Source organism: Vanacampus margaritifer, chromosome 11 (genome assembly GCF_051991255.1).
Source record: "Vanacampus margaritifer isolate UIUO_Vmar chromosome 11, RoL_Vmar_1.0, whole genome shotgun sequence".
Lineage (NCBI taxonomy): Eukaryota > Metazoa > Chordata > Actinopteri > Syngnathiformes > Syngnathidae > Vanacampus > Vanacampus margaritifer.
In genome coordinates, this window is record NC_135442.1 from 13,023,450 (window position 1) to 13,153,468 (window position 130,019).

The 130,019-nt window shown below is 38.9% G+C and overlaps 1 protein-coding gene across 1 annotated transcript; it reads right to left on the bottom strand.

Annotated features, from left to right (window-relative positions):
• Positions 1-4,614: 4,614 nt before the first annotated feature.
• On the bottom strand, positions 4,615-103,834 carry nalf1b (NALCN channel auxiliary factor 1b). Its single transcript, XM_077580409.1, has 3 exons — positions 102,449-103,834; positions 11,369-11,540; positions 4,615-4,954 (listed from the first exon to the last, which is right to left on the bottom strand). Exons 1-3 carry the CDS (start codon positions 103,211-103,213, stop codon positions 4,653-4,655), a joined length of 1,239 nt encoding a protein of 412 aa, XP_077436535.1. The 5' UTR covers positions 103,214-103,834; the 3' UTR covers positions 4,615-4,652.
• Between the last annotated feature and the right edge of the window lie 26,185 nt (positions 103,835-130,019).

Sequence of the window (130,019 nt, forward strand, 5' to 3'; positions counted from 1 at the left end):
GCGTCTTCCTTTGGGCTTTGAGCTCTCAAAAATAAATAATATTAACTGAATTTTAGATAAAGTTTTCAAGTAACTGACAGGTGGCATATGATAAGTTGGGTCAAACCATTCTGTTGTGGGGGAGATGCTGGGTTTTTAGGGCACTGAAATTGAATACCCAATTTGAATATAAAATAAATTATATTTTTCTGAAATATTTACATATACTTTAGATTTTTATTTATTTATATCTCCCGTACCCCCTGAAGTGCCTTCACGTACCCCTATTTGAGAACCACTGATCTATATATGTTTACAAAACACAAAAGTAATAATATGGATTAGATTTATTGTGTATATTCTTTTGTACTAGGAAACCCATACAAAATGAAAAATCAACATTAATAAAAAGTCACAAAACTTGGTATGTGCTTTGTATTGGACAGCGGATTTGTGTATTTTATTTGAGAAAAATATTAAGGAGTAAACAAATACATTTGTATAAATAAATGTGTTAATGTGTATTTCTCTCTGATGCTCTGCCATTTCACTTGCTTCTTTTATTTATTTTTTTTAATTTTTTTTGTGGAGTCCTCAGAAAAGAACCCCTCGTGTTTAAAACTTGGGCTTTGGAACACGGATTGCTTTTCACCAAACATTTTCCAATGTAAGAAGTGATCATGAATAAGAACCAGAGGACTTGTGTTGATCTAGGTTGCCGCATCTACTAACTCACCCAAATGTTTCTTTATTTGTGAATTGCCACACTAAAGAACCCATTCATCCTACATGACACCGTCAACCAGTAGAACGCACACACAAAATGACATGTTCCAGATTTGATGTAGGCGGTCCTACGCAGCAAAAAGGATCAACACTGTCATCTAGTGGTTACTTAAGGACTAGCAGCTTTTTCTTTTTGGTCGACCCGGAGTGGGTTTCTTTGCAAAGAAGGGTGGGTGAGCTTTAAAAGTGGCGGTCATTGTTGTAATCCTTGTATCATAGAATGGTTGACATCAGTTATCGGATCGGACATCGCTTGTGAGCTGGAATGAACGTTGTACTATTTTTTTTTGAATACCTGATCACTTGAGTTGTGGAGCGAAATAGAAATAAATACAAACTGAAAATAAATACAATGAGGTCAGCCCTTGAGGTCCCATCGGTCTTTCCTGTGGTCAACATCTACATTAATGTCTTCTGACTGACATGTTTATCCGGCTTCGACACATTTTTCTCATGGATGATGTGGCTGCTGATAATTAACATGGTAAAGGTTTTACTGAATGCAAAAAAAATAATGAAGTGTATTTTAAAAAAGCCCTTTACTTAATGACATTTTCGGTCGGAATAGAAACAAAAACAAAAATGGTTGCCAGGCTATGGGTGTTGATTCTGGGTTTTTGGTGCTCGAAACCAATTTGCCACAAACTAAATGATATTCAACACAAGAGCAGCGGTTCAGTGTGTGACATTTTCTCCCCCTCCCCAAACCCCCCCTTGATGATTGACAGGTAATGTTTAGCATAACTACGCAAAGTTAACAGTTTACAGAGTATCGGACATAACACCCAGTCATCAGGTTGCCTGTGAATTAAAAGGCCTGAGTTACTTTACTAATATAGTTTTGGTTCAGGTGTAAACAGAAAATCAACATTTCGAGACATCGTGACAACTTGGACACAAAATAAGCAACAGTTCACAGAGATGGGATGGCAATAAAGAGGTAAGAGACAGACGCTATGGAATTGTAGACTGCAGGCATACTGGACTGTCCGGTCCTGTTTTAAAAAATAAATATATATGAATAGATGAGCTCTTACATAAATAAACACTAGTATTGATTAGTGTTAGAATCCAAAAAACAAAGAGAACCTGAATGGCAGTTAAATGACTCCCATCACATCTTTGGTTAAGACAGGCTTTGTTCTGTGAGATACAATAATCGCACCTATTAACAAGTATTTTATGCTTACTTAACCCTATTTTTGTTAGCACTCTGAATCCTAATTTTAGGTTTACCATGAAGTTACAAGCTCACCGTCACTTTTTGCGTTCTCTTTTGTTAACAAATATTATGAGTTTGATCGTTTGGCTCGCGGTCAAAGGAAAACTCTCGCTTGACTAAACTCTCTTTTTAAGCTGTCAACTGTGATGTGGGGAAAGTCAAGAAAAGATTGTTTCGTGTGCTTTTACAACACACAGGAAGGCAAAAATCAGATTGTCAATATACTTTTTGTGGGGAAAGTCATAACGGATGCACTTAAAACTCATTGCACAAACAGCGTGTGTGCACGTAATCTTAACGCAGATCATTGCTGTGTAAATTGCAAGGGTGAGCATTATTTAACTGCGGTGATTCACGAGAAAGGGTTTATTTAGTATTTGTTTAATATCTCACAAAACAAAGTGAGGGAGACCCATAAACCTGTGTTTAAACATTAAGGCCCTTCTATGAAGACCCTTCTTTGGTGGTGTGATCATGTGACACATGAGAGTTTCCCACTACAAAAAGTCTACACACCCCTGTTTAAATGCCACAAATGAGGTCAAGACTATTACTGTAACCTAAAAAATCGTTTTGAGAGGGGAAGTAAAAATCAACAACTAAAATTAAGTGGTTGCACAAGTATGCACACCCTCTTTTCACTGGGATGCTGCTGTGTTATTAACCCAATAATGAAGTTCAACGGTTCTTGTAGTCGTTTCCTGACATTTTTCCCCTTTTGAGCAGAAGCTTTTGTGATAACACTGGGGGTTATTTCAAATTTGTTATAATTCCACCCACCAATTGAACAAATCACCGCAACTATAAGAACATTTCCCAAACACATGTAGAGAAAATGCCTTATAGTCCAATGAAATAAATGAAGGCTGAACTTTTTGGCTATAATTTCAAAATGTGTGTTTGGTGCAAACACAACACTGCAATGATCGCACTAGTCTATTTTTCTTCAGTTGGAACTGGAAAGGAACTGGGGCCTTAGACAAAATGGGTAAAATTATGAACTGGTCAAAACAGCGGTCAGTGTTAGTACAAAGGTTTTTACTAGAACGCAAAAAAAAAAAAAAAAAGGAAAGGAAAGCCTACTAGAACATCTGAACTTTTTCAGTTCATCAGAGTCACTTTAAATAGTGGCAAGTATGTGTTGATTCCCATTTTACACCAATTTGAATGTGACACAGCAAAATACCACCTGCAAGAGTGTGTGTACATGTGTGCAACCACATTATTGGATTATTCTCCAAAAAGAAAAATCATCAAGTTGTCCGGGCTACAGGACACATTATTGGTCAGGGGGAAAAAAATGGAATTATTAGTCCTGGTCTACACACGTGACACTCACTTCGTCCATTCTGTTGTGTTCAAAACAACTGTCATTGTCGTGTCATTATCTGATTGTGGGATACTGTGTCACTGTGTGAAAGCACACACAGTTGAAGAAATATCCTGCTTTGCTGGGTTGTGTGTAAAATGCACCAAATGATAAATGCCAGAACTAATGTAGCAACTTTTGGGGATTTTAATGAAAAAAAGGAAAACAATCACTTGCCATGTCACTGATGCAGAAAAAGCCCACTTTTCTGTGTGCCGTGTAAAATACACAGATGGATAAATGCAATTTGGCAGGATCTCTGAAATATCCTGCTTTACTGGGTTTTGTGTAAAATACACCAAATGGTAAATGAGAGCTGCTGTCGCAACTTTGCAAGATTTTGATGTGAAAAAGGAAAATGATGACTTTGACTTGGACGCTATCACTGTGTGAAAGTATACTTTGTTGTGTTCTGTGTAAAATGCACCAAATGATAAATGCCAGAACTGATTTAGCAACTTTTAAGGATTTTAATGAGAAAAAGGAATATGTCACTGGTGCAGAAAAATCCCACTTTGCTGTGTGCTGTGTAAAACACACAGATGGATAAATGCAATTTGGCAGGATCTCTGTGCGAAAGATGCTACTGAGGCTTTAAGTCAGAGCTGTGCAACTTATGATCACATCACCAAAGATGGAGTCTAACCCGGGCCGGAGCTTGTTATTGTTATGCAATACCCTGTGTTGTTGAACAGACTGTGAGCAAAACAAAACAGTGAGGGCTCCATATATTCAGGTAAAAAAAGGTCCAAAGGTTGTTTGCATAAAACAAACAAACAAAATCCTAGCACACGTCACTCTCGCAATCAATTCTTTTGTTTGTATACATCACCTCTCTTCCTCCTGTTTGCTAAACAAACAAAAGATGAGACGTCAGAAAGAGAATATGATTGTGGTGCTTCATACTCAGGCAGTGCAACAGAAAAGCATGAATCGGAACACAGTGTAAAAAAGCTTAAGTGAGAGAAACTCAGCCAGCAGGAAGCTGAACGTTCCCACTCAAAGGCTGTGGCATTGTCCCCTGTTCCTACCTAACGGGCCCGACGAGCCCCTTCCCGCTGTGTCTTGATTGGGTTTGTGTGTCTCTTGTGTCAAAGCGTCCCAACGTTTTTTCTTTTTCCGTTTGGCTAGGAAGTGTTGCCGCACAGGCGCACAGCTCCAGCAAAAAAACTGTGGCTGTATTTTTCCATAGTGGTTGCCATGGTGAGGGAATACCCCCCCCCCCTTTTTTTTCCCCTCTTACCCCCCTTCTGCATCCCATCACCTCGACAACCTCACCTCCTCCTGGCGGCTCCGTCACTCCTCATTGGCAGGGCTCTCCTCCAGAGGCGTGATGGCGGGGAGGCCCAAGCCCGTTGCATTGTGGGATGCAGTGAGGCTGGCGACAGTGTGTAGGAGGACGAGCACCAGCAGGCAGAGTTTCAGGCGGCTGTTACACAGTCTGCACGCTGCCGAGGAGCTGAGGGAGGTTCGGTGCTGGCACGGCGGGTGAGTTCTTTTCAGCGTCCCCCGGGAGACGTTGTCCACTTTCAAGTCCCACCGCACGTCGCAGCACTCCGCCTCGGGGTCCACGCCTGATGGATGGTCCTCCAGCAACCCTGGACACCGCGCACGGGGTGGGTGGCACAGTAACACATTAAACATTAAACCACAGCACTCGCCTGCTAAGTTAAAGTAGGCACAATGTACATATTGAACATTAGCTATGCAGTGCTTTTTTGCTTCTTTTTGTAATGCTCTTTATTTTGATGTACTGTATTTATTGGATATTAGTTTTTGCTGTGTTTGCATTTTGCTGCAGTTTCCCCTACTAGGAATAATTAAGTCTACCCAACAAGATACAGTAAATCATGATATAGCGCTACACATATATTATATACTATGAGATGCATTCACACAGCTGTCTCCCAGTTAACTTTTTAGACTTTCTGTATATATAATCAATCGCTCTCTCTGCCTAACTAATCCTTTTACTTACCTAGCTCACTAGCTGCCTATCCATCTACAGTACCTATCTATTTATCCATCATCCGTCCATCATCCATTCATTTACCATCAATCCATCCATTTATCTCTTCATCTATTTATCCATCCATCCATCCGTCCGTCTGTCCATCCAACCATCAATTTAGCTCTTAATCTATTTATCATCCATCCATCCATCTATTTATCCTTTCATCATCCATCCAACCATCCGTCCATCCAACCATCCATTTATCTCTTCATCTATTTATCATCCATCCATTTATTTATCCATCCATCTATCCATCTATTTATCCATCCATTGATTTATCTCTTCATCTATTTATCATCCATCCATCCAACCATCTATTTATCCATCCATCCATTCATCTATTTATCCATTCATCATCCATCCATCCATTTATCCATCCATCCCTTCGTCCACCTAACCATCTATTTATCTCTTCATCTATTTATCATCCATCCATCCAGCCATCTATTTATCCATCCATCTATCCACAGTATCTATCTCTCTATCTATCTGGGACGTGCGGTCAGGGTAGGCAAGAGAGGCAGACTACACTCACTGCTGCCCCCTGGTGTTCTTTACCCTGCATATGAAGAGTAATTGAAACATTTCAATTACATTAAATTATGTTCCACTTAAATTCCCTGCTCCGTGCTTTCCATTTATTTTCTATTGCAATGCAATCATTTATACTGATTTCATCATTAAAATAGCTGAATTTGTATATTTCGCAATTAAACGCATGGGAAGAGCAGCTTCCTATCTATCAAACTGTCGAGTTGCTACTCATCGACTTTTCTGTCTATCACACTACACCGCTGAAGATCAAATCTACTTCAAGGAATTGTCATATCACAGTAGAACACATTTTTTCATGTTAGGTCAAACAGGGCCGGCCCTAGGTGATTTGGTGCCCTAGGCGAACGTGTAGATTCTAGCCCTCCCTGAGATGATGCGCGACTCCTCCCGCTACCTTTCACTATAAACAGCAGCAGCGGGTCTGGTTCTTGGTGCCAGGTCAGAGGTTATGCTGTATGTGCTCATGTATTTACAACACTAAATTTTGGGAAATTTATCATATTGTGATTAGATAAATTTTATATGTAGGGCTTTATTTTATCTTTTACTTGTTTAAGTGTAAGCAATGGATAATGGTTTACAACTTACACTAATATCTGTGCATTTAAAAAAAGTGCATGTTCTGTTTAGTTTCCATTATTTGTTTTATTTTCTTCTTCATTTGCTTTCTTTTCTATTTTAATGATTTATTATTAAATATAATAACTTATTGTACATGATATAAGTTAGTGGGGGTAGAATTAGATAAGTTCTTGTACTTCTTTCTACTCCCTTTGAACATGTAAATTCTGACTTTATAAATAATTATTTTCTATTTTCACTTTTATTTTCTTTCTTTTACTTTTATTGTATATTGCATTTATATGTTAAATAAACCACACCAAAACAAACCCCAAAAATAATTATTATATAAAATATATATTCTGTATAACATATTTTGAAAACCTAAGGGGGAAAAATATTTTATTATCTTTTTCTTTGGCCCTGCAATTTGGCACCCCCTCCACTAGATGGCACCCTATGTGACCACCTAGTTCGCCTATGCCCATGGCCCTGAGGTCAAAAGTCTGTCCCTTGACAGCTCTTAATCGCTCACAATTTACGATCAATCCTCTTCAAACCTAAAGGGATTATTGCTCTGTGTCAGAGCAGGAAGCTTATTGATTTTGTATCATTGACTAGGCAAACAGGAGCATTATTATCTTTGTAAAGGCTAGGATGGCATTACATGAGAAGGTGTACCTGATGTATCCAGCAATAAAGCGAAAACGTCACATATTGTGCAACAAATATTGCTGCAGAATCACACAGAAGTCAATGACAGTCACATTTGTCACAGCACAGTATGACTGAGAGCAGCTTAATTGATCACAGAGAAGTGAAACCATGTCATTTTTTGCACATTTCTGACAACACCTACGCACACACACACAAACAGACGTCCTGTTGCTGCAGAAAGAGTCCGAGCTGTGACAACTGTTTCGACTTCACAAAAGTTGTTATGCATGGAAAAATGCAGCTTAGCTACAAAAAAAGAACGTCTTTAACGAAACGTAATATTGCATTGTCATGCCAAAATCCTCGATATATTTTAAATTGCTCAAAATGGTGTATTGTAAATAGTTATCTGACTGAATAGTGCACCTGGTAGATGGAGAAAAAAATAATCATACACAATTTAGTACTGTACAGTATGTACGCATGTAGGTCCTTCTGTTAGCTGTTTGAATGCACAGTATTATACGTTTTATGTTATGTTTATTATAAATGTTTAATGCAAATTAAAGTTAATCTTGAACCGTAACAATGACTTGTGCTAATTCACTTTACATACTGCAACTGTATGTATATGTATATGTATATGTGTAAGTATATGTATATGTATATGTTTATGTATATGGAGGCGGTCTTGTTGACACACTTTTTATATCTTGTAATCAATACATCTTACATAAACATGTGTACCAAATGAAAGATGAAAGTCTCAGGTATACATTTTATATTCATGTCACTTTCATATTCTGTTTCATTGCAGAGTTAAATGCAATCAAATAGAGAGTGTAAACATATGTTATCTCACTATAGGGGCTAAGATGTCACACTGGATTTTGCAACTAATAAAACGACAAAATTAATGTTGTTCTCCTGTTTTTATTTCTTGTTTTACTTGAAAGTGAACGTTGAAGTCAACCAAAGAAAATCTTTAGCATTGATTTTGAAAAATCTGTCAAACATGCTCATTGAGCAAACGTTAACATAAAATATTATGCAACATGCACTGGATTAAAGTCCTTACGGGTAGATCCATTTTTTAACACTCAAACAAAACCTGACAAACCAATTTCCTCACTCATCAGAATCATCATACGAAGGGCAATTCTGACTTAAACGTAAACTGATTTGCCAGTAGTGAATTTTTATTGGCCCATTCTTTGCATGTCACGTGACAACTAACCCCAAAATGATGAGACATGTTGCCCCAAACTACCATGTTTGCTAACACTATCTATAATTTAAAAATAGCTGAAAACAGAGCAACGATTGCGGCTAGAATTTGTATATGGACGACGCTTAGGTATTTCCAAAATATATAGAAAATTAAATAGTTTACTTTCGGTTGTGCAAAACGGTTAACTAACCCTTATCCCAGCTCACAATGTGCTATTCTCTTCTCAGACAGGATACGCTCATGACCATATATAGAAAGACAACTATCATTCCACTTTTTAGGTTTGTGCTCTTGTAGAGAGCATAATTGCATTGTGACAACTTAGCCATGTGACAACAAGCCCAGGTTGCCCCTACGTGATTCATTCATACACATCAAGTTTCTTTATTCTTGTCATTGTTGTTACCATATCTGTTTTGTCTCAGCCATTATAATTAGCATTAGTAGACATTACGAGTTGTTTTTAACTTTTAGTCTCCTTTGTAAAAGTATAAAGTAGGACTGTCATTAGGGGCAGCAGCACAGTGATTATGTGGTTAGCATGTCTGATTCTCAGTCGGGAGTTCCGTGTTTGAATCATTTGCATGCTCTCCCCTGTGATTGAATGGGTTTGGTCCTGGTCGATTTGGTTATATCCAACGCAAAATGAATGAATGTCATCAGGGTCGAACGTCACGCGTCTTCAAGTAAGGGGAGAGAAGGCGCAGGAGGACACCTCATCTGCAGACAAACAACGTGGACGGAGGTGACACATATCGATGTGAATGCACTAACTCGTCACTCCTGTCCTCACAAAGCCTGCCACAGTGGGAGATGAGAGGAACGGCTGGTCCCAAAACTCCAGCAGAGAGTGATGAGTCAACACGTTCCCTCTTGGCGGCTCATTCAGGGTCCAATGAGAATGAAGAGACAGCCCTGAGGAGGCGACAAACTTGGCAGGACGTCAATGGCGCCATCACGGCGGCGAGGGTTAAACACATCCTTAAGGACGCGGCGATGTCGGGAAGGTCGGGATAATCAGTAGCTTGTGACGTGAAAGGTATAACATTGGGGTCAGTGGGGACACTTGGGACAGGACTTTACAGCTCAAAGGGGTTCAAGCAGGGTATAGAATGTGAATGTGGCCGAATCACAGATGTAATGCTTCTTGGACACTTTTAGTATATAGCACAGCGTTGTGTATATCATTTACAATAGCAATATTGTATAAGTTGATACATCTTTGAAATAACGTGGTCATACAAATGATTTTAAAATTACACTATTACTACTTTTATCTCAAATAATGGCCGCTGCCATAATAGAGGTCATGTCAAAATAAAGCACCTGGGACATCCATTTGTAAAAATGTATGCTATACCCCAAATGGATTCCTCCTGTATTCACTTTACAAAAACAAAAGCCTGTAATGGCTTTACTTTGACTAATAATAAAAATTTTCTACCATGGCAAATTGTACTATTATTACAATATGCCGTGTTTATAGACGAAACTCACAAAAGCTGACATTAACAGGGGAGAGGACAGGGAGCTGTTAAGCCTCTCAACTTTGAGAAAAATGAAGTATAGGGATCTAAAAAATTATATTATATTAGTCATTACAGAGTACAGTACCAGACCTTTATATGTATTATGATAAATATTATGCATGTGTAGTTGAGACCATATAGTCAGTCCCCTGGCCACATAAATACCAAATTAAAGTACAGTATATACAAAAAAAGTGCCAAAACAGCATTAGTAAAATGTTCATAAATATCCAGCTTGTCACAGGAACTAATTTACTCTTAAAACCTAATACAAAAATGCATTGTTTCTGCAACTACTATGCTATAAAACCCATGATACTCGTCAAGACCACTAGGTGGCGTTAGCCATATGTCTATATCATTTATGTGTCTGGTCCGACCAAAATTCACTTTTCTCATTTATGTGAGCCAGCTCAACAAGTTGAACCATTCTTCCTGGCATTCTGTGTTATAGATTGGCATTCAAGAAGTGCACGTAAGGGTCCTGAGGTCAAACAATGCGGGCACTCTGACTAACTGTTATTGGGCTCCAGTGTGTATCAGCCTTTTTTGTGTGGTAGTGAAAATAAATAAATAAATAAAAATAAAAAATAAATAAATAAATAAATAAATATATATATATATATATATATATATATATATATATATATATATATATATATATATATATATAAATAGCTGAGAACCAAACAGACAACTTCTGAACTGTGAGGCAGACAGGTGAACAATATTCCACTATGCTACTTGGAGCGACATCCCATCATTAATAATTAACACACCCTCATGACTGCATATTCTGTTTTCCCATTTTTCATGTGCCGCCTTACTTCTGCTCCTCTTACAATTCACTGCTCGTAATGTTCCTCCTCACCAGTCACCAGACTTCATTCAAACAAGGCACACACTCTACTCAGAGGGTCTGAGCCGAGATTCAAATCAGGAAGCCTTCGCCTGTGAAGCGGACGTGCTAACCGCTACTGTGCTGAGCTGCCCTACGGCAATACAATTAATGAAACATCACACGGCATTATTAATCCCAACAATGCCTGCAAGTGACAATATCATTCTGCAAACACCTTCTTGATCCTTCGCCATTATGTTTCTGTCAGGTGGGTAAGTAGTCATACATTATTTCAGTTTTATTTAATTTTATTATAAGGTGGTTAACTCCTCTTAGTACTTGTTTGACAGCTGGGAAATGGTTAACACATTGAAAGCATGATTTTAAGACAATAAGAGTTGAAACTATGGAACAAATGAATTTACTTTATATTATTTTGTTATGGGGAGAACAAAACTCTACTGCATTGAAAACAGCTGTCGGTATGATGCAGTAGATTTCTCCATCACTGCATATTAATATTAAACATATTCAAGTAATAGACTGTTAGCTGAAGTATCTGGGAAGATATATTGGTCATTAGTCACACTTGTATGATCAGAAAAAGAGAATTAAGAAGCATACCTGTACATATAAAACTGGGGCTGCCTCCGTGAATGAGATCGTCATTGTCCGGCAGGACAAAAGGGCACCGCTGCTGCACTTCCAGGCAGTATTGACTACAGGGGATTCTCTTAGTGCAGTGCAACTGGGTGGTCTGGAAGTACTGAGAACACAGCCACGGCTTGTACGCCAACTACAGATGGGGGAGAGACAGACAAAAAACAAACAAAAAAATGATATTTTATTTGGACACTTTATAAACGATTTAGCACAGAGCTCCACCAAGGCTCCATCCAGATTTTTATTTCATATCCAAGCTGACAAAATGTTCGAAGGCGCTACATGAGCACAAGTTACGACCTCGTCTGATGACATTTAACAGATGATAAATGGGATTTTCTATTAAATTTTAGTCTGAATCAGTAGTTTGGTTTGATATTACAACTGCTGAATCTCTGATAACAAATACTGATAACACTTGGACCGATACTGATAATGTCTATTGTCAGCAAAATAGAATGGGGACATCCTTGAAATATGAATAGAAATCTAGATTCATTCACCGAAAACTATCCATGTTGCACACATACTATAAGAACAACAATATAAAAATAAAACAAATAAAATAACCTAAAATATACACAATTCAAATTGAAAAACATATAAACAAATAAAATAAAAATACAAAAATTAACATGTATTTGTAAATAATTTGTATTCGGAAGCATGGAATAAGAGTAGCCATAGAATCAAATAAGGAAAACATGTTAAATATAAAAACTACAAAAAAAAATACAAATTAACCTGGGTCTGCTGTTGATAACAATTGAAACAACATTACAGCACAACAAACTATATATAATCACAACATACCATAATTCATAAAGCGTCTTTTGCAAACAGGAAATCTTTTTTTCTCACCTACAATTTGGATGCCATTGTGCTATTCTCTTCCTCACACAACAAGGTGGCGGACACACTATGTGTTATTATTATCACCTGCAACCATTAACTGCTATTTCCTGTGAATTGCTGCGAGGTCTGCAAGTTAAGCTAGCGCCTGCTGGGAGTTAATCGGTGCGCCTAAAAGCAAAGCAGAGAGCGCACCCTGCCAGCACGTTTAATAAATTCGACAGTGTAAATGCGTTTGCGTATGCGTGATATAACTACAGTAGGAGTATGAGTGCAGGAAATGACTGTAAGCGTTGAGGATACAACAATAGCTGAAATGGCACTAGGTAGAATGCAGACCTCCACCAGGGATAAAAACAAACAAACAAACCAAAACGATGGTACAGCATACGGTATTAGGCTACTTTCTAGGTTCACAGAGGATGACGAAAGACTTTCTAGAAAATTAATGTAGGTTTTTAAATATTTATTTACAGTTTATTTGTTTATGATTTATGGAAATGGGACAATAGCCCTTTTGATAATTGGCAGGAAGAATGGTTTCAATTGCTAGTTAAACGCCTAAAATAGACACTAATAAATTTGTCTATGAAAAGCGTGAAAACATTTTATTTTCTTCTATTCAGTAGTTACTGCAGAAGCCACCGGCAGCCATCTTACGTTGCCATCCGCTAATTGCGCCTAGCTTGAATACATTGAATAATTAGTATTATGGTCCATGCTTTGACAAATTGTTTTTTTCTTTGATAAACTCTTGGATCTGGGATTGGTTTTATTGTTATTAAAAAGGCATAAAGCGAATACATTCAGGTTTGTTGGTCAGGTTGGTGGTTAGTGGGTAACTTCGTAGTTCATGCAGGAAAATGTAAGCCAACAGGACTGCACCGCTGAATCTGGTGCAAAGGCAACAATTTTATCGTGACTGAAATGACAAAAGGAGAACATAAACAAACCTACAAAAGTGGGAGTTCTTGGCTACAAACTAACTAACAATAGCTCTCTCCTGGGCGGAGATCTTTACAACCATTCCGTATGCCACATGACATTTTCAATGACGTCATTATTTAAATACAGCTTTCAATAAACACAGTTCGGCGTGGCTTTATGCATGACCGATCATGTCAACGTGCAGACATATTTACACGCGGGCTAAAATGTCACCGCTGATAATAATTACGTTTGAAATCAAAAGATAAGCTTGGCTGCACAGTACACACACACATACATACACAAACAAGGCACATACGCACACACTGGCCTTCTGTCTCATCTGATAGCCGAGTGTGAATGTCAGAAAATGTGCTTAGATGACCCAATTGTCATTAGGCTAATAGTCCTAAATAAATGCATGTGTGAGAATATGTGATGGTACAAGGCCATCTTTTGCTCCTACTTTGACATTTTCCATTGCATCTAGGCTGGTAGCGCTAAAGGCCGTTTTCTACCGTACATTACTAACCTGGCTGTAAATAAGTCTAGTCGTGTTTGTTTTCACGGCGACTCAGCAAAACTCACTCTATAGGCCCACACACACACAAAAGTGCATGGGCGACGGTCTGACTGGATATTTTTGTCCACTCACACACACACACACACACGGATCAATGAGTCCAACGCTGAATCATCAATTGTTGGCAATCCATAGGAGACGCCAGGGGAAATCTCAATGACTGTCGCTCAAGACCACAGATCAAAAAACATGACTAAAGTTGCCCCAAAACAGACGAGTCATGTTCGGCATCACGCAATGCTGAAGCTGAGGTCAGTAAACGTTCCTGGGAGATGGTTGACCTCAAGTCCTTTTTTTAATAACTTGAGATTTGATCTATTCTCTCTTCTTCACATACTTCTGTGAGGCCTCACATAAGGCACATGCCACAATTTGCCACACTAAACATCACTTCAGTAAGCATTGAAGGACTAACTGTGTGTCAGGTTTATCCAGTGTTTGAATTTTTCCTTGGTGACTTCATTTTTTAAACTCTTATTCCAAAAGATGAACCATAATAACACATGATGTCATTAAAACAAACAAGCAAAAACAAACCTCTGCATACCTCATACAACCTCACTTCAAAAATGAATAATCACTGTGTGTCTTTTGTTCTATGACATTTTTAAAACCGTTTCTTTTTAGGTGATTTTAATTTTTTAAACCAGATTTCTTCCTAAAGATGCACATCCATCACGCTAAATGTCAATCAAGACAATCTCAGTGTACCTCAATAAGCATCAGCTCATCAAACATCAAGTTGATTTTTGTTTTTTTTACTATTTGTTTTACAAAACGAAGGATCTGCCTCAACAAAGTATTTAGCAAGATTTCACTAATTCCACCACCTCTTTAAATCTGTGGCAATGAAAAAGCAGCGCTAGCAACACTAAGCTAGCATTAGCACTGCAAATCACATTAGCAACTGCTACAAATTATTTAGCATGACTTATTCGTGATGGAGTGTTACCATAACAATGAGGGCGCTTTCGTAGACTGGTGTTTAATCCGTCAACAGATTATTTCTATTTCTAGTATATATATTTTTTTAAGTATGTCAAGTACTTTAAACAGATTGTTGTTCACCACATCAAACTCCAACAATAATTTACAAATTGTTAAATTACTACCTCCCTGATAGTGTCAATCAAAACTAAGTTTTATCATCTGGCAGCTGTCTTTAAATGATGCAGACGTACTTAATGAAACGTCCTGTAACATGACCCTTTTTACTTCTTTACCGTGGCTTTGAGCACTACTTAGAGCAGCTCTCCAACCATCGCTCTACTGTAGAAGCACCGAAAGGCCCGCTGATACATCATGCTGCTGTCGTATCTCCAAGACGTTAATGGAGACAGCCAGCGAGCGAGATAAAAATGGCTTGGAAATCTTGTCAGGATGGAACCAAATCGCTCATAACTTCTCTTCACTCATGTCGCCTTTTTTTTTTTTTTTTTTTACTGCTTTCTCCTCACTTTCAAAGTAAGTGAGTTTGAGGTCAGCCAACTACCATGCTGCCATATTTGCTGCCATGTATCTTTCCCACTGTCAAATGACTGTAACACACTCTCAAACTCATAGGTTAGTTTGGCCAGCAGTGCCTTTCGTCACGTATCGATTGTGTTAAAAAAAAACAACTTTATCATTCCTTCGACCATGTGTAGCCACTGTAAAGGTCATAAAGTCACGTAAATGTTTTAAATCTTAGGTGCACGGCGAAAGAAAGGGTTTAATTAAGGCCCTGCTGAGAGGCTTTTTTTCTGGGGGGGGGGGGGGGGGGACATTTTAAAAGCCTCATTAGTGAACACTCATTCTCTGTTAAAAATAAAATAAAATAAAGAGGAACGCTGCAGTGAGTGCATTGTGCTACTAATGGAATGAAGGATGGAATTATAAAGGCATGAGTGGAGATTATTTTCATGGCAAAATGGCATGAAGTAGACACATTTATTATAAAGCTGTCTAATATACAGCTGCCGGGGGTATAATAAGAGATTAGGGGACATAAATGTATAATAAAGTACTTTAAAGATAAAACAAAGGAAGTTATTTCTTAATTTTGTTTCTGTATAAGGCATGTAAAAAGGGGTACTTTATGTCATTGGTGAGGCCGTGTGGAATGAAAACTTATTTATACAAAATTCCAATTCATATGAATTACAGAACAAACGGAAAGCAAAATAAAACTTGAAATAGAAACTAGAAATACTTGTAAAAACTGACAAGCCAGCCCCCGACTGACTACGCAACCAAGACTAACCAACCAACACATAAGAGGGAGCACAGAAGTATGATTTTGGCCTCCCTCCTCATTCGTTTTTAAATCCCTAAATGGTCTTTCGCGGCCTCTTAGAAGTACTCCATATTCCTACGCACCTGCCCAGTACCTTAGGTCAGCTGACTAGCAGCTTCTGGAGGTACTGAGGTCCGAGGGGACACAATGTTTTCTGCAGCTGACCTCATGCAGTGGAATGATCTCATTCTGCACATTAGAAAAACTCGACAATAATACGTTATATGTGACCTCACTCGTTTAAACATGACATTCTGATTAATTTGACATTTGTGGAATATGAGTTATGAAGCAAAATCCAGCCGTTTTTCATCCATCTCATGGGGTGGCCATTTTGCCATTTACGACTTGTGACGACCAATCACAGCTCACCTATTTTCTGAAGCTGAGCTGTGATTGGTTGTTACCTGAGACCTGACCAACTGTCATTTTCACTCGACAGCAAGTGAAAAATGGCCACCTTCTGATATTGATAAAACTGCTGGATTTTGCTGCTTAACTCATATTCTACTAACACAATATTAACCAGAATACCGTATTTGGACTAGTGGAGCTGAAAAAAAAATGTGTGTGTGTGTGTGGGGGGGGGGGGGGGGGAGTGCACATGCTTTATACAGTTGAGAGTTGATTTCAGTGACGGACTGAGTGACCGAAAAACCAAGTGACTACCCAACTTAACAACTAACCACCTAACTCACCGACCTACTGACCGACAGACCCAGTGACTGCTCAACTAAACTGCTAAAAATCTAACTGACCAACCAGCCAACTGTCCCACTAAATATCTAACTATCTAATCAACCAAACAACCGAAAAACGGACAGTTCTACTGAAAAACTGATTGAACAACAAAACAGCTAACCAACTGCAAATCATTGTTTTGTTTTGTTTTACCACAAAGAGAACATTATTTTCTGATTTCTGAAAAATATACATGTATCATATGTATTGTCATTAAAATATGACGAACTACAACTTACAATGTATGTATAGACAGCAAATGTTGCTTATTGTTGTGATGCACTTGTTGTGGCTTCGGATGCGCATCTCATCCGTAGCCCGAGATTTCCTCACCCGCACTGTAGGGACGAGACTCTCCGATTGGATTATTTAATTATACTTAGGCTAATAAGATTGTAATTGATGGAAGACCTTTACTCTGCCCTGCGGTATTGGTCTTAAGTGGCCTTGCATGCTTCTGCCTTGTCAGCAGTTCTGGATTATTACTATTTTTTGTGGGGGAGCAGTTACTGTAGCAGCTAGCAGCATGTAGAAGCGTGCAGAATTGTCAATGACATCTAATTCAGTCATTTGCATTTGGGCTCTTTTAGCTGCAGTACAGTAAATAATGGATCCTGCTATTGTTCTACACTGAAGCGTGTAATCATAAAAATACTGCTTTGAAGATAATGTACTGACTTTTCCATTTGCATATTGCTTGAAATGCAATAATGACCCAATTGATTTATTTTTATTTTTATTTTTTTTTTACAGTTTTTATAGTTAACAAGCGAGTCAATTGAAATCAACACAGAGAGAGAGAAAAAAAAAAACGCAGCACATTCCCTTCAGGATGCTCCTCTTTGAAATACGCCTCCTTTGCTTTTGACACAAATCATCCAAAGGAGAGGGGCCATTTCAGTATTTATTTTAATCACAAGATTAATCAGTGAAGACACCGTCAGCTGCAAGCGAATGTAATTACCTCCAGATGCAGTCAGACGTTATGATTATGATGATTATTATTAGTATTATTGTGGTTATTATTCGGTGAGGCCTCTGCGGCGTTTGGTGAAATGAGCTGACGGCTCAAGCGGCGAAACGTCGCAGGTCATATAGCGGGTGTTATGTAGTGGCAGCCAGCAAGAGTACACACACACTTTCCTGTAAACTTACACACACTCCCTGGGATTTCCAATACAAAAGACGAAAAACAAAAGACAAGCAATGGTTATTACATTGTGTCGCACAGTTATGAGCTTATGCTGTTTACATAGCTGATAGAACATAATATCGTACATATACAGAATAGCACATATTTAATTACCTGTACACTTAAACTCATAAAATAGTGCATAATGTTAAACGTCTCACAATAACATAATTACTAACACCCTGAAAAGTTCATCTACTGTTGGATTTTTCTGCTATTGAGTTGAATCTAAATGCAAAGGCAGAGCAGGCAAACGGGCATAAAAGTCATCAATGCGCAGTACAAACCCTCGCTATCGCATAAATGTATTATGAAAGCACAAAAGCTGGCGTTTTAACAGGGCTGTCTAAGTAGACTTGCAATTTCCACTGTACACGCACATCAGCGAGTCAATAAACGCAAACCAAGCGTGAACTTAGACGTCAGCGAAAAACAAACCATTACTTTATGCTTGCTTGTTGCATCCGCTTAATAACATTGCGGTGGATGGAAGTGGCTGTGATGCTTATGTGTGTAATGTTAAATGAATTACTGCCATGTGTGTGCGCGCGCGGATTGACAACCGTGGGGCACCAGCACGTTAAATCAGGCTAAACAGCATATAAAAACACAATATCCAATAAATAGTGATACAGTTAAAGCAGAGACGTGAAGACATAAACATGCAGAATTAGCAAAGAAGTTAAGGATGATGACGATATGATGATGTACATTGTAAAAAACTAGCAATAAATCATTTAATTTAAATGATGAACAGGGCTGAGTTTGCATTATGGTGGAGAATAAGGGCCACATTGAAATCATTGATATAAAAAAATACATGTGGAAATGCAATGAGGAAAAAATAATGTCATATATAATATGATATAAATTCATAATGGCTAAACGCATGTTATAAACATATTAAAATTATATTTTTGTAAAAATACTTACCAAATTATTAAACATTTAAAAAATCTCATAAGATTTTGAGTATTAATGATGTTTTGGGGTAACATTACAACTTTTTTTTGTCCCTAGTATTTAAAAAATTCTAACTTCAATTATGACATAAGTTAAAAAATTATGTTTTGTTTTAGTGAAATATTCATAACCTTATTTTTTTATGAATCATAACTTATATTTTACAACTTTTTTCTCGTTAGTTTACATAATTTTTTCCCCTCACTTAACTATAGCTTTATTGTAACGTAATGATTCAAATCTTGAAAAATGTAAATAGTACTGTACTAAAATTATAAATTTGCTCATAAAATGTTCACTCATGTCAAATATTTCTCATGATAACATGTTCTTGTAATATTATCACAGATGTCAAACTCAAGACACAAGAATCCTTTTAAGTGGCCCGAATAATTTTTCTAATAATTTAAAGCAAATTTAGCAAATAAGTTTGGCAGGTAATCTTCACCATAATTGCATTTTTTTTTCTACTTTGAAGGGCTGTTTGGGTACTGAGCTCCCTTGGACTTCTTGAACCCTGTTTATCTTAAATAAAAGTTGCCTTTCCTTGAAAAGTGAAACTGTCTGGGAAAAATAAGAAGAACATCCACAGACAAAGACTTGAAAAAAAGAAACAAACTGAAAGAAGATGTTTGTGCAGTGTGCCCGGTGTGCTGAGACAGGAGCCATGTGCCACGTTTAAATGTCGTCGGGTCACTGGTTCGCAGGAACATTACGAGCGGTGAATTGTAAAAAGAGCAACGGCAAGGCGGCACATAAAAAATGAAAGAACTGAATATGTGGTCATGGCACTGTGTTCATTATTAATGACAGGACGTCGTTCCGAGCAACGACGGACTAGTGAAGCCTCCAAATTGTCCGTAGGTGTGATGTGGTTTGTCCACTAAATATATGCCCTGTGAATGGCTGGTGACCAGTCCAAGATGTCTGCCACCTCTTGTTCAAAGCGTAATGCTGTTACTGCGCTGTGCAGGACGTGTTGGATACAGTGACTCTCTTTAAAACTACCTAGTAATATAAAATTAGAGCCATTAAAAAAAAACAAATTTTTTACATTAATATTTGGATTAATAAAAAATAAAAAAAATCAATTGAAAAACTTAAATTTTATATTAAAAAAATATAGAATATTTGGTACAGAAGAAATGTGTACCATGTCAAGTGTACATAAATAAATATTAACATTATAAAGTATTATTAAGTTTTAATTCTTCTGTACCATCACTGGTAAGCTATTTTTAGAACAGTCCCGTGGGCTACTCAAGTGGTCCTTGGGGCTAACTAGCACCCACTGGCACCATTTTTTTTCTTTTTTTAAATGTTGTTTTCTTAGGATAATACACATTAATGAGCAAAGCAAAAAGGCAATCCGTGTTTACACAGTCTTTCGTCTAGCCCACCCCCCCCTCCATGCTTGCCCCTCCCCTCTATTCTCGTAGGAGAAAAAAACATTAATTGGAGGCAATTAACTTCAAAGAGATGACTTTTTTCAACCAATCATATTGTGCCCTGCCTCGGAGTACCCCTAACTGGCCAAAGCTTGGGTTAAACCCTTTAGATGAATCTAATGTCAACACTGCCTATAAAACCGGTACATCTGATTAGTTATTAGATAAGTCAGAATAAAAAAACAACAACAACTTCTGTTTATGATACTGTATGTATACTATGAATTTATACGACTACGAATCCAATTGGATGACATTTAACATTGAATACGAATAAATTACAAATGTTAACACGTCTATCAAGCCACTGCTGCATAACCCTCACATAAACGTCTACCCGTTTGACAGCCTTCTGCTGTTGGGACTGTGACATGTAGCATTAAGGCCTGAATACGTAAAAGGAACTGATTTAACCTTTGATACATGTGTCATTACCTCACGTCATGTATCAATCCAAACCAGTAGGACTCTTGCTTTGACAAGTGATTTGTATTTGATATGATTCGAAATCAACAGGGATCTTACTCCCACATGTTAACATGTGACATGTTAACTAAGAATTGTGACTGAAGTAGGTTAGGAATGTGAGTCTAATATGAGTCAGTACTATGACATCAGCTACCTTGGCTCAAATTTCTTCCTTTAGATGTGGCAGAAAAAGATTGAATCAGTGCTGCCTCTAAACATCTTGAGTCAACTATCATTTAAAATCAATATGAGTTTGCTTAAGCCTGGATTTTCATATCGTCGGCCGACTTCCAAACTGTGAGAGACACCACACGTGAAGAGAAAAAAAAAATCACGGGAGTGACAGTTTTGAACGTGCTGTGTGTGGTGTGCAGTCATTCAGAGTTCATTCATGAATGTGACGGGAATTCTCGCAAAATCTCTCAAGATTAAACGGGACTTCCGAATCAACAAACATGCAGGACCAGTCGCGATACTTCCTGGTTTTCAGACAAAAAAAGCGTCCATGTGTAAATGGGCTTTGGGCGGCGAGGCATCGCTTGCCCTCGGTGCTGGCGGCGACGGTTCGCATCCCACCCGGAGACCACGTTTATTTGTGTAGTATGTGTGTCCTTATATAATTTTTTTTTTTTAAAAATGTGTAATAGCGCAAGCAACTTTCTGCTGCGTCATGACTGTTTTGATTTTGGAATCCCCACCGGCTTCCTCGCCGGCTCGCTTTCTGATTGGCTGCGCGGTGGTTTGTCTTCGGGGCACACCGCACACGGAGCGAGGTTGAGCCAAAACAATCTAACATGTTGAATTATCTCCGATTTCAAGTCGTCCTTCCGAGCCCCAATATCGGGATGCGCCATGTGTGGTGTGACACGGCAGGAATATCTGTTAAGATTATCGTTTGCGAGTAAAAAGCACGCAGATTCTATAGCGTTATAGGGTTCTTGATTTGACATATAGGAATAACTCAACGTGTCAAAGTCAACAAACAGGAAAAAAAAAACTTTTATGATTTCAATACAGTGAAAGTACTATTTAAATCTAGTCTATATAATTGAAGTGAAAGTGGGGTCCACAGTACATCAACTATATTCTCAAACCAACAGCCATCCATGAGTGGCACAGATTATCATAAATCAATGCGAAGGTTCGAGTGGACAAGGTGAATGAAAAGCATTCTCCTCTGGGGGGAAATAAGGCAGAAAATAAAGCGCAGATGCTTGAAGAGTCTATAAAGAGCAGAAAGAAGGGGACAGCATCTGTACAAGAATCACTGTGTGACTTGTAAGTGTCCACTTGTGAGCTGTAACAGAAGCGTTTTCTACAACAAGTGCAGACGGGAAGTGAACGCATCACACTCTTCTGGTTTTTGCTTTGAAGCTCAACATGTAGTGCTGTAGCATTAGTAAGTCTATCAAACCTTGTGAGACTTCAGCTCTCTGACCATCTATCTAGACCACAGGTGTCAAACCATTTTTTGTCAAGGTTTGCCACATTATAGTTACAGTTTCTCACAGACGGCCATTATGACTGTGAAAAGGCCAATACCGTAGTTTACTATTGTTGAAGGTAGTGTAACAAGGGGCTGGGTAACGAAAATCTTTATGTTATTATTTATTTCTATAGATGACATTTAGAAATTTTGGTAGAGATATTTCATCGAAGTACAAGATTTGATTCTGCGGGCCACATTAAATGATCCAGCACAGGGCTAGGGAACCCTGGTCCTCGAGAGCGGCTGTCCTGCCTGTTTTCCATGTCTCCCTCCTCCAACACAGCTGACTGATTGATATTTGTCAGCTCAACAGCAAGCCTGATAACAATCCTGTTCATCAAATCAGGTGTGTTGGTGGAGGGAGACATGGGAGACGGGCAGTACAGTGGCTCTTGAGGACCAGGGTTCCCTACCCCTGAAGTATTCTAGCACAGTGGTCCCCAACCACCGGGCCGCGGACCTGTACCGGGCCGTGGGCACCTTTGGACCGGGCCACACAGTTGAAATATATATATATTTTTTTACTGTACTTCCGGTTAATTGATTAGCCGAGGCTTAAAAATATTTTATTTTGAAAGATTCTCTTTGTTTACGACGGACTCTTGACACATGTCAAGATGCTAATTATCTCTGTCGCGTTTTGTTACCCTTGTTATGGTAGTGGACTTGCGTTTGTTGTCGTAGCCTTTTATTAATCAGCCGACGAACAGCCAAGCCAAGCACCCCCCCCCCCCCCCCAACCCACTGGGTTGCCGGTCCGCCAAAGTTGTGGACATGTATGAACCGGTCCGTGGTGAAAAAAAGGCTGGGGACCACTGTTCTAGCACACTGATTCCCCTGTCTAGTGGTTTATGAAGAATCACTTAATTAAAGGTTCTAACTAAATACATTTAGTGGTTTAAACTTGAAGTAAGGGCAATTTTAAATATTTTTCTATGGTTCTGCCAAATTTGAATTAAATTATTGGTCGACTTACAAACACATTTTAGACGTACAGTCTAAAAGGGGGTCCTTTTTAAAAACATTTTTAATGCCGTATTAGATAAAGAGCGCCGTAATTGCAGATCCACTACAATAGAGGGCAGTGGCGCTCCCATTGTCAGGGATTGCAGAAGGAATATGAGCTCATTTGCAGGGGTGTATTTACACCAAATTTATAGACAAATTATGCAATGATACAATCATAGTTGCAGGGTGCGTGTGTGTGTTTGGGGGAGGGGGGGGGCAACAACAAATAATTGAGAAGCACCGCTCTAGCACTTGCCCTGTGATTGGCTGGCAACCAGTTCAGCGTGTACCCCGCCTACTGCCCGAAGCCAGCTGGGATAGGCTCCTGTGCCTCCCGCGACCTTTGTGAGGAAAAGCGGTTAAGAAAATGGATGGATGGATGGATGCTCTAGTACTATAAAAGCAAGCACAGTGCACCAAAGGGAGAGAGAGGGAGAGAGAGAGAGAGAGAGAGAGAGAGAGAGAGAGTTCACATAAAACAAAAAAGTAGGTACAAATTTTTATCATATAAGGAGCAAAATAATGAGTAGGAATACAAGTAATAAAAATAAATGGGTGTCAAATAAATGCATTTTAAGAAGTGATTTAAAAGGAGCCCTGTATTAAAAGTACTTAAGTATATTGCAGACTGAGGAAAAGTTTGGGTTGGGCGGGTTGCATGCGGATGACAGATGACATGGAAAGGGCGTGCGCATGGTGGCCAGAGAAATGCACCGATTACTATTCATCGACAAGTGTGCGACCAGCCTGAAAAAAGACCAGCCGTTCGAGAAACTCCCGAAATTTCAAATGGCCACCCTGCCCCCTGGTCAAATGTAAAATTTCGAAGAACTTGAATGGCAAGGGTTCCTCGAAAGACAATGTACAATGCAAAGGTCACGGGGAGGCCTCGCTACTCAACAAACTCGTGAGCATTGTATTTTGACCTCACGGTATAATGTGGGAATCTTCAAAGCAACAGGGGAGCCTTCAATTTTAATTAGACGCTGATAGAAAGATCAATGAACAGCTGAAACGGGCGTGCAGGAGATCAAATCCAATATCCACGAGAGCGGCCGAAAGCTCGGGATAACTCCCCTGCAACGCCATAAATGATATATGGAGGTCACGTGACTCACTGTACAGCAACTAAGATGAAATACTTCATCTGGAAATTAATCTATCTTTCTCCCGCTGTTAAATATAGCCATTAAGGGATATGCTGGAGCTTCCTAAGGCACCACACACACAGACACACACAGACACATACAGACACTAAGACAGACGCAGAAGAGACAAAATATGCTTCATCACTTGCACGGCGCTATGCATGTTGTAAAATTAACCAGCCATTGCTTGTCCAAACACCAAAGAGTATAAAATGATGTAACAGCTTGTCAACAGCTTTTCATAAAGAAGCTTATAGCTTACAAAGTAAGCAGTTTGACAGCAAAGAACAGCATTGATGACTACCTCATATTCATCCGATCATGTCTAATGTAAAACAGCATAATTATCTGTCAACAGCACTGTCACACATTTACCAAGCCCATAACTCCAAAACATATGGATTGTAGTAAATGATGCATAAACATGTATGGACACGTGGCTTAATCAGCACATGGGAAGCTATTAGCGCTGAGGAAAGGGTGTTAATGGAGGTCTTGTCCAGACCTGACCAGGGGAACCAATGCAAACTCTCGACCTCATGAGCACATGAATAATGCTGCTGCCTCATAGGTGGATTGCATTTTTATGAAATATATTTGTCATGGTAAAAATATTGACCCTTTAGTATGTTGTCCCCGACCTTTTTTTCCAGACGTAAGAAAAACATAATTTTTTTTTTTTTTAAATTGCGAAACATTGATTTAGGCCATAAATGTATGCAGCATAATGAGTGAAGACAGGCAACACATTTTGCATGATGCACTTTAGGGTTAAACCACATTTCTTCTTATACTCTATAATTCTCTTAGCCAAGAAATGATGGCTTAAAAATGAAAAGACACCCTTCTCAGATATCAAAATGTCATATTTGTCATCTTTCAACTGAAATGGGAGTTTATAGTTTTCTTATTCATTAAAAAAATAATAATCCTGAAAACAAAGTTTCCGTCAAGAAATAGTGTGCTACCAAGCCAATTTTTAAAGCCAAGCACACATTTTCACCAGGAACAACAGAAAAAAATTTAGCTTGGCAAAGGCGTCAAAAGGGCATTTATCTGACCTAAAAAATATATTTTTTTAAGTGCATAAACCCAAATTTTCAATATCACTTGTCCCTAGTTGGAGCCTCCCAGCTAACTTTAGGCCAGCCACTCACAGACAATATCTAAAAACAAAACAAAACACTGAAAGCGTCACAGAGTATGTTTCACTCATTTGTGGGGTCGTATTTAAATGGTTAAATACACATAAGTAAGACTCTTCCTCCTTTAGAGTAAAATCGTATCGATTCAGTCTGAAAGCAATTCACTGTAATCGCTTTGCGTCACAACTCCAAACTCTACAGTTTAACAGCGTTTAAAAATGAAAGACTTTCCTGATTACGTTTGACATTTATTCACGAGGCAGAGGGAAACGTCTTACTTGGTATCGATTATGTAAACTCAGCACCGCGCTTCACTCAGTGCCGCTTTCTGCAACATCTTGTGAGATTCACTTTACAGTGTCTAATGGGAATTTACCACAACAGACTGCTACACAGTTGCTTCACATGGTTAAGCAGCATGTGGCTCATTACTCAAGGGTTTTTCAAACCTCCTCTTTTGAACAGGGTGAACAGATTTTCAAAGTAAAAACCGAGACGCAACAATTTTGGTCCAAAAATTTAAAAAAAAAAGAAATTGCTACTCAATCTTATGACGGTGTATTAGGGTCACGTATAAATATATATTTTTTAATATTCTGAAAAAAAACCTCACAGATTTACAAGAAATAAACTTGCAAATTTGCGACATTATAAAGTGGCAAATTTGTAAGATTTTATTTTTTTTAAATATTTTCTATATATATATATATATTTTTTTTTTTACAAATTTAAAACTAAATTTATGAGAAATAAGGCAAAATGGAGACAGATTTCTTCTTAAACTTCTTCATAAATGGCAGCTAGAGCGTCAACATTTCCTGACCCCCTTATGAGCTGACTAACACTAACCAATCAGAAGCTAGCATACTCTAGGTGAATGACAGAGAACAGCAGATTCAACACATCAACTTAGCTATCCAACTTGTACAAAAAATACCAAAATGTATCAATGTGTAAATAATCATTCTGGAAACATAAATGTACAAGTAAATATATATTTCAACAAATAAACTAAAATGCTTGATCCTCAGGGTGTGGACTTTCGCAAAGCAAAGCATCTTCTTCGCTGCAGTATCCAACGCTTCGAAGTGTGAATGCTTAACATGATATGGTTAATCTCTGCTTAAGCAATTACCATCTCCTTATTTGAAAACCCAACCGAAAAGTATAGGCACTAACACCCGAATACGCTACGTGTATTTCTTGCAAGTTTCTGAGGTTTTTTTCTAGCAAATCTGATAATTTCTTGTTAGTTTTTTCTCTCTCGCAAATTTGCCACTTTATAATGCCGCAAAGTTGCGAGTTTATTTCTCGTAAATTTGTGAGTTTTTTTTGTTGGAATATTACCCCCCCCACCCCCATTTTAAAAAAAATTATAATACATGGCCCTAATACGCCATCGTACAATCTAGTGAACGGTGGTTGTGTTACTGCTTTAGCTAATGCTAAATGCTATTGTAGTTGACAGATCAACAGCACTAGATAAGTCAATGCATTCACAATTATCCAACCTTTTTTGCTCGGTCCTGGAAGCTATTGAAAGCTGTCCCCTTACCTCGCACCGGTCCCACATTATTAAACTGGAAATACGACAAAAGAAAAACTCAGCTCGTGTTGGATCTCACAGCAACCGCAGCATTTGGCTACTTGGGCTACATTTCCCATGAACCAGGAAGTAGCTCTAGTACCGGTATGATGAAAACACGCCTGTTAGCTATTAGATGTATAAATCGCTATGACAACTGTTTGATTGACATACACATGGCCCAAATTGGCTTGCTGACTTAATTCAAAATGGGGACTGTCGTGGTTAAACCAGGACGTCTGGTCACCTTACTTCCAAATCCAGGTTACGACAGTCGCACCATGCAATGTGTTGGCCTGTTTTTTATTTGATTGTTTTTTATTCATAGTCTAAATATATTTCCCATACAAGAATTTACCGTAAAAATGACTTTACTACTGTGTTATTTTAGCTCAGAACTTTACTTACTATACAGCATATACAGTAGCATGTTCATTTGCTTTATGCTCGAAAAAGACATTTCCCAGTGTTGATTACAGTATTATTGAGAATATTGCCATGATGTGATGCAAGCTGCGCTCGGGGTAATCTTTGAAGGCAGCTGTGGCAGATGACAGCAAGCGTGACATCAAGTCAACATCTGAGTGAAAGTTTCACATTTTAATGTCAAAACTCCTCTGAAAAAGAAAAAAACCTGGTGAGCATGCAGCCTGCTAGGACTGATAATGAGTAATTATTATACAGTAGGACCTGGAGTGTAGAGAATTACCATACAGTAAGACGCAGAATGTTGAGAGATGAGTGTGCCACAAACTAATTCCCTTTGTAAACATAACTAAACAATCGGTGCCAAAAGTGGCAACGGTGCCAAACATGGTTTCTTTAAACATATGCTCCCGCTATACAACCATGCTTCCTTATGTACATACTAGGAATGTAATCTTGAATGGGATCAAAGGACTCGGGGCTGCGGAGAGTGTGTGACAGTTTGTGATCAAAGGTAAGGCGAAGAACAAGAGCTGCAATGACTCAACTCACGTCAGCCGGGCTGCTCTTCTAACCTACTTTCCGCTCTCGAGTTGAGAGACTTTGTTGTACAAGGAGGTACACAGCTCAGAGGCTCCGTGTTATGGGAGCACATTATTGTGCAGCTCAAGTATGAAATATGCTATAAGGTAAAAATAAATATGTACAGTGGTACCTTGAGATAAGATATCTCTCTCTCTCTCTCTCTCTCTCTCTCTCTCTCTCTCTCTCTCTCTCTCTCTCTCTCTCTCTCTCTCTCTCTCTCTCTCTCTCTCTCTCTCTCTCTCTCTCTCTCCTTCAAAATCAAACAGTTACTGTGGGCTACTAACATAAAATAAGCAAAAAAAAGCCTATTTACATTAATTGGTGATGACATAATGACACCAGTTGACTCAACTCACTGTTTTGATGATTTGAGAGTTAAAAACTCATGACTTGGCGAGTTAAAAGACTGATTGTTGATAGCTCAGTTTAAAGATAAATAATAAAATTAATTAGTTCAGTATGCGAATGCACGCTGAGAATTCCATTGTCATGATTGGAGGATTTGCCTGTCAATCTGGGAATGGCTCAATCGCGATTGGAGGATTAGCCTGTTTGAACCCCTCCCTCGCTACGGAGAACCACGCAGTCTCAAATCAGATGGCATCGTCATTGTGGTTACTTCCTATTCGAACCATAAATGGCCAGACATTTAATTTCAAATGCGGGAAAATTAGACAAAATGCACCAACACGGTCACATAGTCAAGGCCAAGCTTAGCTGCTTTGTTGACTGAGACATTCAAACAGAACACATTCAGTCCTGCAATCTATCTGTCAGTGGGCGAATGAGGAGGAAGGGGAGGGAGGAGGGGGCGACACAAACATTAGAAGAGGAGAGACTGGAGATAAATTGTTCATCTCTCCCTTCCGTCCCTCCCTTCTGCCTCACTCTCTCTCAGGATGACTATGTTTGTGTGTACGTGTACGTGTGTGTGTGTGTGTGTGTGTGTGTGTGTGTGTGTGTGTGTGTGTGTGTGTGTGTGTGCGCGCGCGCGAGACTGCAGATAGATTCTGATGTTCTCATTTATGTCTTAATGATTGGGTTAGTATGCAGTTTGTGCTCTGCAATGCTGCGCTTAGACAGAAAGCAAGATCACAGGGGCACATACGCCCGCTAGATGAAATGATTAACACACGCGCACACGGACACGGACGCACGCACACATTTGAGCTTTTCACCAAGACTTGTCCTGACAGTATAGTTAGCAAATCACACATTTCAGCACGGGATGAAGTATGCATCCAATATGTATGTGAGGCATATGCACCACTCACATAAAGTGGGAGGGGGTTGTAATGACAAATGACATTACCACGGGTGGTTAATGCTTAAAAGTCCACGATGAGTGTCGTTTCATCATTTGAATATTTCATTCGGTGCCAATTACAAGCTTGTTTACTTATTAATCTGATTGCTGCTGCCAGAACGACATCAAGCGCTGAATGAGAGAGAGGAGACGAGAGGGAGAGGGAGAGCAAAGCGGCCCCCACACTGCCGGTGGGCCTGCTGCCGGGAAAAAAATAAAATAAAATCTGATTTCACTAAATGGCAATAATGTAGCTTTAAAGTATGTCATACTAATGTACAAGAGGGATAAAGCGACTTGCGTGGAGAGCAGTGACAGTAAAAGTAAAAAAAAAAAAAGACAGTTTGCTGTTTTTTTTCTTCTTTTTAATTATTGTATCTTAGCAACTGTAACTAGGCATGGCAGGCCTGCGAAGGGGTGGATTTCCATGGCGCAGAGGTGTTACTGTATGGGGCTCTGGAGAGTCATACTCCAAGCATAGCGGCGGCTTAGCGGCTAAGAAATCCAAAAATGGGTTTAAGAAACTGTTTTGGAGAATGAAAGTCACAATAGAGGGGGGTATTATGGAGATTTCATGTCATAAACCATGAGGGGGATTAAAGAGAAAGAAAAGCCAATATTAAACCAAAGCATACCACAACGTCGGAATGGCGGCGGCTGCTCGATGCCACTAGTTGCTTAACGTCGTCATTCATCAGCTTGCATGCTTGTCATCGCTGTTATAGTTTTAGTACAAAGCAATCTCTATTAATGTCCTTCCCTCATGTTGTAGCATCATTATCTTCCTTGTCCCCTCAAGTAAAATGATCCATTAAAGAGTGTACAGCAGTCACTGAACGCTCATTACGTCAACCTCACTGCCAACTTCCTCTATAACAATGAAATCAGCCGACAACATAGTTTTGCACTAATAAGCTTACTGGCCATGACTTGGCTACTATTGCATAATCAATCGCATGAGCGCCATTACAAATATTCAGCCTTCACAAAGATGATCATAGTTGATTTTGAGTGTACATACTTGTATCTCAAATCATCTTTCATCATTGAATTGAATGAAATTGCCAATACAGGTGCTCCTCGACTTTCGTACATCCGACATATGAACAGTCGCTGATTGATATCCATAAATGTCATAAAATGGCATGTTGCCTTTGGGGGTTCATATTTTTAAGTGTGCAGTACACCATACATTACGGTACAGTAGTCTGAGCAGACCGGTCCATCCGCGCATCCGCGCTTGTCTCTGTGGGCATTTCAACGCGTACATTAACTTGGATAAATCACACATTTCCATGTAAGTAAACTTTAAGTAAACAGAGCTGATCAAAAAGAGCAAGGCAAGCGGTGGTTGTGGTTGTGGCAAGAAACGTTGTCATTATTTTAAAAAATTTAAAAAATGGTCAATGGTGAGAAGATGGCTAAAGTTGCAATGTCATAATATCGTCCACCTCAGCAGTCTAACCTGAACTCACCGCTCAATAACTCCTCCATCTTCCTCTCCCACCATCCATGTAAGAGCATTTATTTTCTATTTATTGTAGTACACTGCACTGTATATGTCTATGCAGTATATACTGTATATATTTGAATTCTATTGAATTTATTTAATATTTTTTTTTAATAAATTGTAGATTTTTATTTAATTTATGTATAAACTGTATATTCTTAAATAGTATATACTGTATAAAATTAGATTCTATTTTATTTATTGAATTTTTTATTTTTATTTAATACATTTGAATTTTAAAACAAAATTTAATGTGTCTCGACTAACAAACAATTCGACCTACAAACAGCCTCTCGGACTCGGAAGCCGTTGTGTTTGTAAATTGAGGACTATCTGTAATCTGTTCCTGCCCTACATTGTACTTATTGCATGCCTTGAATACCAGGTAGTATAACACAGACACATGACGGAGAGTTTTGTAAAAGCTCAGTAAGCTGCAGTAATAATGGCCATTTTTCACATTTGTTAAAGAATACATAATATATTTTTCAAATAATTTTACAGGATTATGATATTAATATGTGTTACATGACAAAGAAAGTCATTTTAAAGTCAACTTTAGTATCAAAATATTGCACCTCTTAGCCAAGAAAAGGCAAAAAATAGGACTATTCTTGAAAAATCTGTTTTTATTCTTGAAACAAAAGAGCCTACATTCTAAAAAAAAATAAAAATAAAATAATTTTCATCAAGAAAAATAGGGCTTTATTCTTGTAATAATACATACTGCATTTTATTCGGAAAACAACAAAAAAACAAAAAAATCATGCTGGAATGTCAGAATTACTATATGTGTTTATGCATGCTTATTTAATTGGCTGCTGGTCCCCTTGTGCAAGTATGCACTTTTGCCAGTTTTACAACAATTTATTAAAACAATTTTTTGAACACCAAGCTACAGCTCACAGCATAGTTTGAAAACCCATCAACTATTGAATACTGAAAATAATATGAAAGTAATTTAGAGTATTTGAGCATTTGTAGATATCCCTTGTTTTTAGTTGTTTACCTGCTGAAATGTTTTTTCCCCCCTTCTTTTGTTTACAGCAAACATAGGCGGGCGGCTCTATTCTTCTAAGCTACATATCCTATTACAAGTGGCTATATGCACACGCTGTCGTAACATCCTCTCGCTGCCTCATTACAACTCAACCACTCTGCCTATCATCATATTTAGTATATATACACCATTAAATAAACGGTTCGTTCGTACCGGTTGTCAGTTCTCAGTTGTCTTGTATAGTTCGGTTGAAAGTGAAAGTATATGTTCTCTTGGATGGCAAAAGTGACAACCAACCTGTGTATTCACCTGTTGCCATTCATTCAACAGATTCATTCATGGCTCCTTGACACATTGATTAAGCGCATTTGTGACTAAACAGAGACAAGATCATTATTTCAGTCGATGCATAGCCTACTTTTTATGTAAAATAGCTGCCTTGGCTCCCCAGGTTGGAAAAACATCGATGTGCGCGTTACTGATAAATAAAAGCTCAAGTTATTAAATATCGTATATGATGCATGTAAGGGAAATTGGTCCAATTAATTATTAAATCAATAATTGTTAATTATCAAATTAATAATCAATTGACTCATTAAAATGAAGGCTGTACCCTTTTTACGATTTTGTGAGTTCTTTGTTCAGCTTAGAGGTTACTATAAATTGATGAAACACACACACAGTAAGCAAACAGGTTTTGATTTCGTGCACGTTTATTTTCTAACCTATGTGGGAAAATCTACTTGGAACTTAAAGGAAACAAAACTCTAACCACTGTAATAGGCAATAAAACTAGAACTAAAATAATACTTTGTAAAATAATCAAAGAAAAACAAAATCAGGAAAGGAGAAACGGTCTTAAACGAGGTGATGGATTTCCTAATCAAACCAACATGGGACCCACATTTAACCTAATTGTTTAATCCAATTGAAGGCACCAATTTGTACAATTTGGTTAATGTCTGCGAAGTTGCACTTACAAATGGTCTGGTGTTGGTCCGAGACGCGGAAAGCCTGGATTGGAGGGTCGCCAAATCACAACAACCCCCCCCCCCCCCCCCCCCCCAAAAAAAATCAACCCACGGTGGCATGTCCAGGACACAGGAATGCAAAAATTACAAACGGACGATAATCGTTACATTCACATAGACTAAAAAGTGTCATAAATCATGCTGCTGACCAGATGTACCCTGCCTCTCACCCGCAGTCCGCTGGGATAGGCTCCGGCTCACCCGCAACCCAAGTGAGGACAAGCCGTATAGAAGAACGATGGATGGATGATTGAAATGAGGATGTGCCCTTCCAAGGCTCCCCTAGTCACATGTAATATTCCATGGCTGTAATTCTCATGGGCTGTGATGACAAAAGGAGCATATAATAGCCAAGTAGGCTAAAATAGAGCTGGCCCTCAAGGCCCCCACTACTCGCTACTGCTTAGGGGAGTTGATATATGAGAGGATGAGAGGAGATCAGGAGGGAGGAGAGCCGCGGGTTTCGGGGAGGGATTCTGGGAATAGTAACACAATACAGTACAGGTTTAGCTATAACGATGTGATGTGCTTCGGGCATGTACACAGGAAAGGGCGATTTTTGTCGAAATGGGTTGGAAGTGTGTTGAAGTGCCGACGTGTCTGTGTGTGTTCGTGTGTGTGTGTGTTGATCTCCCCAGGTCAGGCCCTTGATAATCCACCCATTTTCCACTTTGCTGCCTCCGTTGTGAGCAGGAGAGAACATAGGAACTCTCGGTGCACTCTGCTCCACTTGCAAACACATGCTCCACATAACAAAGGCTAATACGCCAATTCAGCCTCATCAAGTGCATTTTGTCCCATTCGCCGCTAATCACTGTCACCCACTCATATACAGCCAGGCTAATGAGCAGCGCCTCTCGCCAACTGTCTGCACTGGAAGGAAGTGCGAGTGCCTCCTCTGTGCTGAAGAATGATAGATAACCCACAGCTCAGCTCAGGCCAATTAGTATTGGCTGTACAGCATTACAAAATCTTCCTATGCTTTTAGAATGCATTTTAGATTTGTTATGATTTATGGAAAAACAATAGTAAGATTAGCTTGTAGCCGTAGCTAGTTGAGTGTTTTATTATGATCCACAAGTGTAAGATCTGGGCCAATGGGTTGACAGATAAATGGGCAGTGTTGTACCTCAACAAGTTCAATGAACCAAAGTTCATGAACTCGTTCATATTTTGGGCGAACGTGAACTGAACGCAGTGTATTCTTGTTCCGTGAACAGTTTTGTGAATGAGTTCATTCTGAGGCCAATGAACGGTGTTCCACGCAGTTTATTTTTGCTCACTGGTGCCAAGTTTTCTCTTGTTAGACTACGCCACTTCAATGGGAAAAACACACCGCAAAAAGTGGGGAAAAGTCATTATTTGGCAACCCCATCGGCTAACCAACAGTCGCAAGTCGAATAAGTCATTAAAATGCGATGTGTGCTTGCCCGATGCATACACAGCAGCGCTGTGTGTGTTGCTTGGGTAATTCGGCCGTCCACAAGCGTCCTTTGAGCTGTTTAATGACACCACCGTTAGAGGTTACTGTAGAACTAAATGCACAGTAAAAACGTTACAAAACAACAAGCGTTAAACAAAACGTTGATTAAACATCGTTAGCGTCGAGCGCTAATGCTACAGACAGTCAATGGAGGCTCGCGATCAAACGCTAACAGGGAATTAGCATCGACTTCAGGATGCGTCAACGCTAGGTAGGCCCCTAAAAGGCCAACACGTGCAGGAACGGTCATATTAGATTTTTTTTTTTTAAATTGATGTTTGTTGTTGTTTTAGTATACAGTATTCTTATTTCATGTCCTTAATATGTCATTTTTAATTATATTTAAAGTTGCATTTTCAAGGGTTCAAGGAATGTTCCTTTCCTTAAAATTCAAGGGGCTTTTTTTTTGTCATACCAACACACATTTCCAAATGACAGCACAAAACACAATCCCGGAGGTCCCAGGTTAGCCCATAAAGTTCTAAGACTTGCAAAAATATGATAGAATAAATACAATAAAGAGATACATGTTAAGTACGTTTTGAAATAATTGAATTATGATTTTATTATTAATTGTGATTATAATCTCAATTAAAATAATCATGATTTTTATTTTTTCCGTAAGCGTCCAGCCCTACCAACTTACACAAACACATTAGTGAAAAAGAAGAACCTCCCAAAAACAAGCTATCAAATAGTTCTTTTTAAAATCTGTGAGCTGAACTTTGAACTAGTTCACGTAAAAAAATGAACTTTCCCAACGCTGTAAAAGGGTACACAGATGAGTAAACAGATTAGTATAGTAGATGTGGAGACGGGTAGACAGGCGACAGGCAAATATATTGGTAAACAGGTTGAAAGACAACCGTGAAGGCAGATGGATGGTAGATGGTAGTCAGTTAACAGGTAGATGAAAGAACAAATACATGGCTATGCGCAGACCGAAATGTAGGTGGGCAGAGATGAAGAAGAATAAAGTAGGTAAACAGAAGAAAGTAGATAGGAAGACATATTGAAGAGATAGACAGACGGGCAAGCTGATAAACAGGTAAACCGATAAATGGGTGGACAGAACAGTATACGGATAAGTGAGCAGACAAAAAAAAAAAAACGTGTAGATCGGTTGACAGTGGTAGCATTTCAACTATTCATGAGTGTGCAAACGTTGGAGATTACAGTACACTGTGTTTGTGTGTAACAGACAGAGAGTCAAGATAGTGTAAATACACACTGCTTTACAATACCATAAATTCTTGTTCATTTCACATGGGTAAAAATAAAAGGATGCTTATACTGTAACAAAAAAAAACCCTCAAGATAAATAAATCGTATTTTCCTTCCTTATCAAGACGAAAACATGCCATCTTATAAAGAAATAAATATTCCAAGCCACAGCAATTTCTTAATGAAATGCCAATGTGATAAATGATTCCTAAAGTTTGTGTATGGCCTACATATAAGGTAACACGTTAATACCTGGCAGGGAGTAATGATTTATTTCAATATGTCAACACTAACAATACAAGAGGAAGAAGGGAATACAGTAAGTCAGTTGTATGACAGTTAGAGATGTTCGAATGTTGTTCGAATGCTGTAGTACTGAAAATTTAGGTAATTATGTGTGTCTTTAGCATGGAGACAACTGAGCTATTTTTGCCGTTTCTAAGAAGTGCGCATCCACAAGTAAATGCTTTCTGGCTACTTTTGTTCTTCATGCTGCTAAGGTCTTCAATGAATCTAATTTGCAAGTTCTTGGAATGCGGTAGGAACCCACAGCACCAAAACAGGAAGAAGGCCATGAAACCATAAACATCAAAACTAAGCGGTAACCTCTTTTCCATCATATAGCCGTTACATTTGATTCTAAATCTGAACAATGTTCTTGTAAGCCTTCTATTCAACATTAGAGTTCATATGGCAAATTACATGTCAAAATCTGCTTTATGCACAAATGATGACTTTGTTTCCTGTCATCATTTGTCATCATGTTGCTCATTTCCTCCGTCTCCTTCAATAATTCCACGACTCATTCCGCAAACCCGAGTAATATTAGACTATGGCAACATTGCTAGCGGAGCCATTTATCGGCACATTTCTGCACAGTCACAATCCCAAACGCACCATTCCATTATGTAAATGAGCCTCCAAGAGTAACTCCTGGGAATGAATGAAAGCAGGGCAGACATTTATGAAGAGCACATACGTGAAAGACGCAAGCATGCCGGCAAGGCGGATCACGCATTTGTTGTCGCCGCAAATGGCGCGCTGACCCTGAAATTGTTCCTGTGGCAGCAATAATGACTCTCAGGGTTCTTTGCATCAGCAGCCAATCAAAAGCAATATGCTAGGAAGGCCTCTAAACATCTCCTGTTGCACATACATTGACCACATCTTGTCCTTTTCAGTACTCTCTTCCCGAGCGCTCGCATTCCCAACATTTGCATTTAAATTGAAAACAGGCCGAGTAAATCCTTAATTCCCTGAATATCCACAGTCCCGCGTGACCCCACTCCACTGTGTCCTCCCACGTAGATCTACAAGAACAGAACAATCTTTTCATGGATGCCGTCCATGTGCACCCCACCCCCCCATCTTTTTCTCCTCATCCGACCCCACTTCCCCCGCATACATGTGCTCATGCACATACATGACGCCGAACAGGCTGAACACGCCGGTGACGACTTGTCCTGACATTAAGGCGGACACAATGACTCGAGCACCGCCGGGAGCTCTTCGCTTGCTTATTGACGACTCTATTACGTGAGGTCTGAGGGGACACAATGTGTGTGTGCGCGTACATGGCCTTCCGTCAGGTAATGGCGCTTGGAGATCTGGAATAAATGACATATCATTTAAGAGGCCGGCTTCCTTCAGCACGTGTGGATCAACATTTGATATCTGCCTCACATTTGAGAGGTTCTGGGTTCGATTCACAACATGGGCCTTTCTGTGTATCGTTTGCAGGTTACCCCGTGCTTGCATGTTTGGTTTCTGACGCTGTGATGGCCGTGAGCGAAAACATCTCAGTATCCTGGTATTCAAATTACAACTCTAAAATGACCTTTTTTGAAATATTTGGGTAAATAAACAAAATGTAAACAAAATATAGAATATGCATATCGTACAGAAGAAACCTGTACAATGCTAATTTTAAATAAATACATGTTAAAATTCTTCTGAGCTATTTTTAGAATAGACCCAAAGGATACTCATGTTGACCCTGGGGTTAACTAGTACCCATTGGCACTTTTTTTTTTTTTTTAAAGATAATTCAAATTAATCAGAGCAAAGGGTATCTGTGTTTTCAGTATCTTGCCTGGCTCGCTCCCTCCTCCTCCGTTACATCCGTCCGTTTTCAATACAACTTTCCTTTTCAAGGTCAACTTTCCTTTTCCAGGTCAGAGGTTGGAGCCTATCTCAGCTGACTGAATCACTAAGAATGGAGCATCAAATGGGAATGTATCCAATACCAGCTGCAAAAACATTAACTTTATGAACCACGACACAGCCAACGATCATTTAAAATAATAGATGTCAGAACATTCAAATTCCTGAGCAAGTATAGATGACCACAATGTATTGCACTAAATATCCTCCCATTTTTGGTGATACCTCGTGCCGGCTAAGTTCTTCAACAAAACCAGGTTTCCGTAATGTCAGCTCAAATAAACTTGTTAACTGTCTACGATGGCGAGTCTACAGGGAGGGGGGGGGGGGGTGTTTAACTTCATTGATGATGAATATGAACTAGGCCATCTTGTGTATCAAACAATTAAATATCATTGAGACGATTGCTTTTATATTGAGTTACAGTACCTTTAAGATTAAATTTACTTCAGTGTTAAATTTTGCAAGTTCTGATGAATATCATTCAAAACTAGCTGGCTTCTTGCTAAAGCTAAAGATGTAATGCAAGAAATATTACATGGTGATCAATTGGTGCATTTCTTCTAATTATATTCACAATTAAAAATGCTTTTTAAAGATAAGCTTCTGAAAGACATTAAAAACAGACAATATACAGAATCTGTTTCTATATTATCATTTTTAATAGCATTGTTCAATCTTTGCATTTTCTTCCTGATAAAATATGCTACATAACTTCACAAACATGAATCTGATTGTTCCATATCATTTTAGGCAAATAAGCAGCATTTTTTTGTTTTGGATAGATCTCAAGGAAAACAGTGGCGAGTAGGATTGTTTGAGGATCTAGATCAGAGCTGAGGGGATCGCCATTGATTATATCTGTCACAGAAGTTCATCTCCAGAGTTTTCAGTTGATGGATTCAAGTCTGAAATGCCAGGATGTTGCTGCCTGCCTCCTACAGCAGTCAGCAGACAACAACAGTGCACCGTCCTCCTCTTAACCAAGTCTACCTCCATCCAATAAGTGCCAATGACAACGAGTGTAAAGAGCACAAAACACGCCTCGTGTCTCCAACATATAAATAAGGTCTCCCTAGTCGGCTAAATGTCAACTGGCATGCAGATGCATTAGACTTCTGCCTCGAAGCCTTTGAGGAAAAGGTTGCCTTAATGTGCGACGGTGAGCTGCCGAATGCTGTGTGGAGTTCACTGATGGTCTTTAATGAGTCAACAGGTGTAAATGTGAATGCAATGTTTTGTTTTTTTTGTTATCTTGCCTATATGTTCCTTGATATTGACCGGCGACCAGTCCAGTCTTTACCCCGCCTCTTGCCGGGATAGACTTGAGCTTACCAACGACCCTAATCAGGACAAGTTATAGATAATGGTTCGAAGTCATTTAAATAAGCTATTTTGTGCATCGTTTCTATCCTCTTTCATCCGACATCCCTCATTCTAGTCCACCTAGAGATTTCCAACTGCTCTTCTCCATCTTGCCCTTGCTTCTCTGAGAGGCACACGTTTCCTCAAACCCAAACGAAGCACCTTTTAACTCCCAAATACTCATTTCTAACTTTTTTCCCTCGGCCTTATTAAAGTTCTTATTCCCTATAGTGACCAAAGCAAATTAGCTTTTCTTCCTTCACTTTATTTTTCTGCCGGGAAAAAAATCAAGAGTGCAGCTTACACAACAGGGTGAACTTTGACTTTCTCCCTAGAGTAACGCGGGAAGAAGTGAAAGACAGATGGAGCTCTTGATGGGAGAGCGAGACTTTTGGAAGTGAAGCTAGATGAGCACATATTGCAATTAGTTTTATGTTGTAATGGCATGAAAATAAAATTTCCAGCAAGATTGTGCCAAATGAGCATTTAAAATGTGGTTTGCCTATATATACACACACATACACACACACAGAAGAAAAACAAGCTAAAATTGCACTAAATATATCTCCTAATATGAGCACACTCCTCTGCCAAGGTTAAATTGTTTAAAAAAAGAAAGAAAGAAAGAAAAAGAGTAGGGAGACAATATTTTATCAATTACTATTTTGAATACTGGAATACACCAAGAGTTGTCTCTAGTTAATTGCTTGCAATACTAATGTTCACTTTATGTGTGTGTGCACAAATTGTAATTGTTATGAGTAACATGTTGGGATGTTATGAGAAATACTGAGAAAATATATATGTATGGTAAATGGACTGACATTTTTAGTGCTTTCTGGAATGCAGTATTTTTTTCTTCACAAAATTGAAAACTAAGGAAATAATATTATGAGACTAAAATTGTAATGTTTAAAGTCTTGATGTGAAAATAAAGGCATTATGAGGAAAAAAATATATATAAGGAAATTAATTCAACATGTTACAAAAAAGTTGCAACATGAGAATATGAGAAGTTGTAATTACAAGAATATAGTCATTATTTTTTTTTCTAGAAAAATAACCATTACAAGGAAGAATTTGTTTACTAAAAATGTTTTTTTTTAAGGTCAAACGGTGTGAGATTTCTTTCAGAACAAAAAAAAACAAGTCAAAATGTTACTGTAATATATTTTTAGAAGAATATTGCAAAACACAATTGTAATCTTATAAGAAGATTGTTTTGTTTTTTTTTCTAGAAAAAGCTCTCAAGCAATTTGAATATTACAATAAAATTGCAACTTTATTCTTATAGTACCGTTATTGATTTTTCTTTCCAGTGAGGCCCTAATACGCTTCTTAATAATAGACCCCATGTGTTCTTATTTTCATTTTAGGCCTTTTCAACCCATAATTCTGTTAGATGAATATGATTACAAATAGTAGTTGACTGCCGTGCAGGCTTTGGGTTCATCTCATCGAGCAAAGCGTCTGTTTACAGCGCCAGCTTGTGAGGTCACAGAAGCACACATCTCATTCAGCAAATAACTCCATGTTGCTTATCTACATTCCAAAAATCATATTGGACGCACCTTTGGAGATGAGGCGCAGTTGCAAGCTTCAATATGTGTTGAGTTGCACTTCTTTCACTGAACACTCAAATTTAAAAAGTTGGCCTGTCTTGACCTTTTAATATTAAAGTTTATGTCTGTGGATTTTTGGTTGCATTTCACAATTTAAGAACTTATTATTGCTCCATTTAATGCTACATTACATAAAGGCCATGGGATGTGACAATAACGTTTTTGTTTTTTAATTTGGTGAAGCAACATATGGCTCATTATGCAGATAATGTACAATTTCATAGTTCAAACCCTTGAAAGCAAAAAAACTACAATGATGAGAAAATATCCCCACAGCAGCGTTGTCAAATAAAGATTTGTCAAAGCAAATCCATTTTAGTGTTTGGGATCAATAAATAAACAATTGATTAAAAAAAAAAAATCTGACACTTTTCTGAATTGATTTGGACTTCCCGACATACACTCCCCGCTTCATGCTGATTGGCTGAAGGGCACCTGAATGGATGGACTGACATCCTGACAAATCAGTACACCGGTCACAGTGTCATTTGATCAATACGTCTTTCAAATATTGCCAGTAATCACCGTTTGTGTATGTGCCCACGTTTGCCGTGATTTGTCGCGGCGCCGCCTTCCCAACGGCGCTGAGAGCAGGGATAATAAATCTGAGCGAGTAGCTCCCCTCCCATCACCGCCACCCGTCAATTACGCAAACTTGTTTAGAGGCCAAAACGCTCGATGGTGTACTTTTGCCTCTACACAAAATCTAACACCAGATTAAATGTTAACTATGCAACAATGATGTTAGACAGCCACCATCGCCCCGAGCAAGACTTTTGCTATGTAACCATGGCAACAAACGACAAAGGAACACCGCCAGCTACTGGTCTGGCATTCATAGTCCATATTTTTAAATAACGATTGTTTCTTTGTGGACTGATGGGCGAGTCAAGGGTGTACCGCGCCTATCGTCCAAGATCAGCTGTAAGAGCTACCAGCTCCTCCGTGACCAGTGAAGAGTCAACAACCTTTTTGAAAATGAGAGCTACTTCTGTAGCACTGATTAATCTGAGGGGCTACCAGTTCCATACGCACTTCTGGAGTAACAAATTTGCTCAAATGAGTGAGTAAATCTTCGTCACTGCACTTGCTAGCTTTTCTCCACCACCGCTATGATTTGGTCATATGCTACAATGCTGACCTTTGACCTAAGGCTGCATGACATTAGAAAAACGTGATATGTAAGATTTGTGTTGCATACTGCGATATCGATATTATTGTGATATTTAATGTAACAAAAGAGATGAAATATTTATTATATATGGAAATAAACACCCCCCCCCACACATTTTTTCACGACAAAAGTTCTGAATTCCAGCTTTTATTTCACGGTATTTTCCTCTAGATGTGTTAAAGGTGCATTGTCCCGTTGAAAAAGGTCATGGTAAAGCTTTTTCTACATCATGCATGCTCCACCAATGCCCAGATGAGTAGGAAGAGCCCCGACTGTTACTCTGACTGTACCTATTAGCTTTATAGTAGAGTGCGCGGACCCTGCACGCTCCACAGTTTCTTTGGGGAGGGGAGGGGCTGAGTTTTTCTTACCTCATTTGAAGTCATGTCTTCGTTTGTCGCTTTAAGATCGTGCACGTACTCGCACGCACACGATGAACGAGCCTGACACAGATGCTGCAGGTACGCTTTTGGCCAGAGGGGGCAGTCACAAGTAAAAAAGTGACTACACACAGATCCTTTAAACAACTCAGAGCCTCCCTTCAAGTGCGCAAAAGTGTTGGAACAGACATAATCAAATTAACTTGTGAAAAGTGAACAACGTTTAATATTTGGTGACATAAGCCTTACTTGAAATAAATGCATCAAGTGTGCGACCCATTGACTCCACCAGACTGATGTATCCTTCATTTGAAATGCTTTTCCAGGCCTTTATTGTGGCCTCTTTTAGTTTTAATGTTTGCTTCTGGCGGTCTCTCCCTTCAGGCAGGCTCATTATCAAGATGACGATATTTTTTCCACATACTGTGCAGCCCTACTTTGACATATGTTATTATTATTATTATTATTATTATTATTATTATTATTATTATTATTATTTTATTTAGTATTTAAAAAAAATATTTTCATTACCAAGTATTGATTTTTAAATAAATAGCTACAAAAATATTATGTATAATGTAGCTTACTGGTAAGTGAAGCTATTTTTGTTTTAGAATAGCAACATAAAACAACAAAAAACAGATGAATGTTGGCGACTACTTGGAGAAAACGCTAACCCCAACCCATGCACAGAGGTAGGCCCAAGCAGACTCTGAACCACTCAAATATGAGCCTGATGTGCTCACCACTACCAGCCAATATCAACAGTAACTGTTGCCATGATATTACTGTTTTTATCTCACCTTTTATATTATTCAGATAGAGAAAAAATTGGATAGCCAATATGTGTCAAAGTCCTACACTTGCTTGGTGACAACAAGAGAGAAATTGTATTTGCTAACAGAATCCAATATGATTATAGGCATTGTAAACATTTTAACAATCAAAACTTGACAAATAAATGTCAAATTGTGGCTCCACAATGACCCCGATAAGCGCTATAGAAAATGGAATGGCGGGACCTTCAAAACAGGACTTCAATCTATGACGTCAAACTCCAACAGCAACAGTGAACATACAGGTTAAAATAACATGAAAATCATTGCGTCACCGACCAAATCTTGTTCGTCTGAGGAGTTGGGAAAACGCGAGCAGGTCGGCGAGAGGAAGAAATGAGTGGCTTAGCTTTCACAGAATGCACAATGGAAGAAGCATGAGACAGGAATGTCAATACATCCTGGGAGTCATGCCTGGAATACTTAATGACGCCGCCAAGTGGAGAGGACGAGCTCAGCCTTGAGGTGCTATCTCTCCCTCTGTGTGTGGGTGTGTGTTTGTATTGCAATAGTGTATCCTCAGTATGTGTGTGCACGTGCGTGTGTGTGTACATTAGAAGCTCGCTCCTACACACACACACACACACACACACATATCCCTGAAATCACCCGGCAGTGCACTGCACACACGCACAGGAATGACTTTCATTGTGAGAGTCGCAATAAAGCTCACAAGGTCACATTATAATTTGTCCATTTTTGAAAAATGCAATTGATCTGAACTTCAAGCAAAAACAATAGTAAATAGTGACGCTCGCACGCACAAGCGCGCACACACACGTGTCTGTGTGTAATGATTGAATGAGGGAGGCAGATGGTGAGTCATAGCCGCGCTTTCGATTGCCAGGACTGCATTTCCCATGAGGCCTCTCGAAACGCCCCCTGTCACAGGCAATGTTCTTCTGAATTTTTTTTTCCCCGTGACTGGAGTGTGCCCTCACGGGGAAGGTCACATGTCAGATCGCGAGAGGGTGGCGGCGAACGTCATGTCAAGCCGAGAAGATTACGTAGTGCACCAATTAGCGGACGACAATGGCGAGCGCCACTTACTTTCCAAATAATTTATATAGCCATGGCCAGTCCATTGATTTCCCGCAATGACTTTCAACAAGCTCTATGACCGCTTGCACTTATATGTGTATGCTGTTTGCATTATTATTACACAATTTGGTATCAGGAAGTCAAATTTAAGACGTGAAATGAGTAAAAATGTAGACCACTACATTACTTTCTTGAGCTAGCCACTAGCAAGTTAGCCGCCAAGTGGCTAGTGACTAGCTAACAAAATAATGTGATGTTGTGCTTGTGTGTTTGCAGTTTAAAATAAAAATAAAATATTTTTTTGTTATGTTTGTTGAAATAGTTATGAATTTGAAAGTATTACATGTTAAACGTGATCTGTGAAAAAAAATCAGCCTTCTCCAGATAGATAGATGTTGTGTTTATGCCTTGAGTTTAATTCAGCTTACTCTTACTTTCTTGAAATAACCGCTAGCGAGTTAGCCGCCAACTGGCAAACTTCTTGTCACTTGTAATGTAATGCTTTTGGGTGTTATTCTTGCTTTTCTTGTGTAGCAATAAAGGTGAGTTTTCAGTTTAAAAGAAAAATACATCCGTTTTTATCATATTTGTTGAAATAGTCATTATGAGGGTGATCAAACGTCCTCATTTGCCTTTTTTTTTAAACGTGTTACCTGGTAGGTCGTGAGAGGAGTAGGGGGGAAAAAAGAAAGGTGGGTTTTGTGTGTTTCCGTGTTATTGCTGTTAAACGTTTTTTTAGGGGTTAAAAAAAAAGTAGGTCAGTAGCGTTCTACATATATAACTTCCTAAGGTCAATCATGGAATCAAAAAAACTGGCTTACAACATTGTGTCATTAGGCCTATTTATTTTATTCTTATTTCATTAAGATTTCAAAAGGTACTTATCTTTTTTTTTTCTAACCACACAGAGTACATGTACATTAAAATTGTTAATCATCTTTGAGTAAACTTTGAGTATCATGATAAACATGATCTATGAAAAAAAATAGTCAGCCTTCTCTAGATTAGCTACATCTCGTATTTAGTAATATGAAGGTGAGGAATGTCAATTCCTCTTTATGGGCTTGGAGAGCCGTGACAAAGAGTCACCACCAGTGAAGGTCACGACTGTTACATAACACAATACGTCTTTTTCGTATTACACTCAGGACGCCGTTAGCCTCTTACCATCAACGCTACTAGCACAACCGGAGAGAGAGCCAATAAAGACATCCTTGTTTCCAGCTTTTAACCCTCCCTAAAAGTGGCACTTTTTTTTATTGCATTTTTACACTCACAAGACATTTCAATTCATTATGACGTGCTGGCGTCAGTTTTAAAGGGGAAACGATATCAGCGTTTGATGAATCAGTATTCACGGCGAGTCATTTGTGACATTTATTAGCTGGACAGGATGTTCATTTTGATACGTGCAAGTCCATTTTGCCTGGGCAAAGTTTTAATTTAAGAAGCCCTTAATTGCATTTCCACTGGTCCAAACTCTCTATTTTTTCACTAGATGAAGGGTCAAACTACTGCTGTGAATAGTATGCTTTTTTTCTTTTTTTATAAAACATTACCAAGCTTAACATTAAGGTTGGCCGTCATTCAATGCTTAGATATTAATTAATTTGTGCAGTTCAAAGTCAACAAACGTAAGAATGACGTGACTTAATGGAATTTAGTTAATTCAATTGCACAAATTGTCTGTCAAGACACGCAGATTTAATTACAGATAGGCCTACAATGAGCCAAGATCTTGGAGATAGAGTTTGTGTAACGCCGCCTGTGGCAATGACTTGCCTTTAAGACTACAATACGGCACTGAAGTGTTTTTCACTGAGGTGACAGTTACTTTTACTATATATGGGTTTTATGTAGAAAATATGTATTTGTCCCCCCCCACCCAAGGTTTTAGCATATTGAAAATATTTTAAGAAAAACAAAACAATAATTATACCTGCAGGTTGTTGGTCTTGTTGATTTACATTTCTTTTTATTCTTGCTTTACTTAAAAGAAAAAAAGTAAATACAAAATTTAAAGTTGTTTTCCATGAATAACAATAATAATAATGTCCAACAGTAACTTATCTGTTAGGACTTTGAAACTTGAAGCTCATGGTTCAAGTCTTGTTGACTAAAGTCAGCTAGGATTTGCATCATCTCACCTGCAAGACTAAGGAAGACAGGTGTGATAGAAAATGAATGAATAGAAGTTGAGAAGATTACTTAACATTTGTACCAAGCGTTGCGCTGACGAGCTGCTACAGTTAGCAACAGTTAGCAACCGTTGGCAAAACATTCTATAAAATCAATACACATCTTGTTCAGGTATTGCTGAATGCAAACAAGCAATGTTTATCTCCTTGACACCATCGTCACCTTTTACCACGTATTTACAATGTTTTGGAATCAATACGTGGATATCCTGATCTGACCTTTGCAAACTTTAGTTAATTAAAAATGCATCTGGCTTCAGCAGAAAGCAAATGCTTGAAGACATCCTGTAAGTGTATGTATACAGTAGATGTATCCACATGCATGGTCGACTGAGAGGTTTTTGATTTTAACATCACACCCTGAGGCAATGGCTTCAGGCTCACCAGAAAATGTGTGCATACACGTGTCGAGTAAGCCTACTGGCCAGAGGAGAACATCAGCCCACCTCAATGGAAGAAAGTCATTCAAAAACAATTTGAGCAGCAGCCAGTCAACCACAACTGTCTTTTTGTTTTTTTTCATGTGTAACAGCCAGTTCTGAATGGGCCGGCTCAAACATGAATAGAAAGGGAAGTTTCCATGACAACCACATGACTTTTTAGGAAGTTCACCAGCTTATACAGTGCTTAAAAATGGATTACAGCACCACTCAGAAAGGTTTACAGTATGCACTCCAAAAACAGCAGCATGAAGAAATCTTTCTACAGGTGGCTTCCTGCCACATTCCAAAAACATGATAGGTTCATTTAATACCCTATAGTGTGAATATGAGTGTAAATGGTTGTTGTTTGTGCCCAGCGCATCCCGCCAGGCTTATAAAATGCTGTTATTATTCAAATAAAAATGCCCTGTTGTTATTTTTAACACATTGTTATTTTTGTACTATTGATGAAAAGGATGTCAAAAATGTGGTTTGAAATTCCTCATTCTGATAAAAAAATAAATAAATCAAGCGAAAGAGGCTACATTAAAACAATAACATGAAGCACTGTTTGCATATTGCATAATAGGAGAAAAACATACATTTATCCACATTTTAATTTGCATTAAACATAACAAACTGGTTTTAATTGAATTACACTGTCTGAAGCTTTTTCGGGATAAAAGACAATTGACTTTAAGGACAAGTAAATGCATGCATGGACAAATGGAGAATAATGAGATGCCATTCATATTGAAGACCATAAAATGGGATCATCAAATACAGTACACCCTAAAACTCTACCGGTGCCAACAAGAGAGTACACCAAGGTGGTTGTTATTAACTATTGATTGATATTTAAATCTATAGGTACATTTAATTTTGTATTTATTGCGACATTTATTTTTACATTTATTTTTGGAGTGTCATTTTTTGTATTTGTTTTTACTTTTATACTATATATATATATATATATATATATATATATATATATATATATATATATATATATATATAGTTTTTTATTTGAATTACATTTGTATATCTGTTTTTATTTTCACTTTTATTTATTTATTTCGTTTCTATTTTGACAGTTTTGGCCCTCCATAATTAACATGGTATAAAGCCTTAATAAATGACCATAAGTCATTGATAAAGGAGAATGAGAGTGCTTGCCAAATACTGTAGTGAGCCCACATTCAGCTACTACTTTACCCTATAAATACTTGTATATTGAAGTCACTCATTATAAATATGTCAAATAATTTACAGTAGTTGCTACTCGTAAATGGTAGCAGGATTTAACACAATAGACTCTAAAATGAGGACCTTTAGCGTCAACGCATTTATAACTGTTTATTATTGATTTACAAAGAGTTTATATTTATTCATGTATTTCTCAGCGGCCCATAATAATGGTAACCTTACAGTAAAGTTAGTTACGTGCACTAAAGTCAGACGTGCCTTATACCAGGATCACCATTACCAAGATAGCTTACTAAAAAACAAAAAAAAACAAAAACAATTCAAATAAATAAGAATGAAAGAGTAGCTGATTATACTGTTGGGGGAAATAAACTGTGTCATTTTTTTATAATAGCACACCACCTCCTGATGAGCTTTTGTCTCCACTTGACAGTGTTATTCAGCAGCTCTGTTAATCACAGTCTTTGATTGGAGTAAAAAATCACACTGAGTGTCTCTTGGAAACTGTAAGCTTTAACTTCAGCTTGAAACATGCATAATTTGGTAAAACAAATCTAAATTGTATGGTATGTATAAACTGTATGTCAGGATGTTACTGACACGGCTATCGTCCACTGCCAGACGAGGTCGGCCGCAAAAGGGCAGAAATGCAAACGTGTCCCGTTTGTCATGATTAAACATCAAGAGGACGACAAGACAGCGGGATGAAAAGGCATCAAACAGACAAATGAGCGGCTCCGAGAAATCACCTCGCTGCCACATCAAACCAACGTTCGCCTTGGAGATGTCTATCAACAGGCGGGATATATGTCATCGCTCCGTTTCAGGAGAAAAACGCCCCCGATAAACACTCGCATTGATTGCTCTTGGGCGCGTTGAAGCTTCATTGACTGAGAAAGTTTCAACTGCAGGTGATGAGAAATGCAGTATTATGAATGATAGCGGTTTTATCAGAATCAGACACCGTGAGCTCTATTTTCGTAGACAGGCGCTCGGCATAGAAACGTGGCGGTGCACGCCGTGTTTGCGACCGGCATTGTGCCTCGCTGTGCTCTCCGGTGGACACAGCTGCCACACCCTTGACGCATGTGGCAGAAAGAAGACTACATTTTAAGACTTGCTAAAACCAGGTCTAATTGGTGGATTTGATTGAGGCGCAGATTGGGCGCTCTATATATAATATGACAGCGTGGTATGAACCCGCTTAATTATTGTAGAAATCAATGCATCGATTGAATTACAATCATTATCAAAACATTTTTTTAACGGCAGTCCGCTGAACGTGTGGTGCAACTGTGGATGGGTCACACATGTGGATTATACGATACAGTACATTCGGATTACTTTTTTTACAGAAATAGCCTGCTTGTACCTGCTTTTGCTAATGGAAATATGCATTAGCAAGCCACATCATGCAAAGTACACAGTACATTTTGTAGTGTACATTTTACTCTAAACAGAGTCTTTTTGGTCTCACTCTAAACAGAGTAAAACACTTGAAAGAAAGTAAAATATACACAGTAAGTATTTTTACTGCGTACGAGAAAGTTGGCCTAACCCATGACAAAAACATTTTTTTCACTCAGAAATTCTAAGTACATTTTAGAAGGAAATATGTTTGAGTAAATTTTACTAGATTATTATTTATTTATTTATTTATTTTTAAGTTACACAAGGGTTGAGGAACAAACTCGTGACCTTCAGCTTGGGTGACGACTACTTTACCACCTGAGTTACGCCACTCCTAGTGTTTGCTAATATCCGAAAGGAGACAAAAAAAACATTGATTCCAGCTGACACAAGCAATATACTAACACACAGTAGGAGGGGCATGGCTCAGTTAGTAGATTGGCTGTCTCTGGGTTTGTTCCTCAACCCTTGAGTGACTTTGCTTTTTAAGAAATAGATTTGTAAAATTTAGTCAAAATCTCTCCTTGCAAAATGTACTTAGAATTTCTGAGTGAAAACGTCTTTAATAGTTTTTTTTTCATGGGATAGGCAAATCCTTTGGTACACACTAAAAATACTTTGAGTGAAATTTACTTTGAATATTTTACTCTCTTCCAAGTGTAAATTTTACTCTGTTTAGAGTAGAGCAGAATAGACTCTTTTTAGAGTAAAATGCACTATACAAAATTTACTGTGTAGTACAAGGCAAATTAAAAATGAAAAACATGCAAAGTCTATAGAAGACCTATGTGACAGTCACTGTGCGGACAAGGGCATCACGGCCATGGTCATTTTAGAGCGCCTCATTGTCGCATTGTGGAAAACTCTGCGGCAACTCGTGGGGTATATTCCAGCCACTGCAGTCTTTCATCGGCTCAAACGTAATTATGTGTTGGCAATAAGAATGATGCTAGACGTGGTCATTAAAGTGGTATTTGATGAACATTTGACAGTTGAGCAGGGGGTACTCTCACCACATTTAGTTCACATGTCCAGTGTTTGTCAGCGGCGCTTGATTTTTTCACCATTTTGAAGTCTCATTTCATATACTTGATGATTATTATTCAAATTCCTCAGGGTTGTTAAGAACACTTCTTCATTTATTTTCTGCTGTGTGTCAAATTTACAAGACATATTTATTTTCACTTTAGAGCTACTTTAAGCCAAGAAGTTTTAATGTCGTGCTTTACCTTTTCCAAACAGTTTCTATCAGCTCATGGCTAGCGGCCCATGGCACCTTCAATAAATCATAAAATCTATGATTGGGCATCCATCTTTCACACCATTCATTCATCCATCCACTTTCTATTTCACGTCTCCTGATCAGCATCAGATAGCTGGCCAATGATTTAAGAGTTTATGCATTAAGAAGTTTAAGTCAGGGTCGATGTGAGTAACTGCGGGAAGAAGTTACATCTCCATCAAGAGAGCAGTTAAGGCTCCGACGCCTCACGAATAAGACCGAATATCCTCTTTCATTTCTTTTGATTCTTATTTGATAAGTCAGCTCAGGTCGCTCACCATCTTCGGCTCATGGACTCACAATAAATTAACCTCTCACTTAAGGAATATTTTCCAGATGACCAGAAGTGAACTCTGAATTGACGAAAAGAGAGTTAAGAAAAACGTGTTTTGCTTTCCTTAGCGATCCCGAAGTCGACGCGAGGAAGAAACTCATCATTTCCAAACCGCGGGGGGATTTTCTTCAAGTTTTCACACTGAGACTGACTGCTGCCTAATCAGAAAACGACGTGTTTCTTGAGAGCAAAAATACACACCCACCAACGAGCGGCACATTGACAACAACACAGGCGCACACAGGTGCTCTAACTGGAAACTAATTGAATTTAAGCCTGGTGAGCGGAGACCAGAGAGCATCCGCGGCATGTGTTTAGAGCTCCCCGAGGACTATTAAATCACAACAGAGTGGATCAGGAAGTCATTGCCATGGCGACGGGGAAAAGCCCGGATCTGATTTACAAGTAAACTCCCCACGACTGCACCACCGCCACCTCGGCGCTGTAAACACATCCTGCCATTGCGATCAATCGCGCACACAAACGCCGCTCCTTCCCTCGCCGCCTTTCATCTCGGGGTTGATGGTGTGAAGCCGGCTGCTGTTTCACGTCGCCTGTCATGCTTCGGCTGCTGAGGAAATCACACTTGACCCAAAGGCACTCAGCCTGCTCAAGCTTTCTGTCACACAGGAGACTTTGGTCAATTTAGCACCACTGGAGTGGCACTCGCTGGCCTACTTAACATCATGGTACTTTTTTTTTTTTTATATAGTTCTTTCTGGAACAACAATACAATACAGTAGAGCTCAGAGTTCCCATAATCGATTTTATACTGATTAATGCGCATTGTCCGTTTTCCATTTCGCTGTAAAATCTGCATTTCTGAGAATTGCCATGAATTCACTTGTGAACTGCTATTCCAGCCCAAGATCAGTTCTCTTCATTCCACAAATATTTCTGATGTCATCCTAAATTCTCTATTGGTTTCAGGTCTGGAGAATGAGTAGTCCCGTATATAGTACATCTTGTTGGTCTGGCACAAAGATGCTTTTGATTGTCGTCCTGTTAAAAAAACGTTTTCTAGAGCATTTAGTCTTCGGTATTAGGCAACATGACCTTTTCAGACCAACAATATTAACGTTGATGTTGAAATGATGTCCCTGAAATTCAATGGTGGCATGTAGTCCATTCGTCATGGGCTGGAATAGCAATTTGCATGTGTCAGAAGATGCTTGAGTCAATTCAACAAATATGTGAAGCAGTTCTCAGAACAATTATTAGTACAGTGGTTCTCAGGAAAGCACACAATCTTTATGTTTTTCATTTTCAAAATAAATTTAAGTTTGCGTTTGTTAGTAAAAGACTTTGCCACGTTTTGAACGTCTTACTTGTTCTTAACTGCAAAGAAATGTGACTGTAGGGGTTAGGGCAGGGGTAGGCAAGTTCGGTCCTAGAGAGTCGCAGTCCTGCATGTTTTTGTGTTTTTGATGTCTCCCTCCTCGAACACAGCTGAGAGACTCCTGCAGAACGTAATTATGAGCTGATGATTTGAAACACCTGGGTTGGAGGCAGGAGACACCGAAAACATGCAGGACTGCGGCTCTCTAGGACCGAACTTGCCTATTCCTGGGTTGTTGTTATGGATAAATTTAGTTGTTTGATTTTGGCGGTTAGGGGTTTAGGTTAGGGTTAAGGGGTTTCTGAATGGTTTAAAGTTTATGGTGCAGTTTTAGAGTTTGGGGTTGTGGATATGGTTAGGTTTAGGGATTTAGTTTACAGTTAGGTTTAGATATTATTTAGTTTAGGGTTAGGTTTAAGGATTACGGTTAGGGTCTTAAGGTTCAGGATTATGGGTTTGGTGAGGTTTAGGGAGGCCATTTTCAGATGCTCCGGCCCGAGTCAATGTCTTGGTGTAAAATGAAGATCAAGTCCTGTCACACTGCTTTTATTTTTCTCCCACAGGCCGCTGTCACAGATTGCATTACGAGCTACAGGCAGTATTACTGTAGCTTGTTATGATCATGTGACCACAATGAGCCAATCAAATGACTAATTTACTGGATGATATTTGCGGGATTTGCCGGAAGACACAACAGCGTTTATTTCAAAGTACGGAAATTGACTCAGAATTTTTTTTTTTTAAGAATAAAAGGATGGACCACTACTTTTCTATTCTAACTCACTTTTCTACTTTCTAACTCAGAGGCCAGAACAGAAAGACAACCGAACAGTCCATTGCGCATCCCACCTCTCGCCTAAAGTCAGCACACCTGCGGACCTTAATGAGTCTAATCGGAGTGTAATGAATGGATGGCTATGCAAATGGGACATTTTGAGGTCCGGACATTGCCGTGGGATATCTCTTGCAACTGAACACTTTTAATAACAATTTTTACTTTTAGCCTAAATTAGGGTGTTGGGGTATTAGGGTTAGGCAGTTAGGATCATTTTGGCAATTACCGGTAGGAGTTTAGGATTCATTTTTTACGTCGGGGATTAGTGTTAGGATGGGTAAGGTTTCCAATACATTTGCACATAAGGAAAAACAATCTATTACTGTATATTACAATATTGCCATGGCTTTAATGTCAAGACTGGCATCTAGGCAATAGACAAGAAGGAAGCCAATGGCGTCATCGTACTATCAGACGTGCTTTATTTGCTTTGGCATTTATCTGTACACGCTCAATGTCATCTGGAACAGACTGCATCTGCTTCGCAAAGGATAAGCTGCATAGATAATGAATGGATGCATGGATGAGTGTGTGTGTGTGTGCACAGTGTTTAGTTAAGGCCACAATCTGAATCTTGCCAGGCCTCTACAGTTGGAAGAATACAGGTTAACCCAATGTATGGCCACTTATTCTAAGTGGCCTATCCTTAAACCCTATAAAGAAAAAGAGTTCTTGGAAGTCTTTCGAAAAAGAGTTCTTGGAAGTCTTTCGAAAAAGAGTTCTTGGAAGTCTTTGTATTTGTGGGATTATTTGTCCATTAATTATGATGCAAAATAGCTTGATAAAATGAAAACAAATATATAATTCAGGGACAACAAAGGGACCTGTCTCAAAATGAATGGATAACCATTTAGGCATAAGAAGTGTTTATGATTTCAAGTTGAAAATAAATGTTTACCCCCCACATACATTCAATTTTAAAAATAGAATGCTTTTACCCCTAATCCAACACTTTGACGGAACAATTTGCGAGCTCCTTGCAATTTCATATTTGAAGGCACCAGCAAATTATGTTTATCCTATTTCTGTGCCATCCCCGAATATAAATTCACCAAACACAATTTTGACAGAGTGGCCTTTCCATAATACTGTCAATATTACATGTTGAGGTGTTTTCTTAACAGAATAATTTCAGACCACGTTTAGGAGTGGGCAATAACATGGAGTTATAAAACAATATTTTAAGAAATGTAACCAACATTTTACAACAATTTGTAATAGATTACAGGCTAAATACAAATTAAAAGATTTGCACAAAAAAATACAGCAATGTTTATTGTGTCCATACCAACTTTCAGACCATTGAGCGATGGATTTAGGGATTTATTTGTTTTAAGGCTTTCATTTTGGAAAAGCCTAATTTAATAAACCTTTTAAAGACTTTTGAACAATCCACGGTCACCCTGTTAAGACAAAATCGATAATCACAAAGAATTTCATTGTTTGAATTGTATCGCAGGCATTTTAGCAGCCATAAAAAGACCAGACAAATTTTCTGTAATTGTATGTGTTCTCTCTCTCTCTCTCTCTTTCTCTCTCTCTCTATTGCCTTTTTCATAGCTAAGTTTTGTGGTGCAGGTTAAAGCAAAATCCTCAAACTGTTCTATATCCCATACCTAAAATTGCAAAAATACTTGTTTGTGTGTGTTATATACTGTAGTTACTTTTAGAGACAAATGTAATTATTCGCTGGAAATTGACACCGTTTGAACTTTATATTGTGCTTGTATTCCATCACAAAATAGCTTAAGGCGGCAGTTTTCAAAAATCATTTCGAGTCGGATCAGGTAAAAGAGCAAGGCTAGCTCTTTCACCATGGGGTGTGTTGGCAGGAAAAAAAATCTGTAAATTATGCAGTATATAGTATAACGCCTGTTTACAGTTTTAGTACTTTCTGCACAAATGGCTTCAAAGTGGCTTTGGATCTTCCACCGGCCTAACTGGCCATGTCATAGGAGGGACAACTCAGCAGTAAGGCAGAAGTGCAGAATGGCTTGCCCATATTGCTCACATACAGAAATAGGCATATAAAGATTTAGGTTGTTGTTTAATTTCACATTTGATAGGTAGCCAGGCACCCCAGAGACTCAACTATCTGTATACGCTCAACAAGTCAGTTTTCCATTATATATCTTTGCCACCTGAAAATGATCTTTTCGAGAGGTAGTTGTGTTCAGACTAGTATGCCTTCAACGTTTTTGTAGAGTTTAGGAGAAAAACTTGAAGTAGCCTTGACTACCCCTGTACACACTTTGTGTTTGTATTTCCGAGTGATGAGCGAGGAGGGATTATCAGATTTCATTTGCCTTGGAGTCGGCCCACACCTGAGCACACACATGAACAAATCCCTGCAGTGTTTACCCAGCGAGAGATAGAGGGACAGACGGAAGTGTGAACCTGTGTGTACGGGGGAAGGGGGGGGGGGGTGAAGAGCCGTGAATCTATAGGACAGAAGGAGATATTATGTTGAAGGAGAAATAAGTGGTGCAATGCAGGTGAATGAAGAAGAGCTTCCGCGGGGGTAGAGAGGCGAGTGAGGCCTCTGCAGTGCTTTGCTGAAGGAGAACATCAATCCAGATCCCACTTAGCTGCCATCCGCGTCTTCACGTTCCAAAGGGAGGCCTCGACGGCGAGTAGCGCAAGGACATGAGCGGCAAACATCGCGTGAATGCATTGCAGCATTCTTCTCTTTCAGCGCCTCTTGGTTTATCCAAACACGCCGTAAAAATTTCACCGATGCCAATAAAACGGCGACGAGGATGGATTTTTCTTCTGCTTCTATCGCCTTGTGGCTTTATATCACCTCGCAGTTTTCCGCTTTTATTTATTTTTATTTTTGCTTTGCTGCCGTTGCGTTCTGGAACACAAACAGCGGCAACTCACTGCATGACGATAGGGTGAAAGCAGGGATCAGAATAGGGGACGGAAGATCATCTTCAGTGACCTTTAATATAGCAGGGGCTGGTTTGAACAATTGACAACAAACTTAACTTTTCACACATAGTGCATCAAATCTTGAGGAAACCGCCACCAAGAAAAATAAATCAAGGCCATCAAAAAGATTGGACAGAAACTCAGTGGGAAATGTTATGTGGTTGGATGGTAGGGTCTCTAAATTTGATCAAATGTGCTTTGTATCCAAGTTTTTTGGTCCAAAAACAAAATATGGGTTGATTTATGATGTCATAAAACATCCTTATATTGTATACTGTGCTGTATTGTATAGTGTACCTCAAAAGTCCTCTTTACAGGACGTTGCACGATATCTGACGTGTTCACTATCTGAAACTATTTTCCCTTTGAAAATAATTAAAATAGAAACAACCCATTTCAAGGTCAAACTGGGGTCATGTTAAAAGCTGAGCAGGAAAGAGAGACAGTTGAAGATATAAGCCATGTCTGGATTTGAAATGAACAATCAAGATGTGCTTTAACTACCGACTTTCAGCTATAATTTACATCCAAATCAGGTAAACACTATAGGAATAACTAAGTTAGTGTATATGCCTCACAGTTTTTAATGACAACAACAGGGACTGGCTAGCTGTATGCTAGCATTGCATATCCTAGGGTTTCTGTGAAAATCAAATTCCCTCAGTTACAAACAACAATTTTCAACGAGTTGTAATTCCAAGTCGTCTGTTTTATTTATCAGAGATATTGCACTAGATGTATAAAGACTCAGTTGCGGTGGCTGACCGCAACATTACGATGGTGACGCTAGCATCATTAGGAATCCAACTAGAGAAGCCTCCAAGCGACTGGCCATCATCCAGCAATTACTAATCACAGTTTGGCGACGAGGAAATGAGTGTGACTACTATTACTTTGTATATATGGTGAATGGTGAAATTTATCTTGGTTGGCTCTTGGGCAAGTGCTCAGCGCCCACACCTCTAACCCTAAAATCGCCCCTGCTGCTTTATGTTCATCCAGTGCAGTCGCTGGGTCAGCTGGAAAAAAGAAGAGTACCAAGCAGCACCCTCTGGTGCTCCTTTCAGAACCACATGCACTAATGCTGACATAACAAACTCTCCCTGAGCGATGGGTAGCAGCTACCATGTTAGCTCACAATGCTAGCACATATAAAACTGCTGGCTACGCAATTGCAGACCTCGTGTATTCATTTCTGTGGCAGTCCCTTTGGCTTGTTTGCTGTACCTCCCATTAGAGTGTTGACAGACAGCGGATGCTCCATGCTGTGGCGATGCAGAGCGTGTAGGCGTTGATGGCCGGGATTATGACACATAGCACAGCGGAGGCCCGCTCACGTTTAACCATTAAACCCAAAGAGCCTGCAGTCAGCAAAAAAATAAAAAATAAAATAAAAGGAAAGAGGAACATTCTTGCAGTGCTTCAATTGAAAAACGATTCGGTTTAAGAGCATTTAGCCGGTTAGTGCTTCTTTTATTTTCTTTTTATCAATGCAGCGCAACTAATTGATTTCATTTAATCTCTCTTATTTAGGATTTAATACACTATTCTTATGTTACAAATCAAAATGATGGTGATTTTTCCTTTTATTTTTTTTTATTCACAGTCTCTCTCCACTCTACAAGGCTTTGTGTCAGTGAGCATTCAGAAAATGTCCTTCTTTTCTTTGGCCTTTATTTAAAATTTAGCCACTACAGGTGGACGCAAGATATGACAAAAAGGTAGAAATGAGATCACGGCTATAATACAGATATTTGAATTTATCGAGACATAAGCGGGACATCCTGGTCTGTCCTGACTGCTCAGTACAATATGGGGGATTCAATTAATGATTGAAAAATCCCATACACTATTTAATTTCAAGAAGCAGATGCTAACATGACTAGCATGTAGCCAGAGGACCATTTGAGAAGGTTACTAACAAAAGTCCCAACTAACCATATTGACCATCAATTTCTATTGTGTAGCTATTAATATGGACCCCAATAGAACAGGCAATTTTTATTTTTTTATTTTGTTTTTTTACTGAAAGCTATATATATTAATAAACACATGGTTGCAATGTTCGCATTTTTCTCTCTTTCTGCGGAGTAAATGGCAGGATTAACGCAGTTAACCATGTAATTATATTATTTCTCTCATGTGCCTGCTAATAGACCATCACTACATTTTCCGACATGTTAGCGTCTGGAGCTAATCCCAGGCAATGAGCATTATTTGAGGGAGTCAAGCTAGTAGTGTGTAATGAGCAGTAATAACCGTGTTCGGCTTGTGTACACGTGCCAATTAATTAATAGCGACTTTTCCACATGCCTCGCTACAGGGCCTGTGAGACAGTAACCATGGTAAAGATGCTGTTGATGGCAGTCACCAAATCAGTCCTGTGTTCATCGATTACAGTACGGTGGTGCTGCTGCAAAGAACTAAATCTGACTTCAATGAACAGCTAGGTTTGAGAAGATAATCAGTAACCCCACTAAGCACTTGAAGACTTGCATAGTGAAGGAAATAAGACAAGGGTGCTGGATTTACCTTTCCTTTCTTTTCTTTGATCCTTCCTCGGGTCTCCTGACAACCTCACGACTCTAGCTGGATTCTGAGGTATTCGGTTTAGGTGAACGGTATGGGATTTTTAATAGGTTTTAGGTGAATTAATGAGTACACACTCACAGGCACGCACACATGCACACACACACACACACGCACATGCACATTCTCACACACATACAAAATAAAAAAAATAAAAAAATGTAATTAAAAAAAAGAGAGAGAGCAATGATGATGACATGTCGAATCGGTAAAATTACCGAATGAACAATACTGAGGTCTAAAAAAATAAAAATAAAAATAAAAAATAAATAAAAAATAAAAAAAGGAAATAAGACAAAGGCAGCACAACTCTCTCGGACCCCCGCATATCCTGATCACTACCTCTTCCAGCTTCTTTGCCATTAAAGTATGCACTTTAAAACTCACTTTCATACTTCTAACCTCCAACTTATTAAACATTTGCCTTGATATTACTGTACTACAGTATTGCTATTGCTATACAACGGCAGGCCAAACAACACAAAATACACAAAACACACCTTTTTTTTTTTAACCCAACTAACCGATGTCTTGTGAGACGAAAACCTCACTGAAAGCTGAACTCCATCAGGTCTCCCCATCCCCTCCTCTGCTTGCAACACAGTAATGACCAGGCTAATTGCAACAAATCACATTTGATCAAATTGTGATTATATTGCAAATGCAATTAATCGTTCAGCTCTAGTACAGTATATGAAGTATAGTAAAACTATAATAATAATAATAATAATGTGACAATAATAATAATAATAATAATTATTATTATTATTATTATAACCATTATTATTACTATTAATAATTATGATTATGATGATTATTATTATTAAATTATGATACATCATCTAAATGATATTGCGATGACAAAACCAAAAACTTGAAGTTATTAACTACCAACTTTTCCTAACAGGGGAAAAAAACACAACAACACTCTACTCTGGTAGAGGTAATAAAAATGTGAAGGCAATGCATCAGCTGGCTTATGCCGTCTTTCCATCTTCATCAAAACATGTCCAGATTTCCTTCTCCTAACTGGATTATCAGTAATCAGTGGTGATTATTATGGGCTGGAGATGCCAGGACCAATGGGATGTGTGTGTGTGTGTGTGTGTGTGTGTGTGCGCGCGTATGTTTATGTGTGCATGTCAGATGGCAGTGACACTGTTGTCACCACACACACACACACATATATATTTAAAAAAAAAAGAAGCTCCCTATCCCCATTTTTAAATGACAAAAAAAATATTGCATATAAAATGCAAATGAGAGTGAGAATGTATACGCAACAAAGCTCATAAAAAAATTATTACTGCCTTTCAATGATAAACCTCTACCAAGAATATACAGCTGACATCATACTTTGAAGGACTGTAATGGCAGCTATTAAATGCACTGCACCTTCAAAAAATGACATATGACCGAAACAAAATTCACTTTTTGTGTGTCATTTTTACACTCGTGGCACAAAATGTCAGTGAAGAGGAGAAAAGAATTTCATGATGACCTTAGAACGGAAAATGGAATTTATCTCGGTATAGGAAAGTGATCTGTGTCCTTGCTGTTCAGTTAATGATGTCTTAAAAATGGGGAAGACCAAACAAAATAAAAACCTATGGTCGACTCACAAACACATTATTTTGGGTTATCATCCGAGATTATTTTGCGACACCCTAGAGGTTAGTATTCCTGAGTCATCATCAGCGGCGAGCAGGAGTGAAAGCTGCTAAAAATAGCGACAAAAACAATGACAACAAGAAGCTGATGTGAGTGTGAAGCTGCTGCACAGCTTGTCAATGTGGGGGGGGGAATCTACTGTCGAAAGTTTGCAGCATGCCTCGCACTCGCAGCAAGTGGAATGACACTACAGGCTCGTGATGGGAAATGTACAGACGAGAGTCGCATAATGCTGACAAGTGTTATTCCTTATAAATAAAAATCGACGACAAGGGTGTCAAGAGAAAAACAATGTGAAGAAAATAGGTCAGAAGTTACGTGATGTAATTGTGAATTTTTTAAACATATCCCTGCAATTATTTTTTTTGGGGGGGGTAAAAGAATATTAGATTTTTTTGGGGGGGGGCGGGGGGGCCTCATCATGAACATGAGGCAAAGTCAGGAACTCCTTTCACTCTAACTGTACAGTACCTGCCAAAAGCATTTTTCTTCTCACATACACAGACACACAGAAACACTTTGTGTCTGTATGACTCATCAGTGAGACAGCAGTAGCTTTTTTTGGATCCAGAGTGATAAACTCCCATCTAAACAATCTCACCTCTGCTTCCTGAAATAGAACTGACACGTACTGTATGATTAACAACTGGCAAATACGTAAATGTCCCGCAGACAGGAGATGATTTTATTGACCTTTTGGAATGCATCCCTATGCACACATGCATGCTCACATGGAGGGATGTGGGATGGAAATCAAAAAGCTATTATTTTTGTGAACCGGGTTCCAACACTTGGATTGCAAGGAGTCATGCTACAAATCACTTGCCTGACAATTCCGCTTACTGAGTCACAAACGAATGACGACACCGGGGATACTTGCAAAGTTTTCATTTTGTCAAATGGATACAATACTTCCAATATTCAGAAACAATTTTAGCATTCTCATATAAAAACATACATATAATAATAATGATATCATATATCATTTGTATGATTTCATCCTCTCACCCGATGAGACGATTGATAAGCAGTAGTGATAATGGAATTTAAATTGCTAAATTCAATTTGCTGATTCAATTGTCATCCCTACAAATAATATGGTTCCTGCTGAGCGGCGCTCCTGTGAGGCATTTCGTGGCATTTCTGCCAGTTTCATTCCGAGCCTCCCGCAGCACCCAGTCGTCCATTAACATGACTTCCTGGGCTCACTTCCCCTTCTGGTGGAACATATCGTCGAGGTACGCGGCTTTAAAAGACCCCTTATCTGCACCTTTTATTTGATTTCAAGCTTTATCAAAAGTGGGACACGCGCCACAGAAGGCGAGGCAATATCAAGTAGCGGAATGATGCATTTTCCAGCACAAAGAAATTCTGTCTGGCATTGAGGCCGAGTGCAAAATCCAGCAGTCATTCTTAGAGAAGTGGAGTCATTCAGTCATGAACAGGCAACAAACACCATTTGTATGCTGTGAAAATGTAGGCAGACTACCTTTTTAAAGAAGACACATTATGCGAGCATTTCATTTCACAATTTCAAATAGTTCCAGGTGTCGTCCTAACACTTCTTTGACTTGCTTTTGTCAATTTACCCTGAAGTTCAAGCATTATAGGATTTTGGATTTTGTTATGACTGTGTTTTGGGTTTGGGTCATCAGGTCATATCTGACTGTTTTTGGGTTAGGTCATTGTGTTGTTTTGCAGCTGATGTTTTCAGTTGCTATGCAAAATAGTTAGCTTTGTACCGTGTGATGATATTTGTAGATGCTATGCAGTTGCCATGTCCTTTTTGATGATGATGTATTAGCCACTAATATTTTGTAATTGCTATGCAGTTATTATGTCCCTTGTGATGGTATTTGTAGTTACCATGCAGTTACTATTTCCCTTTTGATGATATTTGAAAATGTGATGCAGTTGTTATATCTCTTTTGATGATAATGTCAAGTTTACTTTGTCCAATCACTATTATTTTGTAGTTGCTATGCAGTTGCTATGTCCCCTATGATGATGACATTATCCACTCTTATTTCGTCTAGTCACTCTTATTTTGTAGTCACTATACAGTTGCTATGTACTTTTTAAATATGATGAATTAGCCACTCTTATTTTGCCTAGACACAATTATTTTGTAATTGCAATGCAGTTGCTATGTTCCTTGTGGTGATATTTGTAGTTGCTATGCAGTTGCTATGTCCCTTTTGATGATGATGATGATGATGCATTAGTCACTCTAATTTTATCTAGTGACTCTTATTTTGTAGTTACTATCAAGTTGCTATGTTCCTTATGATGATGACATTAGCCAATCGTATTTCGTCTAGTCACTCTTATTTTGTAGTCGCTATTCAGTTGCTATGTATTTTTTATATATGATGAATTAGTCACTCTTATTTTGCCTAGACAAAATTATTTTGTAATTGCTATGTAGTTGCTATGTTCTTTGTGGTCAGATTTGTAGTTGTTATGCAGTTGCTATCTCCCTTTTGATGATGATGCTGCATTAGCCACTCTAATTTTATCTAGTCTGTCTTATTTTGTAGTTGCTATCAAGTTGCTATCTCTCTTTTGGTCTAATCACACTTATTTTGCAGTTCATATGCAGTTGCTATGTCCTTTGTGGCATTTTATAGTTGCTATGTCCGACTCCCTAATGATGACGTATTAGCCAGTCTTACTTTGTCTAGTCACTCTTATTTTGTAGTTGATATGCAGTTTCTTTATTCCATGTGATGATGAATTTGTCAGTTGCTATAGTCCTGTAATGGTCACTCTTAGGTCGATGCATTTTGGTTCTGTATTTGTTACGCTTATTTTGTCATATAAGCCTTTTTTTTGTCTTTCATAATTGTGTATTGCCCTAGCGAGAGTCACTGAACTATTGTGAGTACGTCAAGGTCCTTTAGTCAAGGTTTCTCACATCAGTTGAGGTTTCTTCCATGCTAGCTGTCCTTCATGGGTTTTGTATCCAGCCCTGCTCGCTGTGTTTACTTTGTACTTTTAAGCTCCGCATCCAGCCCGCTCAAGTTTCTTAGTCAACGTTTCTTTGTCAAGTGTTTTCTTCTAGGCCACGCGAATCCAGCCCTGCTCTCTGTTGTTACTTTGTATTTTTTTGTATATAAAAACTCTTTGCTTCACAACTCTCATGTCTTGTCTTCGTTTGGGTCCAAATTCTGCACGTCTCGTGACAGTCTTGCTAAAATCATCTTTATGGATTGGACCTGTTTTATAGACTTGAGTATTCAAAAAAGCTACAAAAACCTTTTAACTCAATGTGTCACTTATCAGAAGCTAATTTCATTAGCTGATGCTAATCCATATATCCAAAACTATTGATGCAGGTTCGGCTTTGACATGATAGCAGGTGTGCTGGACGCAGGCGATGTAGGTGTTACTGAGTGACAGTTTCTAAAGATAGTGTATTGCAGTTGCTAGAAAGTCGCTCTGGATCTTATTCCAGCCTAGGAAATCTTGTCATGGGTGACACATTTTAATAAAAAGGCAGATAAAGGATTTACATGGTGGTTTATGTTCAGACTTGACGGATAGGCAGGTACTCAGACTCAGATATTTGTATACAAGTCTATTTTCCATAATACAATAAATAAATGGAGGAGTTGTGAGAAGTGTTACTTTCTTACCTTTGAAATTGTTGCAAAATACTGTATGTACATTTTATGTGGTATCATTTTCCATAACCATTACTTATTTGTGCAATGTGTTGCAGCATGACTTGCCCACTGTTTGAACCTCCACTAACTCAGCAGCAGGTGTAAGACAATTTGTACACTGCATTCTTTTTTTATTATCATTGTTTTATTTTTATAAACTGTCCCGTTCAGCTGCCTGATACGCCTTGAAATGCTGAATACAGCCTTCCGTGTGTTTGCTCTGAACAATCTCTCTCCACAGAAATGATCAATTGCACTGCACATCCGCGCAGCATCTTAACAAAGGCACAAGTCTTGCGGTCTACATTATTCCAATCAAAATAAAGCTGGCATCAAAACATTAGTTGAGAAAATTGGCTCATAACTCAAAAAGACAAAATAGGTATAATCTTTAATTGATTAATCAGGGGACAATCAAGAATATTTAGTCCAATGTTCTACGCATCTTTTAGGCATATTGCTCGCTGGCTACATGCTAACATTAGTAGTTTTACATACTCGCTCATTTGTGTTGCCATATTTAAAAATATATATATATATATATAAAAAAAAAAGCATTTTCAAGGCAGTACTTAGCACGTCTGCCTTACAGTTCTGAGGTTGAGGTTTCAGAATCCTCCAACATTCCAGAAAGCAGTGGTCACCAACCATTTTGAAACTGGGACGGGCTACCAGTTTCATCCACATTTCTGAAAAGACAATTAATTTTGGCAAACATTATCGGCTATGAATTAACAAGTACACTCTAAAACGGTTGGGTCAAAAAATAACCCAAATTGGGTAAAAAAAAAAGAAAAAAAAAGGACCAGTCCAACTTTTTGGGTTATTCACTTGGCCCAGGTTTTTGGGTTAAATAAATAACTGAAAACGATTGGTTAAATGAAGAGCTTACAAAACAGGGTTGTAAAATGCAGTGAGTGCAATGAGTTATTCATTGGACCCAACTTTTTGGGTTATTAACTTAACACAACACACAAACACTTTTAGGGATTAAATGAATAACACAAAAAGTTGGGTGGGACCCTTTTTGACCCAATTTGAGTTATTTTCAACCCGTTTTCAATATGCAATGCTTTATTTCTACAATTCTATGCAAGTGTTTACTTTTTTTTTTTTTTTAAATCACCAAAAATTACCACCGCCACTGGTGAGCTGTATATAGAACAAGCCTGCAGGTTACTCATGCAGTTCTCTGTGACTTCCTGGTGCCTGGGAAAACCACATTATGCCTGCTCTAAACTATCCATAGGTGTAAATGTGAGTGTGAATGTTGTATGTGTTCTGTGGTGGACTGATAACCAGTCCAGGGGGTACACCACCTCTCACCCAAAGTCATCTGGGGAATCTGGGACTGAACTGAAAAGACACTGGGCTGGATGGAAATATGTATTTAGATAAGGGAGTCAGCAAAGCATTCACTTCCCAAAAAGCAAATTGGCGAAAAGATTCGTAGTAAACTGAAATAGCATCTTTTCCTGTGATTTTAGTTCCTCGTACGCACTTCCCTGAACTTTGTTAAAGAGAAAGAAATTAGCGATGTGCTTCTCAACGGGAGACGGGATTCTACTGCACTGCTCTGCACCTTCATCTTTATCTCAAATGACTACAATCAAGTGAAGTGAACTCCTGGAAGTGGGCTGACGTCACGCTGAAAAGAGTCTATTGACGTCATCGGCCTTCATGCAGAGGCTGGAGTCCTTGAATTGGTCAGCGGCTGTTCTCTTACGGCTGCAGTGGAAGACGCTTGTGATGCTGGCACGAGGCAACGAGATGTCAATACTTCAGTTAAAATCATTAATTGCACTGGTGACAAACGGTGAGGCCCAAAATTGATTCATACATGTTGTCATTGATGGTAGGTCCCTTGGACCAGTTTCTCAAAGACATATTTTGATGGACCTACATTGAAACAATTAAAAGCAAAATATTTTTTCATTTTTGTTTAATACACAAGGGTTTCAAACTCATTTGTAGTCCTTCGGAGGAATGCTATGACTATGAAACCAAATAAATGTTTTACTCACTTCCAGACATTTTTACTGAAGTAACCCCCTTCGCTCCCGGCTGTTTTACTGGATTTTGACAGATTTTGCAAGGCCCACAGAATATTGTCTTCTATGGCTATAAAAATATGCAACCTACCAAAAGAAAGATTAGAGTCTCTTCTTTCATCAGGAAAAAAAAGTATAGTTGTATCTGTTTCCGTTTTTGCAGCAATTAACATTGGGATAGAGCTAAGTTTCATCATTATTCACAAATCTGCTTCGAACTGTGGGGAAATCAGCTTGTTTGCAACATGGTTGATCTCTTATACTCTGCTGCCACCTGCTGGCTGTTTTTGTGATTATTACCATTGCTTTAAGGGACCTCTTTGGGTCAGAGGTTTTGCACTGGTGACAAACGGTGAGGCCTAATGGAGGGATTTTCTTTCTGATTGGCTGTTGGAGAACACACAGCCACAATGACCATCAATTTAGTATTTATGAGCTAAATTAATAAAAATAAAAAAAATCATTAATTTACTCAATCTCTTGACACAAAGGACTGAATGTTGTATCTTATTCATTAGATTTCTCTAGTATGTTGTCTATAGTCTCTATCAGTCTCCAAGCTGTAGTCTAACAAGAATCTAGTCTCTCGGTAGCAATGTAAAATGGCCGCCGGTGGTTTCACTTCTCCCGACTACGAGTTTGTGGCATTTTTAGTCTATAATCGATTTTAAAAAGATTCGATAGTGACAGCACCAATAAGCATGTTGTAATTTTTGATCCTTGGAGTATTTTATCCAATTTTATTTAAACACCTGGGAACTGTTTTAATTTGTGAAGAAAATGGCACAATACATCTCCTTTCTAGTTTCGCAAGAACTCGGAAAAGCTTTGCACCTCATGGTGCGTTCCCCCCGAAGGGTCTTCTCCTCCAGAGAGCTGTAAGAGTGTGCAAGCCTACTTCCTGCAGCTCTTCATCTAACAGCTCGCTGCGGCTGCGAGGCAAAGCTATTCCCGGGGTTGTCATTTCTGCCCCGCCACTGGTCATCCACGCTCACGTGGAAAAGTGACATGTTCCGCCTTCCTCGTTTGCAGTCACATCGAGTCAAATGTGCTCTTTTGTATGTGCGTGCGTGCGTGGTCTTTAAATGCTTCCCTCGCCGAGCCTTCCGGCTACTTCGTCTCCCCTCGCTGTGCACCTACTGCCGGCTCAGCTGGTTTGGAGACCCTCCCAAATATAGATCGGGAACCTGGGAGAACCGCATGGGGTCCTGGCCCTCTGGCCTGTTCCGGAGCTTATATTGATTGGCACCGAGCTGAGCTGCCAATATCGCAATGGTACGTGGAACCTGTTAGTTTGGGGGGGGGTTCCATTATGATGTTTCTACCTAGCACTTGTTTTGTTTTGTTTTTTTGACAATTTGAAGGCATGTCACCAAAAATGCAGTCAATCCCCCCCCCCTGCAAAGAGATTTTAGCTTTTTTACGAGGGACATTTCACCGTGGAACATTAGTGAAAAATGGACGGGTAATAAGGAGAAAAGTGCAGACAGAAAAGAAAGAGAATGAAGAGGTGGTTAATATTTGATTAGTTAATTAGAGAGTGTGCTATGTTCTGAGCGAGTGTGCTGTTGCTCTAGGCTGCCGGATGTCATTGCGGTGGGCACAGTCATCACTTACTGTACAGACCCATTTCCTATGGCCTTCGCCGCACAATAAATACGCTACTGAGAATATTCTCTGGCAGACGGGGAACGAGAGCGCATGGAGAATGGTGAATGTTATTTTATTTTTTATTTTTTTTTACCTTGGAGTGTGTGAGACAAAACAGCAGATAATTGATGATAATTCAATAATAATTAAATGTGACACTGGACATAACTGGACATAGCTGGACAGTTTTGGGCTAATCCTCTGGAATTTCTTAGAGGTGCAACAAGTAATCAATTATCAAATGACTCTATTATTTTTGATAAGCAATGAATCGTTTAGATAGTTTTTATAATTTAAAATTAGGGATAGACCAATAATCAGCACCGATATTCAACAATGTGATGAATTTGATTCATTTAAAATCTGACAGTCAATAATAGATCAATTTAGTTCAATTCAGGTAACTATTTAATTTTTCAGTATACTTTATCGGAAATGCTGTCGACAATGGAAACTCTATATCTTCTTCTTTTGTTTGATATTAAAACGAAGATAAGTGAAAATTTTACATTTCAGACAGTTTGAAATTTTGGAAAACCATTTACTGTAGAAAACAATAGGGAGTTATTTACTCATTTCAGTTTTCATTTAACTTTTTCAGGCATGTTGTAGACCCTGGGGGTAGCCTGCACTTTTACGTCTATAAGATAAAAATAATAATAATAATCAACATTTGGCAAATCGGAAAAATTGTTCAATAAATATATGTTTAAAGACATTTCAAAAAAGTTAGTGAAAATAAATATCAGCTCCAAATATCGGTTATCGGCCTCCTTGACTACTAATGATGAGTATTAGCATCAGCCCTGAAAAAAACATCAGTCAATTTAAAATAGTCCAAATGTTCAGAATTTCATCTCCTTGACAGCAGCAAATATTTTCCAATTTCTGTCGTCCTCCATGAAAGCTGACTGCTTGTCGGTTTTGAATCAAAATAAAACAATTGCTTTTACTCTGAAAAACAACAATTGAGGATGGATGGGTGAAAGTGAAGTCGGTGTGAAGCGCTTTGAGTCGCATAAGAGGTGGAAAAGAGAAAGACCTTCACATGTTGAGCAAAACTAAGTGCGCTACTTGCTCTTTACTTTACTCAACACTATATCAGCTACAAGAAGTTTAGCGATATCCACGCTGTGACACAACTCCTCCGGGATAAACATGAGCCTACCATGACGGAAAAACATCCCCCATCATTTTCCTTATTCGTTATTTCAACTTCAAATCCAAACAATTTGACCTTTAACCCTCCACTGTATCGCCTCTAACTAAAGACAATCCTAATAAAGCGGAAGCTCAGTGTATGAACTGCATGTCCTAGACTGTGGATGTAATTAGATATTCTATGGCATGTTGAAGCAATTTAGCCAATTAGCTCTACATTACTCAATAATCAGTGACAAGGTAGTCCATTATCATGGTTTCTGTTCACTACACTGTGGGAGGCTATGCGAAGAAAACGGGTGACGAGAAGCCCACGGGATGTCTAGATTTGAAATTTCAAACTGATTTGCATCAAGTGTAGTGGCGCCATCATACATATTCAGGTTGGCTCGTGGAGGACTTGGCAGCGCCCTCATTCTCTCTGGACACCTGGAAAAGGACAAAATCCACCTTTCATCAGCAGAGGTTGATAGCATCAAGCTTTGAGGGGCCACGCTGACACAGGACAAAACCTTTGCAGGTGCACGCCTGGCGCACAATTGCTAAGCCTCACAAATAAAAGACCCTTACAGCCAAAGGGAGGGCTGGGGGGCAATGAACAGTCGCCACAGGTGTGATCTGCCACCGCAGCTGCACTCGTATCGTCCTAATCCCTGCATACAGTGTTGTGCTGCATTATAGTGCAGAGGCTTCTGCTATGAGCTGTCCTGCTAAACACTCCAGATTTATGTACTCTACATTAGGGACTGAATATATCTTGTAGTCAACTATAATGTGACGAAATTCGAGTCAAAATTGATTCATACATGTTGGACCAGTTTCTCAAAGACATATTTTAATGGATCTACATTGAAACAAATCAAAGCAAAAGATTTATTCATTTTTGTTTAATACACAAGGGTTCCCAACTAATTTTTGTTGCGGGCCACCATTGTAGTCCTTCAGAGGAATGTTATGACTATGAAACCAAATAAATGTTTAACTCACTTCCAGACATTTTTACTGAAGCAACCCCCTTCGCTCCCGGCTGTTTTACTGGATTTTGACAGATTTTGCGAGGCCCACAGAATATTGTCTTCTATGGCTGTAAAAACATGCAACCTACCAAAAGAAAGATTAGAGTCTCTTCTTTCATAAGAAAAAAAAGTATAGTCTGTTTCCGTTTTGCAGCTGAGAAATCAGCTTGTTTGCAACATGGTTGATCTCTTATACTCTGCTGCCACCTGCTGGCTGTTTTTGTAATTACTACCATTGCTTTAAGGGACCTCTTTGGGTCAGAGGCTGCATCAAAGCCTTCTGTTTGCTCTAGCATAAAAACAAAAAAAACATCACAAAGACGTATAAATACGTCCTTGGGACACTTAGAATATTTAAAATAGAACGTATTTATACGTTTTTGGGGGCAAATGATTTAATTGTGTCATTGTATTATTATAAATACACAACAAATTGAAGGATTACTCGTTTTTAAATCAAGTCTAAGTTTTTTTTTCAAATATTGTTTAAGTTGCTGTAAAAAGGGTAACAAAAACATTCTTGCAAAATAACATTCTAGAGCTGTCAGTCGACTAAAATTTGCAATCATAATTAATCACTTGATTTCAATAATTTATTTGAGACGAATCGCAAATTAATCACACATTGTATATCGGTTTTTCATACTACTGTTAACATAAAAGTGGAAAAATATAGAACACAAATATAGCTTTTAGTTCATTGAGACAGTAATTTCATAGTTATTTCAAGTTAAAAAGATGCCACCTAGCATTACAAACTGTATTGTAAGGAGGAGTGTGAAACATTGATTGGTGTTTAAGTCATTTCTCTCCCACAAGATGGCATTAGCGGTTCATGTTGGACATAGTTGATAGCAACTGTGCATTTTTCTTTTAAGAGCTCAACATGAAACAACTCGTGGACTTGAGCCTATTTTTGGCATTGGAAAATACAACTCGACTGCAGTCCTTACAAATATTTGCATTATTATTATTTCTAAATTGTACAATGTTGCATGCTTTTATTTTGTTAAGTTTTATACGCATGTGAATTCTCATTGGTGATGTAGCATTCCTACAAACGAGCCAGAAACGACACAGACGTGTTATGCTAGCTTTCCTCTGGACTTGCTGAATAAAATACGGCTCACATCAAGTTCCTTGGGGTCAGTCCAAGCGACAAGACGGGCATACACTCGGCTTTTGGCGCTAACCCGCTAACGGTCAATACCGAGGGCACGCGATTAGCGATTAGTCGATCTCAAGCACTAAACGTAAAAAGTCGACTCGTCATCGATGTCGCTGTCCTGTACTAATATTTAGTTGTATGACTGCTGTTGCAACAAATGGATCCAGACAGAGCGGATTTGTAAAAGTATAAATTTGCCTCGACCATAAATCGATGACTGCCGGTTGTGTCGAATTTACAGTAGTTGGCACCAAAAATCACTTTTTCTGTATCTGAAAGATTCTCGTTTCTATTTCTACTCTACAGCCCACAATGCAATTCCTCTCGACGGTTGAGGTCTCAACGTGAGTTTGACACAAGTGCACTATAGAAACATGGATATAAAATTTAATTTAGGCGGCGAAGGGTCCACCTTGCAAATGAGGGTGAACATCTGTTTATCTTGAGCAGCATGACTCACCTCATCATCTTCATGCGGCAAAACAACAGAAAGAGGCTTCGAAAGAGAGGGATAAGACGTTTGCGTACAAACATGTAGCGGCAGCCTAATTCCATTAGGTGCACTGCGTAATGCATGTGTAGATGCAGGTTACATGATTGCAAGAAGCCATGGAAGACCCAGCTTGTCTGTACCACTAAAATGCAAGCTTGCAAACATCAGATAAGCCTAGGTAGAGCCATAGCAGCTGTTTCATCAGAACTTTCCAAAATAAGCAAAGGATAGCACTAAAATCGTGTTGTTTTCTCTCTTATTAGATGCTTTGTGTGTCAGTCAATTTGTTAGTTAACTGGAAATGTACTGTTTAATTGCAGGGTTTCCCCCAGCGCTTTATTAGACTGGCGGTCACCCCCGTTATTAAATAGCCGTGACCACTGTGCGCACTCATTCCTCATCGGCGAATGCTGAATAGTAATCGTTGGATGTTGGCCAGTCGGCCAGCGTCACATTCATCGTCACCAAAGTTCACATTATAAAGCGTCTTAATTTGTTTATTTTGGGGTCTTACTGTTGGTCTAGTTCACTGTGTTATTTTTTTTTGTCATATTGTTCTTTCATTTGTTGTACTGTTGGATTTTTTTCCTTGTTCATCTATTTCATTAAAGAAACATCAAATGATTTGCTAATGTTGAACTATTCTTTAGTTTCTATCCATTTTCAGTACAGATGCTTTTAAAATCACCATAATAAAGATCGGACAATGTAAAAAAAAAAGTGATTATTTATTTATTTATGTTTTTATTGTTTTATTTATGGACTGGCATATTGCCCATTTATGTTATTATATTCCAGCTGGCAAATTATCAAATTAACTAATCAAAGTAATCTATTTCAATAATCGAGTAATCATTTGAAGACTTTTTTTCATTTAAAATTGTCTAAATCCTCTGATTTCAGCACATCAACACTAATTTCAGTTTTTTTTGTAATACACTTTAATGCAAAATTAAAAAGAACCAGATTAGCCGATTAATCGAATCGAATCGAATAATCGATAGATGAATCGCTTCTAAATGTATTCGATAGTGACAGCACTAGCAGCTGGAATCCTAATTAGCTGAGCTGCTGCATCTATTGTGGAGATTGAATGAGTTTGCAGAAAACACTACTGTAACATAACCCCCCATAAGCCCCACCCCTATTCACACATCTTGCACATGAGCACACATTCATACACATACCAGTAAAAACATTGAGTAAAAAGCCAGGGACCGATACAACTGTCTGAGAAAGCAAATCTCTGTTGTTCAGTCAAATGCCCTTTTATAACGGGACACACCATGTCCAATGCATTCACTTTTATTGATTAGGCTGATCTTTGTAAAGAGACATTTACAGTGGCACTCTGTTTCTGCGTAAAGATGGCAATGATGACACTGACGGCCTTTTCTCGCCACAGACGGGTTGCCATAAAGCTAAGTGTGGTTTGGCGTGGCTGCAGTGGACTTGAAACCCAGCTGGCCTACACAAACGCTCACATGTGAACATGTGATCACATCTTCCCCCTGTGAAACCCGCTACAGTCCTCTATTTTAGGTTGCCCCAATGTGGAAAGTAATAGTTTTGCTGTAAATCCATTTTGTGTTCTGCCTCGTATAAAAACTTACAGCAGCCGCGATAATTGGACAAAATTGCTACATTCTACTCGGGGCCCACTACCAAACTAAGAAAAATCTAATTATTTTTGCTCCATTTAAAGCTAACAACTGCATCAATAATTACACTGGGGAACAAATTTTTTGTTGAGTTACGTCTGACAGATTTTTTAAACTAGTGTTGAATCCAAAAGTGCTCAAGTTTTGGAGCAAAAGGATCCCCGGTTTCTTATAGATATAAAGAATATAGAAAATATAAAGACAAATTATAGCTATTAAAAAATGTAAAATGTGTATGTATGTAAAAAAACACTAAGATGGAAGCTTTGATAACAAAAAAAAATAACGGCATAAAACTAAATAGTATACCAATGTTGAGAAAAGCGAGCACTAATCTTCTTAATTCCTGCTATGCTAGTTTGTGTTTGCAGATATTGATGGTACAGACCACTGATCTGAATGTATGACTGGATAGCAGATAGGCCGAGACTTTTGAAGTCACAAGGCCGCCATATTGCTCCTCCCAAGAAAGGTTTCTCGGCATACGATCTTGTACATTTACAGTATCGAAATTGGAGAATATTTGAGACAGTACTTCGTAGAAACCACCCCGGCGCAGTTGAGTGTGAGTTTAAATCATCATGGACGGATGAATGGATGGACGGATGAATGGACGGATGGATGGAGAGGTCAACACATCTGCATGAATGGAAATAAAATGATTATCAAGATTTTGAGTTTCCTTTTGTAAATAATGCTCTTATTCTTAACACAACATTTCAAAATCAATGTATATTCTATGAATAAGCAGAGACCATTTTTTCTGGAAAACATATAATAAAAAACAACAACAAAGGTTCCAGCACCCACTTGATGGGCTTTGGTGGTTGCGTGTAAGCCTCATATGACCCTCAAAACCAGATTTGTTATTCTGTTTTTCCTTCTGCAGAGACACTGCAGGTGTCACCAAGGACACGAGGGACAAAATGTGTTTGGATGTGCTCGCCTTGTACCTTCATTTGTCTGCAATCGGACCCTTTCAAATGGAACGCTTAGGAACAGGCTGAGATTTGGAAGGAAAATATGATCCAAAAAAAAAGTCCAACAAAACAGCGAAATGAAAACAGGGCAAGATAAGACTCAAGGTTGCAATACTTAGCCGGGCCATTCTCCCGTCACGTGTGACATTCTCACATCAATTCTGTTGTTCTGTGGGGCGTCAAGCTTATGCGAGATTTGAGACCTTATACATTATTATATTTATTGTGTCTTAGGTTAGCTCTGTCAGCATATATAAGTAGTTTAGCTTTTTCACTTCCCTTCTCAAAGACAATGAGGCAAATGTGTATGTGACGTCACATCCGTGACAAAGGGAAATTTGGGCGGTTTTAGGATATTTTGATGTCGCTCTAAATTGGTTATAATTTTTTGAGATATTTCATATTTGTGTTTAAAAACGTGATAAAAAATTTATATAATATAAAAAAAAATAATAATAATTGTGTTTCAAGCGCAAATCAAGCTAAACTAAATTAGGCTAAATTAGCAGTAAACAAATACAAAAACAGGCGACATCAAAAGCATAAATGCTACTTTATGTAACGATCGAAGTATATTTCGTAATCTGTCAAAGCACTCCAAAATATCCGTATCTCAAAAGTGCTAAAAGAGATGGATGGGTGTCATAAAACGCTCTTTATTAGCATTATCCTTCCCACAAAACATTGTTGGTAAAGCATCACGCTTCCACATTAGCATTCCTTTTTTCTTTTTTTTTCTGAAGAGCTCAGTATTGTTCATTCGGTAATTTTACCGATTTGACATGTCATCATCATTGCTCTCTTTTTTTTTTTATTATTTTGTATGTGGGTGAGAATGTGTATGTGCGTGTGTGCGTGCGTGTGTGCGTGCGTGCGTGCGTGCGTGTGTGTGTATTCATTAGTTCACCTAAAACCTATTAAAAAATCCCATACCGTTCACCTAAACCGAACACTTCCAGCCAGAGTCGTGAGGCCGTCAGGAGACCCGAGGAAGGACCAAAGGAAAGAAAGAAAAGGTTAGCTCTGTCAGCATATATAAGGAGTTTAGCTTTTTCACTTCCCTTCTCAGAGACAATGAGGCAAATGTGTATGTGACGTCACATCCGTGACAAAGGGAAATTTTAGTGGTTTTAGGGTATTTTAATGTCGCTCTAAATTGGTTATAATTTTTGAGATATTTCATATTTGTGTTTAAAAACGTGATAAAAATTTAATATAATATAAAAAAAATAATAATAATTGTGTTTCAAGCGCAAATCAAGCTAAACTAAATTAGGCTAAATTAGCAGTAAACAAATACAAAAACAGGCGATATCAAAAGCATAAACGCTACTTTTAGTAACGATCGAAGTACATTTCGTAATCTGTCAAAGCACTCCAAAATATCCATATCTCAAAAGTGCTAAAAGAGATGGATGGGTGTCATAAAACGCTCTTTATTAGCATTATCCTTCCCACAAAACATGGTTGGTAAAGCATCACGCTTCCACATTAGCATTCCAAAGCAGGCGCGATGCTAGATTAGCTCGGATCAGACACGAATGGTCATCTTGAATCCTGAAAGACATCTCTTCCTTTAAACTTTTGACTCAGTAATGCTTGCTACAAATAACCAAAACTAAGTTGCCGTATGTTTATTCATGAAGCATTTAGAGATGGGTCAAGCCATATTTTGAGAGTTAAGCTCCTTACAAACTGGCCATCTAAGCCAGCTTTTCCCTCCGACTCGCTGTCCTGTGTGCAAAGGGTCGATGCGGGATGGGGAGAGTTGAAGTTGACCGGCTTCCGACATAGCAATAGAGGGGAAAAAAAAGTTTAACACCTGACACTTTCTGTCTACTTACCTTTGTGTTGCGTCAAATTGCATCTATTTATCTTAACGAAGATTTGAATTCCGCTACTGGTCTAGAAATCACTGAAGGGTTTAGGTCCTGAAAACATGCTAATTAAATATAAACCCATTAAGGCTCTGAGGTCAGCAACTCGGGCCAGTTAGTGGGTTCCAGAGTTCAAAACAAACATGGTGAATCAGCATTTGCCTGTTATGCTGCAAGTGTAAATGTAACACTCTCGACTGATCACCAACCAATTGGTCAATAAATGTGGAAATGGAGGCGAATGAGTAGATATTTTGAATTTGGGGCTTTTGAGAATTTTGTGAATGGGGAATAATAAATGAGAGGGCTTGAACACGTTGAAGTTGGAATGATTTGAATCAGTCAAATAATGTTGCGGGAGAAGTGATTAATTTAGAATACCTCCTAATGTGGGATTTTTGGGGGGTGAAAATTTGGGAATTTTTGCTATGTGCAAAATGGATATGTTGAAATGATAAGTTATTCCCTGGGAAATTGAATTAGCTGAGTAATATATTTTTTAAATGGGAACGATGTGACTTGGTTTTGTGTCAAAATATGTTATTGAGATTGAATAGGCTTTTTTTTGTGTGTGTGTTTGGGAGTAATTTAAAAGTGAAAATGTTGAATTTTTGGTTAATGGGAAATTTTGGTATATTGCGAATAGTTCCCAGGATAAATTGAATGATCTGAATGATTTAAATGTCAAAATGGAACAATGTAAATGTTTAATGTTAAATGTGCCATTGGGATTGAACGATCAACAACTAATGTGGGAAATTCGACCTCATGGGGAATATTTGGATGGAAAATGTTGATTTTGGGGAAAACTTTGAATATTAGGAATGAGAAAAATGCTAGCCCTTAAGGCGTGAATTTTCGGAATGTGTTTTAATTGGAATGATGTGAGTCGGAGGAATTATGTGGCAAGAGATGCATGTCAAAATGGTGGAAGGAATAAAAAATAGAAGTAACGTGTGTAAAGGCCTTCAGCCTTCACGCAACAAAAATCCAGAGTATTCAATGGAATCTAAAATGTCTGAGATAGAAAACTCACACAAGCACTGGGAGAGCATCCAAACTCCAGAGATTTGAATTCAAAATCATAATTGGGAGTCAGACGTACAAACCACGGTGCTGCGCATTAACATCCCTTGCATTAACAACCACATTTGGTTCATCCATCTAAAAAGCACAACACAAGCTCAGCTATGGAAAGCTTAGCTTTGAAAAGCAGTCAAATTCCCATTCCGGCCGCAGTGCAGTATCGAAGAACATAAGCAGACATTTGAAGTGACTAATGCATATAATATTTTGAAGCACTTGCAAATGGAATATAATTTTTTGCTGCTGCAGCAACCCATCTCTGACTTTTTCCTCGCTTTCTCTTCCTCCAGCCTCTTCTTTGCACTCATTTATCCTTCCTATACAGCAGCATATGCTACACACTCTTGACTTATTTAAAAGGATATGCGGCGCGCGGTGAAATGATTCATCCGGACGCGCCGCATTACTCATGAGCCGCCAAACTTTTTAATAGTCCACGCTAGTGAACGGATTGCCGCCCGAACTCTTTTGCCCTAATTTTGCCCCGCGTGAGTGATGACATCGTCGGCGCTTTAACGACTAAGAGAAGGAAAATGAGATGAAGGCTGAAAACATCCTTCAAACTTAAGTTTTGGTCATCTCTGTGTCCGTCACGCATACACATACATGTAGGGATGTGGCGTTGGTGTGTTCGCAGCGACACTGGTGAGTTACAGTGCTAATGAGAACTTGAATGTGACCCACACACAACAGACAGATGACAAGAACACAATGACACACACATAATTCACAGCAAACACACACAGGAGTGAACTTTCACAAGCAACTCAGCGTCATACTGTACAGTTACATTCGGAGGTGACAGACATGCGCAGAGAATAGAAGAGAGAGAGAGAGGAAGTGTGCATCGGAGATAAGAGGGGAAAAAAATGGAAATGCAAATGTTACGACGAAGCAGCCGTCAATTCGCCATCAGCAAATGATGCTTAGCCACTTCCATAAACACTAAAGTGAATCTTTTTTTTTTTTTTTATAACAGCAGTTTTATTTAAGCCACTTTGAGGACTTTGTAAAAGTTCGCATCAAAAAAAACAAAAAAAAAACGACACCTCCGATAAAAGCCAATGATGCTCAATGGCGGTGAGGTGAGGAGGAAGGTGCGCCGTTGCGGTGGCCCCTGATCCCACACGGCTCATAGCAGCCCATTCATCTCCATTATAGCAGCTATAGAGCACGTGACTGGGAGGCCCCGGGAAGAAAAAGGTGCAGCTGATGGAACACGTGGGGAGGAGCAGAGGACAGCTGGGTGGGCTGTTGAAGGTGAAGATGTTCTGTTTTATGCTTGCGAGAGTCGCGTGAAACCGGAGAATTGTGACCTGTTGCATTCGCCGCTGACAAGGTCTAACCAAAATTAATACATTCCTATATCCACTTGTTAACTCTTTCACTGCCAGACGTTTTCAGAAACGGGTTGTCCCCACTGCCAGCCGATTTAAGCATTTTGACTGATCTTTCAAGGTCCACAGAAAATGTTGTGTTTGGACTATGGAAACACACATACTACCAAATGAAAGATTGGACTCTCAGCTTTCATCAGAAAAAAAAGTTTGTTTCTACCTTATTCCGTTCTTCAGTAATCAACAATAGAAAATGGTTACTTTCACCGAAATTCTCTCTTTTGAAACAAAAAACGGAGAAAAAGAGCTTTTTGTGAAACGATGTTATTTCATGCACTCTAGTGAATTGTACACTCTTTTTGTCCATGAATGATGCCACAAACACCTAAATAGTGCTTTACTTCTGTAAAACGCTTTCACCAACAATGAAAAAGTGTTTTTTGATTGCAAAATACGTTTATTTCCATTCAACAGTGTAACAATTTGACAAAACAATTTCGCAAACTATTTACAAATGTGTGCAACTGTGGTACTACTTACAATTATGTGGATGTTTCAAATACAGTTTTTCCTTTTGTAACGCTCTCCTGCGTGCAAGGAGACGCCAGGACTCGCACAACAGTTTACTTTCACTTTCGCATTGGTCCGTTTTGCGTGCAAACGTTACACTTTCTTGACGGCCTTTTTTTCCAGGGAATAAAAAGCAAGTAGCAGACTGTACACACTTCCTCCGATGAATATGCATTGGACTCGGGGCACTCTCCGTCGTCCGATCGAACGTCCGCCTGTGCGTGCTCAGTTGCGCTCCGCGTTACGACACCGTCATAGCCGCCGCGTCAGCGGTTCCAATTTCGCCGTCAAGCTCGGATTCACCTTCATCATCATCGATGATGATCATCGTCGTCATCAATGTACTATTTTAGCGTTGGTCGATGCCTTTCGTCTTGTAAGTGTAGAGCTGCTTGCAAACGCTCGCCATTGCCCGTTCCCTCCTCCATCTAGCTCCATCTAACGTCTTCTACTGCCGCGTCAATGCTTCCCAACCACGGAGTCACCACCCTCATCTTCATCATCGATGATGATCATCGTCGTCAACAATGTGCTCTTTCAGCGATGCTTTTGGTCTTTGAAAAAAACGTCTCGGGCGTGAGCTCCTCGCGACCGGCCGCCATTTTTCCTTTGTCTTCCATTCTCATCTCCTGCTCGACGCTCTAGCTCCGCCTCTACTGATGCCCACCCGATCTTGTCAAAAGAGAGTCATCGCTGCCCTCTAGGGGCCAAAAATAGTCATTAGGCACAACAGACCGGCTGGAAACCTTCACCACAGCTCCGGAAGCCTTGCCCGCACACGTTTAAAAAAAAAATAAAATAAAATTTGGATGACGTCTTTAGACGTCATTGGCAGTGCTCCGTAGGTTTTTACTTGACGTCTATAAACGTCAATGGCAGTGAAAGAGTTAATATTGGTAGTAGCACTTAATTAATAGGAGAATGTGGAATTAATCACATTTTTTAATTGAATGCAAATATTTGACATAATAAGTTTTTTTTTTTTTTTTTTATGCAAACAGATTTCAGTCGATGAATAGGCATTGACATCAGCATTACCCCCTGTGCTTTATAAGCCTGGCGGACTGCCAGGCTTTTCTTGAAACCAGGTGAAGCGTCTACATCCCACCCTTAGTACTTTGAGACCTGACTGTGTTAAATGAACATTCCTAGCAAAATCAAGAACTATAGATAAATATAGAGCACATTTGTAAAGTCTAAGGCCGCAATTAGATTTGTTTTAGTTGAAAATTTTCACCGGACGAAAACTAGAACTAGACTACTACTAAAACTAAACTAGACAAAAACCTTCAGTAATAAACAATAACTGGGACTTAATCAGCATGCATTTTCGTTGACTAATGAAGACGAGATGAAAATGTACTCCACGTAATAAAAACTGGACTAAAATCTATGGACTATTTAAGTCATGAACAGAGACAAGACAAACATTTTGTAAAATTTTGACCCTGTGACACTCATGTGACACATAGTATATATATTTATATATATATATATATATATATAATTTTTTTTAAATAAAATTTTCAAATTATGTTTTTTATATCCCTTTTTTATTTAACTTTTAGTCATTTATTTATTTATTTAGTCATTTATTTACTTTGAATGTTGGCAGTTGGTCCTCCATACTCCACGTTGAGAGGTTAAAAAAAATAAAAAATTAATTATAGTTAAAACCGTAACTTTGATCCAACGGCTATAACGTTCCAACAATAATGTTAATCCGACCGCTACCTCTGGCTAACTTATTTAGCTTGTACCATGGAGCCGTAGTATATGACGTGTGTGAAGTTGTTTATCATCAAAAAGATGAGCGAAAATTTGAAGTGAAATAGTTTTAGATCCCAAATGTTCAACATTATCTGCTGACAAAAAAATGGGGTAAAATGATTGTCCTGACTAAAACATTGACATTGACTAAAATAAACACTAAAATACTAGATTTATAGTCGACTAAAAGTTGATTAAATAAAAACGGAATGAGGTTGATTAACTATGATAAAAACTAACAACGTGATTAAAACTGTACTAAAACTGAGACTAAATGTAAAAATGTCTGATAAAATGAACACTCATTTCTAGGCTACAAATGTGTGGTACCATTAAGGTTCTGGGTGGTGGATGCTTTCATACTATCCATCCATCCATTTTCTTAACCACTTGTCCTCACAAGGGTCGCGGGGGCTGCTGGAGCCTATCCCAGGTGGCTTCGGGCAGTAGGCGGGGTACACCCTGAACTGGTTGGCTTTCATATTATTATTATTATTATTTTGTATAGCTGCATCTTTTTCCTGTTGTTACTTAAAATTTGTTACTCAGTCAAAATAAGTAATAACAACACAGTTCGATGAGTTTGGAATCAAAGTTAGATGATGAAAAGTGCTTCCCAGTTCTCCCAAAAGACTTCTTCCAAGCAATCAATCTCCATTGTTTTGCTGTGCTGGAGTTCCACAACAGCAGCATCTGCGGTGCAATTACTCTCAAAGCGGGTTGGCACCGGTGGAGGTGGTGGGTGGGTAAGGTCAATCCTCTGGTGAGAACCACCTGTTTTGTCTGCAGTCAATCTTCAACTCAACCCCCTTTTTATCTATTCATGTCATCCTTCTTCACTCAACAACTTCACCGCCCACTCTCACCTAACAAAATCTATCACTCTTGGAATGAGGAGCCTGAAACCCAATAGTTGACACTCTTTTTTGGAAAGTGGAGTGGGGGAAATAAATAGAAGGGATAGTGAAGTTAAGTTTAATTTGGTTGGTTGGATGGAACTTATTATCATTTCTCAAAGCAAATGAAGCTAAATTGATTACTCTAAAAACAATTGGTTCAAACTTCTTTTTTTTTTTTGCCAGTGTCAAATTGATACACGTAGTTGGATTGGTCCATTTTTGACCCAACTTTTTTTTCGAGTGTACTACGCCCTATTCTGCCAAATTTGGCCATCGTAAGAATGGAACTCAATTGTGAACAGTATACTATTTCTTGTTCTCCTTAAATAAATTTACCTCGAACCAATGCTACAACTATAGCTGAACAACAAAAAGCGATTTTGTTGGGCACCAATTGAATGGAAAATAACCATGGTTTGATATGTCCTCATGTAACCTCTTATATCTGAACTGTTGTAAAGCACATGTGAAACGGAATCGAGCCTGGGAACTCTTAAGTTGAATGCCTTGTTTATACTGCAGTCCTCCCTGTTTCAAAAACATGTTTTCTAAGCAGGACACCTGCAGTCCTCCCTATTTCGAGGACATGTTTTCGAAGCAGGACACGACTCATAGAGAGGGTGCCTGGGAGAGGGCTTGGCCAGCCTGGCTTCTCACGCTCATCCCTACTTGTTAAAGAATAAAAGACGGAGCGGCACGCGGTTTGGGTAGAGTCAGCTGAGGGACGCGTACGTTCGCCCAGGCGTTAAGCAGCTCGTTTTACCTGGACCGTCGGCTCTCCGGTCCAGTGTCAAGGTAAGCGCTGATGAGATTATATTATACTGCTTAGCGTTGAAGTGTGTTGATTGCTGTTTGCGGGGAATAAAGGACACAATTATTCTAGCACAGTATATCAGTCTCTGTGTATTCATTGTTGCCGGCGATCACTCACGATCCTGCATAAAAATATAAAAGTGAAGCAGTGTTTTCCACAAAACACCAATGCATTAGCTAGTGCAGGTAAACCTAATACAGTGACTAGCAAGTAAATTCTGTTGGCGCTGCCATTATTTCCTGCAGGGTAAAACGAAGACCAGACACAATGTGACACCCACCTGCCCGCTAGTGTTTGCTCACATGCTTAACATGATTGACTGTGGTGGCACGCACATGCTTCTTGCGTGTGCGAATGTGTGCCTACAAAGAGTCGCACAGGAGAGGGGGTCACAGTTCCTCCTCAGTGCCTTTGAAAAAGCCTCTGGCAGATGAATAATTTAAAGTCTGAGAGGGGCTGCCAGCGCCACTGTACGGCAAAAAACTGCAGCCGGAGGAGACAAAGCACAGTAGCGAAAGCCATGTTTTAAAGGTCATCAAAATATTAAATAATTCATTTTTTTAACCACTTAAAGCAATGCTCCACTGTTACACGCATCATCATAAACAAAGTATTTCTAAAATGATTACAATGTCAAATCTTGTAACAAACGTTTACACCATCTTCAAAAATGAGCTAGTTGCCTTTTAAAGGGCAAAGAACCATATTTGGTAACTTCAAAACGGATGTCACATGCCTTATTGCAAGGCAGCTAAATCATGCAATTTCTCCCAGGCATCACTGAACACTGGCAACAATAATAAAGAAAAAGGTATAATTAATTGCACTGTAGCACATCCATCCTTTTTTTTTACTGCTTATTCTCACTCAGGGTATGAGTCAACAGGAGTCTATTCTAGCTGATTTGGGGCATGCAAACAATCAGACAGTTTAGCTATTAATGACTAATTAATTACTTTAATTATTAAAGTAGGAGGAGGCTGGATTACCTGGCGAAAACTCACGCAACCAGGGTGAGAACTAAAAATTTCACACCGAAACTGAAATTCAAACTTTGACATTATTATGAATTTACAATAAAACATTTTTACTTTCAACCCTTTTAACAACGAACATATTATAATTCCCGAGGGTTTATTTTGGGCTTTATAAAGAATAAACGACAAGAGAGCTGCTATTATTTTGAGCTGCTTGTTTTGCAGGCTAACGATGCTAGACGGTTGACTCATAAAATGACACTAGAAATGCTGCACTGTATTTCAAAAAATTATCAAAATAACAGAAAAAGTCACAAATGAGGAGAATAAAACAATAACGATTGCTGTTTTTGACATATTGGAATAGTAAGTTCAATGCTAGTAAAATTAAAATAAAATAAAATAAAATAAAATAAAATAAAATAAAATAAAATAAAATAAAATAAAATAAAATAAAATAAAATAAAATAAAATAAAATAAAATAGTCAAATCTCCTCTAGTAATGTCTTGTTTAGTGCCTAAAAAAATCTCAGAAGAGGATTGTATACTTTGGATGATATTTTGCGGCCACTTGCTTTACATGCAGCCCCCACATTTTTGCCATGTGGTTGCCGTGGGCGTTTTGTGTTTTTTTAAGAAGACTTATGTGCTATCATAGCTCTGGCTCAAGGCAACTTCGAGGGATAATTGTGAAGTGACAGACAGTGGAAAGCAAATAAATCCTGTCAACCAGTCCAAGACATGTCTTTAGAACAGGCAATTTTAAGAAAAATAGGAGACGGAGTCGGGCACACCAACATTTCATGACTGCACAGAGAAACTTGAGAAATCAGACATCAGTACTCAATTAACTATGCTAAGGATATAAAGTACCAGGGAAATGAGAGAGAGGACCGGGTCACCAATCTTGTTCACATTCTGAAGAACCTTGTTAATGTTCAGACCTCTTATTAATAAAGATTGAGTGGATTGGATTAGCTCAATACTTGCACCCCTTTTTTTGTGGAATACTTGATCCAGCACAGACACACCCACAATATAAGATGAGTTTTCAGACCCCTGCAGTAGAACCTCTAAAGTGCAACACTTTGGCAGTCGTTCCATTTCGGAGAAAGGCCTCATCATATTTGTGAGATTTCAGCGTGGTGAGCATGTCAACGACTAAGTACACAAATGTGCTTTGCGTTTCCCTTGGCTTTTATCGGGATGCTAACTGGCCGATGAAAATCCTAAAGCATTATTTAGATTAGTACTTAGTACAAGTCTTTTATAAATGATCAAATACTGTATACAGTTACGATGCACTTTTAATTGGAGTCTTGAGTTACCGGCACAGATGAAGGCACACAGTAAACAGAAGCAATTGCTGTGGTTTAGCATTGCTTTAGCGTTAGCCCTTCTAGTTCACAGAGGGTGAGAATACCTCCTTCTTGAGCTGTTTGACAAGTAAGTAGGCAACCTGTAATTAATTGTGTCAACCAACAGAGGTGCGGTTGATTCAATCTCTCATTGTGAGGCAGAAATGTGAATAACTTCGCCAAATGTGCTTCTGACAGAAATTCTACCACCCCATTGAAAAAATATTATTACCCATAGTCACAGGTGGGTAGTAACGAGTTACATTTACTCTGTTACATTTACTTGAGTAACTTTTTGAAAATAATGTACTGTTAAAAGTAGTTTTAACACACAATGTTTTTTACTTTTACTTGAGTAGATGTGGGAAGAAGAAACTCTACCCTTATCGGCTATATTGGGCTGGCTGCACTAGAGGCCCCATTCCTACATTAGATTTACCATATTTTCACATAAGCGCTCCACTTGGCTGACTGTGTAGGAGCATTTCCGCAGACACATTGCTTATATACAAGAAATGCGGCCCTGGATGAAGACTGGCAGGCATGATGGTTCTCATCATGCCTGCCAGTCTTCATCCAGGGCCGCAAAAGAGTCAACTGAAAGATGACGTCTTGGTGCTTTCGCTTTAAGAAACTGCCACCTGTGGTCGAGGCAGCACCGAGCGAGTTATGCCACAATTTAATAATAATAATATAATAATAATGCATCAGATGTCGATAGCGCTTTTCTGGACACTCAAAGACACTTTACAGGAATGGATACATTATTCATGCACTCACACATTTATACTGTGGTGGTGGTAAACTACTTAAGTAGCCACAGCTGCACTGCAGGTTGAGGTATAGCTGCCAGTGTGCGCCTACGGCCCCTCTGACTACCGCCAAACATTCGCACCTTCCATACACCAGTGTGAGTAGCACTGGAGGCAATGCGTGTGAAGTGCCTTGCCCAAGGACACGACACATGACTTAGGGAGAGTGGGGATGGAACAGCCGACCTTCTGGTTACTGAACGACCGTCGCTACACCCAGATTCACGGCCGCCACAATTTTTGAACGGATCGTGCATGCTTAGGCTAACGCTAACGTTTTTTATTTTTTATTTGAAGATGCCAGCACTTGCACATAATTTTATGTTTTTGTCTGCCTGATGACATTGTTTTTAAAAATAAATCAGATTTCATGTTCAAGCAGTTAGTACTTGAGTATTCTTTTCAGTAAATACTTTTATACTTGTACTTGAGTGATTTTTTTTTTTATGACTACTTTTTAACTTTTACTTGAGTAATAATATTTTTGAAGTAACGCTACAATTTTTGGCTACTCTTCCCACCTCTGCCCATAGTGGATGAAGTCAATTCCTAGACTTACAGGTAAATAAGAACCGACGTCCCAGAAAGTGTCACTCAAAAATCGCACTCTTGTTCCGTGACCCCTCAAATTACACCACGCTGCGGACACGCCATCTGCACGGGATGTATACACACACTACTGTACATTTGTCTTGAAGAGTAAGTGTATTTCCGGATGTGCGAACACAGCTTACGCTTAGAAATATTCTGGGTTGGGTCAGACAGACAAATGGCACCTCCTTGGCAGAGGTGATAAAAAGAAGCACGTATAAAAGGAGGTCAGACGGAGTATAAAAAAAAAGAAGCAGGTGAAGAAAAAAATCTGAAACAGAGGATGTGGTATTTGTCAAAAAGGTGAAAAAAACAACTCACTCTATTCCCCTTCCATCCACCTTCACACATGGGGAAAAAACATGAGTAAGAGATGACGATAAGATCCTCATTATCAGGTCCAGCTCCATTCCTCTCCTCCCTTGCTTTAGTTTTTTTCACCATGCACTATCTGTGCCCGTCAATAAGCTCCCTTCCGCTCCCCCCTCCCACATACGTCCACAATCAAATTACTGTCAAAATGGAGGTGGGTGTTGCGTGGTAGGGCGTATTTAAGGGGGAAGAGGTGTGGAGTGGTGGTGTTGGTGTTCGGTGCAGCCCACTCTCAAAAACCCTCAACCTGGATTGTCAAACGATGCTCGCTCTCTCTCTCTCTCTCCCTCACACACACATACACACACTTGAAGGCTATATCAAGCCTCTGAGGTGGTTGCTAGGTGCTGCCCGAGTAATGATGTGAATAATCAGCCTCTTAGGCTTTGTAATGACGGCTCAGAGGAAGCCATCATTTGCATCAGCTGGAGGAAAAAAAACAAGGTATTTAGCGTATAAGACTCATAGCTCAACACAGCAACCCAAAAACTTTACGCAAGCAAAAAGCACGAGAAAACTGTGTGTGAAGTACAGCAAATGGAAAAAATGGGGGGGGGGGGGGGAACACAGAGACCTTGGCTCAGATACCATCTAAAAATATTATTGTTCTTGACTTTGAAACTTCTAAAAGTATTTGATGATTTGTTTCATTATCAAGAAGTGTTTTTACTTTAAAAAAAAAAAAAAAGTTACAGTAATTATGACTTTACTACTGCGTTAGCATAGGTTAATACATAATAATAATAATGATAATAATAATAATAATAATAATAATAATAATAATAATAATAATAATAATAATAATAATAATAATAATAAACTTTATTACAGACTCTTAAAGGTCCAGGTAAAAGCAAAAAAAAACATTGCATACTAAAAGATATAAAAGTCACATAAAATAACCCTTCCCAACATATTTACAATACAATTAGTAAAAGCCACTTTAAAAATACAAAAAGTCTGAAACTTTGTGCAAATTTGTATGACGGCGCCTACGTAGGAACAGAAATCCTACACCAAGCAGTCTCTGTACTTCCACGTAAAACCACACTGCCCCTTGACTTTATATCAACTATCCATTTTGTTTTCAAGATTCACATTAGAAGAAAAAAATGTCATTAAGCTACTTTGTTGTAAATAACCCAACACTCTGCAACCTTAAACATTTTCGCTAAAACAGGCCACACCGATACATGCAGGTCAAAAATTGGGTGGCTAAATTTGTCATTAAACTGCTGATTTTACTGTAAAATGTATCCCAGTGCTTTGATGACATTGTGAGCTTGGTGTAAACATCGTTTTACCTTGCTATACATTGTTACAAGCATATGTAATCATTCCAATACGGACATGCCAAACAAGTAAAGCTTACATATTTCACAGCATTGAACCTACACTAGTTTCTGTAGTTACATTTGTTTCTGTTGATAAAGTGATTGTGATGCTTTGTACAGATTATTGGAGGATTGTTTGTCTCAGCTCTTAAAGCCTTGACGGGAGTAAAAAAAACAATGAACCGCTCTGACGTTTGAACTCGATTACCTCAAACATCTTAGGTCATGCATCCTTTAAAAATGAATAGGCTCGGAGCATTCGCGCGTAAGCCAATAAACCCTGAGAGTTGCAAGATGATCGATTGGAAATTACAACTGGAAGTGAGCCAACCGTATACCTTCAGATGACAAATGCCTTAAGTTAAGTCTCCTCACAATCAATCACATCACTTTTTTGATAGAGATGATAGGTATGGCATAATGTCTTATGATTGATTGGCGACCAGTCCAGGGTGTAGTTTGCCTTTCAACCAAAGTCAGCTGGGATAGGTTCTAGCTCCCTGTGATCCCGAACAGGATAAGCAGAAAATGGATGGATGGAAAAACATAATAGTAGGCTACATAAGAAACATTGCACGACTTTGTTTATTGTTCATGTTTACTGTTTAACGGTTACATTAGCCACGATGCTAATCCTAGCACAACACGAGGTATCCTGACTGGTCAACTGATATTCTAGAACCCTGCGTTAGAAGTGCAACTGTCAAAAAGGTGTGTGTTCATTTCTTTTCATAACACTGTGGAGAACAAAGATAATTCCGTTTCACAAACAAAAATGGTTTCCTCTACTTTTTGCCTAGTCTAAAGGTACGATTGGTGAACATTACAATGGCGCTCTAGAATGGTCAGCTTACAACATACTGTTCTTGTTTTGATTCAGAATGTAGAGAAAGAATTCAGCTGCTGCTGAGTGGACTAGTAGCTCTATTCTAGTAGGATACAACCACGGCCACCCCAAAGCAAAGCAAAAAAAAATAAAAAATCCTAAACTATTTCCTTTATCACCATTAACAGAAAGGCTTGACGTAGCAATTTTTCAAAATAGCTACAGCACATTAGATAAACAATATAATTACTTTATTGATTGAGTGTTTTCCCCATGTTTAATAAGCAGCAAGTACAATTTAGTCCATCCCTAGCAAATCTAGTAGTCAAATGCGAGACCGTCACTTTAAAAGTTCTTTTGACTCGTGTCACACATAACTCTGTAAAAAACATTCCCAACATCATACAATGCCATACCCTCATGCACGCACACGTGTGCACTTTCATCCATTGACAGAAAGGCTGATTAAATGAGAGGGGATTATATTTCGGGCCAGGTGCTCAAATGAATTGCTCTCGCCCACCCCACCGCCTTCCAGAAAAATAAATAGAATGAAACCTCGAGAAAATTACAGTGCGTCTGGGGAAGTGACACATATTGTCAGATCCTGTCTGCACACATCACTGGGTATTCTCTCTAATCTTTAGCATTTTTGCTATTGTCGCCGCCACCCCTTCTCTGCCTCCAGGCTTTCTTGGCTACACGCTACATGTGCTAATTCGTACAGTGGTTAAATGGGATCTCTGCTATTCATGACAGGTACTGCTGTAGTCATTAGTTACGCTCTAAAAAGGAATCAGCTGTTACATTAAATACTGTATATCTAGTGATATAACCAATATCCTATATAGAAAGTGAAACTGAATAACGGCTTCAAATATTGGTTATCGGCTTCCTTGACTACTAATAATCGATATTCTATCTTTTTTTAAATTAATAAATTTTTTGTATGTGTGTGAGTATGTGCATGTGCGTGTGTGTGTGTGTGCATGCGTGTGAGTGTGTATTCATTAGTTCACCTAAAACCTATTAAAAAATCCCATACCGTTCACCTAAACCGAACACTTCCAGACAGAGTCGTGAGGCCGTCAGGAGACCCGAGGAAGGACCAAAGGAAAGAAAGGAAAGGTTAGCTCTGTCAGCATATGTAAGTAGTTTAGCTTTTTCACTTCCTTTCTCAGAGACAATGAGGCAAATGTGTATGTGATGTCACATCCGTGACAAAGGGAAATTTGGACGGTTTTAGGATATTTTGATGTCGCTCTAAATTGGTTATAATTTTTGAGATATTTCATATTTGTGTTTAAAAACGTGATAAAAATTTAATATAATATAAAAAAAATAATAATAATTGTGTTTCAAGCGCAAATCAAGCTAAACTAAATTAGGCTAAATTAGCAGTAAACAAATACAAAAACAGGCGACATCAAAAGCATAAACGCTACTTTATGTATTCATTAGTTCACCTAAAACCTGTTAAAAAATCCCATACCGTTCACCTAAACCGAACACTTCAGAACCCAGCCAGAGTCGTGAGGCCGTCAGGAGACCCGAGGAAGGACCAAAGAAAAGAAAGGAAAGTGAAATCCAGCACCAACCACCAACCAGAGTTGGAGTATCTCTAATTGTACTATTAACTAGATTTGAATTTGACTTCCAAAAAATGGTTTGCTGCCTTCTTGAACCTCTTGAACATATTTGGCTTTTGCGGAGGTCTATGCGCCACTGTTTAATGGTGCAGCTATTAGTCCAGCCCGCCTGTGATTACGTGACTTGAATGGCTGAGACAGCTAGCATGGAGATGTGCTTGAACGTTCATGTTCTGTCTGTAACAGGACATGCTGTTAGCGGATGATGATGATGATGATGACTCAGTGATGTAAGAATGTCACCAGAGCGTCTGGGAGCTCTGGGAACTGTGACTGGTTTTGTATGTGTGTGTGTGTGTGAGTGTGTGCCTGTCTGCTCTCAGAGCTTCATATCAACGTTGTCAGTGAAATCTTTCTTTCTAGTCCTTCAGGCTGTCCCTCTTCTATTAGACCTTGGATCAATCGCCAGAAAAAAACAAGTGCATTATTGTACCTTTAGGGGTACAATGACTTGTCACTGGGGTGATACTGCGTTTTTGAACCCTTGATGCTTGATTTTTATATTGTTGTATAGTACCTGTAACCCTTTCACACCAGGAAAATGTACCAGGAGACCAATAAAGAATTGTCAATTAGTGTTAATTGTATCTTTGAGGAGGTAATATCACTTCAACTCAATCCTTATTTATACCTGAATGGTGTGTAAAAAAATAAAAAAAATAAACAATCAACAAATAATCTTTGCTTTTTTCTGTGCCTCTCAAAATCAAGCGTCTAACATCAACAGGGTCATTAGAAGATGGACCGATTCAAAGATGTGACTGTTGGACTTATTAATATGTATTAACTGTCCCTCAACTATCAGAAATTGTTCAAGAGGGGAAAAACAAACAGAGCCAAGCAGCTTCAGCCATTTGTTGTTTGCTCAAGCGTTGCTTTAATATGAGCAAGAGGAGCTCAAAACAGGAAGTGCTTGTCATGTCTGATATATAGCTGAAACGCTTGTTTGATTTAATTATGCTCTGTCGAGTGAACCAGCTCAACAGCACGCAGGAAGTCAGGGATGTTGGCAGAAAACCGTTGCGGAAAGTATCATTTATCGGCAGAGGTGGCAAAAGTACTCACTTTGTACTTTAGTATAATGAACAAAAATATAAACACAACACTTTTGTTTTTGCTGCCATTTTTCATGGGACTTTCACTGTACACAAAAAAGCAATTTGCTCTCCAATATTGTCCATAAATCTAAATCTGTGTTAGTGAAAGTTAGCTACTAAACTTCACCAGGTGTCGTATATGAAGATGCTGATTAGACAGCCTCATTTTGTACAGTCGTACCTTGGGCTGCCCACAATAATTGCCACTCTCAGAAGTGCTCACTAATACAGACATAACCTTGGATGGTGAGCCACATACTGCTTCACCAAATCAAAAGACAAAGACATCACCTGATAACATGAAGCAGGATGCTTTTACTGTTTATAACACTGGTATTTAAAATGTTCACATGATAGATGGATGGATGATTTATTTTGCCAACACTTTCATGACTCACACATTCTACAACATGTTATTGTACAACACTAATAATAGCATTAACAACATTCAGGCCTTAATGCTGATTTGTTTTAGTGAGGTTCCAGCTTAATGGAATTCTATTTATAAATCGATGATTCAGTAGTCTTAAAAGAACAAATGCCTTTCCAAACGCACATGCAAAAAAGCTGAGCAAACCGAGTCCCACTCGCTGCACATACTGCATAGCAGCTACATCTGTTCCATCGCACCGTGCAGGTTTGTTGTTGCCCAAAAAGGCGTGAAGATGCAGATGTTCTCAAATGTAAATACAAACTTTCCACATTATCTGACTCGGCGCGCGGCGCATTTGTGTGTGCGGGATGATGTTTTGAACAGCGGCCATTTCCACTGCGATGAGAAGCCCCCCACCCCCACCCCGCCCGCACCCCCCTTCAATCTCGCTTCTCATCTTGTCAGAGAAAAATCAAAGCTAACACATCACCCACTCGTCAAATCATTCAACTGAGCATAACAGCGACACTGTGTAAGGAAGAACAACTCTTTATTTCCGCTGAGTGAAAACAGTGATTGTCTTATTCTGTTACGGAAAATATACATTTTAATGGTTGTATACTAATAGTTGGGTCTCTGGAGTTCCTTCTGAGTCATCAAATTGAAATTAAACAACCATTTAAATATGCCCATGTTTCTATGATGTACTGTCACTCACAGTATAATTTAGTTGTGAATTTGTATCCTCTAAGAAAATGCCTGTAAGTGAGCCATATTAAAATCAACCAAGAATTTTAGCTCTTTCATTTTGTCTTCAACTTGAAAAATGAAATGTTGGGGGAAAAAAAACTATCACACAAGATTTTGAAACCTCATACTTAGCGAGATGTATGCAAACAAACTGGGCTATACTGAGCGAGGCCTCTCATAGTCCACAAATGTTCTCCTGTTTTATCAAATTTTCCTGACTCTAAACTTCAAAGGTTAGTGAAACTATATATGTTACTTTTCTCAGAATAGTACGGTTAGCATGGAACTGCCAATGTGGAGTGAACATTTATGACTGGTGAGTATGTCAAAAACTCTCAAATACGTTCGAAAATACGAGTAGGTTTGAACGTACTTGTAGGTTAAATGCTACAACCGTGGCCTATTTTCCCATAATGCCATGGGGCAGTGGTGTCCAAACTCGGTTCTCGAGGGCAGGAGTCCTGCAGATTTTGGATGTCTCGCTGCTCCAACGCGCCTTTTCCTTTTTTTTTTCTCTCTTTTTTTTTTTTTACCTAAAACCTATAAAAAAAATCCCATACCGTTCACCTAAACCGAACACTTCCAGCCAGAGTCGTGAGGCCGTCAGGAGACCCGAGGAAGGACCAAAGAAAAGAAAGGAACGCGCCTTTTCCAATGAACAGGATTGTTGTCAGGCTTATGCAGAGCTTGCTGATGAGCTTCAGGTGTGTTAGAGAAGGGAAACATCCAAAACCTGCAGGACTCCACTGTCATGGGGTATTACTTACACAAGTGAAATTATACCAATACATTCAAAAATTTAATAAAAACGTTGTTGATTTATTTTTACGTCTGCAATACATGATTTAGATTCGACATTTTCCCCCATAATGCAACAGGGTATGGACTTGGCATGCCCAAATACTGCGTGGCATGGGAAAATATGCTTTGTTTGTAGCATTTAGCCTACAAATACGTTTGAACCCAATTGTGAGTGTGTTCCAACGTACTTGCGAGTACATTCGAAAGAATTTAAAGGTTTGAACATACTCACAAAGACGTTCGAACCTATACTTTTCACCTTGGCAGTTCCACGATTCTGTGGAATAGCACCATATGGAGTAGCCTTCTTGTAAATGTTTGTGTTTTGTTTTTCAGAAATGTGTAACTATGTACAACATGTTCGTTTGTAAAATAATCAATCACTGAACAATATCATCAACAGAAGACAGGGTTTCACTCCCCAGTTGTCATGATAACAAAAGCCGGACTCCAGGCAGCATACAGTCTCTCTCGTGTATCAAACAAGGCAGTCTTCGCAAAGTGGCTAATTTCAGGGAGACAAGTACTGGGGGATGTAAAGTGTGCTATAGTTCTTGATCCTTGAAGTATTTGAATGAAATCATGTCACAGGTATTTGTGAACTGTTCTAAATTGTGGATAAAATGCTTAATACGTCTCTTTCAAACAACTGCCGCAGAACGTAATAGAGAAAACAGAGTGATACTATAGAAAAAATATGGAGAAATGAAGTGATGAGAGTTGAGGTTCAAGTTGGCCACTTTCATTGTGATGCATTGCAGAGAGGAGAAATGGGAACAGAGAGAGAAGGTGTTTACTGTACATGGGAGTGTTCTTTTTCCAGCACACACACACACGCTCTCACACACACACGTTTCCTTATCTACTGCTTGGGATGGAGGAAGCAAACACTGGTAGCTCATTTGAAAGAGGACTTTCCCAGCATCTATTTGAACTGGGCCCAGAGGCAACTTAATTGAATTGCAAGGAGAACTTGTAGAGAGTAAGTTTTGCACTTGGCATTTGTATAATTCACGGGGAGTAAGAGTTGCAGCCTCTTCAACCTCGCGTATACAGCAAAACACAAACTGCATATCACATCGGGCAATATAAATTTGTTCTTTATGCTGCATATTTGGGAGAGATGACTCGCCCGTTTAAAACTAGTTTTTACAATTAAAGCTCAAAATGGAAAAGCTAAGGGGCAAGTAAAGCAATTACCGACATTACTACAAATGAAGAAAAACAAATATCAGTTTTCTTGTTGTCAGTGGAGGGATAAATGTAATGTGGTCATTATGAACTGAGTAAATATGTCAAAATGACCTTTTTTGACCTAACTTTTGATTGGTTGATTGTTGTACTCTTGTTGTACTGTATGGTGAATTTGTTTTAAAAATGATGACAAATCTTAATCAAAAGGTATGGAATAAAAGCAACGTTTTTAACCTGGATTTTAAAAGCATTTACACTTGGGGCTGACTTCACTTCAGTTGGTAGCTTATTCCGTTTAAATGCCGCTTTACCATGTTAACTTTGAACTCTGACCCGAGTGTGCAGACCTCAAGCATGTAAATTAAGTAACATTTTATCTAGATTAAAAACAGTGCTATTCGATGTATATTGTAAGCATATGTAAATCGCCAATGGAGGGGGCTGCCAAATAAAAACTCATTCAGGGTGTCACATGGGTTAGGCAGCTCTAATGTTAGATAAATCAAAACAGCATATTAACATCCTAAATCAGTACAGATACATCCATCCAACCAACCAACCAACCAATCATTCATGCAGCAATCTATCATTTCATTCATTCATGCATGCAGTAGGTGCATCCACACATCCATTCATTCAAATGATTAATTCCTTACAGTCCTTTGGCCAGCATCGAAAATGCAAGAGAGTCACATTGATAATTGATTGATTTCCGTTTGCAGCACCATCCAGCAGGGTTTATACGGTGAACATGTGCGCCAACATCCACAGTTTCCAGCTTGCAAATTGCTGGAAATTAATGTATAGAGACTGGATTAATGTGGGAAGTTAATTCCGATCCTTGGTCATGGAGGACACTCCAATGTCATTTGTTACACTGATGGTAATGTTATTAAAAACCTGGCAGTTCAACATCAGGATAAAAATTAATGGCCCTTGCAGCAAGAGACAGGAAAGTGCATGTTTTACTGAATAACTGAAATAATGAATTCCCATGACTACAATTCAAGAAAAAACTGTAAAGGCCTCCTCTCAAATTGATGACTCATTCAAATAATTACATGGTGTTCTCTGTAGCTGAGTAAATAATACCTCCCTGCTGCTGTTTGAGGAAAGTGATACCCCCATCAAATAAAAGTGTGGTATCAACAGCAGTTGATAAAAAAAATTAATTAAAAAAATAAATTTCAAGAAATATTCTAAAGGCCTCCTCTCAAATGGATAACGCTCTTAAATGTCATCTGGTACTCTGTAATTGAGTCTGGTTGCTATCAGAGGAATTGGTTTAATGGTCTCCCCTCAAATTGATGCCTCCATCTAAAAAAACACTTTGTACTAGTTGCAGTTGAGTAAACAAAAGTCCATAAAACTTATTTGCGGAAATATTTTAAAGGCCTCCTCTCAAATGAATGCCTCCGTCCAAAAAGAAGTCTTGTACTCTTTTTGTGTTAATGTATATGAATGTGCCCGGCAACTAGTTGAAGAAATTCTGTACTAAAGGCATCCTTTCAAATAAACGCCCGGTTCTTTATGCAGTTCATCACACAATAATGATTTCCATAGGAATGGAATGGGTAAGTACTGATATCAGGCATCGGGCCGATACGACCTTATTTTTGGGGTATCGAAGACTCGTGGAGCCAGCCGATGCCACCAACTGATACTTAAAGCCAAGAAAATCTGACCGAGTAGTTGGTGCTATACTGGTACTGGTCAATACTAGAACTGGTATCAGTTTGACAATAGTGGTATCTAACATCCCTAAACATAGCAGTAGCAAAGATGTGCTTCTGTCCTGGCTGCTCCGCAAAACATGGCCACGGTGAGCGATCAGTAATAAAAGAAGAAGTGCCCAGCAAAGTCTGACATTTATGTGAAGATACTCACCTTCCAGATGCTATATCAATCACATTTTCTAAGTTATAGTGAGTGCTAAATGTGTTATCTAAGCATTCATATGCTAAATATGGTCAGCTAAACAGTTATAATGAAACTTAAAATATTGACTGTACACTATAAGTAAAGGTTTTCTGATGACAGCTTGGAGCGGGAAAGGATTATTTTTGCTTCTTTGGTTTTGAAACATAAACGTGATGTTGACTGACAGTTGACTGGTATTATTGCACCAGTACCGCCGCGACATGTGGCCGCAAGGGGGGTTGTAGGGGGGGGGGGGGGGGGGCGCAACTGCATGAACGACGCGAAGAGCCCAAAGAAGAGTCTGTGTGAACTGTGAACGGGTCTGTAATTGAAGAGAGGGAGAGGGCCTTAACCTAGATCAGTATCTATCACTCTAACACTCACGTATTTCCACAGAGGGAGGGGCCAATGCCCCTGACGGGAACTGAGTGCATGAAGAAGAAGAAGGAGGGAGCTACAGTATACAGCGACCACATGGACGTGTGACGCCCGTCCCTCGTCGCTCTTGACACAGATGGGAGGAAGACAAAGAGGCAGAGGATGTGAAAGTAACCAAGAGACAATGATGAATAGACGGAGGAAGAGGATAGACATGCTGCGGAGCGGCCCCGGAGACGCAGCCACAAGAGAAGCAGAGAATTATGGGAGTGCAAATTAAATTACACCGGAAGGGACGCTCAGGTCTGGACCTGCAGGAAAGACAGGGCACAGGGGGGGGCCCTGCCTCTGTTTGTGTCTGTGCGTGCGTATGGATCAGAAAGTGTAACGATCACCAAAAAGGATTACGATGGTGAAAAACAAAGTGAATACGAGAGTTAGAGTCACGTGTAAAATGGCTGCTTTTCCTCTTAAACTAAACATTCACACACAAGCCACATTATTAGGTAGATGAAAAATTAAAAAAAAAAAAATGTGTTTGGTATGCCACTGTGACTCTAGTTTGTAATGGTGAAGAAGAGAATTGCATCATACGGAGCTGTTCAATTATTGTGGCTATATTTAGCATGCGATTATGAGAGACTACAGGTGTGCCTCATTAAAGTGTCATTGACTAGCTCTACCAAAGAGGTTTTCAGAACAATCAGTGACAGCCACTGAATTTGGTACCCGGGCCTACAGTGAGGACGAGCCAGATTTAATCTAAATATGTGTTTTTCAGGGTCAATACCGATATGAATTATTAATAGTCAAGGAGGCTGATATTCAATGTTTGGATCCGATATTCATTTTCAGTGAAAGGGAAAATATTAATAAATACAAACTCCAACTCTTGATTTTGTTGAAATTTTTTAAGCATGTCACTTCTATGATTTGCAGAATATTTAAATATTAGTGATTAGACATCTATGTTTTAAAATTCAAACAAAAAATTAGGGACCTCCCAGGGCCACCAGCATGTCTTAAAAAGTTAAATAAAAACTTAAACAAGTATATAGCTCCCTATTGTATTCTACAGTAAATAACGTTGTCCCAAAAAATTTTTATATCTCGGTAAATGTTAAATGAAGTGCACCTATATAGAAGGTGAAGCGAGTTCATAGGGTCAGCAGCACCTCTTATATAGTTAACTGAAAATTTAAATAAATACTTCCCTGATGTTGACAATTTCCAATTAATCTATTATCGGCCGCATGATTCTTCCAAAAGGCAGATGCCGATCAAAATGCTGAATATTGCCGTCGATAATCAGCCCGGCCCATATTGAGTTTATCCCTAATCTAGGGCAGTTAAGATCAATATTTATTTAATCACAATCAATACTGTGCATCATACTCACCAGAAAAATGCATGCAAATCATTACTATTATTATTATTGCTTCACCATTTTGTATGACATCTATCATTAACATTCTATCTCATGAGATTGTCCAGGTGTACCTAATAAAGCGGTGCCTGGGTGGCCGTTTACACATATTGACAGCTGCTTGCACGCAATGTACACCATGATGTCACCCTTCCTTTTATAAACCGCCATATGTGTGACTTGGACCCAGTCCGGCTGGATACTGCTAATCTATCAAGAAGTGACTTGTCTAATGACTTCAAGTCATCCTCTTTATGCAGAAACTTTCTTCGCCGCTATTTGGCACTCGGCCCTAAGGCATTTTAGAAGACATTCATTAAAAAATATGTATTAATAAATAAATAAGGTCTCAGTTATGATGTAAAGTTTCATTTTGAACGAGGGCAAAGTCATTGCCTGAGATGAATGGCAGTCCAGTTTTTCAACAAACTTCATTTTCCAACTGCAGTAAACAGTGTGTTCATGGGGTGATATTTTTAACTGTAGTTAATTCAAATTAACCATTTGCTTTGCTTTTTGTCCTCATGAGGGTGGGAGGTGTATCGGAGAATATCTCAGCTGACTTTGGCCATGATTCGTCCCGGTTGCTAACCAATCACCAGGCACATAAAGTCCAGTCCAGTATGGACAAACAACTCACATTCACACCTATGGACAATTAAGACTAGCCTTCAATGAACTTAAAGGGACATTCAGCGAAAAGAATAGCATTAGAAGCACACAGGAGCACGCACACTACGGTGGCTCAGAGAGACCACATTTCGCAAGCTTACCACCAATTCTTATTTTGCGTGAGAAAATTAGCATTTCGGTGCGCGACGGCAGCTAACAAGAGCAGCTAGCGGGAGGAGCTAGCAAAAAAAAACAAAGCTAGCAAAACTTGCGAGAGCAAAGCAGAAAGCGACAAGCGACGGGCCCGAATCACGGGAGATAGTGACGACGACCTGCAGGCCCCAGCTGTGGAAACCGGTAAGCTGCGGTCGACCCATTGGGTCCGACGCTTGATGCAATACCACCCGGACTAACTACATCCACGAAGTTGTCCTTTGGGCATCCGTAGCAGGAAGATGGCGGCGAAACATGGCAGCTCTAATAAAGTGAGACTACAGCCATTTAATATAATTAGTGATTACTAGCCCTACGATTATAAATGTTAAAAAATATATAAGTTTATGCGATACAACATTTATTTATTTTTGCATACTATTGACATAAACAATCGTTTTTTAAAATGAATGAATTATTAGTTCATCACTAGATGGCGCTAGGGATTACTGAATGTCCCTTTCAAACGCATGCTTTTGGAATGTGAGATACGTTAGAGAATCCACACAAGAATGTGGAGAACATGCAAACACCCCACAGATTGCCAGAGCTGAATTTAAACTTAACTGTGAGGCATCAAATTCATTCCAGGTAAAAACATGATTCCAAATGGTAAGTAAAAGTAATCAACTGTTGGCTCAACAAACATATAAGCTAACAAAACCATTTGCTTTAGTTGTCATTTCAGAATGGACTGAAGCATTAACACCACAGCATTTCCTATGGGCATAACAACTGTAAATGGCTGTTTGCATATTTAATGTAAAACTATTATCCACATAGAACTAGCGTAACCAATGTACAGTGTGTATTCCCCATATGATCCTGAGAAGAGAATAATGTATAATCTCAATAATGAGTTCCAGCATCACCAAATCTCACAGGATGCAAATCAAGCCCATTAAAGCAGCCACTACATTAAATTCATCTTCATCGTGAAAAATAAATGTAATAATTAGCCTTTCATTTGCAGTCACTATGCATACAGTAATGCCTCCTCTCAAATGAACACCTTCTTTGGATAAAAGCATAGCACTCACTTTGTATTCGAGTGAATAAAAGCCTAGTTGGCCTCTTTTTGAGGAAATAAAACTATAATATTCTGTCAAAGTCAAATGGACACCTCCTTTAAATAAACACCTGGTGCTCTTTGCAATTGAGTTGATAAAGGTCCATAGAAAATATTTGAGGAAATATATAGCACAGGCCTGCTCGAGCTTCTTCGAATAAATACCTTTGACATTTGATTAAATAAAAGCCTCCTTAAACTAATTGAGGAGGTACTTCTAGAGGCCTTTTCACAAATTGACAATTACTTCAAATGAATGCCTCGTATGCTCTCTACATTTAAATTTTTTTTTTTAAAAATCCTCCGGGCACTAATTTGTGGCAATACAAAAAACGCCTCCACTCAACTGGATGCCACAATCAAATAAACACCTGGTACTCTACTACAGTGGGGTAAACAAAACAAAAACGGCAAATATAAGAGGAAATACAGCATTGGCCTTCTTTCCTATGAATACCACCTTTAGATAAACACTTGGTAAAGCTCCAGGGAACTATTTGAGAAACATAGTAAAGGCCTCCTTTACAGTGAGCAGAATGAGCAACAGTCACTAATCGAAGATACTTTAAATGCGTCTTCTCAGTTGGGTGCCTGATTCAAAAAAATGCCTGGTACTCTCTGCAGTTGGCAACTATTTCAAGATATACTACATCGACCACCTCTCCAATGGATGCCTCCTTCAAATAAACATACTAGCAACAATTCCGTAAATAAAAGCACCCAGTTTATTCAAGTTTCCACTCAAATTGACACCTCGGTCAAATAAACACCTTGCACTTTCTGCAGTGGAGTAAACATAAGCCCCCAGCAACTACTTGAGAAAATACAGTATAGGTCTCCTTTCAGATGGCCGCCTCCTTCAAATAAATGTCTGCTACTCTCTTTGGATCTCAGTAAATCAAATCTCCCGTGCACTATTTGAAAAAAATATAGTCAAGACTCCCAGAATGATGCCTCAATCAAAGAAACACCTGTTACTCACTGCAGTAGAGTAAATACAAGCTCCAGGCCAATATTTAAGGAAATATGGTTTGTATCGAATGATGTGTACCTTTCAAAGTCATCATGTGATTCCAACCTCATGGATTCCAATGCAACAGGATTGAGAATGGATCTTAACCGTTTGTTGACAGTATTCAAGATGACACCAACATTGAGACAACAATTCAAAATGAGAATGAATAGCTATAATTATCATATCAAGTGGCGTAATGTATTTATTGTCTGGCAGAGTGCTTCTTGAAAGGAGCATCGGTTTGTCATGCAGTCCCGGGGCACCGCGATTTCTCAAAGGTCACTCGGACACCGAGGCCGATTAGGAATGCAGATTGGGCTAAAGGGGCTAAAAGGCGGTCATGGCACTGCCTGAGACTTATTGCATTAGCAAAGGCTATAGCAGTGCTGATTAGATGACACGAGGAAGAAGCGGCAAAAGGGGATAGAGGAAAGAGATTTGTGTATTCACGTAGCATTAAATAAGAGACGTCGCTCATGCTATATGAAACACAAAGGGTAACACTGCAGCACTGAGTTCAGTGCGTGCTTCCAAGACTTCCTTCTATTGAGCAAATAGTAAAAAAATATATATAAAAAAGGGCCTCTTGTGGGGCCTAGTTTGCAGCACCATGGACAGCAAGAAGGCCACAAAGGCAGAATGTGGAGTACCAAAGGTTTAGACTGGAGACAATGCAAAGACTAGCTGCAAACTAGAGCAATACACAAACGCAAAACGTCACAAAGTGTTCCAACTGTGCAGCTGCACACCGAAAGCTTCATTTCTTGAAAGGGAAGACCAAAAATGCAAATATCCTGACATGCCCACCGGTTGCCATGGCGACCGTGAACCCACCCCCTCAAGTCCACTTGTGTGAGTCGTGCGTGCGTGCGCGTGCCCTACCTTGCATTCCTCCATGCACGTCCGAACCGAGTACGCGTCCGTCTCGTATTTGCGCACCAAGAGCTCAAAGTCCCGGTAGTTGTCCTCCGCCTGCCGGTCGAGGAGCTGGTAAGCCCGGACGCACTCGCCGCATCCCGGCGCGTTCGCCCCCATGGCCATATCCAGGGTGCAATTCATGTCGCGTGGACTCGTAAACCCGTAAAACAAATCCAAAAGTGAGTAGGAATTACAAAAAGAAAGGTACAAATCGCTCAGGTTCACGTACGCCAACTGCGTCCCATCTCCCCCTGCGAGGCCCAGGCACACGGTGTCCGCGTCCGTGAAAGTGAAGCAGTCTTTGGACACGCTGTCCGGGTGACAGGTGTCCATCCGCCACAGAGGTTCGGTAGAATTCCCTAGAAAAATAGCATCTTGCTCTCTGGCGCGGTAGTGGTGGTGGTGGTGGTCTGAAGATGGTGATGATGATGGTGGAGGTGGTGGCGCCGGCGGGAGCCAGTGGAGGGAGTGAGGCTGCTCGCCCGTCTCTCTAATCCCGAGCCCCCCCGGGCCCGAGCGCCGCTTGTCCCTGGTGCGGGTGAGCGTGGCCTCGGCGCAGAACCACAGGTGATCCGAGAGCAGGACGGTGATGAAGAGCAGCGAGGCCAGTGACAGTCGCCATCTCTGGGCCCGCTCCGACTCGGTGGATGGCTTCTCGGTCTCTCGGGGTGCGAACCAGTATTTTACGCCTTCGTCATGCTGTCGACGCATCCAAGCACCCCTGGTCATATTTTAGGAGAGTGCTGCCCTGGCCGACTCCACCGCGGGGGCTGCTCTGTCTCAATACTCATTGACTTAGGCGGACTCGGCTCGGTTCTCCTCGGGGTGCCGTTGCCTCCGCCGGTGCAGGGCGCTGCTCGATTGGCGCCCGCAGCAATCGGTGCTATTCCGGTCCAGTAAACCCGCCCGCGCGGATTAAGCTTGCCGCATCCTCCGTGGCTCCCCGCGGGGGGACGGCGTCCTCTTTGACCGCATGCCGCGTCCGTCCCTTCCTTCCTTCCTTCTTTCCTTCCTCCCCTCCCCGGGTGTCCTCCCTTCGTTTCTCTCTTCTCCTCTGATGATGTTTCTGCTTCTGCCGCTGCTGCTGCTGGGGCGTCTGCCGCAGATTGGGCTTTCGGCTTTCTCTCTCTCTCACTGAAGTGAAGCGACCGGCCCACACTGGCCGGTCTCGTCGCTGCCTCGTAGCCGAGCGTGAAGCCTTGAATCCCGTCTCCGGCTGGCCGTTGTCATCTTGGAGCGCGCCTAAGTTGCCGCCATGTTCGCCTGGAATCACTTTTTCGGAGAGCACAGGCTATTTGCGTCATCTCCATCGCTGTGAGAGCTCCATCGTTGCGCAGTGGCCGAGCAGCTTATTGCCTATATGCACACGCAGAGAGAGGGAGAGAGGGGGTGTTGGGAGGGGGTATGGTGAGGGAGGGAAGGAGGTTGGTGAGTACTCAGGTATACGCAAAAAAACCAAAAAAACGTTTTAACAAATGTTTGGCTTGCCTGAAGGCGCACTTTGGCATCATCGTTTGTTTTGATGCGGGGTAAGAGTCCATTCAATGAAGGCTTGGTGATTGGGCACAACTCTGCATGCTCTTGATAATTGCATGGAGTCCGTTTCTATCTATCTTCAGGCGCATTAATGGTCTTGGGCATATTTTCAAAACACGGTTGCACCCACGAAAACAGTTGAATACCAAACCCAGAGAATCGTATAGAATTCTGTTTCTAGGGTCGGGGGTTTAGGGGTGCTGAACTCCAAGATAAATGTAACCATTTTGTACATTTCATTCCCATATTTATGAAAGAGAAGCATAACACTTTTTGGTCATGCCTCAGTAGCTTTTCAGTAGCATCTTGTATTTAATATTAACACGTGCAGGACATCCAGCTAACTTCTCCCATTAAATTTTGTCAGGAAGGCAAAGTTTGGTGGAGGACCCAGTCGCAGGGAAGCAGGGCAAGGAGGCAAAGGTGATGTACAAAAAAAAGGACTTTAATTACAACAAAACAAAAGCGAATTCCAAATGGCAAGAGAAAACAAAACGTGGGGAGGACAACAAGGCAAAAACTGGTAGTATGACGGGAGGAAAATGACAGAGGGGGAGACAGGAGACTATAAACACACACGCTAATGACACAAGACACACCTGGGGCAAGACACAAGTGGCTGAGGGCACTGATTGGTTGACACGAGGATGGGCAGGATTACACTTAACAAGACCAAGGGAGACACACAAGGGAAAACAGAACCCAAACATGACAAATTTCAAACAGAAGATCGTGGTGCTGACTCCGATCGCCCATATTCCCTGGCTAGGAAAAAAGTGTCAGCTAACTCCTACTTAACAGAATTGCTGCCATTTTGTTAGAATATTAAGTTTCAACAAAGTACTTTATGTTAACACACTTCGCTAGCTTGTTTAATTAAAAAGTGCTTATATTAAAAAAAAAAAAAACAACTCTTAAATTTTAGAGGTGCTGGGATTCAATTTACGTGTTCTTGAGCACATCATAAAGGGAAGTACCCTGCTAACAAACACATTAAAAAAAAAAAAAAACTTTTTTTTTTAAAGAGTTCAGCCTTGGCAGAGGTTTGCCCGCTACGTTTAAAGTGGTCATCGCAGCTTTGCAAAAACAAAAAATCTAGTAGCTTTTGGCTACATTGTCCAGTAACAGTTTATTGCATCCATAAATGTACAATGATGTAAAGGACATCAACTGTCTGAAATAGAGGATATACAGTATGAATCCATTTGTGTCCCTGAAAATAGCAAAAGCATTACACTTGAGGGTACCATTCTGATCATGTTTACCTGAAAGTACAAATATATGCTATAAGCGAGACACCTTCATTTCCCATACATTTTCATCTCAGGACAACATGGACACCTTCATCCTTTTAACTTTGAGGTCATTTTCAATTCCATTTTCATAAACAGTTGTTTGGATGAGCACATCATGACCAGAAAGTTGGGCTGCTGTTCTAGAAAGATCTGGGGGGGGGGGGGGTGCTTCTGGGGGACTCCATTGAGAAAATCATGCAAAAAATAACAGAAATAAATAAATTATTTTCACTTATTTTATGTGTCCTAATAGTTTTGTCCACTTACTATAAGTTGTGTTTGATTAAAATGATTGTTCCTCTGGGCTAAAAGTAAAATAACAGTATATATTGTATTTGAGCACCCTTAGCACTGCTTATCTTTGTCAAAGTGTCCCTGCTGCTGTTGAATAAACAAAACATTTGTTAAACTGCTACACAAACACGCTAACAAGCAAATGGATGACAAATGAAAGGAGTAGCAACATAATCTGCCCTAGTGAGGTGTTGGCCCATCTTACGGCGAGCTGGCAGCGCCGGCTTCAGTGCACCTTGGCAAAGAGTCGACGTCTGGAACTCCCCTGGCGGGATGAACATCAGTCTTCCAAAAGAGATCCCCTCAATTTGTGTTGTGGTGGAGGAGGCTGGCAGGGATGACTAACGCAGCATCGATCCAAAAATGTGGTTAAAGATGCAGGTTAGAAGCTAAATGTATACAGTGAAATTTAAAATACTTTCAAATGAGCAAATCCATTGAATGAAGACACCATATAAAGTAGAATATATGTAACCAAAACAAAGCAAATCTTTCATTGATAGAGTGAGAGCTCTTCATTTTGAATTATGTTTATCATTGCGGTTATTATTGTCAGTGGTGCTTAACTGCATTGCATTCTCTAAAATTATATTTGCCAATTAATTAATTCACTGCTGTGATAGTTTATATTCCACAACTGGATTCCAACCATTTATGGCCACCGGCGAAAACATTTGTAAAGTACATTTTTCATCATTTAAGTATGAAAAGCGTCTTGATCACTTCAGTCGATGAAATTCAGGTCTGTAAAGCCACTGTGGTTAAAACAGAGCCCTGTAGATGGCAGCGTTTCAAGATCAGAATGAATCTTGTCTTATCGCATCAGCTATGAGGGAGAGAAATGTCAACATGTTGGAAGTCAGACAAATCAAGTCATGTCACACTTCAACTGAGTATGTGTATGGATGGTATAAAAGGAGTATGCATGCGTCACGGTAAGTTGTAGAATGTGTGTGTCGTGAAAAAAGATGATGAGATGTCAAATGGTGTATAAAAAAAAAAGCCTCTCTCTGGCCATGTGGCGAGTTAGAGTTACTTACTGTGCTTTCATTTGTCTTATATTGGTGAATAAATTGACTTTTTATAGTTTGAGGTGTTACAAAAATACAAACGGTAGCGTAACATTCACTGTTTTGCTTGACATGTTTCTTTTCACAAAAAGTTTATTTTTTATCTGCTTTTGGGTCAGAAACTGGTATTGTTTGTGGTCTACTTTTGATCACTAAACAATTGAAAGAGCTAGAAACGTTAGTTTTTTCAGTGAAAGAAGAGAACCTTTTTTTAAGGTAGGTCTGGTGCTTATATTGTCAAAGAATACAATATCCTGTCAATCTCACAAGATCCGTCAAAACGTTTTGAAAACAGCTGGCAGTGAATGTCTTAATACTTCACACAACACTTTAATGGCATTTGAAATGCTTACAAATATCTTCAAACATTTCTTTAGCGTTAAAAACACAGTACAGTAAACCATGTACCCTGAAGCACGCTCTTTTCGTCTTATAATTGCACCCTGCTTGGTGCATGCGTTTGTGACGTCTTTCCGACACGAGCATTTGTTGTTGTTTTTCCCGCAGCTATTATGTGTTGTCTACAGTAAGGTCTTCGCACTCTGTTGCATTGCGTATGAAGTGGTTCAATCAGACAACAAGGCGCATTCCACATTGCAAGCTTGTATTCACAACTCAAGGAAACATGAACCATGGGTCTGTTCGGCAACATCCAGCAGTCAGGCCTTCAAAATAAAAGCACTGAACATTTATTTTCCATGAGCAGCTTTGGCACTTCTAAGGGTATGCGTAGATGTGGGCTACGTGCTAAGCTAAAGGCTACTGTTACGGACCTCGAATAACACGCCAGACTCAGCCATCCAGTTACACAATGTACAGTATTTTAGTGATTTGTTTGTTTCTAGTTTAATTCTATTATTCGGTTTTCTTGTCATCACTGATTGGGTGACAACATTGTACGGATTAATTTTCTTGCCAATATATCAACCTACTTTACCTGAACGGAAATTCAATAGTTAAAAAAATATCACAAGAAAATTGTAGCCTTTTTTTATAGGGATATAAAATCTATTATTATTAGTAATAGTAGGAATGGGTGCGTGCCGATACCAGATAGCAGTATTGGACCGATACCAGGCCTTATTTCAAAGTATCGGTGCTTGTGATGGTGACCATATTTATATGTTTTTTATGTTTATTTTATGCTAGAGCATACAGAAGGCTTTGATGCAGCCTCTGAACGGAAGAGAACGCTTAAAGCAATGGTAGATATTCCAAAAACGGCCAGCAGGTGGCAGGGAGGGCCATGTAGGGAAAAGGCTCTTATCCCCAGTGTTTTAACCCATTTATGCCAGGAGCGCGTGATTGCGTTAAGTCATTTTGTTTTGACCAATTCTTGGTCTCTTAGCCGATGAAATGCATCAAAATATGCACGAAAAGGTGACATGGGCCTCGAAGCATGTCCTGGAATTTTATTTGAGCAGTCATGCCTGACGCAGATTCGAGGGAGTTATGAAATAAATGACGCGATTGACGACGGCAAGGGAGGAATTTGTATCATGGTAACGAGTCGAGTGACATACTGTTAAGAAATATGTTTGTAGACAATGAGGATGCTGAAAATTTTGACGGCTTTGTAACGGAATGGACGACGAATAATTACCACTCGATCCCCTGAGGTTATTACAACTGGGCTCCAGTGTTGAAGGTAAATATGTATATGGAGTTAGATACCCACAGATGCAACATTTGTTTGTTGATTTAAAAAAAAAAGAAATATTGAAGGTTTATAATAATAAACTTAGGTTTGTGTGAACGCCACATGTGTAAGCACTGAAATGTTTTTAGAATTATGTTTCTATCTGCTGAAGAAGCTGAGATATCAATTACTTTTAATATTGTTGAATTTCCAGAAAACCTCAGGTTTTCCGGGGTGACTCAAAAGTCACCCATAGGTTTTAGAGGCATGTTTTGCCAGGCGCTTTAGGCCTTAATGGGTTAAACAGATTTGTGAATAATGATGAAACTTAGCTACAGTATATTCTAATGCTAATTGCTGCAAAACAGAAACAGATAGAAATGTACTTTTTTTCCTGATAAAATAAGAGACTCTAATCTTTCTTTTGGTAGGTTCCATGTTTTTATAGCAACAGAACACACTATTCTGTGGGCCAAGATCAGTCAAAATCCTTTAACTCATTTACTGCCATTGACGGCTATAGACATTAAAAAATCATTTGAACTATTCCTATTAGTTTACCATTTTTCCACTTTTGTTAACAAGAGTATGAAAACCTAGAAAAAAATTATTGTACATTTAGAACAGATATAAAATTTGTGATTAATCGTGAGTTAACTATTGAAGTCATGCGATTAATTACAATTAAAAAAAAAAAACGCCTGACGCCCCTAATTTTTAATATTCTTTTCTTTAAAAAAAAAAAAAATTAAAAATTAAAAAAAAATTAAAAAAAATGTCTAGGTTTTCATACTCTTGTTAACAAAAGTGGGGGGGGGAAGATAAGCTAATAAAAATAGTTTAAATGTATTTTTGAGGTTTATAGGCGTCAATGGCAGTAAATGAGTTAAACAGCCGGGAGCAAAGGAGGTTGCTTCACTGAAAATGGCTGGAAGTGAATGAGTAAATTTCATACCATTTTAAGGCATAACGCCAAATTGGGATATATATAGGTCTTTCTTTAAAATTATCTGTCATTGTTTTTTCAGAGGGGGGTATTTATTTATCTATCAAAAGTACTAGTGGCATCAGTACTTGGTATTTGTATTGGTGACTGCGGTCGCGGAGGAACGGCGGATGGTATAGACCTCAGCTAAGGCCCCATCTCTTTGGAGTGAATGAAACACACTTCATTACACCAGATGGTGGTGGTAGAGGTCAGGGTGGGGTCAACTCTTGTTTTGAGGCGCACCATCATAACTGACATTAACACGTTTGGCATCATTCCTTTCCATGGAAACTTTGGATTGAAGACTTAAGATGATCCTTTCAAAACATACTTCTACTGATCTGTGAGCCAAACCATGACAGCAAACCTTCTGGAACGAAGCACTGCACACACCACAAATGTGAAAGTATGTAAAAAATAAAATAAAAAAAAGAGACTCACCTGATCGTAACTCTACATAGTCCAGTGGTTTTGTCGCTTGCACAGCTGAACCGTCAAATGCGCACTCGGCCTCGCTCTGTAATGAGAAGTTTTATGGACTGGTCATGTCCCGGCATTGACATTCCCAGTCACCCGTTTCACATCACATGAATGCACAAGATTTGCAGTCAACACATGTAACAGAGAAAGCCGTTCACAAACCAGTTATTTTCCCACAGATCTAAATGCACGTCAATAAAGCTCCTTTTGGGGTCAGCGAATTTTGTATTGGACATATTTTATCAATGGTTTGGGTTGATGAAGCGCACCAAATCCATGTTGGAAATGTTTGTTGGAAAAGGAGATGAGATTAGAACAAAACGAGATTATTATTATTTGTCCTTATTAAGTCGGGGAATTCATAGTCCTCCATCCATTTCCCATATATGGCTTATCCTCGTAAAATCACGAATGTGCAGAAGCAAATGCCAGCTGACACCTGAGGCTGATTGCCAGCCAATCGCAGGGTACATAAACTGTAAACAAACAATCATTCACACCTATGGGCAATTTAGGTGTCTTTGGTAAACCATTATGGCTGTTTTGGAATGTAGGAGGAAGCAGGAGTACTTGGATAAAATCCATGCAAGGACAAGTACATTCGAACCCTGAGCTATTTAAGGAAAAGACATGTTATCAATGGCTTGACTTTGCATCAATGTTTTCTTTTTTATTGGTATTTTTTGCAACACTGCGCAATGTACAGGACTGCAGTGGTGTGGAGCTTTATGGTGCAAATTTTTTTTTTTAACTTAGAATATTTACAACCTCCACCTTCAATTTTATTAACAGCAAAACATTATTTTTTTTCAACCTGTTAGTCTGCTCCCACGAAGGAATTTGACCTCGGTAGAGGTAGCGTGCTCTGATTTCTGCATTGAAAGTCTACTAGACATGCTTGGGTTAATTGAAGACCCTAAACCAGAGTGCCCAAATGTTTTCAGTTGAGGGCTGTATACAGAAAAATGGAAGGATACAAGGACCACTTGAAATTCTTATACTTTAATTTATTAAACACTAAAATCAATAAAGCAAGCAATTTGTTTTTTTAGCTTATATTTCCTGGTTAATTTGATAAACATACATAATAGCTTTCTGTTAAAGCTGATGAGGCAAATGGTTCAGGTTTTTCACAGTTTTTTAGGTGGCCTTGGCCCTGAAGCCCTCTAGACTAGACCCATACCAGTGACCAGATCTCATTTCTAGTCTAGATTCAGAATCAAAACAAAAGAAAACTGTATAACTGTCAGCCATTATTAAAGCAGTTACTTGTGGATCATTAATGTTCATAAATCGGACCTGACACAGACAGTTTAAAAAAAAAAGAAAAGAAAACCATTTATCAATTGAATTATTATTATTATTATTATTATTATTATATAAACCATACAAATAATATATATATATATATATATAATATAAACCAATTTATTCGTAATAGTGGCATCTATTTTTCCAACACCCTCCCTTCTCACTCTGCCCACCTCCTTTTTTTTAATTGCCTGGCAGGCCGTGGAAACTGATCTTTAGTACTGCCACGGGCCACTGACAATTGGGTGGCAGGCCGCAGAGGGTTCCCGGGCCATAGTTTGTACACCCTTGTTTCCACCCAGTCAAACATGCACACCAGCAAACACAAATGTCAGAGAAAGCATACATACTGTACTGTCGTAATGATGATTGCGTCTCAATGATCGTGTGTTCTAATGCCAAAAGGTTGATACACAGGTTAATCATACCTTTTGCCATCTAGTGGCCAGCACTGGCATAGCGTCACGATTAAAGATACATCATCTGTAATTTTCCCCCTGAACCAATTAGGGAAATTGGATCATTTTCTGTGGCACATCTGATTATCTCTCACCACGGTGGTACAGTGGTTGGAAATCCCTGTTCGAGATGTGCTGTTATGTGACACGACTGTGTGTGTATGTTTGTTAGACCCGAGTGTTATCATTATCATACAGTATGGTCACACATTAAAACAAATCATCTCTACAAACTGAACGATATCTTCAATAAGCACATTGTATGTTTCTAAAACAAGGCAGGTAATCAAAGGGCTAAAAAAAAAAAAATAGTGGAAGGGCAACAATGTGACAAAAGACAGATGAAGAGAGAGAGAGAGAGAGAGAGAGAGAGAGAGCTTGTGTGTGTGCTGTGAATGCAAATAGCTGGCCCTCACAGTAACTGTAAGCGCTGGCAGACATGACTCATCCACTATCGATGCCGCGGGTCTGCGTGTGTGTATTCACCATCGAACCACCTCTGATTGAATCATCATATAGCTCAATTATGCTTCTTGCTGTACCAAAAGTTATTTGGCGTAAATACAGTAAACACAATTTTGGAATAGATTTAAATCTGTAGTGAAATAACAATAATCCCATATTCCCCTTTTGTGTGTATTTTTTACAACTCATTTGTAAACGGAAATAAAAACAAAACCACTTGCTGGTTTTTAACATTAAAATGTCTATAAATTCACAATTCATGATTAGCCTACTATTAATGCTATGATGTGATATAATAATTAAGAATTTACATATACTGTATTTATCCCTCATTAGGAAAATTATGTGGTAAATTTAAGATCCAGCGCTATCAGGCAATGAGTGAGAAGCATCTTTCCACCGGTTTACTTCTTGGAAGCCTAGTGTGTCTCAAGGCATTGTGGGAAGTGAAAAGACCTTCAAAACACAAGCCTTGGAATTCATGCAAAATGTCAGCTTCAAAATAATATGGCCAACTTCCTCTTTTCTATTAAACATGGGTTTTTTAGGCATTCATGTGTCTTGTTATGACAGATGTGCCCTCTGAATGTTGTGTTGAATGTTGAAATGAGTGTTTTCAGGAATGTTGAGGCCCCCATAAGGGGAATTTCAACATAAAGACAGTCATGGTGCCTTTTCCCACCGTCCATGTTCTCGAGTCCTAAAGAAAACAGGATACATTCATTTCATCATCAATGGAAGCTTAGGGTCCAACTCCCTCAATCATTTTAGTACTACCCACCATCTACGAGCGAGGAAGTGGCCTAGTAACAAACAAATCCAAATAAACGCAAATCTGACACTTCATTCTTTTCTCCCTCACGGAGCTTCACAGTTTGGCCTCACACACTTAGTGATATTCCAGGAAGGAAATCATGGATTTATTTGACTTGAAAAATCGGTGCACCTCAAGACCTTCCGATAAGAAGTGTAGTCGCCAACTTGCCATTTAAAAGACATTATTTCTTGACTCATGAGCGCACGCACACACGCACACTGATGTTCACCTTCTCATCAATGTTTCCTCATGCATGAGCTTTCATGAGGATGGAAGTTCTGCAGGGTAGTGAAGTGGGCTCCTCACTGCACATTATCATTGCATTGTGTGTGGCTATTTTGTATTTAGAGAAGACGACAGTGTTTTTCTTTCTCTTCTTCTATTCTGTTATATTGCAGTTTATATTTAATACAGAGCAGTTCTTATTTTAAATATGTGCCGTGTTGTCTGAAAAACGATTCAGGCTTTACTGCTTCTAGACCAGACGACACAGCGAAGGGAGACCCACAACCTTTTGACCTTGGCAGACATGCTTAAACTGGTTGAATTTGTAACAATAGGGGCTTTTCCACCGCCGGGACTTTTGGAGAACTTTTCAATTTATCTTGGTAAAATTCAGTTTGCGCGTTTTTCCACCAATAAAAATTTCCGGGGTAATTAAATTCCCCAGGGTTCATCTAAGCAGCAGGGTCTTGCTGAGCCAAGCTGGAACTTGGGGACGGGCTGCACTTATGAAAGACCAAAACTGCCAACATTAAAAAATAAATGACTAAATAGATAAATAAAGGACTAAAAGTGAAAATAAAAACGGAAACAAAAAATAATTTTCAAAAATTAAATCCCAAAAAATAAATATAAATGGAAATAAAAATAACAAAAAATACATATATGCATAAATAAATAAATAAAAGTAAAAAATAAATAAAAAACAAGATTCAAAAAATAATAATAATTATAAAAATAAATGTCGAAATAAATACAAAAATAAATATATAAATAGAATTAAATATCAGTCAATAAATAACATTTCGTCCTGGCAGAGCATCTGCAGCATGAAATAAATAAATGTGAGAGCAGAGTGTTTTTATTTATTTATTGATATTTAATACTATTTGTGCATTTATTTTGACATTTATTTATGTATATATATATATATATATATATATATATATATAATCACTAACAGGTATGTTTTCGTCATACTGGATGTAGAACTACTTCCTGCTTCCATGCCTAAGAATCATGACAAATGTAGTCCTACTAGCCTAATGCTGCGGTCGCGCAGGTTGAGCATATTTCCAATGTTGCGATACGAGACATGTGCTAGGTGACGGTGTGTAACAGTGAGTGCATTGACTAGTTTAGCACTGTTGAACTGTCAACCAAAATAGCATTTAGCATGAGCTAAAGCAGTAACACAATATATTTAATTTTTATTTGTATATTTGAGTTTCAGTGAAGTTGTAATGTCACGGTTTTTAATTTTAATTTTGAAAATCTGGTCACCCAATGTTATACTGAAATGTCATAGTGGTCCAATATTAATTTTTAATGCTCAGCACCTCTTCACAAAACTGTAATAAACAACAAAACATGGTTGTTACTATGATGGATTACAGCACCAATAAAGTCCCAAGAGACAATTGATTCCCAAGTGAGCAGAAACGAACCATTAAAAATGCTTCAGTGAATGTTCCAAAAGCTTAAAAGATTCTGCAGCGGTGCTGCAAAATGCGTCTTAAACGATTATGATGTTAAAAACATAACAAAAGGAATTTCATGTGCAGAAAAAACTCCCAAGAGGAGACCGTGCCGCTGATTGCGAAGATGCACTCCCACTGCTTGCTCAGTTGGTCACTGAAATCAAGAGGGATTAGAGCAATGATCCAGATACCATCATGCAGTTCAATCAACCCACCCACCCATCGCCATCCCCGCTCCGCCTCGGGTTTTAGTCTCCGGATCGATCGGCTCGCCTCATTTCCATTCCAGGAATTCCTTAGCGGCAACATCGACACGGCTCACTATCTCAATGCCTTTTCCCATACCCTTGGTCCCACACGCCGCTGCCTTATACATCCCCGTCCAGCCACCTCAATCTATAATTTTCCAGAGCTTCAAAGGAAACGCGCCTGTCAGGAAAAACAGCGTTCAGAAGAAGGCAAAGAAAGTTCTGGAATATGACAGTAGAGGACAGAAGATCACAAGGTTGTGTCAGGTGTTTGTGTATCACGCAATCAAGTGCGGCTTGACAAATGCGTAACACCATTCAGTCGTTGTGCATTTGTGTTTGTCTTCATCGCCTCTTGCCCTGACGTTGCATCATTAATGGCCCAGGACTGAATCCTGATGCTCCACACAAGCTTATTCATGAGGGAAGGCTCCAAAAGTACCAGGAGAGGCTCAGATGGTAATCAAAATTCTACCAGCGTAACGGAAAATAAGAGCCTAGCCATCTTTACTCATAAAGAAAAAGTCAGTCGTTTTTATCTTAGAAGGACTGGAACATAAAGATTTGTGTTTAATATGATGTGCTGGGCAGTAAACCGCCATTTTTTTCTCATCCTAATAAAGTGGGACCTCTAAAGCGAAATGGCCCTGGAGTCATACATTTCAAAATTCTACAAAAGTTCCAGTCTAGTTCAGGTAGAGTCTGACTGCTTTATCGGCCCAATTATAACATTTATCTAGCAGTATTTTTTATTTTTTTGTAATTTCTGGAGAGCTCAGTATTGTTCATTCGGTAATTTTACCGATTGTCATCATCATTGCTCTCTCTTTTTTTTTAATTTTATTTTTTTTATTAATTGTTATTTTGTATGTGTATGTGCGTGTGTGAGTGTGTATTCATTAGTTCACCTAAAACCTATTAAAAAATCCCATACCGTTCACCTAAACCGAACACTTCAGAACCCAGCCAGAGCCGTGAGGCCGTCAGGAGACCCGAGGAAGGACCAAAGAAAAGAAAGGAAAGTAATTAACCAATTCATCTTGGCAGGTGACATCCTTTTTTATATAAGATCATAAAACAATGAATACGTTTCATGTAAAACTCCTACGATAGGGTGACCAGACATCCAGATTTAACGGGACAGTTCCGATTTTGAATCTTGTGTCTCAAATCCCGGCGGATTTCGCCAGCGCCATTTGTTTTGTCCCACTTTTTTTTTCTAATCAGCAAGCTAATTGTTTGGCCAACGTGTATGTCGATCACAGTTGTTACGGGGATTCAAACGATAAACCAAATAAAAAAGAATTTATTTGTTGGATTTCTTCCTATGTACTTTCACATTCACGTATGTGTCATCCTGGAACTAGAATTACTTCCTGCTTTCGTGTCAACTTTTTCGGGTGTAACTACATTGCCACAAAACTGTGACTGAGCAAAAAAGGTCGTATAAGGGTGAGTGCTTTGTATGTTTAACGCTTTTGAACTGTCAACCAAGATAGCATTTATCATTAGTTAGTCATCAAACTAAATAATTTATGATATTTTGTAAATAGTTGCTGGTTAGAATTTATTGTATATTTGATTTTCAGATAAATTGTAGTGTCCCGGTTTTTAATTTTGAAGATCTGGTCACCCTACTCTACGAGACTGAAAATGATCTTTTTCCATTTGTCCTCATTTAGAACTTTTGCATCTCACAGCACAGCAGGCCCATAACATCAGCTTTATCCCGAATATAAACAGCAGACGGTCGTATTTGCAAGAACTCCAGGACTGAGACTGACGCGCCAAACTCCTGCAGGGAGACCTGAAACACAGCCAAAAGGAGCGTCTCTGTGCACCTTAACGTCCATCTCAAATAAATTCTTAAACCATACATACATATCTATTCGTTATAATTTCTCATGCCGTGTGAGCTTATGCAAGACAAGCGAGGAGTTGAACCCGTGTGAACTATTTATTAATGCAAAGCAGCAAGATTAGCCTGCACGGCAGTTCAAAATGCATTTACCTCCCGCTAATCTGTGCTGACAGAGAGAAAACACCTCCTGGTGAAAAATGCACCTGCATCCAGGGTGGGGGGGGGGGGGTGAAAAGACATACATATTGAAGCCTTTGAAGGGCTGAGAATGAAGTCACATCTTGGCTGTGGAATCTGAACCGTATCCAATAGTGAGATCCAGTCTTTTCTCCATCTTAAGAGGTGGCGTGTTGGTTCGAATCAACACACAGCGACTCTCCAGATTGTGCCTGGGATGAGGCTGGAGGAAGGCCAACGCACCGCCACTCTCGCCAGTCACCAGTCGCTTTTCCAGTTTGGATCGGTGCGCCGCTGAGCTTTGGAACCTTCCAGCAGGCGCTTATTATCAACACCGCTCACAAGGTTAATCCCAGCAGTCTGTAGCATTGTCTTCTACCTACTACACTTGATTTGCAGTCAACTTTACAATAATGCATACTGTACAAACTTTAAATTAGATTCTTTGTTTACCATATTCCCAAGCCTGAAGTAACAGTACCAGCAATCAAGTGCTATTTAGCCAATCAGAAGTTCATCTATCCACTCCAGAAAATTCATCATAACATGTTACTCATGTTGATGGAATTATGTGACGCCGAGGTGGAGGACTTTTATCCTCTTAAGCAGTTTATTTTGTCTACAGGGACAGCACAAAATTGATCACATTTGACCTTTGGAGCTGGACTCTACTCTGTCCGTGGCAGTTATTAACTGCACTTCACACTGAGAAGCACAACTGATGCAAGGAGAAGCAGGGGGAAAAAGTAGTTCAAGAGAGTAAAGAATGTGGATCCTGCCATCCATGAAAGTGTGTATTGCGTCCAAGGAGGGAAACGGTAAAGTTGAGCTACAAGTAGGTGACGGAGGCCCGGCCCGCACTGAATGACAAGGCCAAAACTGACTGAACTGTCACGGATTGTGCGGGATTCAGCAACTGCTTTCATGAGTGGATGACCATTGTCTACTGGTCTTGCTATGGTTCAAAATTTAAAGGGCCAAGGAATGGCCCACTGCCAAGCCATAGCTATACAGTGTATATATCTGTAATATAGATATATTATTAGCACATTCCTAACAACACTCCATTTAGAGATATCTGACAGCCGAGCCTTTGCTGACAGGCCAGGGATTGGAAAATGCACAATACAAAATACACATGCACACACACACACACACATACACACGCACATACTCACCACATACAAAATAAATTAAAAAAAAATGTTTTAAAAAAAGAGAGAGCAATGATGATGACATGTCGAATCTGTAAAATTACCGAATGAATAATACTGAGCTTTCCAGAAAAAAATAAAAAATACTGTTAGATAAACGTTATAATTGGGCCAATAAAGCAGTCAGACTCTACCTGAACTAGACTGGAACTTTTGTAGAATTTTGAAATGTATGACTTCAGTGCCATTTCGCTTTAGAGGTCCCACTTTATCAGGATGAAAAAAATAATAATAATAAACAAAAAAGAGAGAGCAATGATGATGACACGTCAAATCGGTAAAATTACCAAATGAACAATACTGAGCTCTTAAAAAAAAAAAGAAAAAGGAAAATGCACAAATTTGGCACTAATCTCAATACGTGTAAGTGATGGGAAAAGTACTGACATTCTCTACTTAAGTAAAAGTACAGTTACTTGTGTAAAAAACAACTTTGGTAAAAGTAAAAGTACTCACCCAAATAATTACTCAAGTAAAAGTAAATAAGTACAGGCTCTGAAATGTACTTGACAAGTAGAAGTAAAAAGTATGTTTACCGGATGTTTCCTCCTACGTCAATTTGAACGATATTAGCGAATGGAGCAAAATTTACCCTCATATTTACGGGTTGTTCTAATCTAGCCAATTGCATGTCATTTGATTGCGTGTCGTGGAGCCAATCACAGGCTGGGATGTATGGGACTGTGTGAAACGCTTCATATGATTGGCGCAGCCAGGATACATTGACGGGTTGATTTTTCTTCCAGTTGAAGAATCGTAATCGTTTTCATGCATTTAAAAACAAAAATAATGACCTTGTTTTGAAAATGTATCAAGTAAAAAGTACAGATATTTGTGTTAAAATGTAACAGATAAAAGTTAAAAGTAGTCTAAAAAATAAATACTCAGGAAAGCACTGGTACTGATAAAAAAATTTTTTTTTTAACTACTTGACTCAACGAGGCTGTTTTTGGACTCAGACGCAGAGGAAGAGGTGGAGGGTAAAGCAGCTTTTAATTAACAAAACAAAAGCTCTTCGATGAGAGGGAGAAAATAAAGACTATACAAACATTAACTGAAAGCGCTCCAAAAGGGAGGGAGTTCAAAACTACATTCAAAAACAAAAATCACTCTATGACTAAACAAAACTAAGCTATACAAAATTACAAACAAAGGTTCTCTCACGAGACAAGGCAATAAAGGCACCAAGGCAATTGGGTATCAAGGCTGTGGTCTATGGCAGGCTTCAGTGGCTCAAACGAAAACACTTCGGCACAAGACAGGGAAAACGCAGACTATTTAACACATGAGGGTAATGGGGAACAGGTGGAAACAATCAGGGATCAGGGTTGACACAGACACCACACGAGGAAGAGCAAGTGACCTGAAACGAGAGGAGTCAGATTTTTCACAATAAAACAGGAAATGACAAGACACCCTCACCGCGGTGTGACACTACTCAAGTAAAGTAACAAAGTATTTGTACTTGGTTACTTCCCATCTCTGAAATGTGTGTTAGTGTGTAGTACCCCACTTAACACAATTTCACATCTCAGGTTAAGTCAATTAACAGCCCACGTACAGTGGCTAATTGATGAGCCTTGTGTGCTAGATTGTACAGTATATGTTCAGGGGAAACACACAGCAGATGTGCGGAATCATCCAGACTGTAGGCACAGAAGGGAGAGGAAGGGGGTTTGATGGGGGAGGCGTGCACACAAGTGCTCGGCCGCAGAGCGCGTCTGCAAAGTCATCTGAGGTCAGCCGTTCCATGTGATCAGATACTGTAGATGAGGCACAGCACAGCTCAGGGCCACACCGGCATAGGCACGAACACAACTAAATAACTTGCATAGTAAATTAGCTACTGGAGGAGGGGGTGTTGTAAGGGAATGAACAAGTACCCCAAGGGTGTAGATTGTTCCATGAGTTATTAAATGTGCACCAGATGAAAAATATCAAACCACTTCTGTATCAAAATTGAGGATAAAGATTAATACCACAAATAAAATTAGCCCTAGTATGTAAGAATCAGTTAAGGTTTAAGGATTTTATGCCACTTTTTACAGTATGCCGTGAATTGGCCTAAATTGACTTTGTAATTATGATAATTGCTAATAAATTACAGCATCAAAAGTTGCTCCAGTTTAGTAGACACTAGACAGTATAAATGTGGCCTTCTGTATAGAGTTAGACTCAATTGACCAATCACGAAGAAGTTAGTTGATGACGTTGTTGTATCAGCTGTAAACACACACAAAAAAAAGTGCTTTCATGTCAAACGGTCACAAATCCTCCCTGCTTTCTGGCTTCTCCAGAACTACCAGGGAAATGCTAGGTGCTAAGCTAACTTGTTCTGACTCGCGCTCCAGCTACCACCTGAAGAAGAAGTTAGATACTGTAGTACGTCGTATGCTTTTGACAGAGGTCTGGCTGGAAACCCCTTTACAGCGTAGAGGAATAAAGTATGAACAGAAAATTATCAGGTTAATGAATTAGTGTCTAGAGAAAAAGTAATGTAACAGCTGCGTCAAGTACAGCACACCCATTCGAAAACCAGAAAGGAATCAGTATGCTAAGCTAAGGGGCAAAAAGAATGTCTATATACATTTTTATTAAATATGCATAATGCCATATTGTATTATATCTGCACAATAAATGTTTTTAAAATTACTTTTAACCTTTGTTTTTGTTTTGTTATCAATTTTGTTTTGCTAAGGGACTATACTGTAAGTTATTCAGTATTACTTCCAATATACCTTTTGTAAATGTAAAATAATTTAACAAATGGTCAGCAGGAAGGTTGCTAGTCTGTTTCTGAATCCTCTTTTTGCTGTTTTTTTTTTCTTTTAAATTTTCAGAATTTCCGCCATAATTTTATCAGAGCTCTTTAAATCCAAGGTTAGAGGTCACAGGGATTTGTCTGCTATGAGTGTGACTGCAAACCTTTTTACACCTTGTTTGTACTGCCTTCTCTGTGATTGGTTGTGGTCACAAAATGCTAATGCAGCTAAAAATGCTAATGCTAATGCAGCAGTAATGTCACAGTTATAGTAAAAATGTGGATTAAAAACAATTCTAGGCCATAAATACAGAAAAACTGAATGAAAAGCATGAAGTATGGCAATAACAAACTAGTTCATTACAACTAGTTTGCAACCTTGAAACATTGTAGGTCAGCACAATCATACCAGAACATCAATCCTTGCTCAAGATGCATTGCTCTATTTCCTGTAAAGGACACTTGAGGCTGAATAAATGTTACACATTTTGATCAGCCTCATTTGATTATCATCTCATGGGATCTGTTGTCGAGGTCACGACAGGGTCACGGCTGCAGCTGCAGTCATACCTTGTAATCAAGCGGCGAGTCGGACGACCCGGTGGCCTATAAATCAACGGCGGGATCTGCCACTAAATAACAAAGTGCAGCGTAGGACAAATAAGCAATAAGTGGGCGAGCCAGGTATCATACGCCGGCATCAGCATGTACATGTCCACGGGCTGATACACTACCTGCTGCTCTCTGCTAATTCCTGCCATTAACAGTGACATTTAAAGAGATATCTCCCCAGTGAACGGCCGCCTGTGTAAAGTACCTTTTCATTAAGCGCTTATGTGTGGGCCTCGAGGGGTGAGTAGGGGAAGTGGCTCTGAGTGTGTTTCTGCCTGTGTGTGCGACGGTGACAGACTGAGAAAGGGTCGGGAAGAGACAGCAACTAAGAGCTGAGCTCGCAGATAAAGAGTGGAGAATGAGGAGGGAAGGCAGTGATTTATTCCCGTTCGCAGGTTGAAAGCCTAGCTTGTAAATCACGAGGATCCCTGAGCAATTGCTATTACGCTGACTTACTACAGGGTCACGAGATTCAAACCGCACAGCTATAGGATGTCCGTCCGGAAATTATGCACGAGCATCCTCTCCGTTCCTTGCTCTATATCTGTTTCACTATGTTAAAGCAGAGAAAGGATTGGGGTTGGATATTCAAATATATTTGGACAAAAGCTTTGGATCATTACGTCTTAATCAATTAATTAATCAATCAGGACTTGCACCTGAGTTTGCTTTACTTCCACCTTCAGCTTGTTACATCATCATCCTGAAATATTTGAAAATCTTCATCTGGTTCATTCTAAAACTTATATTTATTTATTTATTTATTTATTTATTTATTTATTTATTTATTTATTTATTCATCTTCACTTCTCTTGTTAAATAATTATTTTAAATTGTAAGGTTGTTTTTTTAAATATATATATAATAATGGATTGTTTGGATTATACAAAAAACTAAAAAGTACAATAAAAAGGAAATATTGCAATATTATCAAACAAAATGTTCCTTATTACAAGGGGGGAAAGTTGTGATTTCAAGAGAATAAGAACAATTTGTGATCATGATTGTAATATTACTTCTTCTTTAGTCATGTACAATAACAACGTTTTTACCTTGAATTCATTTCAATAACAATTTTTAACATTTTTAAACTTTCTTTTATAGCATTAAGACCACACTGAAAAGGAACATAATACTTTGATTGTGAGATTAAAGTTCTAATATTGTGAGAAATATATCATAATGTAAAATGTTTCTTAATTGCCTTTATTATTTTTCCTTTTTTTAACACTTAATATTTTGTGTCTGAGGAAAATATGTGTTTGAGGTTTAGACGACTGCTTATTTGTACTGTGGCTATGCAGTCCAGCAAATATTTTTGGTTTTTAAACACGGTTACCATCGCAACTACACAACCGAATCAAGTGATGACCCATGTTGAGTTTCTGTTTGTTCCTCAACCACAGTATAAGAGGTTAGAAAAACACTTAACACATGAATAATATGTTTCACTTTAGCCTTAATACCCACATAAATTGGTATATAATCATCCATCCATCCATCCATTTTCTTGGCCGCTTTTCCTCACTAGGGTCGCGGGGGTGCTGGAGCCTATCCCAGCTGGCTTCGGGCAGTAGGCGGGGTACACCCTGAACTGGTTGCCAGCCAATCGCAGGGCACACAGAGACGAACAACCACACTCACATTCACACCTAGGGACAATTTGGAGTGTTCAATTAACCTGCCATGCATGTTTTTGGAATGTGGGAGGAAACCGGAGTACCCGGTGAAAACCCACGCAAGCACGGGGAGAACATGCAAACTCCACCCAGGAAGGCCGAAGCCCGGACTCGATCTCACGTCCTCTGCACTGGGAGGCGGACGTGCTAACCAGTCAGCCACCGTGCTGCCCCGGTATATAATCATCTCTTTAAAACTATTTGTCATTACCCCCTCACATGCACAAAAACACTCATTCATTTCAAGGAATATATTATGCAAATGTGACTTTTAATGTTTGCTGCAACTAGCTTAGAGCTAACACTTAATGCGAAACGCTATAGACTGGCGAACAAATAGCATCTATGTGTCAGTGTTATGACGCGTTACTCGGCGACACATATATCAAAATACTTACAAGAATATATTCTTTATCCTCTGTGAGAAAATACTAATATTACTGAAGATTACTGAGTCATTAAACTCATTGTTTGTGGGTGCATGACTGTATTATACTGCCCCCTGGTGGCCAAGGTGTACAGTCAAGAATACACCACAATCATGATCCACAAACTGGTTACTTCTTTACATTTGATTAAATGACATTGTTTCTATATGTTTAATTGCAGTCTAATGTGCTATTTCAATGTAAATGTTCTTCTTATGAAAAGCCAAAGTCACGATTTGCCGAGCAGTATGTGGGGAGGGATGAAGTTTGGCACACTGCATGAGGCTAAAATTTTAGCATTTTAGCATTGCAAGAAATGTGCTGTAAAAATGTCTGAAATGTTGAACTCTCCTTTTAATGTCTGCACTTGTAAAATAAAAATGTCTATATTTTATTCATCTTTGGGGTATTTTAACTAAAGCATGCCACAGACATGTTATTGCGGCACCTGGGAACTTTTCTTAAGTATGAATTTAAACAAATGCATAGCACAGTATGTCAGCTTTAAAGATGCCCTTTTAACTACAAAAGGCTCAAAAAGCAAATCTGGACAAAGCTCACACTGTTTGGTGTTAGAAGTAAGAATATTCTCACTGACCTTCACGGAGCAAAATAACCTTTTCCTTTAAATTGGCTGCATTTGCTATTAAGCGAAGTGTATCTTGACCTTGCTCAAATTCCTACAGTTAGCCCCCATCTTCACAAAGGTCTCTACTCTGCTCTAACAATATAACCACAATCTACAGAAGTTTTCTGCCGTGCCGTGACGTGTCATTACAGTATGTCCTTGTGTTGCACTTTTTGGGTGGGTCACACTGTGTGGTGTGCTGACTTGCTTTCCTTATAGCGCCCCTGTCCCAGAAGCAAGGCCTTCACTGTGATGACTATGAAACACATTAATGTAAAGTTGCGCTTCCACACACAAATGCTATGTGAAATGTTTTTCCTTTTTTTTTCTTTTTTTTTTCTGGAGAGCTCAGTATTGTTCATTCAGTAATTTTACCGATTTGACATGTCATCATCATTGCTCTCTTTTTTTTTTCTTTTTTTTTTGTATGTGGGTGAGTATGTGTATGTGCGTGTGTGCGAGTGTGTGTGTATTCATTAGTTCACCTAAAACCTATTAAAAAATCCCATACCGTTCACCTAAAGTGACATATAGGCCATTGAGTTTCATGACAATTCACAAATTATATAATTCAGGTGGAGTGAATGGTTCAAACCCATTTGGTCAAACTGTGACATTATAAGAAGCCTGTGATAAAATGATGGCAAACAAAGAGGTCTTCCTTTCTCAGCTAAAAAGAAAACAGGCATTGGATCTAACTTGAAGAGTGCTTGATTTAGCAGCTCTGGCATATTAACATTCCCACTGAGGAGGTTGCTCAAGTGTCTGGAGACACAAAAGGGAGCCTGCTCGGAAAGTTTGTCTTTTCATCTTTATTTTTGGCACAATAGCCAAACGCGCTAATTATCCATCTATCTATCTGTGCCATCACAAGAGGAGGTGGAGGATTTAAAAAAAAATGGTTATTTACATTGTTTCCACTGAACACAGTGTTTATATTCCGAGCTATTTGAAACATTAATACCACTATGTAATCATGATGCTCTTGTTAAGGGTTCGTAAGTTCCATTAGATTCAAGATAATTGCTGAAAACATGAAAAGGATGAGAAATGTAGTACTTTAATTGTAAGTATTTGATTGACAGTTGACAACTGAGTGCATTCAGTGGAGAGAACAGCTTGATTTTTCACCATTTTGAAGCCTCATTTTATGCACTTGACAATTAACAACACTCCTCTGTGGGGTGTCACATTTAGATGACATACTTATTTTTGCTTTATAGGGACTTCCTCAACTTCACGGCATGGTTAAGCCGCAATCAATTCCACACCACCAGCACAATTCTTAATAATTATTCACCTAAGTTTTCATTTTCAAAATATTTTTTTTTCTTCATATTTTGAACCCCTGTTTTCATCATATTTAAAATATTTTTTTTTTTACAATGGGTAAAATTGCTTCAAAATGCAAAAAAAAAAAAAAATCTTTGGTGTCCCACCGTCCCAGTCTTCGTACATGGGCTCAAACCTATAGAATGTTTGGATGCCAACAGGTTTGACAGTAGGCTGATGTGCAAGGGGAGTAAGGGTGATTGTGGATTTTGAAAAACGTTGACTTCTTCACTACAGGAGGCCTCCTAATTACTGTTGGAGACATACAGCAATTTCCAGCCAAGTCATTCCTGGTGGGAACTGCGCGAAAGGCACCCTTTACTGCAGGCACGAGTTGCCTCTTTTACTACAGCTGACTGAGCCATCACTTTACTGTATGTGCAATCTCATTAAAACCTTGACTGACACTAAAACAGAGCCACAGGAGCTGGATGTGCTGATTTAATTACGAATTAGTGAGATTGTACTGCAGTGACAGGTAATATGTGTCTGGATTTTTGCATCCTCATTGCTTGTTACTTTGGTTTGATGTCAAGTTAAAAGAATTCCAATGGAACTTCTGAAGTCAAACACGCAAAAGTGATATAATTAAAATATGTATTTTTTTTTGGGGGGGGGGGGGGGGGTATCTCCAAGTTCAAACAAAATCAGCAATGTGCAGGAATTTAGAAAATCTTTTGGCTTCACATTGAAATGAGTGTTACCTGTTCATCCGTTGGCGTCTCCAAATGTCAACTATTTTTAACTTGTTTGGTTTTGATTTACCATATGGGGGTTCAATTCTTTACACATTTATTTACAAACATTTCGAGATACGTCACTTGGACGATTTATTTGCTTTGACTTGCAAGCAAAAATTTGACATACAATCAATACTGTATATGGTGGCAAGGTGCTCCACTCAACTTAATTTACAACAAGCAGGAATTTGGCTGAATTCTTAAAAAAACGAATAATAAAGTGTTCAAGCTGTTTATTGCCACTTCTAGTTCAACTTTATTGGCAAACTCAACATAATTAAACTTAAAAGTGTAAAATAAACAAATAAATAAATACATGAATAATAAATAACAAATAAATAAATAACCACATGACTGCCTTGGGAAATTACGCTATCTTAATGCTAACGCATGATGCAAAACTCCATTGACGGGGTAACAAATAGCATTTGCGTCATTTTGTCATAATAGATTCTTGTGCTTGGATAACAGTTAGTTGTACTAAAATGTTTCTTCAGTCAATGAAAATTTTATCATGGCATCTGGTTAAACCTAAAAACAATCAATTATTTTTTATGAAAGGAGAAAAATGTTTTGAAATTCTAACAACATTGCCGACAACTGGAACGAATTGTGTTTGACGTTTGAGGATTTTCATTTGGGATAGGCTGCAGCTCACCCGCAACCTTATATTGAAAATGAATGGATTAATTAATATTTGTTTTTTTGAACAAAGTAGTACAACATACAAAAATTGCACATATCAACATTATTGCCAAGGGAACAGCAATCAACAAAGAATTATCAATGATAGGATAGATTGATAGTAGCTTAACCTATTTTATGTTTACTTTACATTGCAGTATTCATAGTAAAAAAATGGTGTTGAAATTCTAACAACTTGGTGGTCAACCCAAATTGATTGTCTTCGACTTTGTAGGTTCCACTGTATCATGTCGAAGCTGTCCTCTGTGACTCGAAGCTCTCGTCGCCAAGGTGATAACACATTTACATTGTAACCATGGACACCGAATCCGTCACTTTTGTGCATGGCATTTAGTTACATGCAGATCAGATCGTGTCAAATGAGCTCAAGCGTACCTTTCATAAACACAGCAAACAAACCAACAATAATAATAACACCTACACACTAGCAGATAAGCTTGCGGCTTCAGTCGTAAAACGCTGAGTAGCAATCAATATGTAGCAATGGCTCCCATTTTACAGGGTGACAATGTGCCTGCTATTGGGTGCAGTGCAGCCTTTAATTTGGTCAATGGGTGCCTTGCACTTGCACAATGCTGCTCTAGTGTTGCTAGCAGGGTGCTGCTGAGTGCTTGGCGTGAGGTGAATGATAAGCATGTCCCTCGGCCTGATGATATGATATTCCCGGCTAGGTCATCAAATCACTGCTCGTCCTACAGCAGCTCCCACTTTTATTGAGCCGCGGCCCTCCAGTGCTTTAGAGCCATGCATTTGAAGTAATTGAAGCTACACTGTGTGCTTGTGCATGTACTGGCTTTGTATGTGTGCGAGTGTGGCTGTGTTTGCTTTGACTATTTGTCAAAAAAATTCAAAGTGTAGTTAAGAGTGAGTGAAGTAGCCAGCTGTCAGTCTCTTATAAGCCTAACTTGAATCCATCAGAGATCACCCGGGAGACACCTTGGGCCCTATTTTCTTGCCCAGCACAGGTCTAGCGCAAATTTTCATAACTGCCCGTGGGTAGAAAGGTGCTTTTGTGCTGTTATGGGAGTGAGCACAGCCGGCTTGTTTCCCGTCCAATAGAGGTGACTTCCCTCATTACTTTTAGATTCAGCGCAGGAAAGGCGTGAGAATCCATTGCAGGCATATTTATGAATGAAATATGATGACATCATCCATATTTTCTTATTCAATGGTTGGTCGACATTTATTTTATTATATATTATTTCTGACTAGATCAGAAAGGAAGGTAGGTAGGTAGGTAGGTAGGTAGGTCCTGGAAAATATAACCACTTAAAAGTGAACAACACAGCATCTTTTTCTAGTAGTTCTATTTAGGCTGAAAAGCTAACACTGAAGCTTCTAGTGCTTGCACTGACTTCAGCCTACTATGACATCATGATGCAAATGATGATCATGTGACCTACTTCCCCTTGCCACGATGCTGCAGCTTTAGGTTCAATACTGTCAGATTCTATCACGGCCATCTCCTCAGCTGTAATTAGCATGCATTAAACCCTTCATGGTTTGAATTTTGAGTGGCTATGCTATTGCCACTCATAATTTTTTTAATTTTTAACATTTTATTATTATTATTATTATTATTATTATTATTATTATTATTATTATTATTATTATTGTTATTATTATTATTATTATTATTATTATTATTATTAGGATTATTGTTGTTGTTGTTGCTGCTGTTGTTGTTGGACAGTGTAATACCAGTTTAAAGCATTTTTTTTCCTTTTATGTTGGCTGTGACAACCCGGAATCAAATCAGTGGTGAAACCTCAAGGACAGAGCTAAATGGCCAACAGCTGTGCTAGCTTGCTCATCATCTGTCTGCCTTCCCCCAAGGTCACATGATGGAGTGTGAGCGAGATGTTAAACACCAGCAGGGGAAAAAAGTGTAAAAATAATAATAATAATAATAAAAATCCATAATGTATTTACATTATGTTTGCATCCAACCATGATTTGCCAGTCTAATAGATTAATAGTGTTGTATATAGTGATTGTAACTTGGTTAACGTATTTAGCTGTCTCACCTGTCCCATTATTTTCACTGAATGGTATCACCATAAACAGGAAGTGGTATGAACGTGATCTCCAGGGACCTCATGTACTAAGACTTGTGTGGCTTTCATACTAAAACACGGCGTACGTATTTCCAGAAAACGCCACATGCATAAAAAAAATCCAGGTGTACGAATCTGTGCGTATGTACGAATCCAAGCAAATTCTCAATCAATGCGGAAATGTTAGAGTATCAGACTCCTCCCTCTCCACGCCCGTACATAAATATGTAAATTAGTATAAACAGGGCTTGTGGGTGGGAATGATTATCATGCATGATAAGATAATCACATGAGGCACAAATGAACAAAAAATGTGATGTGAGCTGGAGACACTTGTAAACAAAGTAGAAGCCGGTAAAACACAGTCCGAAAAAATATTATATTTGGCAGGCTGTCTTCGGAAGTCAACAACCTCCGTGATGAAAGTGCCTTCGGAGTATCTCGGAGTATCTTTCAAAAATAAAACATGTTATACAGCATATATATTTTATATAATAATTTGTTTTTGTTTTGTTTTGGTGTGGTTTATTGAACATATAAATGCAATACAAAATAAAAGTGAAAGAAAGAAAATAAAAGTTAAAAAAGAAAAGAATTATTAGTAAAGTCAGAATTTACATGTTCAAAGGGAGTAGAAAGAAGTACAAGAACTTATCTAATTTTACCCCCACTAACTTATATCATGTACAATAAGTTATTATATTTAATAATAAATCATTAAAATAGAAAAGAAAGCAAATGAAGAGGAAAAAAAACGAATAATGGAAAATAAACAGAACATGCACTTTTCTTAAATGCACAGATATTAGTGTAAGTTATAAACCCTTATCCATTGCTTACACTAAAACAAGCAAAAGATCAAATAAAGCCCTCCATATATAATTAATATAATCACAATATGATACATTTCCCAAAAATAATTGTTGTAAATACATGAGCACATGCAGCATAACTTCAAATAAATGACTATGAGATCATCACCTGGCACCCTGAACCTGACTTAGTCAAGGTTTTCTTTGAAGCCGTCTGAATGCAGC

Excerpts from the sequence above, each read along its gene's own strand:
- nalf1b (XM_077580409.1), bottom strand. The coding sequence starts at position 103,213 with ATGACCAGGGGTGCTTGGATGCGTCGACAGCATGACGAAGGCGTAAAA. Across the intron at positions 11,541-102,448 it reads CGTGCATGGAGGAATGCAAG|TTGGCGTACAAGCCGTGGCT; the intron begins GTAGGGCACGCG and ends CCCCATCTGTAG. Across the intron at positions 4,955-11,368 it reads CCCCAGTTTTATATGTACAG|GGTTGCTGGAGGACCATCCA; the intron begins GTATGCTTCTTA and ends CGCGGTGTCCAG.